Source organism: Thalassophryne amazonica, chromosome 23 (assembly GCF_902500255.1).
Source record: "Thalassophryne amazonica chromosome 23, fThaAma1.1, whole genome shotgun sequence".
Taxonomy (NCBI): Eukaryota; Metazoa; Chordata; class Actinopteri; order Batrachoidiformes; family Batrachoididae; genus Thalassophryne; species Thalassophryne amazonica.
Window position 1 is genome coordinate 26,897,329 of NC_047125.1, and position 144,179 is coordinate 27,041,507.

Here is a 144,179-nt window from a genome sequence, read left to right on the forward strand (position 1 = left end):
TCATTTTTCAAGATGATAATGCATCTTGCCATAGAGCAAAAACTGTGAAAACGTTCCTTGCAAAAAGACACATAGGATCAATGTCATGGCATAGGGTCAATGTCAATGAGCAGATCTGATTTGATGCAGGTGTTAGTTTTGGGGATGGAAATTTACAGGGTGATTCCATAATTTATTCCTCAGAATTGAGTGATTCCATATTTTTTTCCTCTGTTTGGTCTAAAAAAGTAACCGTTACTGACTGTCACAATCTTTTTTTCTTGATTTCTTATAGTGTTTCTTAAAGCCAGAAAGTTGCCATTTGAAATTACTTTAGTTTTGTGTCATGTCTGTGATCTGCTTTTTTTTCCACAAAATTAAACAACTGAATGAACATCCTCCGAGGCCGGTGATTCCATAATTTTTGCCAGGGGTTGTAGAACCCCTTTAGCTCAACCAATAATTTGCATCACGTTTTACCAAAACTAGAACTTTTCACCCTTGTACAAATTTAAATTAATCTTTTGCCACCAATTTTGCTGTTTATATGCTATAACATTCCATCAGATAGTCCCAACTATACCTTTTTGGAATATTTATGATCAGACAAATAACTCCAGTCGTGTTTTTAACACAACTGGAGCATTTTGAAATGTTTGTGCCTGATCCGTACCTGGCGATTGCCACCGCCGTGGGATGGCCATCATATGTTTTTGTGTCAGTCATGGCACACTGAGGCTGCATTTTAAGTGTTTAAGTGCATTTTAAGGAAAGCAACACCTCGAGTGTGTAAAGTTTGTATATTCTCTACTTATGAGCTCTTAATCTTTACTACTTCATGGCTCGTTAGTGGAATAAGAAAAATAAAACCATACAGTGGGAAACGGCTACACAAGAACATTTTAATAGAAATGTGGAAGTGTCATGAATCAAACTCACATTAGTTCATAATTAAGGAAGAAAAAAAAAACAGCTACAACAAAGGCTATGTTCGCTGGACAGAAGTTTTTTTTTTTTTTTTTTTTTTTAAATGGTGAACTATTTTCGTTGAAACACACAACCAGAGATTATAAATCAGAATCCATTCCTGCTTCACCTCCAGCCACATCTGAATTGTTAAGAGATTCAAACCCAGAATGTTTCCAGGCAAATCCAGATGTTTAGTCCAAAGAAACGAGTCTTTTTGAGAACTATAATTTCTTTTGAGAAGTTGTAGAAAATCGATCTTTTATGGATCAGCGTGGTCCATGGGTGAGTTTTCTTCTGCATGGTGGCTCTTCATATGGCTTTTCAGACAGTGGCTCTGGGTGAAGCTTTTGCCACACAAGGTGCAGTGGTATGGTCTTTCCCCGTTGTGGGTCCTCATGTGGACTGTCAAGTGCTCCTGGCGAGAAACTGCTTTCCCACAAACCCCGCAGAAGAACGGCTTCACGCCGGAATGGGTCATCACATGCGTGTTCAGGTGAGTCTTGCGTTTGAAGAAGCGATGACACTCCGAGCAGCCGTACGGCCGCTCTCCGGTGTGAACCCGCAGGTGGATCTTCAGGTCTCCGCTGGTCAGGCACCCCATGCCGCAGACACCACAGATGAACGGCCTCTCGTTGGTGTGTGTTCTCATGTGAGCCGCCAAGTCTTTTTCCGTGAAGAAGGCTTTGCAGCAAACGTGACAGAGGTACGATCGGTCTCTGGCTGTGTGAATCTTCTCGTGGGCCTTCAGCGTCTGAAGAAGCTTGAAACGCTTACTGCAGACATTGCAGCCATACCGCCGCTCCCCCGTGTGAGTCAGACGGTGGCGCCTTAAAGTTCCGCGGCTCCTGAAGGTTTTTCCGCAAACTTGGCAGTGGAACGTTTCCTCGCTCGAGTGTATCCTGCTGTGAGCTTTGAGTTGGGACTTCAGAGCGAAGCTTTTCTGACAGACGTCACATTTGTGAGGTCTCTCCCCCGTGTGCACAGTGACGTGATGCTTCAGGCCGATCACAGTGAAGAAAGACTTCCCACAGTAAGAACACGTGGAAATTTGTTGGTGATTGTTAAGATGTTGCTCTAACTCCTCTGCAGACTCAAAGCGCTGTCCGCACACGCTGCAGAGACGTTCTGGTTCACCCACGTGACTCTGGGCATGTTGGATCAAACTGCTTTTTCGCATGTAGGAAATGCCACAGACTTTGCACTGGCTTTTATTCTTTTGCGTCACTTTCCTGTCCACGCAAAGACCTTTGGCTCGCGCCTTCCTCGATTTGTTTGTCGACTGCAGGTCGGAGTCGCCGTCCCTAACCTCTTTGGCGCTCGCGTTGGGTTTCCAGTCATCATCTCTGTCCACGTGCTCATCTGTATCACTGGAGTCAGGACAGCTCTCGGCTTCAGAACAGGCCATGGAAGTGGATGACGGATCTGCTGGTTCTGACACACCAGGATCACCTCCACCCTCAACTGTTGCGATGTTGCCTTGGTTTTGAGATGTTGAGCTGGCATCCAATGTGTTGCCTTCTCTGTGAAAACCAGAAGCAGAAACTAATAATGATGCTACACATACTGTATATCATATTGTCTGGAGTATAAGTTGCTAAGTTTTACTAGTTTGGGAGGTCATGCGACTTATACGCTGATATGACTTATATACCAAAAAAATAATGCTCTCGTTGTTAAACAAGTATTCAACAAGTGTTATGTACAGTGATGAAAGTGGGCCATAGAAAGAAAAAAAAAAATCTGGAAGTTTTTGGCAAGGGCCAAAGGCCTACTGCCCTTAGCAGGGGTCTGGGAGTTTTCCCCCAGAAAGATTTGAAATCTCAGATGTGTTCTGGTGCATTTTCAGGTCTAACCAAAAAAAAAAAAAAAAAAATCTAAAAATACATTTTGTGTTGGGTCAAATCAATTTGTATCATCACCATACAAGTTGTGTGAAAAGATCGTTTTCCCATATTGGCAAGATGACAAAACTATAATACACAGTCTGTCGCATGGATTAGAATACAGTGTTATTACTATTTGATAAGACCACATTCACATTGGACTGTGACTGTTCTCTCTCTACATTTATCTAAGCAATTTGTCTTAAAATAAACTAAAATCAAATTTGATACAAGTCAAGCTGCACGTACTGTTCATCAAGTCACCAATATAACTGTTTGGTCTCAGGAACGCTGATTTGTAGAGCCCGACCGATATGGATTTTTTGAGGCCAATGCCGATATTTGGAAAAAAAAATGCAGATCATCGATAAATCGGCTGATTTTTATATTTATTTATATATATTTATATATATATATATATATATATATATATTTTTTTTTTTAAATGAATAAAATGTTCTTTTTTGGACCCTTAACAAAAAAGGTATGAGCTAAAAGCTGAAGCTTAGTCCTCATATTGGTTAACTTTGTAACAGAGAAGAATTTTCAAGTTAAAAAAATGCAATCAAGAATTAAACCTTTGTGAAATTAGCAAATACATATCCTTAAAAAGAGTTGTGAAATACATCTGATCTTACTACATAAACTGAGTTAATCAAACTGAGTTGAACTGAAACGGGAGAAATGTGGTGTGAATGCAATCGCAAAGTTATTACTAACAGCATCCTTATAAACTTGCTTGTATGCATTTGTCAGCCGATCAGTGCAGTGTGATGGCGAACTATGGGGCGGGTGATGAACACATTTAAGCAGGGGTGTAAGCAGCTCTCAGTTGAATGGAGTCAGAGCTCCATCTACTGGACAAACGGTGCAAGGATATTTTACACTGCCAACACAAACATCATTTCAGCAACTGTTCTGTTTATGAGAAATTATCTGTGTTCTATCGGTAAAATTTCGGCCGATAGTGAGTACTCTGAAAATGGCTTATATCGGTCGATATCGTCCAGCCGATATATCGGTCGGGCTCTACTGATTTGGGTTTAACCCCCTACCACCCGCCTCATTTTAGCTTGTCAGTATCTCACAAATGAAAAGTGAAATTTCCCATTGATGGGAAATACAGGCTCAGAAGGAGTTAAATTGGATTCTTATTCACTTCTATAAATGGGAAACGCAATAAAACGTATTTTTCCATCCACTGCTGACATCAGCATTTCTGAGATACAGACAATTTGTGTGTCCTTCAAAACAACGCGCAAATATTTTAAACAATATCTGACTTCTACGAGCATGTTAAATTATTTTTCACATTTTCCTACACATGGATATTTCACACTCACACCCACACGTTAACAGAAGAAACCATAAAATGCAGATTTAGCAGGCCACCATATCATGTTTGCATGGAGAACATTTGAAGTAAAGTCATCCCAAAGACAGAGTTTGATTTGTGCGAAATAACTTGAGTAACGTCAACTGACAAAGAATTCCACCCAAAACATGATATAATAAAATCAAAGACTTACCAGAAGTGTTAATGTTTCTGTATAAGTGATGATAAAAAAAAATAAATAAATAAAAGTCGGGCCAGCGTTTTGGTCCATCTGGTCGAACCAGCCCCATTTGAATTTATTCATTATCTCAAATCAGGATGTAAAAATGTGAGACTTAATATTCACTGTGGCATCTCAGACGTTTCCAAACAATTTTGCAAACATCGTGAAGACAGACCACAGGCTAAATCTGACACGCACCAGGAAAACAAAAATAACCTCACTTCCTTAAATGGTACGTTCCATCTTTCACCTCATGAAATATTCGTACCATTGAACTCAAACATTCATTATTTGTATACCATCCTACATAATGCTTTCAAATATGAAAGAAATTTGATCTTTATTGACAGAGTTATGACACTGACATTCATTCAATGTTAAAGATAGGGATTTTTCTAATTTTCCAAGATTTTTCCAGACTTTGACTTTTGACCTATGACCTTGAAAATTTAATCAGTTCTTGCCTATTAGGATATGAATCTTCAGTAAAAATTTCTTAATATATGAAAAATTGTGGGCTCCAGGCTGTTCACAAAAAGACAAACAAACAAAAGCAAAAACATAACCTCCAACTTTGCTGGCAGAGGTTAAATAAAAAACAAAAAACCCAGATGTATTCACATTTTTAATATAGACTTCCAACATTGTGAGTCAGCAATCAGTGTCCATCTGATTATTTCTTTTGTCCAAACTGCGTCAAATATGTTGTCCAATACACATTCATTTGTCCATCTTGCTCATTTTTTGGAATTTAACAGTCCTTATGTTACACACCACAAGCTGAGGGCTTCCTGCATCCTACACTGTTCACTCCATGTTGCTGTGGACCAGAAATCCTTGTCCATCTGACAATTTCTTTTAACCAAATTGTGTCAAAAATATCCAATACATTGTCCAACACATTTATATTTGCCAATCTTAGATTAGAGAGAACTTCATTAAGCTCTTGGGGAGACTCCCTCAGGGAAAGTGAGGTTTGAGCTGCATTGTATAGCAGCACACAGAGTATCAAAAGTGAAAGTAAAAAAACAACTTGCAAACATAAACACACAAATATAAATAATGCTCACTACTGGTTTACTGGCTACTACTGTTCCTCTCCTTCCCATCCTCTGTCTTCCTGTTCTCCTCCCCCGTGAGCAAGCAGTTGTACAATCAATCTTGCTTATTTGTGGAATTTAAAAGTCCTTATGTTTAGTAACAGTACAGGCTGTGGTGTGCACAGGTACCAGTTTGTGCCAGCTGTTTTATTCACCCCAAGGGAAACTGCATTACAAAGTCAGTTCCACATACATTTTTTTTTTTTACCCTCTTCACAAAGGATTTTTTTGCAAGGTGCAACATATATTCTGGATCAGAGGGTACAAACAAACAAAACAAAAACAAACAAAAAACTAAAAATCTGTCTTACCTTAAACAGAGTCCAGCTTCATCACTTTTCATCACCACAGTAGATGGAAAGCCATTGGTGACATCACAGTTTCCCTTTAAAATGGTACACTTTTCCGTAGGGTCTTCTATTTCCTCCTCTCGTCCCTGTAGGTTTGTTCACAACAATGTTCTTTTAAAATCTGACATTCTGTCCCAGCAACAACCCAAAGACAGACAAAACAAAGCTCTCATTGTGCATGATCAAGAATATCTGAATATTGACTAAACTTGTTCAGCAAGGCCACAAGTGGACCACTATCTCCAACTTAAATCAAAATGTGCCATTTCTTTGAGATTTGATCTTTAGGACATTTGGCCAGTAATGCTGGTAGCTTCTTCCATCCAACATTAACACGCCTGTGAACACCAGGTAATTCTAGTACCGCCATCTTGGGTGGTGATCATGAGCGGGCAGCTCCAAGAACGGGTGTGACCTGAAGTCAAACCACTACGTGAAGATCATGATGGTACAAAAATGTCATCTACAATGTGCGTTGATGTCATAAAGTGCTGGACGTGGACTATTATGACATGCAAAAACAACTGTAGCACAGCTATAGCATAACTTTAGCACAATGTCTGTGTCTCTGGGAAACCTACCGGTTATTTCATGGCATGCATGTCATCCTGCATGACATGCATGTCATGTACACCCTCTCGGCCGGCGCCCTAAAGTTTTTCCAAGGTATGGATAAAGCTTCAAACTTTAACCTTCAAAGATGCAAATCTGTCCAAATGAGAACAACGTTCACCCAAACAAAATATTTAGCTGTCAAAAGAAACGTTTGCTCTGGAGGGTCATAACTTTGGTTCCCCAACAATTTAACTTTGGACCGAGGAAGCCAGTTGGTTTTCTTTTGGCTCCTCCCATTTTTACTTGGAGTTACCACAGTGGATTCTCCATGGATCTGTGGGTCAACTTGCCACAAGTTTGTCACAGGATGTTCAAGTCACAACTCCAGATGCATGTGAAAATTGGGATAAGGACTACCGCTGCTCCACCGTATCCACTTACAGTAGACTGTTGCATAAGTGGGAACTTCTAGATAGGCAGTTTGACTGACAAATGTCATCAGCAAGATAAATAAATGGATCACATCTGGTCACATGAGATTAATTAAAACCACATCCAACCTTCATCCTGATGTAGAAGGCTGTGCCTCTCCCTGCTCCGGAGGACTTCATGGAATTGCTCATCTCCTCTGGCGTCATTGCTTTTAATTTTAGTCGCCGTAGCCTTCGGCTCCTGTCAGTCCTGAAGATGTCAAAAGGTTTGTCTCCAGCTATCTGAGGGAAAGTGGACTTTAACAGTTCCAGAAAGCTGGCCTCCTGTAGGCCACGAGCACATTTAACCTCCTGCACTGGAGATTTCAGAAACACTGGAACACAGAGAAAAGACTTCGGTAACAGCCGCCACAGCCGGATTCACAGAGGCTTTTGACTACAGAGCCAAACCAGTGAATGGTTGAAATGAAACATTGACAATACCTACATACTCAATTACATAAATAACTAAAATGAATGACCACATAACACAGAAACAGAAAGTGACACGTTGGTCTCGGAGCTCAATGGACAGGGGGGCGTGGTTGGCTGCCAAAAGCAGCTGATGTTGAGATCTCTGCTCCTGGACGTTCATATCCAGACGTCCAGGGACGTCTGGACATGAACTTACACCTTTCCTCTGTGAGGCGCATGTCTGCCTGCTGTCCTCACGTGGAAATACGTGGCTGGAGTGGCTACCACATAGCACACCTCGGCAGGCTGTGGGCCGGCCCAACACGTGTGTCCATACATCGTCTAATTTCTCTTTTTTGAACCATACATTTATCTCGTTGTTGATTTCAAGTATTCCACAGTACTGTAATAAGACAGCGATTGTAGTGCAGTGGTAAAGTTTCCGTTTGTTAATCAGAGCTTTTGTAAATTGAAGGTTCGAATCCTGCGAGTGGCATTTATTTTTTTATATAACCAGGGTTATTAAACTGCAGGGTTCTGTATTGGGTCCCCTTTAATTTTTTTTTTTTTTATATCAACCTAGTGATTTTCACTAATTATACACCAATATCTCATCTATCAGTGTCTGGTGATTGTATTAATTATTTATATACCCGGCTGGACATAATAAGAGCGCACTGCTTCATTCATGTCATTTCAGAACAGACGGTTCATACTTGTATTGTCCGCTCAATAAGAGGGATTCAATAAAATGCGGTGTGGTTTTTTATTTTTTCTTCTCCACAGCACAGGTGTGATGTGGTGCAACACTTTCCAGCTGCTCGCACTGTGTTCGTGCATGCGCGTGAGCATGTGTGAAGGGGCCCTTAGAGAATTACTGTATCACTTAACTATTAAAAAAGTCTGAATCATCACATGCTGAATTTGCATAATATGCATCGTAAGTCCGAACACCGATCCACTCACCATTTGATGAGAGCACATCAGACTGTGAATCTTCTAATATGCAAACTCTGAGAAGATGATGACGTTGTTCTTCTCCCCGACGAGGTCTGCCACGCCTCCTGCCAGACCGACCTCTGGGGAAACAAAGCAAAAGACGACTGGGCAAATTAAATTTATGTTCATGCATCATTAACCAACTGAGCCAAAGTTTTCTCAGACTGGAGAGTGTGGCCTCATTTACAGAGAGAATAAGAAAGGTAATCGAGGCTGATGGTCAGTGGCCCAAAAAACCCTTTCATATGTTTTTACTTCATGTGGATGTGGAGATGGTTGGCTCTGTCACGGCCCGTTTCCATGATCAGACATCCCCCCGCCCAAGAAAAACACACATTTGGCCATTTTCATATTTTCATAGAACATCAAAAATCAGAGGTCAACACTTTAAATGCCAAGGCCTTGGAGAAACCTGAGTGACGTCAATGACGTTCCTTATTCTTACTCACACTGTGAACTCTTTGGATGGATCAGCTGCTGTCATGGCAGAAGTGGACGGACAATCAGGAGTATCATTTCTGTGTCTCTGGAAAAGTAAAAAATTACAGAGATAATGAAAAAATTCTGGAAACATAATCTGTGTTCTGGGCACTGCCACAACCATCACGGTATAGATGTGGTTTGATTGGGAACTGTGTGGATGAGTCCTTGGCCTTTTCCAATTGATGGAGTCTGAACTAAACCTACTTGGGTGGATGAGGCCAGAGGAAGCGCACTACAGGATCGTGTCATGTTATCGCCCATGAAAATTCAGTAAGGTATATCTTGGCACCTGTGATGAACTTCTGCCATCCCCTGATGTTGCCTTGTTGGCCATACTTCACAAGGTTTGTTTACATTATCCTCTGAACCAGAACTGTGCCGAAATTGACCTCTCGCGTGAGTCATGGACCGCGAGATGGTGCGACATTCACAACTGCGAAACAGCGATTATACCTATCAAACAAGGTTCATCAGTTCAAGAGCAGGACTTAGAGGGTTACTGGATGTGTGGTCTCCTTAATTTTCCAATAAAACAGCCGCACGGTGTTACGGAAAAAGTTTCCACTTGCTTAACATTCCCATAGTCTTTAAACATGTTCTAAAAATCTGGAAAAAGTGGTCTCACAGCAGCTTGTAGACCATCTTACTGAGAATGATCTTTTTGAGCCACTTCAGTCTGCTTTCAGAAAACATCACTCCACAGAGACAGCGCTTACCAGAGTGGTGAATGATTTTCTGTGTGGATTCAGACACCACAATGGTTTTAGTGCTGTTGGATCTTAGTGCTGCGTTTGATACTGTGGATCATCGTGTTTTACTCAATAGGCTGGAAAATTACTTTGGGATTACTGGAAGTGTTCTTGCTTGGCTGACGTCATACTTGTCCAGTCTTTCTTATTGTGTTGTGTATAATAATACTACTTCTGCCCTTGGTAAAATGAAATTTGGGGTTCCACAGGGGTCTGTGTTAGGCCCCTTGCTTTTCTCACTTTATATAGCGCCCCTTGGGCATATTCTGCGGCATTACGGGATTGCCTTTCATTGTTATGCTGATGATACTCAATTGTACATGCCGGTAACTGCTGGTAATCTTGCCCATATAAAAGCCTTAGAAGATTGCCTTATATCTGTGAGAAGTTGGTTGTCTAGTAATTTCCTACTCTTGAATTCTGATAAGACTGAAATGATGGTTCTTGGTCCTGCCAGACCTCTGCACCATTTTGACCAGCTGGCGCTTAATTTTGGTTTGTGTGTTGTGCATCATACAGACAAAGTGAGGAATCTTGGAGTACTTGTTGATCCTACATTGTCTTTTGGCCCCCACAGAGACATTACGAGGACTGCCTTCTTTCATATGCGAAATGTGGCGAGGATTTGTCCCATCCTGTCTATGGCTGATGCTGAGACTTTGATACATGCATTTATTTCTTCCAGACTGGATTATTGTAATGCCTTATTTTTTGGCCTGCTGCAGTCTAGCATTCGAGGACTTCAGTTGGTACAGAATGCTGCTGCCAGACTTTTGACACAAAGTAGAAGGTTTGACCACATTACTCCGATTCCGGCATCCCTTCATTGGCTACCGGTTTCTGCCAGATCGGATTTTAAAGTTTTATTGTTGGTTTATAAAACTGTTCATGGACTGGCACCTTCCTACCTGGCGGACTTGGTCAAGCCGTACGTACCTGTGAGGCCCTTGCGTTCGCAGGGTACAAGGCTTCTGTGTGTTCCGAGGATGAACAAGAAGTCTGTGGGGTATAGAGCCTTCTCCTACCATGGTCCAACTCTTTGGAACGATCGACCTGCTGTTATTCGGCAGTCTGACACTGGAGACTTTTAAATCAAGACTGAAGACCCACTTTTTTTTTTAGACTCTCTTATTAATTTAATCTGTTTGTGTTTGCTTTGTAATTTCTTTTTTATTCTACTGTGTTTTCTCTTTTTATTGTGCTTTTCTTGCTTTTAATTTTAATTTTAGATTAATTTGTGTTGCGAATTGTGTGAAGCGCCTTGGGACGACTTTGTCGTGACTTGGCGCTATATAAATTAATAAATTGAATTGAAACATGCTTCCATTACATCACAAGAAGAGTTAGACTTAAGACTTTTTGCTCAAAGGTTTTCAGACTTTCGTGAAACCATGACTCAAACTACCTTGGGTCGGATGTACAGGACTGAAGCTTCTGCTCCGGTTGACCTGAGTGACCTGTCGATCTCCTCTGGTGTCATCATCTTCAGTTTCAGAGGTTGTAGTTTTTTACTCCTGTCAGTTGTGAGTATGTCAAAGAGTTCACCTCCAGACAGCTGAGGGAAGGTGGACCTCAACAGGTCCAGGAAGTTTGCCTCCTGCAGGCCACAAGGACAGGACACTTCCTGCAGGCAAGAGTTCTTCAAAGCTGAAGACAAACAGCTTATTGAGTTGCAAAGTTTGTTGTCAAGGCCTTTCAAGATGGGCTGATGTGTTTAAAGCTGACCGTGGTTTGAGAGGACGCTGCACTGTGAGTCCTCCAACAGGCGGACCCTGAGAACCACACGGTCCTGCGTGTGATCCGGCTGAGGACTGCCAGGATTCCTTCTCTCAGGCACAAATCTGCTGGGAAATAATGAACAATTTAGTAAAATAAGGCAGTGTTGGCTAGCAGTGGGATTATACTTTTTTAAACCTTGATATTATTTGACAATCCGGGTCTGTTGGCTCATCTTGACTACTGCTGAAGATGAGCGCTGGTTGCTCTGAGGACTCGTCTTCATCATCACAGCAGGTAAGGCCCAGGTTGCCAGTGTCACTCAAACCTGGACCAAGGAAGGATCAGTCAGACAAAAGCTACCTAAAAACACTGGACAAGTATAAAAGCCAAAAAGTGCAGATGGTTACGCCACTGGCAGAAAGAAGAAGAAATTTATTATTATTATTATTATTTTTTAAATCTGTAGAACATCCAGCCTCGATTACATTTCTTTGTTGGGAGACACTGGCAAATATCAGTGTTGTAAATTTTTACTCTCCAATATCGGTAAATATCGACCCTGTCACCAAAAAAAAAAAAAAAAAAAAAAAAAAAAAAATTAAGTATATCTGTATACCTAATTCACTTCCAAGCTAAGTTAATTTTTTTTTTTTTTTTTGGGGGGGGGGGGGGAGCACGATTAAATGATTGCGAACTAAAAACCACATCTTAAAGATTTGTCATAAAGTTTAAATTCTGTCCTGTGTGACAGTTACGTTAAACGAACCGTTTTTTAAACGCAGTTCCGCGCTGAACTCGTGTGGTTTGTGTTTTCAGTCCGTGTTCACAGCACTGACCTGGTCTCTCTAGTTTGACTTTTGGCTGGAAAGCCTCCAGCTGTCTCCTCTGCCGGTCGATCTCCTCTCTGAAGCCCGAAACCTCCTCCTCGTAACCGGCTACGGTTCTTTCCACAACTGCTAAGATTTCCCGGGCGGCTGTAACCAGTTTCTCGTTGACGATTTCTCTCAATATGTCCACTTTGGACATGTTCCCAACACTGTCCACGGAGTCTCTATTCTCCCAGTAAAACATGCTGAATATATTTCATAAAACGTAAAAAAAAAAAGAAAAAAAAAAAGAGAGATTTTGTTGGAAACTGCGCTCGTTTTCGTGCAGCTGGATTTCTTCTTCTGGGTCGCCGCCTTCTAGCGTTTAGCAATCAGCGTTTATGGACAACATCGCCACCTACTGCTCTGGTTCTATCCGGCTTCTATTAAGATAAAAAAAATCTCATCTGTGACATATACAGGAACAAATTTTGTACCAATTTACAACACAAATAAATTAGATATCAAATCTCACACACAGACTCATACAATATTTTTCCAACATAATAATAATAATAATGATAATTGAGTGGGTTGCCACTACAGATAAATTTTTCACACAGTATTGTGAACCAGAACAAATAAGGGATTTAATCATTTTTATTTTTGAACTCCCAAATCTAGCCACCATTTCTGGAATGGCACTGCATGCTTTCGGTTTGTGAACAAGACTATTGAAGTTTCAGCTTGCAAACAAACTTGGAAAGTATTTTAACTAGTTTAAGGGTTAGGGTTCCATTTTTATGAAATGCGTAAAAGTTTGTTAATTTGAAAGATACTTGTGCTTCGAGACAATGGTTTGCACACTTCCTGAAGTTTTGCACAGTATCAGAATGCTGATATGGTCCAGGTCCAACATCAGGGCAGTTGAGACAATTTGAGCCATGTCCCCAAACTGGAAGCATGCTGCATCCTTCCAGAAATGGCAGACAGAAACTGGAGTTTTAAAAAAAAGAAAATCCCACATTGTCCAGATTTGCAAACTGTACAGAACATAAGATACGACCAACATCGGCCTAACATGAGAAAACAGACAACAGGCACGACTTACTGGCAAAATGGAAATATAACCTTTGATTAGAACCATTGGCAAAGAAATCCTACATGAAAAATCCTGTTATTCCATTTTAGGACAGTTGACAGTAGATTGAAGCAAGAAAAGCTTTCACAATTTCACCACTTTAATGCATTTTCTGACTCAAAAACAGAAGACAAACATCATCTGGTAACAATTAGCAATAAGTTTTAACGAACAATCAGATTTAGCAGTTTATCACTTTAACATTGCAAGACAAGATGGTTTTGATATTTGTTTTCTCAATAATTCAGAACTAGTGCACATATGTTGAAATGCAGAAAAAAATAAAATAAAATGGAACATACGTGTTAGACGTCTATTAACAAATGCAGTTTGGTCTCAGTCTCATCTTTCTTTGTGCATAAACATATTTCAAAAGCCAATTTGAACTTTTATTTTCTTCTAAACATAAGGTTTGGTTTCACTGTGGCTTTTTTCTAAAATCCTAACAGATTCCATAAGTTCAAAGTTTCTTCACCACTACGCAGGATCATTGTTAAAATTCAACTGAAATCACATTTTTTATTTTTTTAAAAACCTGCTCATTGCAATTTCGCTTTTTCTTGTTACTTAGTTTTTTTTGTTTTTTTGTTTTTTTTACTAAAATACAGGTGTAAAAAAAGGGTATTTGGAACTGTATCACTAAGTTATATGAAAGAATCAACAACTTTTACTATCCAGGTTTTTAAACTTTTTCTGAGTCAAACAAATCAGCTAGCCCGCTACAGTTAGTATGCTAATTAGCTAGTGTGCTACTTGCTTCTTTGTGGTATAAAATAGCACCCCCCTCCAAAAAAAACCCCCCCAGAAAGTTCTGTCAAACTGGATATTTTGGCCTTTGTTTGAATTATGATTCACGTTTAAATTTTCAATTAATTGTTTCGGGGATGTGACCTAGCCTAAAGCCTAGTCTCACTCACTCACTCATCTTCAATCGTTTACTCCAATTAAGGGTTGCGGGGGGCTGCGCCTATCCCTGCGGTCATAGAGCTTCAAGCGGGGTACACCCTGGACAGGACGCCAGTCTGTCGCAAGTAATTTATTTACTTGTAATTTATTTAAATTATCATTTTGTAGGGCCTATGGTTAGCATACGAATGTTCGGGTTGTAGCGCAGTAACGTTTGGTTGCGCTTTCATTGTGCTTACACTTTTGTAAGAGATATGCTGAGTTTTTTTTGTTTTTTTAATGATAAATGTTCAAAAAGAAATAGCCTTGTGACTATTTATTCACATCTCACAAAAATTCAACTGGTTGTCAATTATGCTGATGAGGAAACAGTTTAACTAATTTCAATTCAGACTAAACCAACTTTGTGGTACCTTTGAGCTTTAGGTGCCTTTTATTTATCAAGATTAGAATCATTTAAAGTCATTGTAAAAATTACAGTGAATGGTATGAAACAAGCTTAAAATAAGTTTGCATCAAGCTGTTTGAAGTGTTGTAGCAGGAGTGCCGTAAAGGTCCCCGGGTTCAAGTTCCTTTTCTCCTGGTGTTGTGTTAGGAAGGCATCCGGCATCAAACTTCTACCAAATCAACAGCTGATCAATGCAGGATCTGCAGTAGAGATCCTGAACAAAAAGGGTGTAGTCAAAATATACTTTATCCTCAGTATATAACCCTTTAAAATCCTAACAGTTGACTATGGACCAATTGGACCTATGCTAATCTGGATCACACGATTACAATTCCACATTGTCTGGTCTTGTGTCCAATCACGTGTTGAGCTCCAGTCAACTTGTGGCCACAGCACAGAATATCAGAAGAGTAAAATGAGGTTTTAATGCAAAAAAAAACAAAAAACAGATCAGTGGCCCCTTGCCCCGCCCCCAAGAATGGGAATCGGGCACTATGAATGCTCCAATGTGTCTATATGCAACAGTGAACATAATTCAAAATTGTTTTGTTTGTTTGTTTTTTTTTAGAAGTAATGTAGTGTTACTGTGGCTCAGCTATCTGAGAGCATCTGTATCCTGTCCAGTCCCCGATGAACAAACTCTGATTTCTCTGATTTTTATGACGGAACCGGCTGTGGAATATTCTTGGATTCTTCTGATGACGAGTTTCCGTTGACGTGCCGGCTCAGCATATGTTTCTTCAGACTGTGGTTTTGAGTAAAGGCCTTTACACAAAAAGTGCAATGGTATGGTTTCTCCCCACTGTGGGTTCTCATGTGGACAGCCAGGTGTTGTTTCCGAGCTACGGTTTTCCCGCAGACTTGACAGAAAAACAGTTTTTTCACAGAATGGGTCGTCATTGGGCTCTTTAAATGATTTTTGCTGATTAAAGGCCGACCCACCTGTGAGCCACACCCACTGGTTCTCAAGTGAGCCACCAAGTCGCTTTTGGTAACAAAGGCTTTGAGACAGATGTGGCAGAGGTTCGGTCGGTCTGCGACTGTGTGAATCTTCTTGTGTAACTTCAAACCTTGAGGATGAGTAAAGTGCTTCCCACACGCCTGACAGCCGTACTTTCTGTCCGTTGTGTGACACACCTTATGGCGTGCCAGAGACTGACTGTCGGAGAGAAATTCGCCACAAATCTTGCAGTGGAACTTCTTATCCGTGTGGTTCTTGCTGTGAGCTTTGAGCTGAGCTTGTAGACCAAACGCCTTCTGACAAATGCCACACTTATGAGGTTTGTCCGCCACATGCACCCATCGGTGAGTTGTCAGTGAGCTCTTGTTGGTGAAGGCTTTGTGGCAAATGTCACATCTGTAGGGACTCTCTCCTGTGTGCACAGTGATGTGGAGTTTGAGACGCAAGGCAGTCAAAAAAGACTTCCCACAAAATGAACAGCTGTGAATCTTCTGGTAATTTTTGAGATGCGCCTTCAATGTTTCCATGGATTCGAAGCGTTCGCCGCACACGCCGCACAAATGTTCTGGGCTTTGGATGTGACCCCATGCGTGTTTGATGAAACGGCCCATTAACATGTAGGAAATTCCGCACACTTTACAGAAACGTTTGGTTTTTTCAGTCACCTTCGCCTTCACACGCTTCCTGGCGCGCCGCTTCCTTGTTGCATTTGATGACTGCCATTTAGAACCCCCCTTCCTCAGGTCTTTGAGAGCCTCATTGACTTTACAGTTGCTGCCGCTGTCATTCGCCTCATAGTGATGTATTTCATCACCAGGACTAGCATCCACACTTTCAGTCTGATCCATCATTTCTGATGGACCATGATCGTCTCCATCGTTAGTTTCCTCTGTATTCACATCTTCATGAGTTTGTGAAGATGAGCAGACGTCCGATCTCTTTGCCCCTATGTTCTCAACAGGGCTCCTGTGGGAACCACAACCAAAGATTAAGTTGTGCAGAAGGAAACCAAGGCCCCCCCTTCAGTCAACAAGCGTCACTTATTTTGACGAAAGTCATTTTGTTCAAACAACAAAAAACAAGTACCTTCCATGCAGCCTGGTTTCATCACGACTGATTGTCAAGGAAGCAGAAGTCTGAGAATCTTGAGCGGAGTCATTGTTTGTGGGTAAAAAACAGCGTCTCTGCTCACTGGCGCGGACATCGTCCTTGCTTGTCTGTAAGAGGTTAGTCACAAAAACAGTGATGAAATGCATTAACGCTAATGGAACATAATTAAAGACAAGCAGGGGTGGGGTGGTGGGGGTGCATGAAGGTCCAAGACAATGCAGGGCGATGTAACCGATCATCTCAGTTGACGAGCACTCTCAATTCAAAGGAGGACTGTTTGCAGATGTTTAACTTCATAACATCCCCTCAGAGGCAAAGTTGGGTCCACCTTTGTTTGTGTACAGGTCTGATCAAGTCTGCTCCACATTGATGCACCCACCACAACGTGGAACCACCTTGTATTCTGGAAGGCAACTGGTCAATCCTCACTTCTTGAAAGTAACAATCTATCTGCTGCAGCCAGGTGAAAACATGGGTATCCTTGACCTTCTCCAGTTGCGGTGGTCTTCAACACTGAGGAACCTATACATGCTGGATTATGTCCGGAGAAATGCACCACATGGCCAAAATGCCATAACTGATGCTCCCTCACAATCCAAGTGATACTCCTCATCTGAGTCTCGCAAAAATATCGTTTGTTTGACAAAAAGTCATTCCAATGGTACCCTAACCCAAAGATCCTCCAAAGAGACCTTACACCAAAGACATCCAGTCATTACTTCAGGTCACAACGGGCAGCACCAAGACACTAAAGACCTGAATCTTCATTTTCCTGCAAAGTACCAGCATTGCCAAACTTCTCTGTCCAAACACATCATGAAGTCACTGAAGTTTGTGTTCAAACCTTCAAATATTCCATAAATATTCTGCAGAGAGATGGTCCTTAGGTCAAGCAGGAATCATATGCAAAACAAATAGTTTTGTGGTGACCTGGATCTGCTTAAGAAGACTTCATGTCATCTTTCTTTGTGACATAGGCTTCCCTTTGGCCTCTATGTAAACATTCTAGCCTTGCGACTTAAACCCAAGTAAAAATATTTGGAGATGTCAAGAATGTTTTAAGAGTGGTTAATGAAGGCTAAGAAACTTTCCAATCTGACACAGAAATGGTTTAACAGCACAGTATCCAAAAAAATAAAAGTGCAAAATGTAGCCAGACCCGTTAGTGATGTGTACCTTCAGTCTGATGTACAAAGCTCTGGATCCTGACGCGAAGCAATTCATGGACCTGTAGATTTCCTCTGGTGTCAGGGTCTTTATGTAAAGTTGCTGGAGTTTCCTGCTTTTGTCAGTCTTCAAAATGTCAAAATGTTTGTTGTCTCCATCCAGCTGTGGGAAGGTGGTTCTCAGCAAGTTCACAAAATCTGCCTCCTGCAGGCCACGAGCGCATTTCACCTCCTGCAGCGGAGATTTTTGGAACACTGAAACGGAAACAAACAGCGCATATCACATTTAGGGTTATAGCACAATGTGCACATTAATGAACCCCAAGATACATGGATGCGCGACTCGGCCAGGCAGTTGTAGCATTAGCCTATGGCTAAAATGTCGGGTTCGCTAATAAGGACAGTCGTCAAGATATATGCAAACATTTAAGGCACACAGATGGACAATGAAAGAAATATCACAACAAACAAGTACAAAAAGGCATTTGTACTTTGTAGTTTGTTGATAAGCTTGGCATTTCGCCAATGGAAGCTGACAACGAGGAGGACGAATCCAAATAAGCACGATCAGTGTTTTGTAACTGGAAGCTGATTGGGTTCCCACAGGCTTCCTCTTCAAAAACTCCCTGACATACTGTCCAAACGTGACCACTGGCAACCTTTTGCCAATTGAAACCATGAGAACGCGTTACAACCCTGACCGTGCTAAATGCTATTAGATTTTGTAACGACTTCTAGTTGCAAAGGACTGAGTAACAACTCCCATAGAGTATAGGTATAGATTACAGAGTACAGGTTACATTTTTTGCTACCTTGGGAAGTCCTGTGATTTACACTCTGGTGCGACTTATATACCGAAAAATCATGCATTCGTTACTCTGAACAAGCATGAAAATTATTTATACAGTGCTTCCCCACAAATCAAAGCACTAAACAAACTCCAATAATAAAATAAGAAACACCAATAATAAAAAGTACACTACAACAGTGCACAAAAATTCTAAATTAAAGAGCTGACAATACAGAAAGGGGGAAAAAATGGTTAGACTGTAACCTGCATTGCTGTGTCCCACTCTGGGCATGAACTCACAACCTCCAGGATGGGAGGCAGGCATTCTAACCATGAGGCTAAAGCGCATGGGCTCTAGCAATTGGCCTTGGGGAGTAAGGTTTGTTCTGCACACCACCACCTGCTGGCCTCCATTACATGAGTTGTTGCACCAAAGTGTGAGTACCATATTTTATGGAGTATAAATTGCACACACACAAAAAGTTTGGGAGGTCCTGCAACTTATATACTGAAAAAAAAATATATATACATTTACTAGGGGAGCTACGACCACTACCTTTGCACCTCCCCAGGACTAAACCAAACCAACAGTTTTAGGTTCCTTAGATGACCCCAAATCACAATCAGGATGTTCCCAAAAATAAAAACTTCAAGCCAGTTATCCAAGATTGCCACCAAAATAGGCTTTTTCACTAAAACACCTTTAAATAACATATAAACAACTTAAATATCAGAGATTCAATGGGAAGACCATTGCAGGTCACAGCAAACTCATTTGTGCCTAAACTAAATTCATTCATGGGTTTAAGATTCAAAATGGCCGCCAATAGACCCTTATTATTAAAATACATAGTTGAAACAAACAATAGACTTAATAGTGACAAAAATCACTGGTGTTTAGTGGGGGGGGAAAAAAAAAAAAAAAAAAAAAAACTATTTTGGCAGCTGGCTTGAGGCCAGTTTTTATTTTGGAGAACATCCTGATTGTGTGTTGGGGTCATCTAAGGAACCTAAAAAAGTTGGTATGGTTTAGTCCTGGGGGTGAGGGGTGCACAAAGGTAGCGGTCGTAGCGCCCCTAGTAAGTTGTTATTAATAATAATGGCGGACTACATATATAGGAAGTCTCAGGAACCAAAGTACTGAACAAAAACACTAATAATAAAAGAATAAATGCCAAAAATAAAAGTACCTTCAATGTACAAGTCACATTAAGAAACTGCAAAGTTGGCATTTTCAATCAGTAGCAAAATTCACTGCAGGTGCAGCTCCATGTTTCCTCAGGAGTTTGTGGATTAATGACACAAGTATCAAGACCAATTAGACCTTTCCGACTGTCTCCTCTGCCCCAGCACACCAAACTAGTGTTCAGTCAAACGGCGTCTTACAGCTGTTTGTGCCACCACTGCCTCTGTGTATTTATTCCAGTGGCTCTTAATGACCAAAAGAAAAGAAAGAAACAAAGATTTAATTGCCCCATACAGACCATAAGATACTTATTTTCAGTGGTGGGCACACTTCCGATAATCCGATAACAGATAATTATCAAAGATAATGTTTTCATTATCGGATTATCTTTTTAGATAACTTTAAAAACCATTATCGGACCAATTATCTTCAGATAAATTTTTGTCCGGTAACTTTTAGACCGATAAACAAGGTAAACAAAGCTGAACAGCGACAAGCATTTTTTAAATTTAAAATCAGTTCAGCACCTGCCTGTTAAAACTTTTGTAACAGATGGACAGTTATACCTCTGCTAACAGAAGAGAGCTGCTTCTATGAAAAGCGTCTCTACCCTCTGTAGACAAAGGCGACAACATTATAAGATATATGCTATATTTTAACTTTGTACAAATGACATACTTGACATTAATGGAGTTATTCTATCAGTATTAATGTTATTTATAAATCAAAACCATAAGTCAGCATGACTTTATTTTTCAAGACCTCCGCCTGACCGGAGCGTTGTGACTGATAGAGAGTTGGCTTTATGGCTGCTCTCAGAGTACCTCTGTACTGGGAGCTCTGTAGTGAACAAGTGCTTCCAGCAGGAGCAGAATGTTCAAAGACAAAAGTGTGGTCTCATTGTTTGGGTCTGTTGTTACTTTTAATATTACTAGAAGCTATTGTGGCATCAAAACTTAAATTCGTTTTATTAGTAGTTGTAAATGTACCAGAGACAATACTGGAATTTATCTGTTATCGGTTATCTGTAACTTCCGATACATTTTTTTGGTGGTTTATTGTTTTATCTTTATCGAAGATAACTTTTCAGTTATCTGATTATCTGTTATCGAAGTTAATTTTTTGGTTATCTGTGCCAACCACTGCTTATTTTCATGTTGCAGCATCAATGATCAAAAGGGTTATTTGTGTCCTTGATCCCGTAACAAAGCGTACGTTTGATGACCTTCTGTCCCTTCCGCACCAGCAGTTGTCTTTGCTGACGACTTTGACTACTTTCAGGAAAATTTCTCCTTCTAGAGCTGAAGTGTGAAAATCAAAGTGTGACCATAAAAAAAAAAAAAAAAAAAAAAAAAAAGGCTTTATTGTATTGCCCGAAATGTTGCAAACTCGAACCAGCTGTAATTACCGTATCGTGAGATGACATTGCAATGTGGATTTTCCAGCACACAGACTCTGAAAACATGGTGGGTTGGTTCTTCATTGCGCCTGCGACGCTTCTTCTTAAACTCCCCTCTGGAAGAAATCAAAATGAAAGCAGATTCAGTCCATATTAAATAACTGATTTGCCTGAAGTCATCTGAGCATGCAGAGTAGTTACTGTTGAGGGGAAAAAAAAAAGATTATAAATGGACGACAGGGAAGCTGAGGACTACAAAACGAGGGGTTTATGGATTCATAGACATGCCAGACTGGTCACCATGACAACGATGGCTGTAGGGTTGCAGATGCAGAAAGAGGCCAGGACCATCTGTCTTTTTTGTCACTTCCTGTCCTGTTTGTCTTGAGGTCATTTGAAAATACGTCTGATCACACACAAGAAATGCACAAAGTGGAATTTCAAAGAGCAAATGGTATGTCAACACGCCACCAAGGATCCAGATGAAGTGCAGACTTTATGAAACTACAATTGTTAGGGTTTGGTGAGTGCAGGGGTTATTCTTTTTCTGACGCAATTCACACATATACAAGGTACTTGTCGTACAATCAAGGGCTCGAGTCGTTATGAGCACATTAAATGAAGGATAAGCGATTAATCAACTTACACGAACATCTAATGCTCAACACAGAACACTGACTATATCTTTTAAATGAGATCCGACAAGTCGCAGTCAAGGAGTTGCATCAGGAAGGGCAAAACTTGTGCCAAATTAACATGCAGATCCACCTTGGATCTGCTGTGGCAACCCCGAGTGCAAACATGTTTAATTTTTTGCATCCATTTTGTGGACTCCTTTGCATCCCTCAGAGTATTGCCACGTAGGGCCGCATAAGCTCGGCGTAGTCGGTACACCGCATTACACAACTCTACGTTGGCCCAGCTTTACAGGGGTTAAAGTTTCACTTCACACAATTATGGTTGGTATTCTGTTCTGATGGTATTCACAATTTTTCTCTTGAAAGTTAACCTACTCTCAAAGAAACTCATCACTGGTAGAAAATCTTTGTTGCAATGACCCTTTTATTTACTTATTTTTTGTTCTTGGATGTCCGGCAAAATTGGAAAAAGGTCTCAAAAAATTACCTACCATCATCAACCTTCTTCTCCTGCTTTACTTACACGGTGTGCATGTTGCTTTGATCAGTTGTCGCCATAACCCGGGGTGGTTGGATAGTTGTTGGTGGCATCGTGTTTTTGTAGAAGATGAGACTTATCACTGCTGCTTTGGGCTTGAGCTTCTGTCTGGAAGAGCATGATTTCCAAGTCAAATATCACAAAGGGATGCCCTTATTTAATTTTTTTTTTTTTTGAACTGTCACACTCACAGAAATACTGCGATCTCAAAATTAATCGGATGACCGAAATGTCACGTTGGACAAAAACTACTACCCCACATTTATTCAAATGACCCAACAGAAAGGTATGGAACAAACTACAACCCTATCTACCTTCAGTCTGATGTAAAACGTCTTTGCTGATCCAACGGACTTCAAGGAATTGAAGATCTCATCTGGTGTTAGTGTCTTCACGAGAAGCTGCTGTAGCTTACGGGTCCGATCGGTCCGGAAGATGTCAAAACTTTTTTTGTCTCCATCCAGCTGAGGAAAAGTGGACCTCAGCAACTCCAGGAAATCTGCTTCATGTAGACCACGGGGGCATGTAACTTTACGCACTGGGGATTTCATAAACACTGAAACACACAAATTCAAAAATAAATGATGGAACTTAGTGAGGACTGCAGTGTGTCGACTCTGCCAGCTCAATTTTGAGTCATCTCAAAGGGCATCAGGTACGGTACTAAGTAGAGGCCAACCGATGTGGATTTTTTGTGGGGGGGCTCCGATACCTATGCCAGTATTAGGCTGTAAAAAATTTTATGACACCAATATATTTGCTAACGTATAAAAGTGTTTATTTTTCACTAACCTTTACAAAATACAACAGAAAAAAATGCATCAGATTAGATTTATACAGAAATTTCGCTGTCTGGGAGACTGTTCCACGATCTTGGATTATTTTGTTCAAGCAACCATGGTAAGCAATGCCATTGGAGCGCCCCCTTTGGTGGACAAACTATGCAATGGCACCATTTCCAACAGCCAAAGAATTTTTCTGCACCGATCATTCTGTAAAATAAAAGTTTTCATATCTGCAAAAATAACATCACTACTGATATGATCATGAAAGTCTCTTATCGGCCGATATTACTGGCCAATTGCTATATCAGTTTGAGTAAGTCAGGATACATAATCTCCATTCACTCTTCTCTACAGCTAGATGGCGATGATATATTTACCAAATCTTGATATCACATCACACTGGGAATCCTGCAGCAAGCAGACTCCAAGAACATGGTGGGTTGGTTCTTCACCACGTCTGCGACGCTTCCTTAAAGGTTTATCTCTGAAAGTCAACAAACTGAAAGGTGACTGACAGAAAGGTGAATGCTCTGTTAATACTACAGAATCAATCAGTCTCGGCCACCTGGCAAAGACTTAGTTATTGTTCACATCTTTTAACTCATTATATTGGGCAAAGCCAAGATGGGCAAGTCTGAATGGGATCAGATTGATACCTCACACATGAGAGATTTTGTTTCCAAGGCATGCAACAATTAGGGAAAGGAAAAGTGGGGTAGAGGCTCCAGAAAATACTGGGGTGGATACATTACAGTATGGCATTTCCACTCTGTCAGTTTACACAAATAGTGTGCTCATGTGAAGTTAGGGTCTTCTGGATTAATGCTTTGCTTCTGATATTACATCACAACTGAGTGTCTGGGTCTTTCAGCGCCATTTCAAAAACTGCTGCCACAGTCGTATAATTTCAACTGCATGATAACTGAGTCTACTGCACTGTCAGCTTGTCTTCTGCTCAGATGGCTCCTGAACACCAAATACTATCATCTCTGATGCTTTATTTTGCACTTGAACTGTATTGTGGGGGAGCAGGTAGCTCAGTGAGATTAGGAGTTGGGTCAATATCTAGGCCTAGGTTCAATTCCCAGTCATGCTACCGATCTATGTCCTTGGACAAGACACTTCAGTGGTACTATCCAAGTTCACACATCTTGGATGGACCAGTTGTGTGCCTGGGGGACTGCCATCCATGACCAGAGGTAGTGCTATGGTGTGGTGGATGCAGCAATAGTGCATGCTCCCATACTTGACTTGGCCTAGCTCCAAATGGGTACCGGCCTGTAATTTGGCGCTATATAAAGGAAATAAAGGAAGGCCATGGGTGGGGAAATAATCGGTGATGGACTGACATCCCATCCACGGGGAGTCATAGACGCTCATCCATTTCACGCAACGGAATCCGGGTTAAATACTGGCACCAAAGGACCTCGGGGTCTACACACAACGTACTATTTCTTCTTCTTTTGTACTGACCTTGGACACATTTTGTTCTGATTAGCCGTCACCATCACAGAAGTAGTTGAACGTCTGCTGGTGGTATCATCACCATATTTCTGTAGAAGACTATCAACATTTCTGCTTTGTAGATTCTCTCCTGTTTGTAGGGCTTTTGCTCCCAATTGATATTTCTAGCAAAAAGAGAAAATAACTTTGAAAAAATTTATAGTTCTGCATTTCTGTTAAAATAGACTTATAGCTGGCAAACTGCCCAGCTCTGTAAAAATACACATCACGTCAAAGGAAACTTAACCGTTAATGTCATTAGTCCAATGTCAATATCGAGTCAATAATTATGCACAAATATCTCATGTTATAACTTGTGAAAGGAAAATCACTAACTCTGTATTAGTAAAAACAGACATGAACTCGAGCTGGGGTTTTTTTGTTTGTATTTTTTTAAACAGATGCTAATCAACATGTCAACTAGCCTAGCGAGCACAGTCCAGGCTAGGTATAGTAGGCTAGCTAACGTGCAACCTAACATAAATAGTACCCAAATACAAGTACACTGGAAAGGAATGCATCTGTAGTACCAATTCTCCCCTTACAACTCTATGCAAAGTACGAGGTCTATTAGAAAAGTATCCGACCTTATTATTTTTTTCAAAAACCATATGGATTTGAATTACGTGCGATTGCGTCAGCCAAGCTTGAACCTTCGTGCGCATGCGTGAGTTTTTTCACGCCTGTCGGTTGCGTCATTCGCCTGTGAGCAGGCTTTGAGTGAGGAGTGGTCCACCCCTCTCGTCATTTTTTTCATTGTTTAGGAATGGCTCAGAGACTGCCGCTTTGCTTGATCAAAACTTTTTCAGAAACTGTGAGGGACATCCAAGTGGACACCATTCGAGAAATTCAGATGGTTTTGGTGAAAATTTTATGGGCTTCAAAGAGATTACGGAGTGTTACTGTCGCTTTAAGGATAGCCCAGAGCGACTGGTGGTGCGCCGCGCTCCGAAGCCGCCATCGACAGGCTGAGTGACCATTTAATTTCTAAACGGATGGCTGTATGGATCCGTGATCGTGTACAATTTCTCTGGTTATCACAAGAGCTGGACATCAACCATTTTCCGGCAGATTTCACTTTTAACAAGAGATTTTGTCATGGAAAGCCGAGCGGAGGCTTCGCGCATCACGATGGATTCGCTACTGGAGCGAGACAAAACCACCTCTGTTTTGGTCTCACAGGACGGCTTTGAGATGGCGTTCAGACAGCTGTCGGTGGTTTTTCCATTGAGTGGTTATCCGAGAAATTGTGGATGTGCCTGGACATGCCAGAACATGTCCTGTGAGGCTTCATCACGGCGTTGCTTTGCGCCATGCGGCACCGCCGCGACATGCGTAATTCCTCCGCACGTCTGTCTCAATGTGCCGAAAAAGTGCTGATGTCCACGTCTTTTCACAATTCCTGTGCTAGTCAGACGACGTCCCGGATAAAACACAGTGTCCAGTTTGGAAATGAATGGCACATTCCACTGTTACAAGAGTTTTTGTCATGGAAAGAGGAGCGGAGGCTTCACGCGTCGCGGCGGTGCCGCATGGCGCAAAGCAACACTGTGATGAAGCCTCACAGGACATGTTCTGGCATGTCCAGGCACATCCACAATTTCTAGGATAATCACTCGATGGAAAAACCACCGACAGCTGTCTGAACGCCATCTCAAAGCCGTCCTGTGAGACCAAAACGGAGGTGGTTTTGTCTTGCTCCAGTAGCGAATCCATTGTGACGCGCGAAGCCTCCGCTCGGCTTTCCATGACAAAATCTCTTGTTAAAAGTGAAATCTGCCAGAAAATGGTTGATGTCCAGCTCTTGTGATAACCAGAGAAATGGCACACAATGGTCACGGATCCATACAGCCATCTGTTTAGAAATGAAATGGTCGCTCAGCCTGTCGATGGCGGCTTTGGAGCGCGGCGCACCACCAGTCGCTCTGGGCCATCCTTAAAGCGACAGTAACAGTAATCTCTTTGAAGCCCATAAAATTTTCACCAAAAACCATCTGAATTTCTCGAATGGTGTCCACTTGGATGTGCCTCACAGTTTCTGAAAAAATTTTGATAAAGCAAAGCGGCAGTCTCTGAGCCATTCCTAAACAATGAAAAAAACGATGAGAGGGGTGGACCACTCCTCACTCAAAGCCTGCTCACAGGCGAATGACGCAACCGACAGGCGTGAAAAAACTCACGCATGCGCACGAAGGTTCAAGCTTGTCTGACGCAATCACACATGATTCAAATCCATATGGTTTTTGAAAAAAATAATAAGGTCGGATACTTTTCTAATAGACCTCGTATACAGATCTGTTTTTGGAACTCCTCACCATGAGGTCGAACAGAAGACTATGAAAATGAGATCATGTCACACCTGCCTCCGGTGCTACAGAATAACTGTGTAGGATGTAAAAAATATAAAAGCACAAACGGTAAAAATATTTGTACCTTCATTCTGAAGTATAACGTGGATTTCTTTGATCCAAAGGTCTTCAAGCATTTGTAGACTGTATCCGGTGTCAGAGTCTTAAGTTTAAGTCGGTGTAGTTTCCGTTTCTTGTCAGCCCTGAACATGTCAAAATGGTTTTTGTCTTCAGTCATTTGAGGGAAGATGGACTTCAGCATAACCAGGAAATCAGACTCCTGTAGGCCATGTGTGCACTTTACTTTTTGCACTGGGGACTTCATAAACACTGAAACAAAAGAAGAAGAAAGAAAAAAAATCATCTACATCTGGAGATTTCTGTGCCAAATGCTGGTTCAAGTACCAAAAAGCGGTTTACCATTTTTTGAAAGCACGTCCCCCTGGTAATCTTGCAACATGCACATTCTGAGGACACGATAGCGTCGCTCAACTAGTCTGTCGCCCATCGTCTGAAGAGGATCTCTGTCAGGTACAGAGGTGAAAGATGACTGGTAGAAGAATTAATGATATGAAACTGAATAACTCGCATTTATATTAACGACTGAGCAGCACATTTAGTTCTGTCAAATCAAAAAATATTGAATGTTTTCCCAGTTCCACTACAGCGACACTACAACATCTTCACTGTCCTCTGCTTTGTCATTACAGTTACACAACACCAATTTGTTCATAAATATGGACTTAAACTGTCACGGCCTTTTGAGAAACATTGCATGTCAAACTAGATAGACACGGATACTTTTTAATGACTCAAGTTGAGGTTTCTGAATCTAACCTCAGCAGTCTCTAGACATTTCAGACTCAAATTATTAAAGTGTTCTTCGGAACAATGGGCTCCCACATAACTTATTTTGTCAAGAGTGGACAAGAGTCTGAGAATTTATTGGGATTCAGATTAAAAATACACACATTCCACTTTGTGACATCATAAGGCTGATTAAGACTGAGGTTTCTCGGACTAATCTCCATCATCCCTTCATAAATGCGACTCAGATTTGCCACATTGGTCCTCTGTGGACATGCTAGTGCATACTTTCATCCAGGTTGGACCAAAGCTCTGTAATATATAGAGTTAAAACAAAGCATGAAAAATAAAAAAGCGTTGCATACGTCTCTGTTCGCATGTTGAGTTGGTGTATGGTTTTACAGTGATAATAAAGTCTAGCAATTTCTTCTACAGTGAAAGCTTGGTGCTTTAAAGATGGTGCATGGTGTATTTGTATAGTGAAAAACCGCTGCTTTATAATTAGTATGCTGTGTATTGAGTCCTATTTTCAAAAGGATACTCCCTCAAGCCTCCCCCAATACACCACCAAGGAATGGATTCAATCAGACAAGGTGCCCTTTAGTTATTGTGCAGAAATAAAATCAAGATGACACCCGTAGTGGCCATATTGGGTAACGGATGACAGCCATTTTCGAAAGAACCTTCCTCTAGCCTCCCTCAATTTACCACTACAATGTGGTTTCAATCAGACGAGGCCTTGTTTAGTCCTTGTGCGAAAATGTAAAGTTTACAGATGGATGCCTGGACAGACAAGGTGTAAACATAATGCCCCCCTAAACAACTTTGTTGGTAGGTCCCTTTGTCACTTCAAGATCAGACTGAGATTAAGGTTCTGTCAGATCAAACAATGCAAGAGGACCATTGGATTTGGGATGGCAATGAGCTGGATTTGACAGCTTTACTGTAAGTGTTGGACAATACATACTACATTTTCATCACCAAGTGCCCACAAGCCAAGTTAGTGAGGTTAAAGACAACAAACATGCCTAACTCTTTGAAAATGTGTTGGAATAAATAGTTTGCTTCCAATTTATTAAAAAACACTTAAAGCCATTCCAAAGCTTTACCTGGAAGAATGATGTTCAACATTCTTTTTTGTTTTATACTTACACTGTATAGGTTTTGGTTTCACCAGTTGTCACTCCAGCAGCAGTTTTTGGACAATGATCGGCGATACCGTCACCTCTATGTAGATGCAGGTGCTTGCGGCTGTTCAGGAGATCCTGCCCCACCTGGAATAGTTTTTTTTCATGTGACATTCAGGCACAAACTGACACAATTACTTTTACAAAAGAATCCAAACAATGGTAAAAATACTGAACCAAACATTTTGTACTGGAATTGGAATAACTATACAGGTGGTGGTGAAGTAGTTCTTGTTGCGTTGTCATTGTAAACTAATTATCATCCATAAATGTTTAACATTGTATGGAAAAAAGTTAAATAGGGCACCAGCTTGGATTTATCAACATTAAATCTGATTTATTTGCTCACAAGTGCAACATGATCCTTTTAAATACAACTGCATGCAATACTAGCCTGTCTGGCTGGTTTAGCCATTGTCGTAACTGGATTGTGTCAATGGCAACTAAAATAGCTGGCGAATCCCTAAAACCATTGTCCCAACTCTTTAAATGGTAAATGAACTAGATTTATATACCCTTAGTGACTTTCCGGACAGATGGGGGTTTGAACCGAGGATCTTCTGGTCTCAATCCCACTGCTTAACCAATAGACCATCACATCCCCATCCCAGTCTTTACAGAAAAGATGAAGAAAGCATGGAGCATACTGGTAGATCTAGCTTCACTCCGACATTGGTTACATAACTTCATATTCTTTGTATGCTTCCACGAGCAGAAGACACCACAAAGGTCGACCTATTTTGTGTGAACATCATTGTTGAAAACATCTACAAAGTCTTTCAAATGACCAATATGTTGTTTTGACTTCAGCAGTTTCTCAACTTTTCAAACCGCTTATTACTGTCACTAGCAAAATATTAACGTAAGCGTCTTTCTTCTTCATGTTAGTGGTGAAGGTACAACAATCTTCAGTCCAACCAATCAAGGTGAACTTGGTTCGATCTGAAAAGCAGCAACATACCTCCAAGATTCAACCCACCCAAGGACACCCTCAATTTGTCTCCAAAGAAAGTCGGTGATGACGGTGCCAAGGCAACAGGTGCTTGATGATCACTGTGGAGCTGACAAAACGGGCAGCAACTCAGGTGGTTCCCTTGAGATCTGCTCTGACCATCAAAGGTCTGAAGGAGCCTTCTTGTGACAGGAAGAAGGTCAAGAACATCAAGCATGGCGGAAATGTGATCTTTGACAAGCCCATCCACATGGCTCACACCATGAGGCCTTGCGGGAAGCATCAAGGAGAATCTGAGATCCCCCCCCCCCCCATCATTGATTACTTCAACGGCAGCAAAAGTAAGCACATAAATGACATTTTATTGGGGGTAAAAAAATAAATACTTGTGTGACTGGAGCTGGTCCATGGCATCTCTTGACCCCAACTGGTCCTGTATGTCAAAGCCCCCAAAGAAGCCCAAGAACACACCCACCCCAGTACCTGTTACATGACTACGGTCCCCAAAAATACTTTTCAGCAACTTTAAAATGCTACCACTGACATTTCCCAGATGGTATGACCTTATTCGAAAAGTACTAACTTAGTAAGTTCACAATTTCTTGGTTTAAATTACCATCAGAAAATGTTGAGCTCTCAACACAACTTTAGTCAACAAATTATCCAATCCAGTTCAGCAAAACGCCTCACTTATTGAATTAAAAAAAATGAATAAATAAAAAATCATACTCAAAAACCGATTTCTCAACAAATACAAAAGGTAAATTAAGCAATCCAACTACCTTTAGTTTGATGTATAGAGCTGAGTTTCCTCCCCCCGAGGACCTGATGTATGTGTTGATGGCCTCTGGGGTTAATGTTTTCAGGGACAGAGGCTTTAGTTTTTTGGTTTTGTCAGTTATGAAGACATCAAAGGGTTCACCTCCAGCCAGCTGAGGGAAGGTGGATCTCAAAAGTTCAAGAAATTCCACCTCCTGCATACCGAGTGGACACTGCACCTCCTGCAAGAAGGATCTCTTCAATACTGAAAAGGAGAAATCAACAGGGGGATTTCTTCAGTCACAAAGTTTTGTTATGGGACATTTGAGCAAAGACTGATGTGCTTTATATTTACCGGTGTTTGACACCACTAAAGCCTGTGGGTCCTCAAGCAGGCGGATCCTGAGATACAGATGAGTCCCAGCATCACTGAACTGAGATTTGCTGAACTTCCTCTTCTCAAATGAACCTCTGGAGAACAATGACCTTGAAGGTAAACATTGGTATAAGACCATTTGAGAAAGACGGGTGTTAGCTAAACATTTTCGTGCGTTACTTCTGAATGTTAACAATCCACCGCGGTGATAAACATGTATGTACAAATTAGTTCATGTTGCCAATACCATGGTCACCTGTGTGGCCATCACATTTCAGGCTCAAGACAGCAAGACATATCTATAGACAAGACAGATCTATATTTATTCCCAACCAGGAAAACCAAGATGTTATAACTGTTCAGATGGAGACTCATGGCTACTCTGACTGTTTCGTGCGAGGTGGGTGCTTCTCAGTGTATAAGATAAACAGTGGAACACTAACATCTTGTGGACAAACCAGTATTTGTCATTCCTAACACCAAATGTGGGATGTTTCACATTGTGATACAGACAGATATCCAATAATGGTACTGTTAATTCTACAGGCTGAGTGCGGCATTAAACAGGATCAGTCTTTGTAACCTTGATGGTACTTGATAATCCACATCGTTTGGATCATCTTGACTCTGTGCATACTGCGCTGCTGACATTTCCTCCTCCCCCTGCTCCTCACCATCTTCACCACAAAGGAGGCCTGGTCTTTCCACGTCCTCCACTCCTGCACAAAAAGTTCAGATTTTGCCTTTTTTTATGGTTACTGAAAAGGCAGCTTATTTCATCTACCAAATGCTTTTGAACAGTCACTTAGACAAACTACCTGAACACACCAGAGGAAGTTGGAACAGTATGGAAAAGACACACACACACAAAACCCTGCAGCGATTCTTACTTTGAGTTTTATTTCACTGCAGACAGTATGAACCAAAGACACTATGTTTTGTGTGGTCAACTTCATTTGTTTTGTTAATACACACACACACCAGAATTCAAATAATTTTGGATCTCTAAAGTTGCTTTGGCACACCTTTGGGTTTACAATTTATGTTGCTACTTTAATCCTAGAAATGCAGAGTTTTTGGCTACAAACATAAAAAAAAAAATAAAAAAAAAAAATCATAAAGGCAAAGAAAAATAAGCTCAAACAAAAACGATATCTTTCGTATTTACCGTATTTTGAGAGGACACTGCACTGGGAGTCTTTGAGAGTGGAGACTCTGAGACCACGTCTGCCACGCCTCCTCTCGGACTGATCTCTGGGGAATGATACGGTAAAGAACCATCTTACTGTTGACGAATAAACTCTGCTGTTCAGCCTGAAAAATTACTTACACTGCACATGATGGGGTTTGATGGGCTGCTGCCACAGCAGCGCTGGCTGGACAATTGTTTGCAGCATCCTTGTCTCTCTGGAGAAGACCTATCTCACCACTGGAGCTCTGGAGAGTATCTCCTGTCTGGAAGAGTTTTGGTTCAAAGTGACACATGACAAAAACGCCACTCAAATCAAATCAAATCAAATCCATTTTATTTATATAGCACCAAATCACAACAAACAGTTGCCCCAAGGTGCTTTATATTGTAAGGCAAAGCCATACAATAATTACGGAAAAACCCCAACGGTCAAAACGACCCCCTGTGAGCAAGCACTTGGCAACAGTGGGAAGGAAAAACTCCCTTTTAACAGGAAGAAACCTCCAGCAGAACCAGACTCAGGGAGGGGCAGTCTTCTGCTAGGACTGGTTGGGGCTGAGGGAGAGAACCAGGAAAAAGACATGCTGTGGGGGGGAGCAGAGATCAATCACTAATGATTAAATGCAGAGTGGTGCATACAGAGCAAAAAGAGAAAGAAACACTCTAAGTCTAACAGTCTAAGTCTATAGCAGCATAACTAAGGGATGGTTCAGGGTCACCTGATCCAGCCCTAACTATAAGCTTTAGCAAAAAGGAAAGTTTTAAGCCTAATCTTAAAAGTAGAGAGGGTGTCTGTCTCCCTGATCCGACTTGGGAGCTGGTTCCAGAGGAGAGGAGCCTGAAAGCTGAAGGCTCTGCCTCCCATTCTACTCTTAAAAACCCTAGGAACTACAAGTAAGCCTGCAGTCTGAGAGCGAAGGGCTCTATTGGGGTGATATGGTACTATGAGGTCCCTAAGATAAGATGGGACCTGATTATTCAAAACCTTATAAGTAAGAAGAAGAATTTTAAATTCTATTCTAGAATTAACAGGAAGCCAATGAAGAGAGGCCAATATGGGTGAGATATGCTCTCTCCTTCTAGTCCCTGTCAGTACTCTAGCTGCAGCATTTTGAATTAACTGAAGGCTTTTCAGGGAACTTTTAGGACAACCTGATAATAATGAATTACAATAGTCCAGCCTAGAGGAAATAAATGCATGAATTAGTTTTTTCAGCATCACTCTGAGACAAGACCTTTCTAATTTTAGAGATATTGCGCAAATGTAACAAAGCAGTCCTACATATTTGCTTAATATGCGCATTGAAGGACATATCCTGATCAAAAATGACTCCAAGTTTTCTCACAGTATTACTAGAGGTCAGGGTAATGCCATCCAGAGTAAGGATCTGGTTAGACACCATGTTTCTAAGATTTGTGGGGCCAAGTACAATAACTTCAGTTTTATCTGAATTTAAAAGCAGGAAATTAGAGGTCATCCATGTCTTTATGTCTGTAAGACAATCCTGTAGTTTAGCTAATTGGTGTGTGTCCTCTGGCTTCATGGATAGATAAAGTTGAGTATCATCTGCGTAACAATGAAAATTTAAGCAATGCAGTCTAATAATACTGCCTAAGGGAAGCATGTATAAAGTGAATAAAATTGGTCCTAGCACAGAACCTTGTGGAACTCCATAATTAACCTTAGTCTGTGAAGAAGATTCCCCATTTACATGAACAAATTGTAATCTATTTGTTCAATAGATGTGTTGCTCGAGTCGCAGCATCCAAACTGGCTGAAGGTAACGAATGAGCAGGGGAGAGAGCTCAAGGTTTACTGCCCGGTGTCTGCATAAACAACCTCATTAACCATGATACCAAAATATAGTATAAGTTACACTGTTTTTTTTATTTTAGTTTATTGGTTTGGAGAGTTCACTTAACATTGTTTCCCTGGGTGTGAATTTAACAATTCACAGGAACTCAGTAGAGCATGTGCACACCACATCATGTACTGCTACTTAATATATGAGTGTTTAAGTTCCAAAGATAAGCAAGATTAGCTAATAAACATGTTAGACAACAGGAAACATCAGATGGACACAGATGGAGAAGTTAAAATTAGAGTTTTTTTTTTTGTTTTCAGGAAGCCCTCAGCTTGTAGAGTGTGTCAAAAGGAGTTTTAAATACCAAAAGCAAGCAAAATGGACAAATAAAAATGCGATGGACAACATATTGAATGTTCCTTGATACAGAAAATGTAGACTGCTGACCCAGTGCTGCAAACACTACAATAAAAACATCAGCCCATTTGATTTTTTCTTTTTTTAATCAGCTCTTTAATTTAGGATTTTTGTGCATTGTTGTGTACTTTTATTATGGTAGCTTCTTTTATTTAGTGTGCTGAGTCCTTGGAAAGCCTTATATATAAACTTATCTACTACTAGAAGTAGCAGGTTTGTTGTCATGTCCCCCAGCAGCCTGTACGTAAGGTTCTTGAAATGGAGCAATATCTCCACCTGGTGGGCATTTAGCATTAATACAGGCAAAACAGAATTGCGCCAAGAGCGCTCGTAATTATTATCATCAACAAACACATCATTTTGCAGTATATAGGTCGCAAGACTCCCACACTAGCAAAAAAACAAAACAAACTATGACTTAAACTCAATTTACATTCTCATTGAAAATTCATTTTAAGAAATGTGAAAGCGTAATTCATGGGTTAGCACGTAGTACTGATGTGTTTTTGACTTGTGCGCTTTATGGTTATGACACACACAAACACACAAATGTGTCAAACTACCTTCAGGCGAATGTAGAGGGCAGACCTTCCTGCTCCAGTGGACCTGATGGACCTGTCAATCTCCTCTGGCGTCAGCGTCTTTAGTTTCAGAGGTTGTAGTTTTTTGCTTCGATCAGTTGTGAAGATGTCGAAGATTTTTCCTCGAGCAAGCTGAGGGAAGGTGGACCTCAGCAGATCGACAAACTCCGCCTCCTTCAGCCCACGAGGACACTGCACCTCCAGCAGTGGCGCTTTCATAAAGACTGAAAGAAAAAAGAAATAAAGAAAAAAGAAATGCACTTGGTGGTTTACTCAGTCCTCACTTTTTTGCTCCTGGATAATTAAAAGCTGTACTGATGTACCGCTGTTTGACAGCACAGTCGTCTGCGAGTCCTCCAGCATGCGGACCCTGAGTACTAGATGGTCCATATCTTCAGCGAGCACACACCTGCCTGTCGCCATATCAGACAGACCTCTGGAGAGAGAGAGAGAAAAAAAAGTAGCAAGTTCAGACAGCTGGAGGTTTTGTTAGAAGAAGATCATGCTGTGCTCTAAGAGTCATATTTATTTTTAATATACAGTAGACACTGTGTACATCTTAAAAAAATAAGTCCTGATTACATTAAATTTTTAACATATGAAAATATCATTTAATATTTCATATTAAACTTTGTCTAAATCACTGAATGTAGCCTGTAAACAGTCACTGTAAATATTTGTGTTAAAAGACACCAACTTTGTCCAAAACAGAAAGTTTGCTGGTTCTCACCTGCATCCACCAGAACCCAAAATTTCAGAGGTGAATAAGCTGAATATTTTATGGTGTTATTCAAGGAAATGCTGTGAACCGAGTCACTGGCTGACTCCAATAATCCTCTGCTTGCCCTGCTCATGGCAAGGAAACACAACTTTGTTTTGTTTATGTAATATCTCATAGACGTGTCTGCCACCTGTTGGATGGTTAGTGGATCCTGGATCGATGATAGATTCAAACCAGATATACTTGTCAGTGAGCGAAAGACTGTTTCCTAACAGGAATGTACTAAATCAGAGCAAGAAACCATTTTTTGATTGTTCAATAGTGGTTACAATGTAAACCTAAAAAAAAACAAAAAAACAAAACAAACAGGCATAAGTCCATATAACCATGCAGGAAGGATCTGGTATGGATGTAGCCGAAGCAGACACTTGTACTTGCATCTCTCAATATATGCACAGTAGATGAAGTTGCATGCTTGAAATAATCTTGAAACAGGCTCCGAGATGCGACATATGTGTACTGAACCTGTTGAATACTGTCTGAAATCAGTGTTAAAGGAATAAAGATTAAACCTTGAAGGGCTTGGATAATCCATGTCTTGGATTTGTGAGAAGCTTAATGCTAGGCGCTCCTCTTCATCATCATCACCTTCCTGTTGCCTGTCAAAGCTGAGGGTCCTGGTGTCCTCCAGAGCTGGACAGGAGACAGAAATGTAGTCTAAACTCAAAAGCATTGAATTTAGACGAGTACATCTGAATGTCTTCCGTGTTTTTAAATGTTTGGGAAGTCATCTTTTTTTTAAATTTGTTGAAAACGGTATTAAGAAGGTACCTGTGTGCTGGCAGTGCTGCTCCACTTTACCCTCATGGACAGCAAATGCCTCATATTCATGTAGGTCTGGAACCAAGACATGTCAATAACGTGACCACATCTATTAAACTGGGTGAGGGGTTCATTCAGAATGTTAGAACGTGTTTAAGGCTTGTTTCTATCAATAACGTTCAATAATCAGTTGACAAGCAGACAAAATGATTTGGCTGTTATAGACAAACAAAAAATGTTCATAGTTTCTACTTAAGAAAATTGTTTCCATTAAAGCTACAGTATGTAGAGTTTAGTGTCATCTAGTGGTGAGGTTGCAGATTGCATTCAGCCATCGCTGGTCATGTTTTTGTTTCTTTGGTGAGAGAGATTGTTGATCCTTTGTCTTCTCTTTGGATAAATGATCTGCATGATCCTCCATTTTGCAAAAATGAAAGTTGACAAATTTGTTAGCCTGCACTGGCAACCAGCATATCACAGAGCAGCAACTGATTCCTCAGGATTTTTTTTTCCCCTGCAGTTACCAAAAAGAGGGGTATTTTCTTTGTGGACTGCTGTATCAAAATGGCAGCGCAATATGGATAAAACCCATGTGTTGATGTGTAAATACTATTGGTCATGGTGGTCGTAAGTTAGGTGCGTTGACCACCAGGCTACTTTTAGGAGTAGTGTATTCACAGAAATTACACTGTACTGAATTCTTCTATACACATGGACAGATGGGTATCAATACTATATTCACTTTCTTTAGTAGAGCCCGACCAATATATCAGTTTGCTTATATTGGCTAGTATGAGCCTTTATAACATAGCGGTATCTGTATTATTTTTGTAGATATGACAACTTGTCTTCACATTGCAGAAAACCACTTTGGCTGTTTGAAGTGGTGTAATTATGGAGTTAGTGCAGCAGAGGGAGGTCTGACGGCATTGTTTCTAATGCTGTCAAGCAAGGCTGGGACCCCCATCAGCCTTTGGTCACAGAGGTTACAAGAGACAGAAGCAAAGCAACCAGCTGCCATTCATTTTCAATCAGACGGGGCATTTTAGAGTAGGTATTTATAATAAAAAAAAAGCTTGTGTTAAAGCTGGAAAGCATCCAGCCTGAATTACATTTCTTTGTCATAACAATTTGATAATAAAACATTTGGATTCTCTATATATCAGCAGTGATATCAGCACTGTTAATTTATTTATAACTCCCTATACTGGTATCAGCTCTACAAATATCTACATCAGTCAGGCCTCTACGCTGGACTCAAGCGGCCCCAGAATGTATATGCAGATATGCATAGGGCCAGTAGTTGGCGACAAATCCTCCCTGTGAGGAGCTGATTTAATCGAGATACAGTATTTAAATGCATCAGTTATGACTCACATTTATATCTATTAATACATTACGCCGAATTATAAACCAGATATTATTAATTGGTCTGATAGTTCAAATTTTGCCATTTGTCGTACATACATTTGTCGACGTTAAATTAAACGTTAAACTAGCGGTTTGTTAAATGAGGATCGGCGCTGAAGTCGTGTAATTCGACTTTGCAGTCTTTCTCCGTGTCCAGCACGATTTTTGTTGACGGGACAGCACTGACCTGGTCTCTCTAGTTTGACTTTTGGCTGGAAAGCCTCCAGCTGTCTCCTCTGCCGGTCGATCTCCTCTCTGAAGCCCGAAGCCTCCTCCTCGTACCCGGCTACGGTTCTTTCCACAACCGCTAAGATTTCCCGGGCGGCTGTAGCCAGTTTCTCGTTGACGATTCCTCTCAGTATGTCCGCTTTGGACATGTTCCCGACACTGTCTACGGAGTCTCTATTCTCCCAGTAAATCATGCTGCAGTCATTTCGCGAAAAAACGTATTTTTTAATGAATATGGACGATTTTTCCTTTTTCTTTTACATAGTGTCACCTGATAAATGTGTCCGACGGGAAACAACACCACCACCATGTCCGGAGACGGAACCTTGTCCGCACGCACCGGACATATTTTCTGCGGCGGAATTTTAGCAAACGTGTAAAATTTTTCCAAAAAGGTGTTTGTTTGTTTTTTTAGAAGTAAATGCAGCATGTTTTACTGGGAGAACAGAGACTCCGTGGACAATGTCGGGAACATGTCCAAAGCGGACATACTGAGAGAAATCGTCAAAGAGAAACTGGCTACAGCCGCCCGGGAAATCTTAGCGGTTGTGGAAAGAATCGTAGCCGGTTACGAGGAGGAGGCTTCGGGCTTCAGAGAGGAGATCGACCGGCAGAGGAGACAGCTGGAGGCTTTCCAGCCAAAAGTCAAACTGGAGACACGAGGTCGGCGCATATTACATTGTGTGTTGGTCTGCGACCGATGTGGATTTTTTTTTTTAAAGGGAGGCTGATACGATATTTGGGAGTTTTTTATTTTTTTTTTTACCGATTTATCTGCAGATATATACCTAAAAATCTGGCAGTGATTACCAACATTTCATTATCAAACTGCGTTATGCATAAGATTATGGAAGTGACAGAGGAAGATAGCATGATGTCATTGTTGTGTGATTGTCATGGCAACAGGGACGCCATTTCTCACTTGGTGAAATGTGTGTTTCACACATGCTTTCATGTGGTTGGGGACTTTGCAAATTTAAACAGAAATGGAGAGCTTTCACTTGTAAAATGAGCTATCAGTAGCAGGATCATTTTGGTGGTGAGGAGTTAGTAAACAGTGTGCCGTCATGATAATGTTACTGTTGTTTTCTTGTAGTAAGAGAGGTTTGTATTTGTTAGTTTCTAAGGCAACTGGGCTTGAAACATGCCCCAGCAGACAGCCCAAAGCAAGTGAACACCTGGACATTCTAGGGACAAGACAAAAAAAATGAGAGTCCATAAATTGTTCTTTTTACAGATGCATTTGATAGAGCATGAAAAAAAAAAACAAAGAAATTGACACCAAGATTGTCAAGACTGGTTAAGAAATAAGGAAGTTATAGTAATTTTAGTCTAAAAATATAATCTGTATATCTTTTCCTATCTATCAATTATGCAGTCATTTTCGCATTCTCAAAAACCACGTTCTCAATATCGGATTGTCATGAAACTTCATCATTATGTCGACAAATATATTTTAGGGCTACTTACCTTTGAATGAGTGCTGTAAAGCCGAGCGTGGTTTTCACAATTGGTAAAGTTGAGCAAAATTTCGGCACGAACGAAGTACAAGAAAGAAACGGCAGAATTGAACCGGACAAAAACGAGGTCAAAAAGGAACTTCCTGCCTACATCATTACAAGGAATTCCATGGAAAATACCCCACTGCAACAATGAAAAAAGTGATCTTTGTGGGGAATCCTCTGCACACTGTGCACAACAATAAACATGCATCGATGGAATGCGCATGCAGGCCTCGATCGGGAGATTGTCTCGTCCCTAGACATTCAGAACTGGACTGGAAGAGCAGCAGAAGCAAGTAGAGCAGAGAGGGAGTGTCTCTAATTTGGAGTAATGGAGCTTAATCAGTCATGTTCCACACAAATGACGCACAAAGGATATTATCGTTATTGTTTTTCCTTTACATGAGGGATCATAACTTCATCTTACGAACCGGTGAAAAGAACTGTTGTGGGTTGCCCCCGGTGGAAAAAGGCACGTTATTGAGGAACTAATAAAAATTGCACGGCATGAAATGGCAGATGATTCTCATTTCTTGCCCACAACAGACACGAGTCCCACTTAGCGACTTTAATCAGTAGAAAGGTGCATCATGATTGACATCTTTAAATAACTTTGATGGAGGTTGCTGAATAAATTGTTGGCCCACTGCTTCTGATTAGAGATCCGGCTATTATTGATTCAACAAGTCTGAATGAAAGCTTGAAATCTGAGTTGTATTGGCCATACTTGTGCTACGCTATGTTTGTTTTACAAGTGGGCGTGTCTAACCCAATAAATGTGAGTGCAGTTATTATAAACCGTTGATAGTGTTACTTTGTGCTCAGCAGAAAAATGTCAATTGCTTTAGGCCCCAATTTTTTTTTTCTTAAATTGGCTGTACAGCCAGCGACAGCTCCAATATCATCTGAACTGCTACAACACACAAAAGTTCACTTTGTTTTCACTCATGAAAAAAATGGAGAACGCATTGCTATGCGGGTTACATGATCAATGTCATGGATGTCCTACTTCATGGATCAATAGATAGCACAGCTTTGTTATGGTTGGGGTTAACACGGTTTATGAATCCACGTATGAATAGCAAATACGTGTCCAATACAAGTACATAGCCTCATGATCACATAACATGTATCGACCAGTGAGAGAGATGCTACGTACCAATATAAGTTGTTGAATTGTTGTTGATTATCCTCTACAACAATCCCTGATCTGTCCAGCAGGTGGCTGAGTTATGTGGTATACTACATCAGCAATGCAAACTTGCTGTTTTTGTTGATTGTTTATCAACATTTCACCAAATTTGAAGCAGTTTATCTTGAATAGATGCCGTTTTAATTTGTAAGATGGCAGCTTTTTTTAAAGTTTTGATTTATTTTTTTTGTTTGTTTTGTTAAGAAACTGAGGGCAGGCATCAATTCACTAAAACTTTTGCCCACCCATCATGTTGTTCTTGTGTGCAGGTGTGGAGGACACTGGGATTCAGAGTCTCTTCTGCAGTGAGGAAGATGAGGAGCAATCGGCACTGAACTCCAGACAAAGTCGAGATGCCAAAAAGGATCCGGATTATCAAACACCTTCCAGGTTGTGAAGCAAACTCAATGAAACTGTCACAATGAAAAGTCATCCTGTTTACAATCGTGGTGCCTCATCTTCTCCACTTTCCCTTTTCTTGTCTTTGTTGTGTTGACTTTGACCAGACTGACTGTCAAAAACCTCATGTGACCCACTTGATTTGACATTCCGTCATTCATCGAAAGATCGAACATTCCACCTTTCAACTCATGCAAACATTCTTCCCGTTGGACTCATACATGTTCATTTGTAATTACAGTTGTAAAATTCTGTGAATTTATGAAGTTGGAAACTTTTTGCAGGAATATTTGCGAATAAAGTACAGAGTTGCAAGTTGCATGTTGGCCTGTAACAACCAGATTAAATGGAAATACAGTTGGAATTTCTGCCTTGCACTGTGCATTCCTCAGTCACATGTACACAGGACACTGTTCACTGCAGGGCTATTAAGACCACACCCCTTGCGTGCACTGCATATTACTGTATGGTGGGGGGGGGAAGTGTAGTGAATGTTTTCATTCAACATTCATGGCTTTGTTGTTTTTGTTCAATGAAATAATTAATTAAACTTGTACTCAAGAATAAATATTATTTGAAAAAAGTTTGTATTAGATTTGTTTGCCGCATGCCTTCTTATGAACAAACAAAATGTTTATATATGATAGTTTGCATAAATTACCCAGTATTTGTAGTTAATTCTCATCAATTCCCATGGAATGTTTCCAACTTGGAATATTGGTCACTTAAAAAAATAAATAAATAAAAAGCTAAAATATCCAATAACCTAATATGGAAAAGTCCAATATCCCAGAGCTTAACATCCCATCAAAAGTTTCCAAAAATGTTCTGCCCCTTTGAATATTTGTAATATACTGTATCATGAATGCGGTTTGAAGAAATGTGAACAAATGGGTAACATTTAGCTGCGTTTTAGCTTCCGTAGCACACAATTAAAGAAATGGATGTTGCCATAAAATCAGTTTTCATTCGTTCAGTGTCTGTTGTGTTACAAACTGCTAATCTTTATTTGCAGGTCTTTGAAGCGTACGAGTAAGAAAACAAAACAAGGCCAATGTCGGACAAATCTGGTTGTGAACCATGTAGCCCTCAGGGTCTGCATTCTGGAAAACCCACAGTCCAGTATCCTTCCAAAGAACGGTAAGCTTAAAGCTCATCTGTCCATGATGGAATGTGCCGTTAACTCTGTAAACCACAGGCCGAATTTCTTTGTCAGTGTTGAAGACATCCCTGGTGCAAGAGCTACAGTGTCCTCGTGGCCTGCAGGAGGCAGAATTCCTAGGCCTGCTGAGGTCCACCTTCCCTCAGCTGGCTGGAGGTCAACATTTTGACATCTTCACACCCGACAGCAACAGGAACCTGCAACCTTTGAAACTGAGTATCCTGACACCAGAGGAGATCAGAAGGTCCACCACGTCCACCGGAACAGGAAACCCGTTCATCTACATTCGGCTGAAGGTAGTAGTTCAATTTTGTTAAAAACTCTACAGTTTCTTGACAAAAAAAGCTAACATGTACTGCGTTCTCCCTGTTTTGAATGAGGTGAATTAGGAACAATTCAAGATTTAAGTGATATAAAATTGGTAAGAAATTAAATGAAAGCTTTTTGGAAATAAATACCTGTTTTTGGAGCTGCACATGAGACTAGGTGACTGAGAACTCAATGGATTTTGGGGAACCTTCTCGAAGAACAACCAGCACTCGTGTCTCAGTGACGAGAAGCTTCCAGCTGACCTCTCCATTATGAAATCGTGGTCGGTGGAATGTTGCAATCAAGGTTTTCTTTCTGGAATGTTCTCCGATTTCCACAGTTTTTGGTCATCCCTCCCATGGGGTTGGCTCTTGTTAGAGGTGTGATTGATGCTTCCCAGTGGGCTCATCGGCTCGGCCAATGGGGCATAAAGGATTTGGATCCTTTTCCAGATCTGCACCTGTAAACAAACTCTCCAAGCTGTACAAGCTTTTTATCTTTAGCGAGTCATGTCAAATTAATTTACCACAGCTGATCTCCAAATATACTATACAAACATCTCAGATCAGATTCACCTCATCTGCCTATTTTTTATTTTATTTATTTTTTTTATTTTTTTAAACTTTGAATAACTTCTAAAGAAAATGTGTGAAAGGTTACTAACTGGAGTTGCATCACAACTTTAAAAAAAAAAAAAAAAAAAACTGACAGGCCACAACAGAGGACACTCACAGCACCAAGGAAGACGTTCCCTTTTCCCAGAAAAACAGCGATGTCACCGAGGAGCCGTTTTCGTGGTCTGCCCTGCAGAAAAATGATGACACTGGACTCTGTGCAAGGTAATAAAAAAGTATCTATTTATTTCAAATGCTGACTGGAATATTTTGATGACATATGTAAATTTACTGTATTTTACTGTATTTTCCAGAGTATGAGTCATATTCCCCCTTGTAGTTTGGGAGGTCCTGTGACTTGTACTCCAATGCAACCTATATACCTAAATGTATAAAATAAGAACAATTCAAGCCTTCATTAATAATAACTGTTTATTTCCCAGGAACAAAAACACTAGCAAAATAAACTCAAATAAAAAAATGACAATATTAAAAGTAAACTACAACAATGAACAAAAATCCCTCAAATTAAAGAGCTGAGCCAAAGTAAATCAAACGCATTCACATTTCAATACAGTGGACCAGCAATCTGCATCTGATTTCTTTTGTCCAAAATGTGTTAACATGGACTGCACTGCATGAACAACATGCAGTATGTTTCCAAACACTTCTTTTTTTGTCCCCAGCTTGCCTATTTTTTTAATTTAAAAGTCCTTATTTTAAGTAACAGTACATGCTGTGGTGTGCAGTGGATCCTAAAACCAGGCGACATCTCGTAAACAAGACTTATTATGCAGATTAATGCATTCTAGGACATTTCTGTCTCTAATTAAAAGTAATATTGTCAAATGGGGTAATGTATGGCAGTTTTAAGAATGATTTAGTAATTTCTGTTTGGATTCCGACTGCAACCCCATCGGAAACAAAATGATTTCTCACTGGGGCGTGCTTAAAACTGCACTGTATTACCCCTTTTAAAACACAGTCTACAACAGGGGTAGGCAACCTGTTCCAGAAAGAGCCATGAGGGTGCAGGTTTTCTTTGCAGCCACTGACTCCACCAGGTGATTTTACTGATTAATATCACTTTGAGCAGATGGAATCAGTTAATCAGCTAAAATTTGTACCTTCAGTTGCATGTTTCTGTGTAGGCTCTCAGTTGTCCAGGTGGTTTCCATAGTAGAGAAGCTTGAATCTTCGACTGGACTGGGTTGCTTGACGTGAGGACGTTTCGCTTCAAATCACAGAAGCTTCCTCAGCTAAAATTCTTGCTCTGGTAGTCTGACTTCTGTCTTGACTCTTGTAGAGAAGAATAAACCAGAAGCCAACAAAAGCTGGAGTTTTTAACCTAACCAGACCCCTCCTACCGAGAGGCCGACTGCTATAGGCTAGTGACTAAACAATAGCTCTAATTAGCACCTATTGTGCTCTAGTTAGCACTCTCCTAATGATGGGATGGAAGCCTCCCCTGATGGCTCCCTTGACAACTCTCCTGATGACGTGAATGATTCATTACCATGAACAAAAGACTGAAACTGCTTTGACCTGAGTACCCCATTGTAAACAGGGGACAAAGCATGTCTGAGACCCGCCCCCCGGTTAAGGCTGGGTTTCAACTGTTTTACAAAGAATGCTTCCTTGACACCTCTCTCAAACCATTTCTTCTCTCTGGCTAAGATTTTAACTTCCTTGTCCTCAAACGTGTGGTTGGTGTCTTTCAGGTGGAGATGAACTGCAGACAGGTCCACTGGCGACCTCTCTGCGGTGCTGGTATAGCCTCTTGTTTAAAGGTTGCTTAGTCTCACCTATGTAGTCTTCATTACAGTTTTCCTGACATCTGATATAATACACTACATTGCTCTGTTTGTAACTAGGGATCCTGTCCTTAGGGTGAACTAATTTCTGTCTCAAGGTGTTAACCGGTTTAAAGTAAACTGGGATTTTGTGCTGTCTGAAGATCCTCTGTAGTTTTTCCCCTACTCCTGCTAAATAAGGGAGAGACACTCTTCTTGTCTCCGTCTCCTGTCTATCTGGTCTCTTTGTTTTCTGGGACTTCTGCACTTTGTCCAGGGACCATCGTGGGTACCCACATACTGTGAGGGCTTTCCGTACAAGTTGTTGTTCTTTAGCCCTTCCCTCTGCAGTTGTGAGTTGAGAGAGAAGAAATGGTTTGAGAGAGGTGTCAAGGAAGCATTCTTTGTAAAACAGTTGAAACCCAGCCTTAACCGGGGGGCGGGTCTCAGACATGCTTTGTCCCGTTTACAATGGGGTACTCAGGTCAAAGCAGTTTCAGTCTTTTGTTCATGGTAATGAATCATTCACGTCATCAGGAGAGTCGTCAAGGGAGCCATCAGGGGAGGCTTCCATCCCATCATTAGAAGAGTGCTAACTAGAGCACAAATAGGTGCTAATTAGAGCTATTGTTTAGTCACTAGCCTATAGCAGTCGGCCTCTCGGTAGGAGGGGTCTGGTTAGGTAAAAAACTCCAGCTTTTGTTGGCTTCTGGTTTATTCTTCTCTACAAGAGTCAAGACAGAAGTCAGACTACCAGAGCAAGAATTTAAGCTGAGGAAGCTTCTGTGATTTGAAGCGAAACGTCCTCACGTCAAGCAACCCAGTCCAGTCGAAGATTCAAGCTTCTCTACTTCAGTTGCATGCTCAACTTTCATTGTAATCATTTTGTTTGCAGTTTTGTCAGTACACAATTACTTGCATGATGAAGACAGCAAGGGTTTAAAGTATGAATCCAGAATGACCTGAAGGAGTCTGTATGTTTAACTTGTGAAGTAATCCTTCATTTCTGCTTGTGGTTTCTACAGCAGTGCGGAAGATAATGGAGTTGACCAAACCTCAACATCACAAAAGCAAGAAGTCATGGAAACAGAAGACCTCAGTAATGGAGGCGATGATGATCTGTCAGACCTGATGGAGAACACTGAGACTTGCATGGACGATAGCGAAGACGGTGGGGAGGGGTCATGTAAAGGAAACGATGACTGGAAACCAGACCTGAGGGACAACAAGCGAAGTGATTCTGTCCTGCAGTCATCGAGCATCCTGGACTCAAAGGGAGCCAAGAGAGTGTTGACGGATAAAACAAAAATTCACTGCAAAATCTGTGGCGTTTTCTACAAGTTCATGGGTAGTTTAGTCAAACATGCCAGGAATCACATCGGCGAACCTGAACGTCTTTGTGGAGTGTGTGGAGTACATTTCCAATCTGAGGATGAGTTGGTCGAGCATCTTAAAACTTATCAAAAAATGTATGAGTGCTCCTACTGTGGAAAGTCTTTCTCCCAGAGTAAAAGCCTCACCCAACACATCACCGTGCACACCGGAGACAGGCTGCACAAATGTGATGTTTGCCAGAAAGCCTTTTCTTGCAAGTCCATGTTGCGCACTCACCAATGGGTGCATGTAACTGACAAACCTCACAAATGTGAGGTTTGTCAGAAATCCTTTGGCCTAACATCCCAGCTCAAAGCTCACCGTAAGCTCCACACGGACAAAGAACGGTTCCACTGCATCATTTGCGGCATATCTGTCTACGACCGCAAGTCTTTATTACGCCACCAGGCGACTCACAAAGAGGAAAGACGGTATGGCTGTCAAGTTTGCGGGAAGCATTTTAAGATTCAGCAGACGTTAAGGGACCACGCAAAGATCCACACGGCCAGAGACAGAACTTACCTGTGCCACGTTTGCTGCAAAACCTTTGTTGCGAAGAGCTGTCTCAACGTTCACATAAAAACGCACACCAAAGAGAGGCCGTACGTCTGCAAGGTGTGTGATCAGGGCTGCTTAACCAAAGGGGCGCTAAGCATTCATATGCGTGTCCACAGCGGGGAGACACCATACAGCTGCACCGAATGTGGTCGTAGTTTTAAAAACAAGAGTAATTTGAAAGGCCACATGATGACTCATACTGGTGTAAAACTGTTCTTCTGTGGCGTTTGTGGCAAAGGTGTTGCTCGCCGGGAACACCTGACTGTCCACATGAGGACCCACAATGGGGAAAGACCTTATCAGTGTACGCTGTGTGACAAAGCCTTTACGCAGAGCCACTGTCTGAAATCTCACATGAAGACCCATCAGGTGGCAGATGAGTTCAAGTCCTCTCAAGAGGAAGAAGTGCAAAGTAATCTTTGTTGAACGCAGCAGAAGGAAATCTCTGCAAATCAGACCCGTGAAGATCCACTTACAGAAATGAACAGATGCAAAAATGTCGAACTACAAACTCCTGCTCTCGCATGTGGGTGATTCTTAGACTACGGGCACTTATGTCTTTTGATCATATTGTATGAAAAACAGAAAAAAGGGGAAATTTCACACTTTTATAGTTATCTTTACAATGAAAGTGTGTTAAGAAATTTGTTCTAGTAGTCTATGATGACTTTTTCACCTTTTTTCAGCATCATTATATGCAAATATTGCCATTTTGTGCTTGTCCCACACCCAGACTTTTGATCTTCAATGATAAAAATGAATGGTAAAGAAACGGTTTTTTTTCTAATGTTTTAAAATATCTCAATAAAATATCAGTAAAATAATCAAAACATAATTGGGGTATTCAATGTCATACAACTGTTGTGATTTTTTTTTAAACAAAATGTAGTTGTCCCACACTATTGCCGTAATTTCCACAACACTGTAATGTCCCTTTAAACAGTTTGTATGAAAGATTATTTGGGTAGTTTCTATGGAGATAAACAGTGACATCAGAGCACATGTATATAGCGCCAAATCACAACAAACATTTGCCCCAAGGCGCTTTATATTGTAAGGCAATGGTGTGGTGGAAATTACATTTACAAGGCCAATAGTGCCCGCAGTTAAAGAATCACCCATATAATGATGCTGAATGTGTATGTGATGCATCACTCCACTCCTAATATTTTAATCCAACAGCGTTAAGCACAAATAATTTTACTGTAGGCTTTTCAGAAACCTGCTTGGCATCCACAAACCGGGTGTCTCCAGTTTGACTTTTGGCTGGAAAACCTCCAGCTGTCTCCTCTGCCGGTCGATCTCCTCTCTGAAACCAGAAGCCTCCTCTTCGTAACCGGCTACGGTTTTTTTCCACAACCGCTCAGATTTCCCGGGCAACTGTGGCCAGTTTCTCGTTGCCGGATTCCTCTTTGGACATGTTCCCGACACTGTCCACGGAATCTCTATTATCCCAGTAAAACATGCAGCATCAGATTCAGTGACTCGGCAAAAACAGCCGAAACCGTCCTCCTTTTGAACTCAGGCTCTTTCTCTGGTGAACTTTATTGGCGGGTGGCAAACCCGTTGGCTCATTATCGCCACCTAAGAAGCAGGAGGGGAAAAACGTCAACTGACGACGCCCGCTCCCAATTTCATTAAATTTTTTTTTTTGTATAAAATTGAAATATGACAATAAAAATAAATTTTAAATACTTTTGAAGCAGAAGAGAAGAAAAATTCCACCCTTCTGGGAAACGTTCATATCTTAAAACAAACCATGTAACTCTCAAAATCAGAAATTTTATCCATTAATACCGGGAGGTCAAAGCTCTACATGCCAAAAATAAAAAAAAAATCATGCATTTCTGTCCTTTATAAAAGCCTTTTTTCCTTCTTTATATATATATATATATATATATATATATATATACATACATAGATAGTATGGGATCAAACAAAAGTTAAAGGGGACATTTTTATTTAAAGAAAGTTAAGACACACTCATTTTTTTAAAGCATAAAGGTAATTATTTAATGTAAAAGTGTAAGATTTTTTTCTTAAAGGAAAAAAGTTTGAAAACTGAAGAAACCTCATTTCATTTTGTACATTTTTAATTAATAACATTTTGAGTGTTGTTTATATTTTATTTTAGCAAAACAGAGGTACCAAATTCTATTTATTCAATTTTGCAAATACATACGCATTAAAGGATTATTGCATAGCCAGAACGTGTTCCCGAGGAACGCCAAATTACACTGGAAAAAATTCATAGATTTTGATAAGATGGAAAAATTATAGAGTTTTTCACACACACACACAAAAAAAACTTTATGTATTTCAAAAAGTGACCAACCAAGTGGTTAAGTGCACAGATTTCCAGTGCAAAAGGTACCTGGGTCAAGGCCACGCCTGGCCAGTCTCCATGTAACGTAGAGCTGCATCAGGAATGGCATATGGCATTAAATTTTGCCAAAACAGGAAGATCCACCTGGGATCTGTGGTAGTGACCCCAATTTGAACAAGAGAAGTGAAAAGGATTGACAGTATGTATTAAATAAAATAATGGAGCTGAAATTTTAGAAGATCCACAACATTCTGAAATTAAGTTATTTACATGGAAAAGCATCAATAACAGTTTCACAAGCTAAAACTAAGAGTATAAATATAACTTTTACTTATATAAAAATGTAAAAATTACAGGAATAAAGTTGAAAGGCATTAATGAAAACATATTGATGCTAAAAAAGAAAAAGGTTAAATAAAACTAAAAGAAAAACAAGAAATTGTGATAAAATCCTGAGAAATTTCAGTTCTAAAAATTTACACAGAAAATGTACTGAAGGAAAAAGTAATTTTTATGTGATTGAAGAGATAATCCTCCTGTCTGTAAATTATTATTTTGTCAATACAGGAAGCTCATTTATTAAACTTACAAGGACAAATAAAAAAAAGGTAAAATTTTTAGCAGTGATTCTGAATTTACAATGAACAAAAACAAACAATATATTTTTAAAAGAAAAAGTTTGTGAAATTTGTGAAATTTCGAGAATAACAGCACAATTATATAAAGAACTCAGAATTTTGCTGCTTGACTGATTTTATTGTCACATGGAAAAAAGTATTCAAGATTACATGAATGAAACTGATTTTTTGGAAAACACTATTGTTCCAATAAAAACAAGTAGGTTATTATAAGAATACAATCAGATTTTCCCACAACCATTAATTATCACAGGCATTAAGTTTTAATTTTACAACTAATGCACACAGACAGATATTTGATTTCACGTGTATCTACTTTATGCTGTCTGTGTCCTTGGATACAAGACTTCATCTAGACTGATCCAGTCTACTCTAGTCCTGTACAGGACTACATGTCTCAACAGCAACAATAAAACCATGTTGATGAACAGTAACAGAGTGGTGCTATACCTCACAAACATTAAATTTGACTAAATGAACCCCATCACAACCAGAGAGACCCCAAACAAAACAAAATCAAAATGAATTTGGACATCAAGCTTGTGATCAGCATGTTGAAACCTCCAGCAATTACTCAGAAGGCCCATTTGGCCATCAACCAGAGTCACAAACACCACCTGGGAAGACAAACACACCAAATTACAGTTAGTTACCAATTAACTGGTTCACATTTATATTTACAGTTGACTTGGTTCTGTGACGTTTGACGAAATTTTCTGTTATTTGATTTTTAATGAAAATGAATCCCCATCTGGAGCTTTTCTTGATACCACTGTACCTGTTCTGTTGAAACCATGTAGACTTGATAGAAACAAGTTCTGTCTAGTTATCTTGAGTTATTCTGAATCTTGACTGTAACTAACCCTGTGTTAGTTACAGATGCTTGATGAAGTGACTATGTTACCCAGACAAGGCTTTTTATTTTTTGTATGTGAGGTTGACTTTATGTCATTATTGTTGACTTCTCATTGGTCTCAATAAGAATGATTGTTCCTTCCAGAACTCGTGGTCTGAGTGGAGACTTATTGATCTCTTTAAACTCTAATTTAACCAGTCAGCAGCACCATTGTGTCTAATTACCTAATTAGTCCAGGTCAAGGTGAGTAACGCTGAGTTTCCGTCATATTGAGAGCTGACAGATCTGCGTCGTCTGCGAGAAGAGACACAGCTCTGGAAGACAGACATAAAAAAAACATGGAGGACTTGACCTTCCACCTGACACCAAGCCGCAGACAATGTAATGTGAGTGTAATTACAAGTTTCTTAAATAAACAAGACAAACTTTCTTTAAAATTGATCTGGTTCATCAAATTTTAGTGATTTCACGTTATACGAGGTCTATTAGAAAAGTATCAGACCTTATTATTTTTTCAAAAACCATATGGATTTGAATCACGTGTGATTACATCAGACATGCTTGAACCCTCGTGGGCATGCAAGAGTTTTTTCACGCCTGTCGGTTACGTCATTCGCCTGTGGGCAGTCTTTGAGTGAGGAGTCGCCACCCTCTCGACGTTTTTTCATTGTTTAGGAATGGCTCAGACTGCTGCTTTGTTTGATAACATTTTTTCAAAAACTGTAAGGCACAACTGAGTGGACACCATTCGATAAATTCAGCTGGTTTTTGGTAAAAATTTTAACAGCTGATGAGAGATTTTGGTCTGTAACTGTCGCTTTAAGGACGGCCCACAGCGCCTGATGGCGATCTGCGCTTCAAGGCGGCAGCGTCTCGCCGTTTCAAGTTGAAAACTTCCACATTTCAGGCTCTGACCCAGTAAGTCGTCAGAGAACAGAGAACTTTCAGAAGAAGTCGGCATGAGGAGTTTATTTGGACATTCCATTGTTAACGGACATTTTGTAATGAAAGAACGTGCGGGCAGAGTCGCATGTCGGGCCGGACCCGACCGCGGGGGGTCGCGACAGGAAAAACACCTCCGTTGGAAACCTTAACGGACAAGTTGGAACATGCCCAGCTGTTAAACAATTTCTCAGTTACTCACTTGTTGAAATCCATCAAAAGCCGCCTGAATTTTACAAATGGTTTTCAACACGGAGGTGTTTTTCCTGTCGCGGCGCACACAGATTTGCCGAGTCGTCACGGAAACGACTCGGCGAATTTGCGTGCACGTCTCATTAAAAAATGTCCTTAAACAGTGGAATGTCCGCATAAAGTCCTCATGCCGGCCTCTTCTGAATCTTCTCTGTTCTCTCACGACGTCCTGGGTGAATTAAGCCTTAAATTAGGATGTTTTCAGGTCGAAACAGGCCGACGACGGTGCCTGGAAACGCTGCACGACGTCCCGCTCCGTGGGAAGTCTTTACACCGACAGAAACACCCCCTAATCTCTCATCAGCCGTTAAACTTTTCACCGAAAACCAGCTTAATTTCTCGAATAGTGTCCAGTCAGATATTCCTCACAGGTCCAGAAAAATGTTGATAAAGCAACGTGCGCCGTCTCGAGCAGTGTGTGAAACAAAGGAATTCAGCTGAGAGGGCGGGACCACATCTCAATCAAGGCCTGCCCACAGGGAAATGATGTCACCGACACGCGTGAAAAAACTCACGCATGCGCACGAGGGTTCAAGCATAATTGGTGTAATCGCACGTCATTCAAATCCATATAGTTAAAAAAAAAATAATAAAAGGGTCGGTTTACTGTCTAACAGACCTCGTATGCTTGTTTCATGTGGAGACTTACAAGATGATCATACAACCACAAATCAGAAAGAAGTTAACAGACCAGAAAAAAGGCAACACATTCCAACAAAAGTTGAGACACAAAAGCATTTACCATTTTGTAATGTTGTCATTTCTTCTCACAACACTTACAAGATGTGTAAAGTGTTTCAGGTGTTATTTTGTTCCATTATTCCTGAAAACACATCTGAACAATTAAAAAAAAATATTTATTTCGGGTCTGCTCCTTTGTCTCTGACAAAGGCAGAGTCTCTACATCTGGAGTTGGTGTCCGAGTGCCGGACTGTGGCTGCCCACTGTTCCTAGTGGTTGGATTCTGCCTAACTGTAATTCACATGGGTTATATGAAAATCTCATTATTGTAAGTACAATGACAAATAAAGCAAATTCATAAGGAATGCTACAGTACGACACTGTCATTGCTACAAATTTCTTTTCAAAATTATCCACACATCCTCTGTTGGGGACCGGTCAGGACCGGAGGCACACCAGCCCAACACCTGTACTCTGTTCTTTCACAACAATACCTTTGTAATGTGTGCAGAATGTGGCTGTGAGTTGTTTTTATTTTTAAATGCAAATTCATGTTCCTATAAAATTCTCAATGTACTTTTACTCCTGCCATCACAGAAGCTTAAATTATCTTTGTCAAGGGCACTGACAAAACCCCATAAGTTGGGACATGACCAGCTCTCCACAATTTCTTATACTCACTCGACTGGTAAGCACTGAAAGCCGAGATAGGCATGTCCCAACTTGTCCTTTAACACTCTGAAATGGAGGTGTTCCTTTGTCTCGCTTCATCAGCGAATCGGTCGTGACACGCGAAGCCTCCGCGTGGCTTTCCATGACAAAATCTCTTGTTAAAAGTGAAATCTGCCGGAAAATGGCTGATGTCCAGCTCTTGTGATAACCAGAGAAATTGCACACGACGGTCCCGGCTCCACACAGCCATCCGTTTAGAAATGAGGTGGTGGTTTCTGCCTCTCGATGGCGGCTCGGAGCGCCGTGTGCCATTGTGGGCAGTCCTTAAAGCTGTAGTAACACTCCTTATTCTCTGTGAAGCCCGTAAAATTTTCACCGAAAGCCAGATAAATTTTTCGCATGGTTTCCAGCTGCCTGTCTCTAACAGTTTCTGAAAAAATTCTGATGGAAAAAAAGCCCAAATCATTCCGCCATTTCCTCGCAATGAAACGACGACGAGAGGGGTGGACCAGTGCTCACTCAAAGCCTGCCCACAGGCGAATGACGCAACCGACAGGCGTGGAAAAACTCACACATGTGCACAAAGGTTCAAGCTTGGCTGACGTAAAAACATATGAATGAAATCCATATATTTTTTGCATAAAATAAAAAGGTTGGATACTTTTCTCACAGACCTCATATATATATATATATATATATATATATATATATATATATATATATATATATATATATATATATATATATAAAAACTCATTACTGTCCCTAAATTAAGATTTTTGGAATGTGTTGCAGGCCTGAATTCCTTAAATTGTTGAATATTATGCACTGTAGCAGGGGAAATATGCAAATCCCTTCCTATCTTTTATTAGGGAATGCTGTTTTTAAACATTTCACAAATTTTATTACACATGTGTATATGTGTGTGTGCATGTGTTTAATATAAACTCATTGCTGTCCCTAAATTGCTTGATTTTTGGAATGTGTTGCAGGCCTGAAATGCAGGAATGGATGTATATGAAGAAATGAAAAGAAGATGACCACACAAAACACGAAATATCTTGAATTTATAGTGTGGCAGAAATGCAAGTAAATATAAGAATTACTGGAGGATTTGTGGTGTGTTCTCCCCCTCGGAACTGAAATTTGTTAGAGGAAGTCAGAGTACATGTGTGTGAATGAAGGGGAGCACAGTGCTATAGTGCAACTGCAAGAAGTAGAGGCGATGGGGTAAACAAAAAGGCAGACGGTTGGATCATGGTTAGGTCAACATCAGTGAGTTGTACCGGAACACAGTTGTTGTTGATGGTGCTACACAGGTGGACTTGGCAGTGCAGGGAGATGTCACCAGTTTGCCCAGAGAACTTGAAGGTGTTGAAGGAGAATGAGCTGTTGGTTCCTTGTCCGTTTCTTTCCACCATCACTGTTCCATCATTGGGGTTAGCACAGCTACTCAGAAACACAAAAACAGATGTCAGTCTGATGTATGAGGACCTGAACAGCATCTATTTAGTCAGTGTCCTCACTGACAGACACACAAACACATTTCCACACACTGGGTATCACCTCTGTGTGTCCCTCACCTGTTCACGATCAGGTCATATCTGAGACTCCCATTGGATAATAGCTCATGAGTTGCCCAGCAAGATTGTATCACCAGAGCGACAATGTTGCTATCCAGTCCATCTGCCTCCAGTTCCACCCAGATCTTCTGGTTCAGTTGGATACTGGCTACCCCCTCCAAAGTCTGGGTATAGGCAGAGTCCAAATAGGCCTTCATGGTCAGGTTATAAATCCATTGTCCATCTCTTACATGCTGGATCACAGAGCTGAAGAGCACACACACGCATTGTTTTACTGTTTGGTGGTCATTAGGTCTTTGTACAAGGACACATCTCAAGTGAATTCAACTCAGGACTCAGTTATAGCTAAAGGTGTTGCTATTAATACCAAAGTCAATCAATGGGGCAGCGCAGTCTCGTTTGAGGGTGGATGCTAAAGGGGTAAAATATGACATGTAATTTCTCTACTTGTGGGGACAGAAACACAGCACTTTCTCTGAGTTTTTGGGCAAATTACATGCAAACAAAGTTAAAATGCAAAGAAAAAGTGACGATGCTGTGGAAAGTGGACGTGTTGCGGTTTGTTTACGACCCGGAGCTCAAATGGGTCGAGACGGTTGTGCAGGTGAGAGAACACAGCTCTTCTCATTAGCTGTGTCGGCTAACACCAACATGACCTCTCCTATTTGCCTTGTCTTCCTTTATCCACTGGGAACCAAAAAACTGTACTTTTTTCGACTGCTTCAGTGATTGCAGCCGAAAACAAAACAGTACACCATTTTCCCGTTAGAATTGACGCTGTTTGGGAAGAGACCAATCCCCGGGCAGAGTGTGGGAGTGTCGGCACAAACCATTCGGTAGATGGGGGTTTCAGCAGAAACCATTTTAAACGGGTAGGTCCGCTAGGTGACAGCGAGTATACTGTTAAGTTTACCGAGCGGGGCTGAATGGTTTGTACTGAAACTCCCACTCTGCCCAGGGATTCTCTGCCGTGTTTGTGCCGGCTGTCCCCATACGTGGTCAAATTCTGTGATATCGCATAGGGGTTCAAACCAGACAGCGCTGCCCTATTGTGTTGTGGTATTGTCCACAAATACTTCAGACACTGAGACATTCTGATAAGTAAAACATAGAAGGACCAAAAACAACGATCTTGTCAAAATTTGTTGGAAAAGGAATAAATCAGTTGGAGACAGTTGTGACATACCTGTCTTGGATTTGAATGTCAGTGCTCTTCAGATGTGGTTGGTCATAGAAGCAGGAGAATTCAATCAGCACTTCCTCCTCGCGAACAATCTCATTAGATATATTATGTGACATAATAGTGTTCATGTAGCTTATGTGGGTGTCGTTGCTCTACAGGGTCAAAGGGTTTCACAAAGATCAGAAGAGTGAGGAGATGTTCAACAGACTGGAAAAATGGATTTAACTGACAATGAAAACTCACCGTGACCACTGTACCACAGGTGTTGGTGCTGTCAAAGCTGAAGGTCACCATGCCGGTCATATTGTTTGCGTGACCCCTGCAGTTCGGATCTATCAGGTGAAGGATGGTGTAGTCAATGTGTGCAGCCTCCAGGAGACAAGTAGCGAGACTAACAGAAGCAGAGTTGTCTTTGCAGATAGTTTGCCGCCCTAAAAATCCAACAGGAAAGGGGGCAGTATTAATGCAAATAAAAAGGAAAAATTCTTTATGAAGGTTGTGTTTAGACTCTGAAGGCTGTCATCGACTACATAAGTCTGTATGCTGTTTTTAATTAATATATTGACAGATATCCATCATTCATGCATTGATTTACTGCATTTTGCAGTGTATTAGTAAGACAAACAAACAAAAACACAAAAAACTCAAAATTAATTGTGAAGCACCAAAAACAGTATATCAGTCACACCGATGTAAAAGTCTGAAGTTTTTATATGTGTGGAACTTTGTAATTGAATTTAGTGAAAAGAAAAAGAATGTAGTGAAGCACATGTGCACACCACAGCATGTCCCATTTCTTAATATAAGGATTCTTAAATTCTAATAATAAGTAAGATGGAGATAAATACTGTGTTGGACAACAAATTGGATGTTATTTGAAGCAGTTTGCACAGAAAACTACAGATGTTACTCAACGTGGTTTGGACAGAAGAAATCATTCGATGGAACGAGGACAAGAAAAACAAGAGTCCAATTCTTTAATTTGGGATTTTTGTTGTGTTGTTGTCGTCAGGTATTTTTATTATTTTGGTGTTTATTCTGTTCAGTACTTTAATTCCTAGCAAAGTGCTATAAAATCAGTTTTAGAAATAGATATAACATTTCATGAATAGTTCTACACAGTGAATTAAGTGATTTTTCATGTGTTTAAGTTGAAATGCCTCCCAAACTCAGAAAGAAAACACGGAGAGTTGGGAACATCTCAATGCAAAACGCAGACTGAAAAAAAATGTTTCAGCCTCTGAGGATCAGGACAGCAGGTGTGTGTCTTCTTGTGTATCAAGTGTCCTACCAAAAACTGATCCATACTGGGAGGCAAAAATGGCTCGACAGAAGCACTGGGTGTCACCACCCGCCGTCTTCTCACCACAGAACTCATGAGCGCTGCAGAACTTGCCCTGACAGAAGGCCTGAGGACCAGCTGAAGAGACAGACAGAAGTTATCTTCACCTCTACTTGTCCAACTCTTCATCAAACCAACTGTACAGTGAAAAGAATTTTCACAGCACAGAGTTGGATATGGTGAACCGAAAACAAAATTCATTGGAACCAAAACACAATCTTACGGCAGCTGACGCTTGACCTCCAGCCGTCTATCGTGGTGTTTCCACGGAGTCCACAGTCTGTGGCGTAGGCCTCCATGAATGTGCACTTCAAACCGTCCACCGCAGGATATCGGCACAAAGTGTAACTGCAGGCTTGAATGTAGGGCTGTGGGTTGATGTTACAGGTGGTGAAGGGCGCCCCCATCAGGAGAGCACAGCTGCTCCACACAATGGAAAAAGCACAATGTGAAATTAAATGGAAAAGGTGGAACGAAGCATTCAGACAGGGTTCTGTGGTTAGCATGTTTAATAACCGTAAAGTCACGGGATTCACCTAAATAAGGTCAGGTGTTGGATCAGCTGCTCATGTTCATGTTTTTAACGTGTTCTGTAATTTAGCACATGCTTCTAGTATGATGGAGTGATGTTACCTGTCAACAAGATAACGTGTGTTTCTGCTTACCGCTGGGACATCGCGGTGCAATTGATTGTCGGATCGGCAGTGTCATTGTACTGTGTCGCACAGCTAGGGGGCGACAAACAGAAAGTCAACACTGTTCCAGCATTTTCAGTAGATTCAAAGAACATCAACAAAACACAGAGTTTGTATTTTGCTGCCAACTGCACATTTTCCTTCTACTGTCATTGATGTCCAAAAGTGTGAGATGAATTCTGAAATCCACAGATCCATATGATCATCATATCCACCTGAATGCAGCACAACTCAAAAGTGCATCACTGTGCAGATCAACAATGACACAAATGAGACTGTGAAAGAAACCTGAGTCGTTTTGAAGCCAGTTGGAGTTTTGCTCGTTGGCCGAGTCAATAACCCAACCTGAACCTAACTGGACAATATTTCAACTGTTAAAATCAAAGTGGTCCAGTGACCCAAGAACAACGAGGAACTGAAGATCTGGTGGAACATGATGTCTGTGGGTTCACAGTTCAGGTTTTAACTGACTGCAAAGATACACAACAAATTATTCAACATAAAGTCATTTTTCTTTTAATTAGTCCAATTGATCCCTAAATATGAGGGTCTATATAAAGGATATAAATGTCTAATTCCATCATGTTTCAGTCACCATGAAAACCTACAACCAGTCCACTGTGGTGACACACAGATAAAATGATCAAACTGGTGTCATTGTGCAGTTATTGTGTAAAGTTGGATGTAACTGAGGTCTTACTCAGCGTTGCTCAGTCCCACTTGCTTCATTTGACTCAGCTGACTGGAATCAGAACACAAACCTTGCAGATTTCCTGGACCAGCTCCTGTCAGTTTGAGAGAGAATTGATCAGTGTAAAGTGGATTCTCATTAATACGACACACACATCATCACATAATATGACTGATGAGAAATAAAACTGATGTGATTCTTTCATAAACTGCAGTGAGGTTTCTTCAGACGAGGCAGCAGCTCTGAAGCCTCTCAGTCAAACTGGAACATGGAAGTTCTCCGTACACACTGATCTGTGGAATCCTTTGTGATGTCAAACAGTTTTATGTGTATTTATTGCATCATTTTATAGTTGCTTTTCAAATCTGCAGAATTATAGAATCATAAAAGGTTTAACAGTTAAAGATGCTTCAGTTATTTTCTTGGCTTCATACTTTTATGGGTTTAAATTCTGTCCTTCCAGGATTTCAGTGTCTGTACCTTTGATGTAGATCTGTGCAGTGTTGTCATGAAAGAAGACAGTAACATTGAAGGACAGTGACATCTGGAGGGTGACTCCGGTTTGGTCCTGAGACAGCATCATGTTGTTGAAAAGCTGAGGTGTGCTGGTCAGAGTCACCAATGTGCCGTCAACCTGAATCACAGCAGAAACACAGGGTCCAACTAACACACATAATGAAGTCAGTGTTACAAGAACTGTTTGTACTTTCAGGGAAAAGAACCATGAGCCCCAACATGGAACTGAAGAGAAGTGGCCTCAGAAGGGACCATGGCAGTGATTATCTTACCCACACTTTCCCATATTGATCCACAACTCCTATAACATTTGAGTCCTTCTGCACGATGAGACGGTACAAAAAGCTGACATCACTACGGCGACGCTCCCGGAACTCTGCCAGTATTTTGATGTTTGGTGAAGTTGTGGGTGTCATCAGTTCATACACACACCGATCCTGGACAAAGGAAACTCCGTCGTGGATATCAATAACAGCAGGTCCCGTAACAGTACACATGGTTTCCGACACGCATCTGATGAAGGTGAAGAGGATCACAAAGAAGAACAGAATAAGATCATCAGCATATTGACTCACTGGGTAAAGTTTAGTTAAAATAACAAGCTGCCACAGGGGGTCTGAAGTAATCACACTACAGAAATCATATATGAATATTGTTAATGTTATTATTTTTAAAACTTGGTGAGGGTCATAATTTCTTTGACTACAAATATGATTTTGCCCTTTTCATTTTACACAGTGTTACTCAAAACAGTCACCAAACATACAGAAAGTGATTTACCTGATTTACTAAGGTCCCAGATAACAAGCGCTAAATTCCCCAGTTATTCGATGTCATGTGATGAACACAGTAAAGGAGGATTTTGCGAGTATTAATGGCTATAATTAAATGAGCCATCTGCAGGTATGTACTTTGTGCAACCTCATGCATTAGTTCTTGCACATAACTGCAGGCTAGTAGCCAGGATCTGAAAAGGGGAGGGGTTTCATATAATTTGGGATTTGATAATGAAAGATGCATTCTGGAGGGTTTTTGATGACTATCTGATAATACTGTGGTCTAGTACAGACCCCAAACAGGCACCAATGTAAAAATTGTGACAAACGTGGGTGATTCTTGCAAACCCCCACTGGCTATGGGCCAGAACTGACTGGGTTCACAAGCTGGCAACTAACAATAAATGAAAAAACTAATTCAATTATTCCTCCAAGTATGACATTTAACCCTCTGGAGTCGTCTGATGTGCCTCCGCATAAAAGTCACATGACTGAAATAAGCAGCTGTCCCATTAAATCCACCAGACTCTGAGACTCTGTTTGAATGTGTGTAGAAAGTGCGGACTTCAAATGACACTAGATTTTGTGGATAGGCCCAGTAAAAGTGGATCATAATCAATAATTTTTGCCATATTTTTTCCTTTATGTTATGGTCATTTTTGGTACGTGTTTTTGTAGAAACACACAGCAAAGGGGACTTCCACTTCCTTGTCGGCTCTCCCTCTGTGCAGAAGTAGCAGGGGGGTAAAGAAACATGACTTCCCGTTTATTGCTGGTGGAAAAACGCATGACCTAAACCATTCAAAATCACCAACCCCACGTGGATTGATCACCTTCCCATGTATGTGGGGTTGTTGTTGAGGGGTTTTAGCCAAAACGCCACCAAAGACAGACTACAATGCCAACACTACTTCCAGGTGGACAACAGGAGGAGTGACACTCCTTTTGTGGGTCAGGACTGTGTTCACTCTGTCTTGTGTTGGGCAGGAATTGTTTTTTGAGTGGCACTACTAATGTGTGTGGCATCTTACTTATTTGTTAAACCATTGTAGAAAATATGCCTGAAGCATTTCCTGCATTTTTATGTAAACAGTTGTATATAACTGTTTGCTACATTTGTACATGTTTTTGAATTTACAATTTATATTTGCTTTCCAAGTTATAAAAATGGATTGTTAAACATGTACTTGGTTTTCATGTATTTGATTTGGTTTTCACAGAGAAAAAACCTTTTTAAATTCGGAATTTATGCTTTGTGTTAATTTAGCTTCATTGTGTTAATACGGTATGTCAGAATGAAAGAAAAACTGTGAAGTCACACAGGTGAGATTGTGCTTTCACCAAACAAAAATAAAAAAAAAATTACACCAAAAAAAGGCAAAGTAAACAGTTTTTAAGGTAAATTATGGAGGTAAAACTAAAAGTAGTAAAAAACGGCCAATTATACCATGGACAACAGAGACTTAAAAAAAACTGCACCATAACTGCGCTGCATTTTGCTTTCACACAGCGGTGGAATGCATAGGTGTATGTGCCCATACGGACAAGCATCATCCCACACAGACCCTGAGATATATATATATATATATATATATATATAGTGGCACAAGGTGATACATCAGTTATTGTAATGTTCAATTGTTGCACCATTATGTACTCTGGTCCACCTGCTGTGGGTGCAGATGTTTATTGTCAAAGAAACAAACATGATGTAAACCATTAAACTAAATATCTGATGTTTACAAAGAATTCAGTTTTTTATTCTGTGTGTGAGGAGGTGACGGCCTGTGTGTTGATGGACAAGCAGTCTGTTAAGCGCGATAATTTAATGCCAAGGTTACAAACTCGTTAACTTTGTGTGGAAAGTTCACAAAAGCATAAATCATTTCCACTGAAGACTTTGGTTTCTTTCTGTGATACGACCACATTTCAATGGTAAAATTTAAATAAAATTGAATTCCTGATTTGGACAGAATCACAATTAACTAAATTGAAGCTGCCGTATTAATTATATTTTTTAGGTTCGGTTTTTATCTTTTTTAAGTAGAACACCAAAGTCTTCCTTCTGATGAACAGACGTGTTACTCCTTTATACACATTTGATTTTTTTTAATCTGCCAAAACTTTGTTCCTAACTTTTCAAGACAAAAGCAGATACTTACTTGAAGTTGCTATTGCAGAACCCCAACGGGCTACAGGTAACATTTTGAAGGTATGCAGTGCCATTACAGACAGCTTTGTCACAGGTTTGTGGGTACTTGTACTCAGTTTTAGTGAGTAAAACCTGACCTGAAATGAGAAGGAAGGTGTTCATTTACAAAGTCAGTGTACTCACTCAATCATCTTCAACCGCTTACACCAATTAAGAGTCACAGAGGTGGGGGGGTGTTGGAGACTATCTCAGCAGTCATAGGGCGGGAGGTGGGGTGCACCCTGGACAAGACGCCAGTCTGTTGCAGGCCCACATATAGACAGACAAACACACTGACATCCACACGCATACCTTCGGACAACTGAAAGTTCCCAATCCACCAAACCTGCATGTCTTTTAGATGTGGGAGGAAGCCGGAGCACCTCGAGGGAACCCAGGCAAACATGGGGAGAACACGCAAACTCCACACAGAAAGGTCACAGGTGGGAACCGATCCCATGACCTTCTTGCTGTGAGGCAACTGTGCTAACCACTAACCCACCGTGTTGCCCAAATCAGCTTTAGCATCTGTAAAATGTTGCTCTAAGGATCCCTAAAGGGTGTGACCTACTTCTTCAGACAGTGGTCACATGATGCACCAGATCAGAAAAGTTTCTTTATGGTGTTTTAGAATGTCAGTGATCAGGGATGGAACCAATAATCTTGCTCTTACAGAAATTATGACATAAATGAGGATACACAAGTGCAAACATGATATTTTTGTCATCCTTGTGATCCAGATTTTATTGATTCCAGATCTGTTTCAAAATCTGATCAGCAGGCTGTCTGAAAATCTATGCTGTGGCCTTCACGAGCCCCCAGAGAGCGTGCAGAAATAATACATTTAAATAATTAATTAATTAAAAAAAAATACAAAGACTGAAAATGCCAACCTGAGAGTCTGCATCCACTGATATCATAGTACGTCTGGGTTTGTGATTGAGCCTGTGTCAAGGTTACTTGGTTAATATTTTGACCACCGACCTGGAAACTAATCACCTAAGGAAAAAATAAATAAAAAGATTCAGCGGCAGAAAAAAAACTGACACTTCTCATGTAACATACTATTGCTCAAGATACAACAAATGGTTGAGAAAACAGTTTTAACGAGGTGTGAAAATAACCACCAACACTTAACTGAAATCAAAGATTGATTCATTCCTTTACAAACACAAATGACTACAGAGAGAAACAGATTTTTGTTTTCATCATCAAAAATGGGCGCTATGTGTGTTGCGGAGGTGTTTTTGAAATACTTCTGTCACAAATGGAGGGTAGCTGAGGACCAACGTAGAGATAAAGTCAGGCCTGTGTACAGTTCAAGGTTTTTATAAGCAAAGCCAGCGACAAAACTGAGGACATTAGAAACTGGCAACAATGTCCACAGGAAGAAAATTACGAAAATGACATCAGGGAAGACAAGGTCAAAGTAAAAGAGAAAGAAGAACCAAACTGGAATTAAACCAGAACTGAAAACACCAAATATTGTATTTTCCGGAGAATAAGTCGCATTTGGCCTAGTTTAAAAAATAATGAGGCTTAAATGCTGATTTGCATTGCATTTGTCATGAACAAGCCATTATTTTATTTAGCACCATCCAGATTCATCTGTGAGTTGCCTATAGTCTCTTTGACAGGTACTGAAAATTTCATGGAAAAAGTCTGCACAGTTCCAGAGATATGCACAAAATTTACCCCAAAAATAGCACTTTTTTTCCCCATCAATTTTATGTGACACTGATATTTGGCATTATCATTTAAAGTTGATGTTAAAGAAATAACCTTGTATTTTGTCTGTTTGTTTGTGCTTCATACTAACACATAGTAATACATTTTTGTAAAGGTAAAAATGTCATTTCCTAGAAAAAAACATCATGTTTCTAAAACAAGGTAAAACTATCACAAGTGTAATGCTGAGAATAAGTCCTTGATTTATATGTGTCACAACCTTAGCTATATCTCCTACTCTGCTTCAAAAGAATAATTATATTACTTGTTCAACATTACCAGGAACTAATGGACAAAATTTCTTTGTTTCAGGCTTCTGCAGACTAAAGAAGATACCTCAACTGTTGTTGCAAGCGCTACGCTCCAGCACATTATAGTATATATGCACTGATAATTTCTAGCAATGAGTGAACCGAGACCAATAGAAATATTGAAATTCTGATATATAACCATACCTAAAATGATAACATTTCACAAACAAAACCACTTTTAAATTTTGATGGTTATGTCACACTTTGGCTTCATTATTTTTGAACTAGGCCATTTATCACTTCATGGAAGAAGAAGCAAAATGGATTAAATCAGTTTATTATATGTTTATGACGCTACGCGTGCCCCGATTAGCTGATTTCCAGTCTGACATTTTCCCATATCAGACCATTAACATGACAATCCGTCCGGATCACATACCACATTCGTTACAAACCAGAAAGCTAAAAACATGATTAGAAAAACCAAGCTGGACATGAACATACGAGGTCTGTCAATAAAGTATAGGTCCTTTTTATTTTTTTCAAAAACTATATGGATTTTATTCATATGTTTTTACGTCAGACATGCTTGAACCCTCGTGCGCATGCGTGAGTTTTTCCACGCCTGTCGGTGACATCATTCGCCTGTGAGCACTCCTTGTGGGAGGAGTCGTCCAGCCCCTCGTCGGAATTCCTTTGTCTGAGAAGTTGCTGAGAGACTGGCGCTTTGTTTGATCAAAATTTTTTCTAAACCTGTGAGACACATCGAAGTGGACACGGTTTGAAAAATTAAGCTGGTTTTCAGTGAAAATTTTAATGGCTGATGAGAGATTTTGAGGTGATACTGTCGCTTTAAGGACTTCCCACGGAGCGAGACATCGTGCAGCGCTCCCAGGCGCCGTCGTCAGCCTGTTTCAAGCTGAAAACCTCCACATTTCAGGCTCTATTGATCCAGGACGTCGTGAGAGAACAGAGACGTTTCAGAAGAAGTCGGTTTCAGCATTTTATCCGGATATTCCACTGTTAAAGGAGATTTGTTTTAATGAAAGACGTGCGGACGGATTGCAGCGTTGGCTCGCTGCCGCCGCGACGCTCCGCCACAGGAAAAACACCTCTGTTGAAAGCCTTAAGGACAAGTTGGAACATGTCCAGCTGTTAAACAATTTCTCATATACTCACTCCACTGAAAGCCATCAAAAGCCGCCTGGATTTTACAAATGGTTATCAACACGGAGGTGTTTTTCCTGTGCCGCCGCACCGCGCCGGCTGCGTCCCGACGAGCGGACCCGTCCGCACGTCTTTCATAAAAAAAAATCTCCTTTAACAGTGGAATATCCGGATAAAATGCTGAAACCGACTTCTTCTGAAACTTCTCTGTTCTCTCCCGACGTCTCGCACCGTGGGAAGTCCTTAAAGCGACAGTATCACCTCAAAATCTCTCATCAGCCATTAAAATTTTCACCGAAAACCAGCTTAATTTTTCGAACCGTGTCCACTTCGATGTGTCTCACAGGTTTAGAAAAAATTTTGATCAAACAAAGCGCCAGTCTCTCAGCAACTTCTCAGACAAAGGAATTCTGACGAGGGGCTGGACGACTCCTCCCACAAGGAGTGCTCACAGGCGAATGACGTCACCGACAGGCGTGGAAAAACTCACGCATGCGCACGGAGGGTTCAAGCATGTCTGACGTAAAAACATATGAAATCCATATAGTTTTTGAAAAAAAATAAAAAGGACCTATACTTTATTGACAGCCCTCGTACTCCATAAATAACTGAACAGCATCAGAAAAAAAAAAAATATTATTTATACATATATATATACATATACATACATATATATACACATATACATACATATACATATATAAAATGTTATTTGTAGCTCCTTGCACCTTTTGTGTTATGTTGAAAGGTTCTGTCAGTTAAACATATGCTGCAAAACATTTTAACAGAGTGCATTATAGTAAATTTTGACACTTTTTACTGCAAGCAAATCTCTATCGGTATCAGCCCTCAAAAAACCATATCGGTTGACCTCTAATACTGAATTAATCTGAGCTTCCATTTCAGACTAACTTACTGGTATTGCTTAAACACTGTAAAAACTGATCTGAACCACAGGTGAGTTCCCCCAAAAAAGGTAAAAAAGAAGAAGAAGAAAAAAGAAAATACCAACACTTGACAATATTACCTTTCACAAAACATTTTTCATAAATACTCACCATAACATTATTTGGAATAGGGATGGCTGTTGCTACTGAGAAAATTGCTTGTGGTCCATAGTTAGATAGGGACACATATAGCTGAAATGGCTTCAGAGGAAACACAGCATTAAAAAAAGTAAATTTGTGCCCCCAAATTTTTTGTGAGACTCAAGTTTCTTTAAAAATTTGCAGTTCATGTTGATCAACTTGTCTGAAGAACTCTTACAATGGTTGAACCTGCAGGATGTGCAAAAGCCTGGAAGAGGCATGACATGGGACTTGTAACGCTGGCGAGTGGACTTGTTCTAACCACGGGGCTGGTGTTTATAAGGACAGAAAATTCACTTGAACCGACGTCCAATATCACACAGTCACCTTTAAATCCAGGTTGAAAATAACCGTTGAAACACATTGTGAGATTGACAGTTGTGATATTTACCTGTTTAAAAAAGGAGAGACAATAATTATGACTTGTAAAAACAAATAATAATGTTCATATTTTTACACAAACATACTGGCATCTGAAAACAAGTCATTTAAAGTTAATTTCAGTCAGTGGATTCTCTTGTTTTTGCTAAAAGATTTGAAATATTCACTTGAGAAATGCTTTGAATTGACACTAAACATAAGTTTGTTGTGTCACAAAGTTGAATATATACATCTTTATGCTCCTCAAATATGCAAAAATAACATGCAAGAACTTCTCCACTTCTTCACTCCACAATCTTCAATAAATACTTGTATGTACAAAATTATCAACACTATCTATTGTGCTGCCTTGGTGTTTTCTCTCTCTCTTCCTTCTTCCCCTCAGGATCTGAGTGTTGGTGCTGATTACTCACACCTGTGGCTGTTGGAACACCTGCTACTAATCACTCTGCCACCATAAAACCTCAGTGTCTCAGAAACTTCAGTTCCTCTGTGTGTGGTAACCTGGACTCAGTATTGGTCTCTTGTGGTAACATTTCTCTGTACTTCCACTGTGTTTGCTTTCTCTAACCCTTGTTCTTGTTTTCCTGCAGTTCCCAGTTAGCTCCATTTTGTGCACCTGGCCCTGGCTCCACTGTTCCTGTCAGACTCAACTTCAACCAGCATCTCCTGTTCCGGTGCCTCCATGACCAGCAATCACATCACCATTTACCCTCAATTTAGTCAATTTTAGTCAATAAATAAAATCTTATCAATACCCATCCCTTATTACATATGTTAAAATGTGTTAGTTGTGCCAAAGACGTTTAAAAATGCAGAGATGTTTAAATGCTTAAAAAAAATTGTTTAGAATATGACAAAATATAGAAACAGAAGAATAGAAAGTTCTTTAAAACATGTTTAAAATGCTTGAAAAGGGTGTAATATGTGTGAAAGAATAGAAAGTTCTTTAAAAACATGTATAAAATGCTTGAAAAGGGTGTAATATGTGTGAAAGAATAGAAAGTTCTTTAAAAACATGTACAAAAATGCTTGAAAAGGGTGTAATATGTGTGAAAGAATAGAAAGTTCTTTAAAAACATGTTTAAAATGCTTGAAAAGGGTGTAATATGTGTGAAAGAATAGAAAGTTCTTTAAAAACATATTTAAAATGCTTGAAAAGGGTGTAATATGTGTGAAAGAATAGAAAGTTCTTTAAAAACATGTTTAAAATGCTTGAAAAGGGTGTAATATGTGTGAAAGAATAGAAAGTTCTTTAAAAACATGTATAAAATGCTTGAAAAGGGTGTAATATGTGTGAAAGAATAGAAAGTTCTTTAAAAACATGTATAAAATGCTTGAAAAGGGTGTAATATGTGTGAAAGAATAGAAAGTTCTTTAAAAACATGTTTAAAATGCTTGAAAAGGGTGTAATATGTGTGAAAGAATAGAAAGTTCTTTAAAAACATGTTTAAAATGCTTGAAAAGGGTGTAATATGTGTGAAAGAATAGAAAGTTCTTTAAAAACATGTTTAAAATGCTTGAAAAGGGTGTAATATGTGTGAAAGAATAGAAAGTTCTTTAAAAACATGTTTAAAATGCTTGAAAAGGGTGTAATATGTGTGAAAGAATAGAAAGTTCTTTAAAACATGTATAAAATGCTTGAAAAGGGTGTAATATGTGTGAAAGAATAGAAAGTTCTTTAAAAACATGTTTAAAATGCTTGAAAAGGGTGTAATATGTGTGAAAGAATAGAAAGTTCTTTAAAAACATGTTTAAAATGCTTGAAAAGGGTGTAATATGTGTGAAAGAATAGAAAGTTCTTTAAAACATGTTTAAAATGCTTGAAAAGGGTGTAATATGTGTGAAAGAATAGAAAGTTCTTTAAAAACATGTTTAAAATGCTTGAAAAGGGTGTAATATGTGTGAAAGAATAGAAAGTTCTTTAAAAACATGTATAAAATGCTTGAAAAGGGTGTAATATGTGTGAAAGAATAGAAAGTTCTTTAAAACATGTTTAAAATGCTTGAAAAGGGTGTAATATGTGTGAAAGAATAGAAAGTTCTTTAAAAACATGTTTAAAATGCTTGAAAAGGGTGTAATATGTGTGAAAGAATAGAAAGTTCTTTAAAAACATGTTTAAAATGCTTGAAAAGGGTGTAATATGTGTGAAAGAATAGAAAGTTCTTTAAAAACATGTTTAAAATGCTTGAAAAGGGTGTAATATGTGTGAAAGAATAGAAAGTTCTTTAAAAACATGTTTAAAATGCTTGAAAAGGGTGTAATATGTGTGAAAGAATAGAAAGTTCTTTAAAAACATGTTTAAAATGCTTGAAAAGGGTGTAATATGTGTGAAAGAATAGAAAGTTCTTTAAAAACATGTTTAAAATGCTTGAAAAGGGTGTAATATGTGTGAAAGAATAGAAAGTTCTTTAAAAACATGTTTAAAATGCTTGAAAAGGGTGTAATATGTGTGAAAGAATAGAAAGTTCTTTAAAAACATGTTTAAAATGCTTGAAAAGGGTGTAATATGTGTGAAAGAATAGAAAGTTCTTTAAAAACATGTTTAAAATGCTTGAAAAGGGTGTAATATGTGTGAAAGAATAGAAAGTTCTTTAAAAACATGTATAAAATGCTTGAAAAGGGTGTAATATGTGTGAAAGAATAGAAAGTTCTTTAAAAACATGTTTAAAATGCTTGAAAAGGGTGTAATATGTGTGAAAGAATAGAAAGTTCTTTAAAAACATGTTTAAAATGCTTGAAAGGGGTGTAATATGTGTGAAAGAATAGAAAGTTCTTTAAAAACATGTATAAAATGCTTGAAAAGGGTGTAATATGTGTGAAAGAATAGAAAGTTCTTTAAAAACATGTTTAAAATGCTTGAAAAGGGTGTAATATGTGTGAAAGAATAGAAAGTTCTTTAAAAACATGTTTAAAATGCTTGAAAAGGGTGTAATATGTGTGAAAGAATAGAAAGTTCTTTAAAAACATGTTTAAAATGCTTGAAAAGGGTGTAATATGTGTGAAAGAATAGAAAGTTCTTTAAAAACATGTTTAAAATGCTTGAAAAGGGTGTAATATGTGTGAAATAATAGAAAGTTCTTTAAAAACATGTATAAAATGCTTGAAAAGGGTGTAATATGTGTGAAAGAATAGAAAGTTCTTTAAAAACATGTTTAAAATGCTTGAAAAGGGTGTAATATGTGTGAAAGAATAGAAAGTTCTTTAAAAACATGTTTAAAATGCTTGAAAAGGGTGTAATATGTGTGAAAGAATAGAAAGTTCTTTAAAAACATGTTTAAAATGCTTGAAAAGGGTGTAATATGTGTGAAAGAATAGAAAGTTCTTTAAAAACATGTTTAAAATGCTTGAAAAGGGTGTAATATGTGTGAAAGAATAGAAAGTTCTTTAAAAACATGTATAAAATGCTTGAAAAGGGTGTAATATGTGTGAAAGAATAGAAAGTTCTTTAAAAACATGTTTAAAATGCTTGAAAAGGGTGTAATATGTGTGAAAGAATAGAAAGTTCTTTAAAAACATGTTTAAAATGCTTGAAAAGGGTGTAATATGTGTGAAAGAATAGAAAGTTCTTTAAAAACATGTTTAAAATGCTTGAAAAGGGTGTAATATGTGTGAAAGAATAGAAAGTTCTTTAAAAACATGTATAAAATGCTTGAAAAGGGTGTAATATGTGTGAAAGAATAGAAAGTTCTTTAAAAACATGTTTAAAATGCTTGAAAAGGGTGTAATATGTGTGAAAGAATAGAAAGTTCTTTAAAAACATGTTTAAAATGCTTGAAAGGGGTGTAATATGTGTGAAAGAATAGAAAGTTCTTTAAAAACATGTATAAAATGCTTGAAAAGGGTGTAATATGTGTGAAAGAATAGAAAGTTCTTTAAAAACATGTTTAAAATGCTTGAAAAGGGTGTAATATGTGTGAAAGAATAGAAAGTTCTTTAAAAACATGTTTAAATGCTTGAAAAGGGTGTAATATGTGTGAAAGAATAGAAAGTTCTTTAAAAACATGTTTAAAATGCTTGAAAAGGGTGTAATATGTGTGAAAGAATAGAAAGTTCTTTAAAAACATGTTTAAAATGCTTGAAAAGGGTGTAATATGTGTGAAATAATAGAAAGTTCTTTAAAAACATGTATAAAATGCTTGAAAAGGGTGTAATATGTGTGAAAGAATAGAAAGTTCTTTAAAAACATGTTTAAAATGCTTGAAAAGGGTGTAATATGTGTGAAAGAATAGAAAGTTCTTTAAAAACATGTTTAAAATGCTTGAAAAGGGTGTAATATGTGTGAAAGAATAGAAAGTTCTTTAAAAACATGTTTAAAATGCTTGAAAAGGGTGTAATATGTGTGAAAGAATAGAAAGTTCTTTAAAAACATGTTTAAAATGCTTGAAAAGGGTGTAATATGTGTGAAAGAATAGAAAGTTCTTTAAAAACATGTATAAAATGCTTGAAAAGGGTGTAATATGTGTGAAAGAATAGAAAGTTCTTTAAAAACATGTTTAAAATGCTTGAAAAGGGTGTAATATGTGTGAAAGAATAGAAAGTTCTTTAAAAACATGTTTAAAATGCTTGAAAAGGGTGTAATATGTGTGAAAGAATAGAAAGTTCTTTAAAAACATGTTTAAAATGCTTGAAAAGGGTGTAATATGTGTGAAAGAATAGAAAGTTCTTTAAAAACATGTTTAAAATGCTTGAAAAGGGTGTAATATGTGTGAAAGAATAGAAAGTTCTTTAAAAACATGTTTAAAATGCTTGAAAAGGGTGTAATATGTGTGAAAGAATAGAAAGTTCTTTAAAAACATGTATAAAATGCTTGAAAAGGGTGTAATATGTGTGAAAGAATAGAAAGTTCTTTAAAAACATGTTTAAAATGCTTGAAAAGGGTGTAATATGTGTGAAAGAATAGAAAGTTCTTTAAAAACATGTTTAAAATGCTTGAAAAGGGTGTAATATGTGTGAAAGAATAGAAAGTTCTTTAAAAACATGTTTAAAATGCTTGAAAAGGGTGTAATATGTGTGAAAGAATAGAAAGTTCTTTAAAAACATGTATAAAATGTTAAAGGCTATAAAATGTGTAAATGCATAGATAGTTCCTTAAAAACGCACAAATACTTTTAAAATGTGCTTAAGATGAGTAAAAGAATAAGAAGAAACAAATATATTGAAATTGAGTATATGCGTGTCGTGGAGGGGTGACTATTCATTTGTTCTCTGAGTGGGTGCTCACTCTCCCACAATTTGAAAACAATTGCTTTAATGTAGATTTGTAATTTGTCATTAATGACTGGGAAATTTCCTTTCAAAATGAAAATAGCAAAAGCGATACCATTGTTCAAATCTGGTGATAAACATGTCTTTTTAAACTCCAGGCCAATCTCACTGAACATCATTTCAACAACACCTTTTCCACTTTAAGCCTCACATATTCATACTTATAAGTAATCAGGGCCCATTCAAAGAAGAGAACCATTGATTTGTATTTCATATATGAGAATAATATGTTGGAAAATGTGTCAATGGAATGTAACATCACTCCTTGTTCCAAATATAAAAAAAAAAAAATGCTAAAAACAAACTGGAGGAATATGGATAGTACTTTGTAGAACTTTAACATTTTTCTGTGAACTAGAAACAACCATTATATCGAAAAATAGGCTACATGAACCTTTTCTCCATCTATTCTTTCATTACAGTCCAGAATTTTAGCTAATCAAACTGAGAGCCTCAAACTGAAGATGTTTGTTGAAGTTGTTGTTTGTAAATTTTGGCTCTTCAAAACATCTAATTTCCAGCATGAATTTGATAAATAAGGGGATATAAATATGATTACCATTGTACAAAATGAAAGATGAGCTCCAACTTGAAAAAAATTCTTAGCCCACTAGATGGCACTACGCGAGCCTCAAATGGGCTCTGACCCATTGGTTGAAAAGCATTGTTCTAAAGCACAAGTACTGCACATGCATGTCATTTGCATCCTGAAACCCTCTCTGCGAAGCATATATGGCAGCAAACATCAAATTTTGTAAAACAGATTTGTGTATGTGCTCACAACACAGAGGAAAAACATGAAATGTGCACGTTGGTGGTGACGAGCTATCCACTCGTAGTTTTGAACTAAAGGATTTGTAACGACAATTCATTCATGGTGTCATGTTGCTTCTTAATTCAGACGTCACACTCAGATCTGGACATGATTTTAACAAGCTTACTCAATACAACAACTAGCACAAACTTTTTCCAGTTCATAAAATAAGTAGAAATTATTTATCGCTACAGTTTTCTCAGAATCCTTTGTACCCCAGTGGGGTCACCACGCTACTGTCTTTATTCAGATATAATCTCCCCTCATGAAATTTGAGCAGAAAAAAAAAACAAACAAAAAAAAACAATGTTGGTTTGAAATACAAAATTGCAGGAGGAAAACTATTTGATTCAAAATCTACATGCTTGTTGAAAAAGTCAGAAGCTGCTGTTTAGTTCACACAGGTGTCTTAGTACATTTATGACACCAGTGAGTCTACACGTCTGTTTCTAACTCGGCATAATTACTGATTGTGTACTTATTAATTTGAGACAATATAGAATGTGTGTGGATGAGATCACAGGCTGTGATGGCAACAATACATTCTAGTGGGAGTTGCCCTGTTCCACCACTAGATGGTGTGCGTACACGGTCGGAGCTGTGTGTTTATTTACAGACATTTCTAAGTCAAAGCACAAGTTGGTAAATTTAATTCTTTGTGTAGAAATGTTCATATTCAGGGTTTAAACACAAATCTGTTTGTACGATGGTTGATAAGTGAGGCCCTGAGACTTAATTTATAACCAATAATGAAAACAATACACCTACTGTTTGTCAAAAAATGTAACTAGTGCATGTGAGATCTCCACATGGTCTTCATGGATCAGACTGCTGCTGCAGATTATTTGACCTTTGCTCCTTGTTTTCAGTGTGCAGAGCTGATCTCTACCAAAACTAAAAGTCAATGATGACACCAACACAAAGATTCATTGTACTCACATACAGCTTGTCATACGTCTTTCCATAATAAGCAATTTTACACGTGGTCAGGTTAATCATTCCTGACCCTCTATATGTCTGACCGGCACCTGAGAAACAAGACAAACGTAAAAGCTTTAAACAAATAGACTTGGAACTTCTTTACCCTGCAGCCCAGTCAGTATTTCAAAGGACAAGCTGCAACAAAGTAAATCTAGAAAGTTAACTGTCTCCCAAATATAAATCCACTGTGTAACAATGAAGAAAGTGTCCCTTTTTTTGTTGTCCATTCGGTTGCTCCTGTTTATGTTCGGGGTCGCCACAGCGGACAAAGCCAGATCCGCACTGATAATAGGCACACGTTTTACACCGGATGCCCTTCCTGATGCAACTCCAGTGTTATCTGGAGAAACACACACAGCTGCTAGTGTTCCAAGAGGTCTCCCATCCAAGTACTAACAAGATCCTGCATTGCTTAGCTTCTGAGACAGGAGAACACAATGAAGACTACAAACGACAGAAACAAACACCACTCGAAGACTACTTTGTTCACAGTCTTGTAAAGATTTGCATGTTTCTCCACTAAACTGCTCTGGTCTATGCTAAAAACTGCCAACAAAGACTTAAGTCTCACCCACAACCTGCCCTCCGTGTTTTGGACACCTGCAGGTCGCAGGGAATGGAACCGCACAGCTGTGCAGTAAGAATCTGAGTTAAAGTGTGGGAAAGGGCACGTGCACAGTCACTGTCAAGTACAGGCTGCGCACCTGACTTGCACGAGGAACCAACCAGAAGTCCACTTGAAAAACTACACCGAATAATTTATGAAATTCAAGAGGGATGACTCAAGATTATCTGGGTAGTAACACAAAACCTTTCATAAATTCCTCCAAGGAGATACAAGTAGCTGTGAGTGAGGCTTTCGCCACCCAGACAACCAAAAATGGTGAAGACTAAAATCTTCACTGCTGGCATTTCTTGTACTAATCGACTTGAAACCAGAGACCTTCAGGATGAACCAGTGATGACACTGATGGTTAAACTCTAGTCATTGCCGTTGGAAAGCCAAAGGCAGAAAGGACGTTTGCAGACCTTGAACAACATGTCTTTGCAGAAACTGTTCTCCAAAGTGGAAAACTGTTCCAATGAAGCACCAGCGCATGCTCTTGGACCAGAGTTGACCATAAATGCAATCTGGTCCAATCTGCAGGATTCTGTCAGTCGAGGTATATTTTGATATGTTTTGAAACTAAACAATCGTGGGTGTAGATTATAAAGTGGTCTTGTTCATGTGTCTTTGCTGCAGAGTTGCAGCTTTTTACCTGTATTCAGCAGGCTGAGACCAGCCAGGAACATCAGCAGGTACAGCATGGCAGAGGAAGTCAATCACCAGGAACAAAGCTGGAACAGAGACAGTTGGACAGGACTGAGTTTGACTCATCACTTATTTGAGGTCTCCACATTTCAAGGTGATCCACCACCTCAGAACATGTTATTTGATTCAATGTTAAATCTGAAACCACCTCTCCAAGTCATCTATCTGAGATCAATCCTGTCTTCCTTCACCCTTAACTGGAGTAAGTGGATTCAGAAAATGGATGGATGGCTCAATGGATGATGGAACATCTTACAAAGGAGACGTAGCAAGCCTGTCTTACCGTCTGGAGATCTGATGCAGTTCTGCTCCTCTAGATTAAGACTCTTCCAAAGTCTGGTTGTGTGTCTTGGTGGTGAGGATTGTGCTCTCTCCTTTCACCCTCTCTGATTTATACTCTGTGCTGTCTAAACTGGATTAACCTGATATGGGACTCCAATAAAACCTCTGAGCCAAAACACCTCAGGGCATGTCAAGTTCAGAGTCACGAAATAATTTTTTTTTTGTTAACAAGCTTGAAACAGGTTAACTGAAATGTCTCTTGGGTTATGTTCCTTAATGATTAGCTTTCTTGATTCCTGGCAATTTGTTTTGGTTCCTTAATGGGAATGTACAGTTGTATGTAAAAGTTTGGGCACCCCTGATGATTTCCATGATGTTCCATTATAAATCATTGATTGTTTGGATCAGCAATTTCACTTAAATATATCATATAGCAGACAAACACTGATATTTGAGAAATGAAATTAAGTTTATAGGATTTACAGAAAATGTGCAATAACTCTAAACAAGATTAGGCAGGTGCATAAATTTGGGCATACCAACAGAAAAAAAATGCGCCAATATTCAGTAGATCCTCCTTTTGCAGAAATAACAGCCACTAAACATTTCCTATAACTTCCATTGAGAGTCTGGATTCGGGTTGAAGGTATTTTGGACCATTGTTCTTTACAAAACATCTCCAGTTCAGTCAGGTTTGTTGCTTTCCGAGCATGGACAGCCCATTTAAAATCAGACCACAGATTTTCAATAATATTCAGGTTTGCAGACTGAGATGGCCATTCCATAATATTATACTTGTTCATCTGCATGAATGCCTTAGTATATTTTGAGCAGTGTTTGTTGTCTTGTTGAAAGATCCAGCCCCGGCGCAACTTCAAATTTGTCACTGGTTCATGAACATTGTTCTCAAGAATCTGCTGATATTGACTGGAATCCATGTGACCCTCAACTTTAAAAAGAATCCCAGTACCTGCACTGGCCACACAGCATGATGGAACCACCTCCAAATTTTTCTGTAGAAAGCAAGTGTTTTTCTTGAAATGCTGTGTTCTTTTTCCGCCCCTTGTTATGTCCAAATAACTCAATTTTAGTTTCATCAGTCCACAGCACCTTATTCCAAAATGAAGCTGGCTTGTCCAAATGTGCTTTAGCATACCTCAAGCGAGTCTGTTTGTGGCGTGTACGCAGAAAAGGCTTCCTTTGCGTTACAGCATCATAGAGTATCTTTGTGCAAAGTGTGCTGTATAGTTGAACAATGCACAGAGACACTATCTGCAGCAAGATCATGTTGTAGGTCTTTGGAGCAGGTCTTTGGGTTGACTATGACTGTTCTCACCATCCTTTGTTTCAGTTTGAGATTTTTCTTGGCCTGCCATTTCGGGCCTTAACCAGTACTGTGCCTGCAGTCTTCCATCTCCTCACTATGTTCCTCACAGTAGAAACTGACAGCTGAAATCTCTGGGATAGCTTTTTGTATCCTTTCCGTAAACTATGATGTTGAACAATCTGTTTTCAGGTCATTTGAGAGTTGTTTATAGGCTCCCATGTCGCCACTCATTAGAAGAGATGCAAAGAAAGGAAACGTTTGCAAATGGCCACCTTAAATACCCTTTCTCATGATTGGATTCACCTGTGTATGGAGGTCAAGGGTCAATGAGCTTACCAAACCAATTGTGTTCCAATAATTAGTGCTAAATGCATTCAAATCAATAAAATGACAAGGGTGCCCAAATTTATACACCTGTCTGATTTCATTTAAATAAGTATTGCACACTTTCTGTAAACACTAGAAGCTTCATTTCACTTCTCAAATATCACTGTTTGTCTGCTATAGGATATATTTAACTGAAATTGTTGATCCAGACAACCAATAATTTATAAAGAAAAGTCCTGGAAATCATCAGGGGTGCTCAAACTTTTACATACCACTGTAATTATTCTATCCCTACATGATCTAAAACTAGCTTTTTAAAAGAATTTATACTTGTTTATGACCAGGATTATATCAAATAGGGTGATGTGAAGCGTCGATCTAACATAACTATCTCCACCGTGGACAGTCTTTTTCTTCTGTCATCTCAAAGCTCAACAGCATCACAACAACTTGGAATTGGGTATAACTATGAAGTAATATGCCAGAGATAAACTGAAAAATGTTTTTTGGGAAGAAAACATTGTACCTGCTTGATCAAACATAAGCAAATTAAATGGGTGTTGTGAGTGAGTAAGGGCATGGTCACACGGCACACGACAATAGCTGAACAACGGAAATATGGTCACAAAGTCACAAATTGTCTAGAAAAGGTGGATGAATGATCCTATACTTGCGCTCTAAAAGGATTGTAACAAAACCTAAACAAAAGAAAAACATAGCAAACGTCGACCTTGACACTTAAAAAACAAAATAATAATAATAATAAAAAAAAAGATATTAGGAGCGCGGCGGCTGACTGTGTGACATTCACATTACACACGCTTTTATTGACAAATACTGAACACAGCCAGGGGCTTGTTAAGAAGCTCATCTCTAGTTCCACCATCAAGAAAACACATGACTTTTCATAACAAAAAATATATTTTAATGTGCACATGCGCAAATGTGCCCACGCTGGTTTTCGTTCGGAACAATTACACAGATAAACTATTTAACCACCAAGCAGTCATCCACCATGTGCCATGCCAGCTTCCAGCTTGATGTGCATTTGTGCATCACATATGATTTGAACATTGATGGAATGAAAATGTTTCCTATTAACAAAAACAAATTCATGTGATGGGACTTTATAGCAATGTGTGTGCAATCAATATTTGGGAAAGTGCTCTCTGCAAAATGCGCTATAATGTTGGAATGGATGACATTCGGATGATTGCGTTCTCACAGCTGGTGGCTTGATGCAAGGTTGACTGGCACACGCCCAACCGATCAGCCAGCTCTCGCTGGAACGCCCCTGATGCCAGGACGCCCAGTGTAGTCAGCACCTGTGTGCATACAGACAACCGCCAAGCTCCTCGTCGTATTGCGCTCTGGGCCGGCTGCAGTTCTGCGCACAACTCCAGTAACCGTGGCCAAATCGGTTTATGAGCCTATTATCGTCATTTGCAAATAAATCCTCACGTTCCCTGAATACACGCTCACGTTGGATTGTACCATTTGCAAAATCCTCTGACAATGCCAACGCAGCCACAATTTTATGCATCACCTTGCGCTTGCTTTTTTATCAATCCATATAACTGCAAACACGTAGGTGTATTAAATGTCCATCAGTGTGTCTCTGATGTGCACATCACTCTGATGACTTCTTGTTTTCACACAATGGTTCCCACCATCAGCTCAATGTTTCAGAGATGGCACAATAGCTGTAGAAACGTGCGTACACCAGCCAGAATTTTTGCATGATACACTGCACATTTCTATGGTGATTTCACGTGTGATACATCATAACATGAGCGTGGTCACAGGCGTACGCCACATTTTTGTGCGTACATATGCTTTGTACATGATGTCTCTGGTCTTTAGGATCCGGGTGCTTCCTTTCTTACTATATGGTTGCAATACTTGGACACTAACCAGTGATGTTAGGGGAAGACTGGACATTTTTGGTAAACCAGATATTATCAGCGGAGACCAGCGACTCCTGACAGCAGACTTGAAATTAGTTTACATTCTTTAACATCAGAGTACCGCTGGCTTGAAACAAGTTGGCGACACATGTTGACCAGATTTCAGTTGATTTTTCTTTTACATTTTTTTTTCCCCCCGATGGAGGACTAACCAAGAGCTATCGTCCAACTTGCTCCTCACAGCAGGAGCCTCTGAAATTGTGGTAAATTTAGGAAATGAATAAAGCTACCTAAAAGCAGTTGAAACCCAATAAAATGTGCATTAAAGTTTCCAGAACATGAGATATGATACAACGGTATCGTAGCATGGTTTTAAAATACTGAGAGTTCATTTCAGCATCAACATTACTGTGTTGGATGAAGGCCAACAGCAGCTGACTGTGGAATGAAACCAACCAGGAAATGAACTAAGAATGACTGAAGAGCTGACTGAAATATTCGTGCCTCCAGTGAAACACTGCTTACGTGTGAGATTTAAAAGGCTGTCAAAAATAATTATGCTCAGGTTGTTGTGCTGCCTGGGTGTTTCCCTTCTCTCTATCCCCTCCCTTTCTGTTTTCTCCGGGTGCTGCATCACAGAGCTAATTAGCACATCTGTCATCAATCAACTCACCTGCTCATAAAACACTGTTTCAGTCACTCCACCTTTACCAGAAACTCAGTGTTCATTCCGTCAGTTCCTGCCTCACATAAGCTCCGTATCCGGCTAGCTAGTTCCAGTTCCCTGCCACTTCAGCTATTCTGGTCCAGTCGGTGTCTCACTGCACATTTCCAAACTCTGTCATCCAACTGTACATTAAATTGTTACCCTGCTTTTTACCACAGCTCCCAGCATTCTTGCGCCCTCATTTTATTCAGTTGGTGCGACCACGTCATGGACCCAGCAGGAGCAGATCAACTACACAACGCCCCAAACAGGCCTAACAGACTGGTGACTAGATGTGCAGCTGTTAGTGTACAGGGAGAAGAGTAGAGGAGAAAGAACGCAGTCTTAGGGGGTCCGGTGTAATGATGGACCGTGTCAGAGACATGCTCCCCCCCCCAGCTTCACATGCTGCCCCCTGTTGGGCAGGAAGTCAGGTGCATAGGTTCCTGAGGAATCCAGATGCTGGAAAATGAGGTGGAGGGCCATGTTGGCCCTGAGGTGTGTAAGGACAAGGCGCTCAAAGGTCTTCATCACCACAGAGGTCAGGGTGACGGGTCTGTAGTCATTAAATCCTGAAGTTCTTTGTTTTTAGGGGATAGGGATGATGGTGGAGGCTTTGAAGCATGCTGGCGCCTGGCGCCACCTCTGTGGATCAGACAACGGTGCACCAAGCCTGCAATGTTTCTTGGTCACTGTCACCTGCCTGGTGGTAGGAACTGGTTGTGGCGGCATCAGTGGATCAGACATCTGTGCCACATGTTTATGGTGCTTTTTCATCCTTTCCTCCTTGTTCTCCATTCCCCCCCTGGTAACAGGTCTTTTTTTTCACCCCCGCCCTTTATTTCTTTACTTTTATCTCAGCCTGCTCCCAGTTGGTCCCACTGTCACTCTTAAAGTGGGTAATTGAGTCTTAGCATTCCGCAAGGGAATAATCAGTCCCCGGTTTTGGAATCTTCCCAGGAGACCTGTAGCAATCCTGTCTCATTATGACATTGGTTACCACCAAGGGTGAAAGTCATGAGTGTTCATCTTTCTGGACGCTGTCCAGAAAAAAAGGCCCTTCACTGTGACCCCTGACATCATCCTTTCAATCCAGATACCTAGGTCTCCCAACAATCAGTACCCTTTAGGGCCCCTTCACACATAGTGCAAATTTGGTCGATTTGCGCATTAAATGCGCATGAAGTAGGAATCATGTGCAAAACGTGTAAAATCGTAGCTGCCTCGTATACCTGTTGCTACAACTATTTGCACACACCAGCGCCTGAAAGACAGAGTGTCAGCTCCCCACACAACACATGTGTTTTCCGCCCCCAACACATGTACGTGTGGTTCACGTGCACCCCCCCAGCAGGCAAGGCATCTCTCATGTGATCAGAGTGACATCTTGGTCGGTGCGCTGACAGGACAGGGGGCGTGGCTGGCTGCCCACAGCTGTTGCGACATCTCCAGTTCTAGACATCACAGCTGCAGCACACATCCCATGTTTTGACGGATGCGCGCGTGTGCTCGTATGGAAATACATATAAACGGACCATCAGTTCATGCGGACATGCAGCATGCGATATGAATGTCACATATGACAGGACACGCGTGTTGGGGCGTGAGGGATGCGAGCGGCATGCCGCAGGACCAGGACAACCCAACAGTGCAACAAATACGCCACTTTCAGTCACGTATCAGCAGAAATACTCCATACCAAATGCCGTTTGGTCCGTTATCACAGTGCTTTTTTTTTTAGAAAATAAGTTTATCTGCTTTTTGATTTTAGCCATTTCACACTCCTGTTACAAGACAGTGATTGTAGCACAGTGGTAAAGTTTCCATCTGGTAATCAGAGCATGTGGGTTCAAACCCCGTGAGTGGCTTTTTAAAAAAAATTATTAATTTAACAGTGTTCCTGCTCTAAAGACACCGTTGCATGCACGAACCGTTCCACCGGCATCGTGCATGGCTGCCTGTTGCCGCAATGTTTCGTGGAGTGCTCATACGAGCTCTAACACAGAGAGTCGCCCTGAGTTGTACGTATTCGCACTATGTGCGAAGGGGCCCTTAGCATCACTATGTGATGACTTACATATCGTCTTTGCATCACTTACTTTAATGTCTCTCTGATAACATCTTTAACTATCTGCTTAAGTCTGCGTCATCCCTCGACACAGCAGGGGATATTTGTCTACATTTGCATTCAGGTTAACATGAGAGTTAGCGTTTGTCTGTACATCAATAAAGGGGGCACCCAACTTGTCACACTGACTAGCGTTCAGTCATGACAAGAGTTTTAGGATATGATGAGCTGGGAGTGAGGAGTTGTTGGTTTAAAGTCAAAGTGTACTTTATTGTCAAAAATCTATGTAACAGGGTTAGCACAGAAGATTGAAATTGCATTTGACCAGTCTCCAATGTGCACTTAAACTAAACATATAGATAAGACATTGATAATAAACACACACACACACGTGCAGTAAAAACTAACATACTGATGATACATGAATTTACATTACTCTCTCTGACACATTTCACTCACAACCACACACACACACACATGCAGTAAAAAAGACTAGCATACTGATATAAACATGTACAATAAATACACACACACAAAATCACACAGCAGCAGAAGTACAATCAGTGGACATACAGGTTATTTGCAATAGTGTAGATGCAGTATATAAGGTGCGAAGAGTAAAGTGCAAGTGACATGGTGAAATGAAGTGTTCATGGAATGTTCTTCAGTGTCTTTGAAATGTTCATGTAGTTTTCTTCAGTGTGTTGATGAGTCTGATGGCTTGTGGAAAGAAGATGTTTCCCAGTCTGCTTGTGCTGCACCACATGCTGCGGTAGCGCTTCCCTGATGGCAGTAGGGAGAACAGTTTGTGTGCTGGGTGAGTGGAGTCTTTGATGATGTTCATTGCTTAAAAGCCCAATGGTTCTGTTATCTCAATGATTCATACTTTGTGATGTGGGTGCAGCGTCGCTGTGCTCCCATCAGCAGTGTTGGCCTTGTTTTCAGGTGTAATTTTCTCATCACGTCACACTTGCATCCAGCTGAGCAATATTTCTTTTTTATGTGCAGAAGGCTACACAATGTCAGCAAAGAAACAATCAACATCTGCACCTTCAGAGATTAATGAGTTTAAATGTGCCCACTTCCAAATCTATTGCAGGTGATGATTGTCGTTGCTCTCCTCTAAAAAAATGCCATTGTTTACAGATCAAAAACACCCTCACCTATTTCCCGTCTCTTTCAGAGTTCTCAGACACCATGGCGGTCATCTCCAGTGACCAGTGTCAAACCTTTTGTGGTTGACAACTGAACTCTGAAGGTGCAGACGTAATTAGATGGCTTATTTACAGATATCATGCTTTGCTTTCAGTTTGTGGATGGCTTGGAACAGTTTTCTATTTTGTCTTCAGCAAGAAAAAAGGCATCCTGCTCAGCTGCTTGACGCGAAAGGTACACCTCTAAACTAGACCGCAAATGCTGGGAGGATCACAGTGACATTGCACCCACATGTCAAAGTATGAATCATTGAGAAAAAAAGTTCCATCAGGTTTTGAAACCAACAAATTCTCACAAACAACACGTCACATTTTGACGCAAAACTTTTGTCATGATTTATGGGCTGCCTCCAATGAACTGTCAACACAGTCCAATCATTTTCTTTACGAGTACCTCAATTAAAAGCCTAAAATAGAACATGAGAATGCAACAACATGACAGCCTTCAGGGCCACGTCTCTTGTTGGCTTGAGGATTCAGTCCACAGATCTGTGACAGTTTTTTGTATTGATGGAGACACATTTGATAATTGTGTCTGATCGGATGTGATCATTGAACAACTTAAAACTGCACTGCTTCCTCCAACAGCTGACTCTAATGTGTCCATGAATGGAGACATATGTATTACTCTGAGTGTGCATGAAGTGGTGACATCAGGGTTCTGTTTTCACTGGCATGTGTATCTGTGACAATATTACTCAAAAACAGTTGGACAGTGGAGGTGGAAAACCTTGACTTCGGTGAGTAAAAGTCATACCACAATTTTGTACCAGTTACCAACTAAACCAGCTGATTCTCATTAGTTCAAGTCTTCAGGTGAGTGGACGGGTCAGTCAGTGGAATCAACTGTTTTTGGCTCAAGCAGCACACGATGGGACTTTTACTCACTGAAGACGGGGTTTTATACCTCTGCTGGATGGCTTTCCTTCAAACTTGGTGGGAATATGACTTGGATATCCAGACGTGGTTAGACTGTGGTGTAGTTTGGTCAATAGTCAACAACAAGGAAGACACTGTGGAACCCCCCCTTTTATTTTTGCATATCTCAACAACCAAACAGCTAAGATGTATTGAACTTGGTTTGAAGACTGTGAGACTACATTTCTCAACATTGCACAAAATTCAAAATTTCACACGTTCTCAAGAAATGTTGGTTTCTCAGAATGCAAAAGATGGAGAACCACACCTGACTTTTTCTGGGCGAGGAGGAAAACATCTCAATCACATTTCTATTTACAGTCCTGTGATTTTGATTAAAATTTGTACATTATTTGAGTTTTAATGAAAATGAATCCTCATCTGGAGCTTTTCTTGATACCACTGTACCTGTTCAGTTTTAACTATGTAGTCTTGATAGAAACAAGTTCTGTCTAATTATCCTGAGTTCTCCTGAATCTTGACGATAACTAACTGTGTTCAGGATCTCATCATAAGATGCTGAAGTGACTACATTACAAAGACAGGGCTTTCTATTTTTTTTGGGGGGGATGTAAAGTACTTTATAGAAAACATCACTATCCTTGACCTCTTGATCTCAATAAGAATTATTCTTGCTTCCAGAACTCACGTAGTCCGACTTATTGGTCTCACTAAACTCTAACCATTCAGCAGGACCATTGTGTCTTACCCAATTAGTTCAGGCCAAGGTTCACACAGGTTCACACATAGTGCAAATAAGTACAACTTAGGGCAACTCACAGCGAAACGGCTCATATGAGCAAACCACGGTCTCTGATTTTCAGCAGGGCACAAAACCTGTTTTGCAATGGTGTCATCAGAAACCACAGCCACTGGAGAGACAGTTTGTGGCCAAGCCTGCCCCTTCCCCTCTGCACACAGAATATGCTAAGATGTAGAATATACAGAAAATTCTGCAAACCAGGCTACTGAGACTCTTTTCAGCCACTGCTGCTGAGCTCCCGTCAGCGCGTATCAGGGGCTGCATTTTTTTCCTCTGATCCTCTGGCTGAGCTGAAACTATCTACTTACCAGCCCCAGAGTCCAAGTGTTTGGGCTAGATCACGTCACAGAAATGCGTATGTGCAGCTGGCAGTAAAACAAGGTAGATAAACTCGACAGGGGGAGGTGTTCAAGTCCGGCGTAGAGACTGCATGCGCAGTCCAGCCACCCCAATGACCTAAACTCCGTAAAGATAACCAGGGGCCTCAGGCCTGTCTCCACGTCCAGATGTATCAAAAGTGACTTGAGCGTGGAAATGTGCGGCACGAGACGCAAAAATCGTGGCTGGCGTACGCATGTTTCTATAACTATTGTGCCATCTCCGACATGTACAGGTGACACAGGGAACCATTAATAGTGTGAAAACAAGAAGTCATCAGAGTGATGTGCACATCAGACACACTGATGAACATTTAACACACCCACGTTTGCAGTTATGTGTAAGTGATGCGTAAAATTGCACTAACAGTGGTTGCGTTAGCATTGTCAGAGGACTTTGCAAATGGTACAATCCGGCATGAGCGTGTATTCAGGGAACATGAGGATTTACTACCAAATGAAGATAATTGGCTCTGAAACCGACTTTGATTATCAAGGCCACTGTGACTGGAGTCGCGCACAGAAATGCGGTCGGTCCAGAGAGGAATACGATGTGGACTGAGGGGTTGTCTGAGCCCACACAGGTGCTGATCACGCTGGGCATCCTGGCATCATGGGCATTCTAGCGTGAGCTGGCTGATCGGTCAGGACTGTGTCAGTCAACCTTGCACCAAGCCACCAGCTGTGTGGAACACAATCCTCTGAATACCAACCAGGTACAGTCCAACATTACAGCGCATTTTGCAGCGAGAGCCAGTTTCCCGAATGTAATCAGAGCTATTATACTAGGAGAGCTACGACCACTACCTTTGCACCCCCCACCCCGGGACTAAACCAAACCAACCTTTTTAGGTTCCTTAGATGACCCCAAAACACAATCAGGATGTTCCCAAAAATAAAAACTGGCCTCAAGCCAGTTATCCAAGATGGTGTCCAAGATGGCTGCCAAAATAGGTTGTTTTTTTTCCACTAACACACCTTTAAACAACATATAAACAACTTAAATATCACAGAGATTCAATGGGAAGACCATTGCAGGTCACAGCAAACTCATTTGTGCCTAAACTAAATTCATTCATGGGTTTAAGATTCACAATGGCGTCCAAAATGGCCGCCAATAGACCCTTATTAAAATACATAGTAGGAACAAACAATAGACTTAATAATGGCCATGTTGGATAACTGGCTTGAGGCCAGTTTTTATTTTTGGGAACATCTTGATTGTGTTTAGGGTTGTAAAGGTAGTGGTCGTAGCTCTCTAGTATTTACTGCACACATTTTGCTATAAAGGCACCATCACAATGAATTTGTTTCTGTTAATAGGAAACATTTTCATTCCATCAATGTCCAAATCATATGTGATGGACAAATGTGCATCAGGGAGCTGACACGGTCAGCCATTGGGGGGTACTGCTTATGTTAAAACAGTTTATCATTTATGTAATTGTTCAGAACAAAAACCAGCACAGACACATTTGGGCATGGGCACATTCAAATATGTTTGTTATTATGTCTTTTTTAAATTTTTGCTTGATGGTGAGCTGCAGAGCTTCTTAACAGGCTTCCTGTGTTCCGTATTTGTCTGCACCTGCCTGGTGGTAACTGGATGTGGTGGCATCAGACATCTGTGCCACATATTTACAGTGCTTTTTCCATCCTTTCCTGGTGAAGGGCCTTTTTGCCCCCCCCTTCTGTTTCTTTACTTTGATCTCAGCCTGCTCCTGGTTGGTTTCACTCTCATTGCTGAAGTGGATAATGGAGTCTCTGCACTCGACAAGGAAATCATCCCAGGAGGCAGTCTTCTCTCACCATGACATTGGTTAGCACAAAGGGTGAAGTCCGTGAGTGGTCATCACGCTGTCCAGAAAGGGAGGCCCTTCATTATGACCCCTGATCAGCACCCCTTAGCATCACTATATGATGACTTACGGACTGCCTTCGCATCACTTAGTACTTTAATAAACAGTCACAGAATATGTCTCTCTGACAACATCCTAAACTATCTGCTTAATTCCTACATCATCCCTCGACACAGCAGGGGCTATTTGTCTATGTGTGTGTTCAGGTTAACATGAGAGTTAACGTTTTGTCTGCACATCAATAAAGGGGGCAACCAACTCTTCACACTGACTGACGTTCAGTCATGACAACAGTTTTACATTCAAACGTGATGAGCTGGGAGTGAGGAGGAGTTGGTTTAAAAAGTTGTTTTTGTTTCTTAATGATTCATACTTTGAAATGTGGGTGTAGCATCGCTGTGCTCCCATCACCAGTGTTGGCCTGGTTTACAACTGTAATTTTCTCATCACATCACACCTGAATCCAACTGAGCAGCATTTTTTTTTTTTATGTGCACAAGGCAAGAGAGACAAATGTTCCAAAAACAACAATGACCTCAAGTCTGCAGTAGTGAACCATATCATTATTGAGAACATAATTAAAGGAACTGTCGAATGACATCTGTACCTTCAGAGATTAATCATCATCTGCAAAAGATTTGGAGGCGAAAGTGGGGGGCATTTAAATTCATTGTCGTTGCTCTCCTCTCAAAAATGCCATAGTTGGTAGATCAAGATCATGGTCATCTTCATTGACCAGTGTTGAATCTTTTGTGGTTGACAACTGAACTCTGAAGGTACAGACGTCATGAGATGGTGTCTGAAGATGGCATGCTTGGCTTTCAGTTAATTTGTGGGTGGCTTGGAACATTTTTCCATTTTGCCTTCAGCAAGAAAAAAAGGCATCCTGCTCAGCTGGATTCAAGGGCTGCTTGACAAAAGAACTACACCTTTAAACTAGACCACAAACGCTGGGAGGATCACAGTGATGTTGCACCCACATGTCGAAGTATGAATCATTGAGAAAAAAAGATCAATTAGGACTTTAAGCCAACAAAGTCTCTCCTACACCACTTCACATTTTGTCGCACAACCTTTGTCATGATTGATGGGCTGCCTCCAAGGAGTACCTCAGTTAAAAAGCTAAAATAGAACATAAGAAGACAACAACGTGACAGCCTTCATGGCCACATGCCTTTTCCGTGGCAGCTTCTGATACATTCTCACAAGCACAGAATCCTACAGATCGCATGTCGGCTCGAGGATTCAGTCCACAGATCTGTGACAGTTTTTTGTATTGATGGAGACACAGTTGATAATCGTGTCTGATCGGATGTGATCATTGAACAATTTAAAACTGCACTGCTTCCTCCAACAGCTGACTCTGATGTGTCCATGAATGGAGATGCATTTATTCCACTGAGTGTGGGTGAAGTGGTGACAGCAGGGTTCTGTTTTCACTGGAATGTGTATCTGTGACAATATAAAATCAAAAACAGCTGCACAGTGGATGTGGAAAACCTCGACTTCAGTGAGTAAAAGTCCTACCACATTTTTGTTCCAGTTACCAACTAAACCAGCTGATTCTCATTAGTTCAAGTCTTCAAGCGGGTAGACGAGACAATCAGTGGAATCACCTGTTTTTGGTTGAAGCAATGCATGGTGGGACTTTTACTCACTGAATTTCAATTTAATTCAATTCCAATTCACTTCATTTTATATAGCGCCAAATCACAACAAAGGTGCCTCAAGGCACTTCACACAAGTAAGGTCTAACCTTACCAACCCCTAGAGCAAGAACACAGGCGACAGTGGTCAGGAAAACTGCCCTCTGATGATTTGAGGAAGAAACCTCAAGCAGACCAGACAGCAAGGTGACCCTCTGCTTTGGCCATGCTACCAACAAACTTGACAATACAAATATACAGGAAATTTTGGGAGTCCATTCTGGTGTACAGGACGGGAGGCTTGCAGACACCCACTCCCACTTCAGGATGGAACCGCACCTTAAACAGAGAGGAAAAAACACAGAATCAGGTGGCAGAAAGACAACAAATAAGGTATAATTTGTCAGCTTTATGCTGCACTTACACATAACGATGACAAGTCAGGAATGCCACGAAGTATACATTCTTGGCCGCTGATCACGAATGTGATGATTTGAGGCAGAGGCGTCAGGTGTCCTCAGGAACTGCTGCAACCTGTTACCACACGTTATGATTAATGGCATGTGTTGCTGGCGAATTATCAGGAACCATTACGCATGGTCAAGAACAATGTCTGCACTATTGCGCGCAAAAGCGCATCGTTACATTCTGTCATGTTGTGAATGAGGTGAATCATCTCCCCACACACACACCCATATTCATTTATCAGCTGCTGAACAATTCAGATCGCTCCAGTTTGCTCCTCAAAATCCACAGGAGAACTTTGTGATTGCATGCTTAGTTGTGCTCTGTGCCATGGAGTGGCACAGAATGGAGGAGAGCCAGAGAGCCAGATGTGTGTCTCCACACGGCTCTCATCTCGCTCGTTTTCCCAAACATCAGGTACAGCAGCAGCAGGTGGAACACCTGCAGGAGCGAGGTGATGAGCATTGGAACGAAACTTTTAGCTGACTTGGCATCACTGTGCTTCTTTAGCATACTGCAGCAATAAAACTGAATGTGGTGCAGCACGGTTTAATTCTGCGCACGTCAGAGAAGAACGCTGTCACATTCTATCAAGGATTACCACTAATCAAGATGGATCAACACGCTCAGTTGTGACCTCCACGACGTGAGGGGAAATGAGATTTTTTTGACAGCCAAAAACATGCTCCACCAAAATCACAAATATCACGCATTATTAAGAAACCTATTCAGATGCGTTAAGACATGTTAACAATGCCAGGAATGTGCCAAGAATTATGCAAATATGACATTTGTGACGCATCCTGCCTATGTGTAAACGCAACATTAAGTAACAAAAAAAACAGAAGAAATACTAAGGTGATCGCCGGCCAATAGCCCTAAGCCTCACTAGAAGACCCAGACTTTAGACAAAGTTGAGGCTGCGACCCACTCTGTTTACTAATAAAATGAATTTAAAAGGATAGGAAGCATAGTAACATACTATGCTAGTATGCTAGCCATACGCAAAGGAAAAGTGCTTTTTAAGTCTGAACCTCAAAGTCTCTACAGAATCTGACTGTTTAAATGATGCCAGATCATTCCACAAAACAGGTGAATGACAAGAGAAATAGGGATGATGGAAAGAATCAGGGCTACACTGATACCACTTTTTCCAGACTAAGTACGAGTATATACATTTGCATACTCGTCGATCCAGAGTACTGATACAAATACTGAATGATATCATTACAGATTTACAATGACTCTGAAAACATGTTCTGTTCAGTTGTTCCTTACTTTGACTGTAACTGCTACCAATATCATTTGCTTTGTTTTTATTTACAAACTGCACTGCAAACATTTCACTTAAATGTATCCTGTGGACTTCAGCACTACAAAATACACAACACCACAACAGTAACAGAACAGAAATTGTCCATCACTAACTTTACTGACAGCCCCTTCACACATAACACGATTGAAGCCGACTAGTGCATGAAGGAGCCATTCGTGAAAAATCGGAGCTGCCTCAAATGCCTCATACACCTGTCGCCACAACCATTCGCGCATACAAGTACCCCGCGAGCGCCTATTTGATCCCCCTCTCGGCCACATTTGACCTGAAAAGTGTCTCAGTGCAACATGAGTGTGGCATCACCTAGCAACACACATGGGTGTAACTGTGCAACACCCCCCACCACCACACCACACCCACAAATGGCGTGTGGAGTGTGTCGTCGTCGTCCGCCCCCCCAACACAAATGGATTGTGGAATGGGTCATTCCCCCCACCAACACACACACACACACACACACACACACACACACACACACACACACACACACACACACACACACACACACACACACACACACACACACACACACACACAATCCAACATTGTCAGCTGTGGTTGAAGATCCCAGAGTCCGTTCGCTGTCCAGCACAATGTGCTGCTGGACCAGCTGACCTCTGTGTCAAGAAACTCAGCTGGAGAACATGCAGTCCTCGTGTGGGCGGGCGCTCACGCCCTCATGAGGACTGGCCAGCAACTGAGCCCGCAGCATGGTGTGAAGCCTTCCACCATGTAAATTTGAGTTTACATGACAGACAGAAAGAGTGGAATTTAAATAAAACACAAGTGTGAAGGTGTGAACTCATTCTTGTGTGATCGTTTGCTGTGGACATACAGCGCCTGTCAGCTGACCGCCAACTAACAGCTGGGTGTGACCGTGCACGCAAGGTGTTACATTACAACATTGACATCAGACAGATGCAGGATGAACATATAATACATACATAAAATTAAAAATCACAGAATGAAGGCACAGAGAGTGAGCCTTTTTGTTCTGCAAGCCACCAAGGTCTGCTGACAGAGGTGGGCGTGTCCCCCTGTGACATGCCGGAACACCCGGAAGGAACCCACACAAACACAGGGAGAATCAGCAAACTCCAAAACCATCCAATTATCCTCTATGTTAAGAAAATCAAAGCAATCTCCAATTTCAACCAAAAGAAGTAGCAGGATAAAAGATACAGACCAACAAGTTGTCCAAACTGCTGGACAGGCCCTAACCACGAACAGGGTCTGTAACAGGGTCACAAATGACCCCGCTCTGTTATTTTAGTTGCTAAAATAGCGAGAGAGAGAGAGAGAGAGAGAGAGAGACAGAGACAGAGAGAGAGGGCGATAGTGACTAAACAACATTTTAGTTGTTTAACTCAGAGCAATTAAACTACATGAAATTCATGAAGAATGAAAAAACTATTAAAGCATTTCAAAAACCACAGCGAAAGCTTGTAAAATATTTTGAACATCATGGTGACATTTGCAGCGTCTCCGAGACTGAGGCTGCAAGTGTCGCCCACACCTGGACATGCTGTGTAAACAACAGACTTATGAGTCGAATATAAAACGTGAGAGTCATGTGCTGTAATTACAGATGTGTGAGATGCTGTGGCGAAAATCTGTCACAGCTCTGACGACTGAATACTCAAGCCAGCATGGAATCTGCAGGATTGAGAATGTATCACAACTGGCTACAGAAAAGGCCCATGGCCCTGAAGACTGTCACATTCTTGTTGCCTTCTCATATTCTATTTTAGGTTTGTATATGGGGCAGTGCAGTCTCATTGGACCCCTGCGTGATATCGTGGGGGTTTTGAGGCAGGAAAGAAGAGAAAATCCACACTTCTGGCAAACTTGCATATCTTAAAACGAACGAACCGTCTCAAAATCAGAAATTTTATCCATTAATACTGGGAGGTCAAAGGTCCATGTGCCAAAAAAAAAAAAAAAAAAAAAAGAAAGAAATAATCACGCATTTCTGTCATTTATAATTTTTTTTTTTCCTGAATTGTTGGTTTCAAGCAGGGAAAGTACCAGAAGACCTGAAAAGTTCTACCTTAGATTTGGAATGTATAATAGAAGATATACCTTACTGAATTTTCATGGCTAACTGACAAATGAAGCTAAAAAGTTTGGGAACATTTTAACCAAATTAAAGAGAAAAATGTGCAATGCAAAATCTGCAAGGCAGAACTTAATTGCCTTCCACTGTAGTACAATGCAATGCAGGAGCATCTGAGAAGGAAACACATTGTGGGTGAGTCTGATGAAGAAGGACAGTTGTCTCGCTAAGCTAATTGGTTATTTAGCCGCTAACATTAATGTCGATAGTGGGCGACTTACTGATATTGATAGTTGTAAAATTTGTGTGACCGGAGGACCTTTGTGGCTGGGACAGCGGTGGGATCGAACCCTGGACTGCTCGAACTAAAGACCAGAACTCTACCAGGTAGAGTTCCGGCCACAAAGGTCCTCTGGTCACACAAATTTTACAAGGGGAATTCCTCTTTTGCTGACCTGGTAGAGTTCTGGTCTTTAGTTTGAGCAGTCCGGGGTTCGATCCCACTGCTGTCCCGGCCACAAAGGTCCTCCGGTCAGATTTGGAATGATCTACCTGCTTTGGCCAGCATTCTCCATCTAAGAGCAATCCACTTAGTTTCCTCTTTTCTTGGCTATCTATTATACATTTATTTTAGTCAAGACTTGACAACTTGCATGGATATTTTTAGTAATCATTTAAATAATGCATACATCCTTTGTTTGTCTTTCACAGGGCCGTCTATTTGTGTGATGTGACCTACAGTACCTTGGTGCCAGCATGCCAGTGCCATGCCAGTTTCACCACTCAGGTATAAATGGTGAAACTATCATGCCAGTGCCATGCCAGTTTCACCACTTATATGTGTGACGATAAACACTCTTGAATCTTAAATCTTTTCTCCAGCACCCGTCTTAAGACCAACTGAGCAACATAAAGTGTAGTCATCATTTATTTTATTCAAGACTGGAGAATATAAAGGGATATTTTTCCAGTACAGCAGTGTTATTAAGTAGTGTTATTAATACACTGGAAAATATTCATAGATTCTGATAAGATGGAAAAATGTTGAATACTGAGTTTTTATTTATTTATTTAAATCTGAATATGTCTTTCAAAAATGTGACCAAAAAAAACAGTTAAGTACACTGATTTCCAGTACAGAAGGTACCTGGTTCAAGGCCACCCCTGCCCAATGTCTATGTAACATGGAGCTTCATCAGGAATGGCATCCAATATCAAACTTTTGCCAAAACAATAGGAAGATCAACCTCAGATCTGTGGTAGTGACCCCAATTTGAACAAGAGAAGATCCACAAAGTTTTGAAAGTAAGTCATTTTACATGGAAAAGCATCAATAACACAGTTTCACAAGCAAAAACAAAGGGTATAATTTTCACTTTTACTCATGTAAAAATTACAGGAATAAAATTGAAAGGCATATTAATGAAAAAATATTTATGTTAAAAATCAAAAAGGTTAAATAAAACTGAAAGTAAAAACAAGACATTTTGTAATTTGAAATTTCAGTTCTACAAATTTATGCAGAAAACATATTTGAGGAAAAAGTAATTTTTATGTGATTGAAGACATAATCCTCCCGTCTGTAAATTATTATTTTGGGAATACAGGAAGCTCATTTATTAAAGAAAAATACAACGAAGGTAAAATGTTAGCAGTGATTCTGAGTATAAATTACAATGAACAAAATAACAATAAAAAAATAAAGCACAAAAAATATATATTTTTAAAAGAAAAAGTCTGTGAAATTTGGAGAATAACAGCACAGTTACACAAAAAAGTTAGAGAATTTTGCTGCTTGATTGATTTTATTGTCACATGGAAACATATTCAAGATTACAAGAATGAAACTCTGATTTTTTTGAAGACACCATTATTACAAGAATAAAATTAATTTTTTGTACGTTATTACAAGAATACAATCATATTTTCCCACAACCATTAATTACTTAATTAATTAATTTTAAATTTACAACTACTGCACACAGACAGATGTTTGATTCCAGGTGTGCCCACTTTATGCTGTCTGTCTGTGTCCTTGGACAAAAGACTTCATCTAGACTGATCCAGTCCACTCAGGGCCTGTACAGGACGAACTGTCTCAACAGCAACAATAAAACCATGTTGATGAACAGTAACAGAGTGGTGCTATACCTCACAAACATTAAATTTGACAAAATGAACCTCATCTCAAATCAGAGAGAGACTGATTAAAATGGTAAAGGGTAATTAAATGAGAACTCAACAAATCATGTTCCAAAACAAATTCAAAATGAATTTGGACATAAAGTTTGTCATCAGCATGTTGAAACCTCCAGCAATTCCTCTGAAGGTCCATTTGGTCGCCAACCAGAGTCACAAACACCATCTGGGAAGACAAACACACCAAATTACAGTTAGTTACCAATTAACTGGTTCACATTTCCATTTACAGTTGACCTGGTTCTGTGATTTTTTATTTTTTATTTGATTTTTAATGAAAATGAATCCCCATCTGGAGCTTTTCTTGATACCACTGTACCTGTTCTGTTGAAACCATGTAGACTTGATAGAAACGAGTTCTGTCTAGTTATCTTGAGTTATTCTGAATCTTGACTGTAACTAACCCTGTGTTAGTTACAGATGCTTGATGAAGTGACTATGTTACCCAGACAAGGCTTTTTATTTTTTGTATGTGAGGTTGACTTTACGTCATTATTGTTGACTTCTCATTGGTCTCAATAAGAATGATTGTTCCTTCCAGAACTCGTGGTCTGAGTGGAGACTTATTGATCTCTTTAAACTCTAATTTAACCAGTCAGCAGCACCGTTGTGTCTAATTACCTAATTAGTCCAGGCCAAGGTGAATAACGCTGAGTTTTCAGCGGCATATTGAGAGCTCGAAGATCTGCGTCGTCTGCCAAAAGAGCTACAGGTCTGGAAGACAGACATACAAAACACTGAGGACTTGACCTTCCACCTGACACCAAGCAGCACACAGTGTAATGTGAGTGTAATTACAAGTTTCTTAAATAAACAGGACAAACTTTGTTTAAAATTGATCTGGTTCATCAAATTTTAGTGATTTAACCCTCATTATATGTGCTTTTAATGTGGAGACTTACAAGATGATCATACAACCCCAAATCAGAAAAAAGTTAACAGACCAGAAAAAAAGGCAACACATTCCAACAAAAGTTGAGACACAAAAGCATTTACCATTTTGTAATGTTGTCATTTCTTCTCACAACACTTAAAAGATGTGTAAAGTGTTTCAGGTGTTATTTTGTTCCATTATTCCTGAAAACACATCTGAACAATTAAAAAAATACTTATTTACTGAGGGTCTGCTCCTTTGTCTCTGACAAAGGCAGAGTCTCTAAATCTGGAGTTGGTGTCCGGGTGCCGGACTGTGGCTGCCCACTGCTCCTAGTGGTTGGATTCTGTCTAACTGTAATTCACATGGGTTAAATGAAAATCTCATTATTGTAAGTACAATGACAAATAAAGCAAATTCATAAGGAATGCTACAGCACATTACTGCTGCCATCACTGAAGCTTAAATTATCTTTGTCAAGGGCACTGACAAAACGTCATACCATGGCAGACCCTGGCTTTTGGACTTGTTGCTGATAACAGTCTTGATGGTCTTTATCATCTGTGGGGAATGGCACGCACAGCATATATATATATATATATATTCTCTCCAAAAAACATCTGTAATCCTGGTTTGTCGGACCAAAATACACATTTCCACTATGTGATGGACCAACCCACATGCCTTTGAGCCCAGAAAAGAAACACAGCTTGTGAACAAGGTTAACATATGGCTTCTTTTTTTGTTCACAGAAAAGTGATTAAGTGGCATTTGTGAATGTAATGTAACTCCAAATTGCTGTGCAAAGGTTTCCCAAAGTGATCCCTTACCAATGTAGTTATATCAGCTATTGATGAATGACCCTTCTCGATGCAGTGCCATTTGACAGAGTGGAGATCACATTGCACCCTGACCCTTTATACACTGAAATTCCACCAAATTCCTTAAATCGTTGAATGATATTACGCACTGTAGCAGGTGAAATACGCAAATCCCTTCAAATCTTTTATTGGGGAACATTGTTTTTAAACGTTTCACAAATTTTATGTCTCGTGTTGACAAACTGGACAACCTCTGTCAATATATATAGACTCATTGCTGTCCCTAAACTGCTTCCATCTCAAGATTGAAATGAAATTTGTTAGAGGAAGTCAGAGTACATGTGTGTGAATGAAGGGTAGCACAGTGCTATAGTGCAACTGCAAGAAGTAGAGGCAGTGAAGGTAGATGAATATCAGTACTTGGGGTCAACTGTTCAAATTAATGGTGAGTTTGGGAGACAGGTCAAGCAGAGAGTGCAGGGGGGGAGAAAGTGGGGGGGGGGAGAAAGAGTGATTTGTAACAAAAGGGGATCTGCAAGAGTCAAAAGGAAAGTTTACAGTATGGTACAGAGATGAACTTGTACGGCTTGGAGGTGATGGGGTAAACAATAAGACAGAAGGGTGGATCATGTTTGGGTCAAAGTGAGTGAGTTGTACCGGAACACAGTTGTTGTTGATGGTTCCACACAGTTGGACTCTGCAGTGCAGGTAGACGTCACCATTTTGCCCATAGAACCTGAAGGTGTTAAAGGAGAAATAGCTGGTGGTTCCTTGTCCGTTGCTTTCCACCGTCACTGTTCCATCACTGACGTCAGCACAGCTACTCAGAAACACAAAAACAGAAGTCAGTCTGATGTACGAGGAAATGAACATCTCTATAAAGACAGTATCCTCACTGACAGACACACAAACACATTTCCACACACTGGGTATCACCTCTGTGTGTCCCTCACCTGTTCACGATCAGATCATGTCTGAGAGTCCCATTGGGTAATGGGTCATGAGTTGCCCAGCAAGATTCTATCACCACAGCAACAATTCTGTTATCCAGTCCATCTGCCTCCAGTTCCACCCAGATCTTCTGGTTCAGTTGGATATTGGTTACCCCTTCAATAAGTTGGGTACGAGCAGAGTCCAAATAGACCTTCATGGTCAGGTTATAAAACCATTGTCCATATCTTAACTGCTGGATCACAGAGCTGAAGAGCACAGACACATTGTTTTACTGTTTGATGGTCATTAGGTCTTTGTACAAGGACACATCTCAAGTGAATTCAACTCAGGACTCAGTTATAGCTAAAGGTAAATGGACTGCATTTACATAGCGCTTTTCCATCTGCATCAGGCGCTCAAAGTGCTTCACAAATAATACAAACAAGGTGTTGCTATTAATACCAAAATCAATCAGTTGTCTTGTGGTATTGTCCACAAATACTTCAGTTAGTGAGACATTCTGATAAGTAACACATACAAGGACTAAAAACAAGATCTTGTCAAAATTTGTTGGAAAAGGAATAAATCAATTGGAGACAATTGTGACTCACCTTGTGTTGATTTGAAGGGCAAAGCTGTTTGTATTTGGTTGGTCATAGAAGCAGGAGAAGTCAACCAGCAGATCTACACTGCGAACAATGTCACCAGATGCATTGTGTGACATAATGGTGTTCGTGTAGATCATGTGGGTGCCGTTGCTCTTCAGGGTCAAAGGGTTTCACAAAGAGCAGAAGAGTGAGGAGATGTTCACCAGACTGGAAAATGGGATTTGACTGACAATGAAAACTCACCGTGACCACTGTACCACAGGTGTTGTTGCCATTAAAGGTGAAGGACACCGTGTGGGTCATATTGTCCACCTGACCCTTGCAGGTCTCATCTTTCAGTTGGAGGGTGGTGTAGTCGATGCCCAAATTCTCCAGGAGACAACCAACGAGAGTAACCGAAGCAGTGTTGTCTCTGCAGACCGTTGTCTGGTCTAAACATCCACCAGGAAAGGGGGCAGAATTAATGCAAATAAAAGGAAAAACTCTTTATGAAAGTTGTGTTTTGACTCTGTGAGAACTGTCATCGACTACATAAGTCTACATGCTATTCTTAATTAATATAATTACCTCCGCCAAGGAGGTTATGTTTTCGGTCGAGTTTGTTTGTCTGTCTGTCTGTCAGCAGGATAACTCAAAGTTTTGAACGGATTTTGATGAAATTTTGTGGAGTGGTTGGAAATGACAAGAGGAACAAGTGATTAAATTTTAGTGGTGATCCGGATCACGATCCGGATCCAGGAATTTTTTAAAGGATCTTCACCATTGTGGGATAGGGGGAATTTTGACATTCTAGTTTCTAACTCCACAAAAACAAGGCAGAAAGGCTTGAAAAAAAATTAGGGCGTAACATAGTCAAATGTTCTATCAAACAACAAAGTTTGGTGATGATCGGATCCGGATTCCGGATCTGGTGATCCAGAATATGCAAAAATATAGGGAAAATAGAAAATGTGTCAGTGTGAGGAGACAAATGAAGCTAGAGATGCACAACTAACACCAAATTGTAGCTGAATCTGTACTGATTCAGTAAGGTGTCATCAGATTTGATGTGATTCAAAGATTTGATTTGATTCAAATGTTATGGAGCTAGATCCAGAAGAAAACCGCCATTGCCGAAAAATCGTTTGAACTTTTGAACTAATAAAGACATAAAAGTGATTCCAAGTTCTAGTGGTATGTTGTCATGGTCAAGGATGTCAAATATAAAGGAAAGAAAAGTGTATGTATCATAGGTTTGGTTGGAACACTGAATTGTTGAATAGATCACTGTGCCAAGGAGGGAATCTCTTTAGGGTCAGTGAACCAATGGCCTTGTGTAGCACATGCAACACTTAAAAAAATAGTTCTATTTCAGAATTTACTGTTATTTATTTAAAGAAGTGTTTCATAAATGTTAAAAAATTCATATATTTGCAGTTTAGTTGAATAATAAATTGAATTTTGTCTCTTATTTGTTTTTGTCTATAAGCACATGCAATATCAATATCAGTGCTCAGATGACAGTAGCTTTTGGGAAAGGTGCAAGTTGCAATAAACTGTGATGCCAAGCGCTAAGGATACATGCTATCCAGTCACAGCAGATGAAACTTTTCTTTTTTTACTAGCAATCATCATTGTTAGACTTTTTTAGGTTCAATAATTCCACGGCGTGTAGATGTTATGGCGTCAGTGACCCCATGGCCTTGGTGGAGGTTTGCACTCTCCGAGTGCTTCTAGTTCATAATATAATTCATTCATGAATTTACTTCATTTTCCAGTGTATTAGTCACACCTGTGTGAAGCAGGAAAAACAGTATATCAGTCACACTGATGCAAAAGTCTGAGGTTTTTCTGTGTGTGGAACTTTGAAATCAAATTTCGTGAAAAGAAAAATAATTTAGTAAAGCACATGTGCACACCACAGCCTGTCCTGTTTCTTAATATAAGGATTCTTAAATTCTAAAAATAAGTAAGATGGACAAATAAATATTGTGTTGGACAACAAATTGGATGCTATCTGATGCAGTTTAGACAGAAGAAATCGTCACGTGTTGACAGACTGCCGCCCCACAGCAACATGGAGAAAACAATGGACGGACAGCAAAGCTGTACGCACACCACAGTTTGTGCTGTTTAACACAAGGATTCTTAAGTTACAAAATAAAGCATGACGGAAAACTAAAGATTTTACTCAACGTGGTTTGGACAGAAGAAATCATTCAATGGAAACAGATTACGGCACACAGCGGTGGAAAGGGGACGAGAAAAACAAGAGTCCAGCTCTTTAATTTGGGATTTTTGTTGTGTTTGTTGTCAGGTATTTTTATTTTTGGTGTTTATTCCATTTAGTGCTTTGATTCCTGGCAAAGTGCTATAAAATCAGTTTCATAAATAGTTATAGCATTTTATGAATAGTTCTACATAGTGAAGTTATTTTTCATGATGTGTTTAAGTTGAAATGCCTCCCAAACTCAGAAAGAAAACACGGAGAGTTGGGAACTTCTCGATGCAAAACGCAGACTGAAAGAAAATGTTTCAGCTTCTGAGGATCAGGACAGCAGATGTGTGTCTTCTTGTGTATCAAGTGTCCTACCAAAAGCTGATCCATTCTGGGAGGCAAAAATGGCTCGACAGAAGCACCGGGTGTCACCACCCGCCGTCTTCTCACCACAGAACTCATGAGCGCTGCAGAACTTGCCCTGACAGAAGGCCTGAGGACCAGCTGAGGAGACAGACAGAAGTTATCTTCACCTCTACTTGTCCAACTCATCATCAAACCAACTGTACAGTGAAAAGAATTTTCACAGCACAGAGTTGGATATGGTGAACCGAAAACAAAATTCATTGGAACCAAAACACAATCTTACGGCAGCTGACGCTTGACCTCCAGCCGTCTATCGTGGTGTTTCCACGGAGTCCACAGTCTGTGGCGTAGGCCTCCATGAATGTGCACTTCAAACCGTCCACCGCAGGATATCGGCACAAAGTGTAACTGCAGGCTTGAATGTAGGGCTGTGGGTTGATGTCACAGGTGGTGAAGGGCGCCCCCATCAGGAGAGCACAGCTGCTCCACACAATGGAAAAAGCACAATGTGAAATTAAATGGAAAAGGTGGAACGAAGCATTCAGACAGGGTTCTGTGGTTAGCATGTTTAATAACCGTAAAGTCACGGGATTCACCTAAATAAGGTCAGGTGTTGGATCAGCTGCTCATGTTCATGTTTTTAACGTGTTCTGTAATTTAGCACATGCTTCTAGTATGATGGAGTGATGTTACCTGTCAACAAGATAACGTGTGTTTCTGCTTACCGCTGGGACATCGCGGTGCAATCGATTGTCGGATCGGCAGTGTCATTGTACTGTGTCGCACAGCTAGGGGGCGACAAACAGAAAGTCAACACTGTTCCAGCATTTTCAGGAGATTCAAAGAACATCAACAAAACACAGAGTTTGTGGTATTTTGCTGCCAACTGCACATTTTCCTTCTATTGTCTTTGTTGTCCAAAAGTGTGAGATGAATTCTGAAATCCACAGATCCATATGATCATCACATTCACCTGAATGTAGCACAACTCAAAGTGCATCACTGTGCAGATCAACAATGACACAAATGAGACTGTGAAAGAAACCTGAGTCGTTTCGAAGCCAGTTGGAGTTTTGCTCGTTGGCCGAGTCAATAACCCAACCTGAACCTAACTGGACAATATTTCAACTGTTAAAATCAAAGTGGTCCAGTGACCCAAGAACAACGAGGAACTGAAGATCTGGTGGAACATGATGTCTGTGGGTTCACAGTTCAGGTTTTAACTGACTGCAAAGATACACAACAGATTATTCAACAGAAAGTCATTTTTCTTTTAATTAGTCCAATTGATCCCTAAATATGAGGGTCTATATAAAGGATATAAATGTATGTAATTTCTCCATGTTTCAGTCACCATGAAAACCTACAACCAGTCCACTGTGGTGACACACAGATAAAATGATCAAACTGGTGTCATTGTGCAGTTATTGTGTAAAGTTGGATGTAACTGAGGTCTTACTCAGCGTTGCTCAGTCCCACTTGCTTCATTTGACTCAGCTGACTGGAATCAGAACACAAACCTGTCAGACCGTCTGGAGCAGGTCCTGTCAGTTTGAAAGAGAATTGATCAGTGTAAAGTGGATTCTCAATAATACGACACACACATCATAACATAATATGACTGATGAGTTGGGCTGTCACGATTAGGAATTTCTGGAGACAATTAATTGTCAGACAAATAATTGCGATTGATGAATATATTGTCTATTTTTTTTTTCTTTTTTTTTCCCTTCTTTATATTCTACTATTGTAGTATAATTACACAACTCTGGAAGAACGTTTGGCTTCTGTGAGTGGAGGAACTGGGAATGGTGCAACATTTTTATTTTTATCTTCATTTTACATATAGTCCCAACTTTTTCTGATTTGTGGTTGTTTCTGTTGCATTTCTGAAATTGTTTCTCCTCATCAGTCACGTTTTGTGCTTAAACACTGCATTAAGCTCAAGATTGAACAAATAAATACCTTTGGAAAATAACAGCTGTTAAGTTCAGAGTTCTCACTTGCTTTTTGTGATCCGTGCGTCTGAACATCACCACAGCTTCTTTATGTCAGGGTTTTTTTTTTTTTTTGTGGCTCAGTTCATTCATATATTCTCATTTTTAAATATGTTTTTAAAGATATTTGACCACCTTATTTCATCTCATGATCTCATAAATTCAGCACACGACGCGCACATGGTGTGAACAGGACGGTAACGGCAGAATCACACCTTTAGAGAAAGTTCAGAGAGAAGTAAAAGCAGCTCCACATTTTGGTTTTGTTAACATGTTCACTCGGGTTAAAATCGTCTCTCTGCTCCGCGCTCGCTGCGCATTGATGGTTCTCAGACCGTAACGCGTCGTGCCTGCATTCAGGAATCTCCCTCACGCACCCCCTCCCAGTCAACAGACTGCGCTGCAGCCTGTTGACTCCGTGCGCGTGCGCGCACACAGCTCCGCATTTTAGATGGCTTTTGAAGAAGGCGGCCACTGTTTTAATCGGCCATCCAAACGGCAGGACGGATCACCTTAAGACGAGAGCGAGGCTGCAGCACAATGACGTCCGATTCTGAGTCGTTTTATGCTTTGTGGATAAAATAAATAATTCACGGTAATCGCGAATATGAAAAATAATCGCGAATATGAAAAATAATCACAATTGACGAATATTGTAATAATTGTGACAGCCCTACTGATGAGAAATAAAACTGATGTGATTCTTTCATAAACTGCAGTGAGGTTTCTTCAGACGAGGCAGCAGCTCTGAAGCCTCTCAGTCAAACTGGAACATGGAAGTTCTCCATACACACTGATCTGTGGAATCCTTTGTGATGTCAAACAGTTTTATGTGTATTTAAGTCAAAGTTTTAGTTGCTGTTAAAATCTGCAGAATTATTGAACCATAAAAGGTTTAACAGTTAAAGATGCTTCAGTTATTTTCTTGGCTTCATACGTTTATGGGTTCAAATTCTGTCCTTCCAGGATTTCAGTGTCTGTACCGTTGATGTAGATCTGTGCAGTGTTGTCATGAAAGAAGACAGTAACATTGAAGGACAGTGACATCTGGAGGGTGACTCCGGTTTGGTCCTGAGACAGCATCATGTTGTTGAAAAGCTGAGGCGTGCTGGTCAGAGTCACCAATGTGCCGTCAACCTGCATCACAGCAGGAACACAGGATCCAACAAACACACATAATGAAGTCAGTGTTACAAGAACTGTTTGTACTTTCAGGGAAAAGAACCATAAGCCCCAACATGGAACTGAAGAGAAGTGGCCTCAGAAGGGACCATGGCAGTGGTGATCTTACCCACACTCTCCCATATTGATCCACAACTCCTATAACATTTGAGTCCTTCTGCACGATGAGACGGTACAAAAAGCTGACATCACGACGGCGACGCTCCCGGAACTCTGCCAGTATTTTGATGTTTGGTGAAGTTGTGGGCGTCATCAGTTCATACACACACCGATCCTGGACAAAGGAAACTTGGCCGTGGATATCAATGACAGCAGGTCCCGTAACAGTACACATGGTTTCCGACACACATCTGATGAAGGTGAAGAGGATCACAAAGAAGAACAGAATAAGATCATCAGCATATTGACTCACTGGGTAAAGTTTATTTAAAATAACAAGCTGCCACAGGGGGTCTGAAGTAATCATACTACAGAAATCATATATAAATATTGTTAATTTTATTATTTTTAAAACTTGGTGAGGGTCATAATTTCTTTGACAACAAATATGATTTTGCCCTTTTCATTTTACACAGTGTTACTCAAAACAGTCACCAAACATACAGAAAGTGATTTAACTGATTTACTAAGGTCCCAGATAACAAGCGCTAAATTGCCCAATTATTCGATGTCATGTGATGAACACAGTAAAGGAGGATTTTGCGAGTATTAATGGCTATAATTAAATGAGCCATCTGCAGGTATGTACTTTGTGCATCCTCATGCATTAGTTCTTGCACATAACTGCAGGCTAGTAGCCAGGATCTGAAAAGGGGAGGGGGTTCATATAATTTTGGGCTTTTGATGATGAAGGATGCACTCTGGAAGGTTTTGATTACTATCCTATAATACTGTGATCTGGTAGAGACCCCAGACAGGCACCAATATAAAAATCGTGTCAAATGTGGCCAAAGTGGGTGATTCTTGCAAATCCACAAGAACCCATTTACTTGTTGGCTCTCCCTCACTGCAGCAGTTGCAGAGAGAAAAAAAAAACATGACTTACTCTTTATCATTGGTGGAAAAATGCATGACCTAAACCATTCAGAATCACCAACCCCATGTGGATTGATCACCATCTCATGTGGGGTTGTTGCTGAGGAGGTTTAGCCAAAATGCCACCAAAGACAGACGAAAATGCCAACACTACCTCCAGGTGGACAACAAGAGGCGTGACACTCCTCTTGTGGGTTAGGACTATGTTCACTCTGTCTTGTGTTGGATAGGAATTGTTTTTGAGTGGCATGTGTATGGCATGTTATTGTTTTGTAAATTCTGGTACAAAATATGCCTGAAGCATTTCCTGCATTTTTATGTAAATAGTTGTATAGAACTTTGTTGTTTGCTACATTTGTACATATGTTTTTGAAATTACAATTTATATTTGCTTTCTAAGTTATAAAAATGGTTTGTTAAACATGTATTTGGTTTTCATGTATTTGGTTTGGTTTTCACAGGAAAAAACCTTTATCTTCAGATTATATGTTTTGTGTGAATTTAGGTTCATTGTGTTAATATGTCAGAATGAATGAAAAACTGTAAAGTCACACAGGTGAGGTTGTGCTGAAAAAACCTACAGCGAACAAGGCAAAGTAACAAGTTTTTAAGGTAAATTATGAAGATAAAACCAAAAATAGTCAAAAATGGCCAATTATACCCTGTACCCTGGACAACAGAGAGTTACCCAAACTGCTTAATAACTATGCTGCGTTCTGCTTTCACACAGGGGTGGAACGCATAGGTGTCTGTGCACATACATCCCACATCGGCCCTGACGTGTGTGTTTATATCTGTGGCACAAGGTAGTATTTATATATTTTTTATTTAAATTGTTGCACCAGTACTCTGGTTCACTCTGGTCCACCTGCTACAGGTGGACAAATTTAATATTAAAGAAACAAACATGATGTAAACCGTTAAATGTTTTAAATATCTCTGATGTTTACAAAGAGTTCAGTTTTTTATTCTGTGTGTGAGGAGGTGACAGCCTGTGTGTTGATGGACAAGCAGTCTGTTAAGCGCGATAATTTAATGCCAAGGTTACAAACTCGTTAACTTTGTGTAAAAGAAGCGAAAACTTCACAAAAGCATTACTCATTTCCACCGAAGAGTTTGGTTTCTTTCTGTCGTATGACCACATTTTAATGGTAAAATTGAAATAAAACTGAATTCCTGATTTGGACAGAATCCATCCATCCATCCATCTTCTACCGCGGGGGACTGGAGCCTGTCCCAGCAGTCATAGAGCGCGAGGCGGAGGACGCTAGTCAGTCGCAGGGCTTGGACAGAATCACAGTTAATTAAATTGAAGCTGCTGTATTAAGTCATATTTTTTAGGTTCGGTTTTTTCCGTGATAGCTTTATCTTTTTTAAGTAGAACACCAAAGTCTTCCTTCTGATGAACAGACGTGTTACTCCTTTATACACATTTGATTTTTTTAATCTGCCAAAACTTTGTTCATAACTTTTCAAGACAAAAGCAGATACTTACTGGAAGTTGCCATCGCAGAACCCCAACGGGCTACAGGTAACATTTTGAAGGAATGCAGTGCCATTACAGACAGCTTTGTCACAGGTTTGTGGGTACTTGTACTCAGTTTCAGTGAGTAAAACTTGACCTGAAATGAGAAGGAAGGTGTTCATTTACAAAGTCAGTTTACTCACTCAATCATCTTCAACCGCTTACACCAATTAAGAGTCACAGAGGTGGGGGGGTGTTGGAGACTATCTCAGCAGTCATAGGGCGGGAGGTGGGGTGCACCCTGGACAAGACGCCAGTCTGTTGCAGGCCCACATATAGACAGACAAACACACTGACATCCACACGCATACCTTCGGACAACTGAACGTTCCCAATCCACCAAACCTGCATGTCTTTTAGATGTGGGAGGAAGCCGGAGCACCTCGAGGGAACCCAGGCAAACATGGGGAGAACACGCAAACTCCACACAGAAAGGTCACAGGTGGGAACCGATCCCATGACCTTCTTGCTGTGAGGCAACTGTGCTAACCACTAATCCACCGTGTTGCCAAAATCAGTTTTAGCATCTGTAAAATGTTGCTCTAAGGATCCCTAAAGGGTGTGACCTACTTCTTCAGACAGTGGTCACATGATGCACCAGATCAGAAAATTTTTCTTTATGGTGTTTTAGAATGTCAGTGATCAGGGATGGAACCAATAATCTTGCTCTTACAGAAGTTATGACATAAATGAGGATACACAAGTGCAAACATGATATTTTTGTCATCCTTGTGATCCAGATTTTATTGATTCCAGATCTGTTTCAAAACCTGATCAGCAGGCTGTCTGAAAATCTATGCTGTGGCCTTCACGAGCCCCCAGAGAGCGTGCAGAAATAATACATTTAAATAATTAATTAATTAAAAAAAATACAAAGACTGAAAATGCCAACCTGAGAGTCTGCATCCACTGATATCATAGTACGTCTGGCTTTGTGATTGAGCCTGTGTCAAGGTTACTTGGTTAATATTTTGACCACCGACCTGGAAACTAATCACCTAAGGAAAAAATAAATAAAAAGATTCAGCGGCAGAAAAAAAAACTGACACTTCTCATGTAACATACTGTCGCTCAAGATACAACAAATGTTTGTGCGAAAACAGTTTTAACGAGGTGTGAAAATAACCACCAACACTTAACTGAAATCAAAGATTCATTCATTCCTTTACAAACACGAATGACTACAGAGAGAAACAGATTTTTGTTTTCATCATTGAAAATGGGCCCCATGTGTGTTGTGGAGGTGTTTTTGAAATACTTCTGTCACAAATGGAGGGTAGCTGAGGACCAACGTAGAGATAAAGTCAGGCCTGTGTACAGTTCAGGGTTTTTATGAGCAAAGCCAGCGACAAAACTGAGGACATTAGAAACTGGCAACAATGTCCACAGGAAGAAAATTACCAAAATGACATCAGGGAAGACAAGGTCAAAGTAGCTCCTTGCACTTTTTGTGTTGTCATGTTGAAAGGTTCTGTCAGTTAAACATATGCTGCAAAAGATTTAAAGAATGTTTTGTGTTAAGAGTGCATTATAGTAAATTTTGACACCTTTTTGACACTTTTTGCTGCAAGCAAATTTCTGTATAGGTATCGGCCCTCAAAAAAACCATATCGGTCGACCCCTAATACTGACTTAATCTGAGCTTCCGTTTCAGACTAACTTACTGGTATTGCTTAAACACTGTGTAAAAAGTGATCTGAACCATAGGTGAGTTCCAAAAAAAAAAAAAAAAAAAAGAAGAAGAAGGAAAATACCAACACATGACAACATTACCTTTCACAAAACATTTTTCATAAATACTCACCAGACTGCTATGTGTAAATTCGTTGCCTGCTTGTACTGTGAGAGCTGCTTGTGTTCCATGGTTACTGAAGGTTACTGCCACCATAAATGGCTTCAGAGGAAACACAGTGTTAAAAAAGTAAATTTGTCCCCCCCAATTTTTTTTGTGAGACTTAAATTTCTTTAAAAAATTGCAGTTCATGTTGATCAAATTGTCTGAACAACTCTTACAAAGGCAAAGTCTCCACCATATGTAATAATCTGGACGTAGCATGTCATGGGCGTCTGAATGCTGGTGAGTGGAAGACTAGCTCCAGAGATGTCGTTTATAAAAGAACCAACTCCAGTTGAACCGGTGTCCAATATAACACAGTCACCGTTAGATCCAGCTTGAATATAGTCGTTGAAACACACTGAGGTTTGTGCACTTGATGTATTCACCTGTTTAAAAAAGGAGAGACGATAATTATGACTTGCAAAAACAAATAATGATGTTTATATTTTACACAAACAAATTAGCATCTGAAAACAAGTCATTTAATGTTAATTTCAGTCAGTGGATTCTCTTGTTTCTGCCCAAAGATTTGAAATATTCACTTGACAAATGCTTTGACTTGACACTAAACATAAGTTTGTTGTGTCACAATGCTCCTCAAATGTCAACACTATCTATTGTGCTGCCTTTCTTCTTCTTCTTCTTCTTCTTCTTCTTCTTCTTCTTCTTCTAATGGGGTTCCGGCAGGCTATACGCTGGTGTGCGCAATGCTGCCCTCCTCTGTTATGATGCCAATGTTACACTATATTCTTGAGTAAGCGCCAGTCAGGTGGAGAAAATGAATAATAGCACTCCTGATTTCTTCAGAATCCGCATGATATGAAAAAAGGGACTTAAAGGAAAATGTGGTCAGTCCAAGATCAGCCAGTTCCACAAAAAGGTGCTGCCTTTCTCTGCTGTATTTGCTGCATGACAACAACACGTGAATAACTGTTTCAGGGCGACCACACTCACACAATCCGTCAGCATGTTCACCCATCTTAAACAAGCACGCTGCAAGGCCACAGTGCCCCAGTCTCATTCTAGTAAAGACAACCTCATCCCTACGACAAGAAGCCCGGAGCTGCCTACTGACCTGAACTGACGGCTGACAAGAAAAATAAAGCCTACCCCTGTGCTCCCCCTCCCATTCTTCCTGCCACTGATTTTGGAGATACCTGCTGCATATACTGTAACATTCGTGCTTCCCCAGTGCAAGGTGATGGTCAAAAGTGCCTCTGCAAAGTGATTCTTTGGCCAATGCATCAGGTATCTCATTTCCTACAACACCAGAATGCCCAGGGACCCAAACAAACAGGACACTAGAGTCCCTGTTCTCAATTTGTTGGAGACAGCACAAAATCTCAAACAGTATATCAGGGCGCGCCTGAGATGTCCTGTGTCTAAGGGCCAATAATGCAGCTGCAGAATCAGAGAGGATAATGGAGTGTGTGGGCCGATGCTGTTCTATCCACCGCAACGTCCACAAGATCGCAAGAAGCTCAGCAGAGAAAACGGAAAGGTTATCAGTCACACGCACACTCTGCCTAACTTGTGGTTCAGCAATGAACTGCCCAAAGCCAGTTTTTTTGTGATTGTCCCTCTTCAGACCCATCGGTGTAAATTAGAATAGAATCCTCCTGCTCACGTAAATACACTTCAAGGTGCCCAGTAGCAGCTCCTTTATCCATGCCCATCAGCTCAACATTTCCCTCGGGCTCAGGCAGGCGCCAGAATGGCACTGACGGCCACCTTAACCCCACGACAGTGTCCTTTTGAAGCCCCATAGTGCCTGCTACCTTCACAATATGGCTAATAAATCCTGCTTTTTCCTGCTTCCTGCTGAACTCCCCACATGCATCCAGGAGACATTTAGCTGCTAGGCTACTGCTGGACCCAGCGACCCTAACCCAATAATGCACCCCCAGTTTTTCCCGTCTTAACTGTAGAGGGCTCTCTCCCATCTCCACAAGCAGAGCTGGAACAGGTGTAGTCCTGAAGGCCCCACAACAGACTCTCAAAGCTCTGGCTTGGACACGGTCCAGATGGCACAATATTGTTTTGGAAGCACTCCCAAAAACTACACACCCATAATCCAAAATGGGCCTAATCATGGCCCTATAGATTTCCAGTAAGGTGCATCTCTCTGCTCCCCATCCACTGCCCGACAGATTTCTCATGATGTTAATTACCTTCTTCTCTCTCTCTTCCTTCTTCCCCTCAGGATCTGAGCAGTGGGGCTGATTACTCACACCTGTGGCTGTTGGAACAACTGCTACTAATCACTCTGCCAACATAAAACCTCAGTGTCTCAGAAACTTCAGTTCCTCTGTGTGGTAACCTGGACTCAGTGTTTCTCTGTACTTCCACTGTGTTTGCTTTCTCTAACCCTTGTTCTTGTTTTTCTGCAGATCCCAGTCACCTGTTAGCTCTGTTGTGACCATCTGGCCCTGGCTCCACTGTTCCTGTCAGACTCCACTTCAACCAGCATCTCCTGCTCCGGTGCCTCCACGACCAGCACTCACATCACCATTTACCCTCAGTTTAGTCATTTTTCTCCTCTGCCACAGTGTATCGAGTATCGAGTCCACTTCTTTGACCCCAGAACCTCACACTGTCAGGTGCAATAATTCAGGCTCAGTTTTTGAAGTTGTTTTATTTGGATATTTGTTCTTAATTTTTGTTTTATGTGGATATTTTTATTACATTCTGCTCTTCATGTCTATGGTTACCTGTGCAGTTCATTCTGGTTGTTGCCTTTTTTTTTTTTTTGTGGTTTTATGTGGGATGCCTTTCCTGACAACTCCAGGCCCCTCATTTGTCAGAATTTAGAATGTGAATAGAAGAATAGATGTGTCTATTCTCCCTCTCGTATGGCTTGCATAAAGGTGTAATGTGGAACTATGCTCCTTTGACTTTTAATTCATATTTTTCATATTTTTTTTAATTCATAGTATTAGCAATGGAACAGGTCCCTGCCTCACTACATCTAAATCCAGGTCTGTTCGTGAAGTACAGGGCGAGCTGTTGGTGGCCTCCTTCACAATGTCTTTGTTTCTCTGTTGACTTACTGCTGGTGAATTAATGCCTCAAGTGCAGTTATTTCCGGCCAACTGATTCTACTCTTTTTCTCTCTGTCTGAGGCACTAACAACAACACCAATAACTGACCCTGGCCTTACACCCCAGGGTGCCAGACTGACCTCAGGATGCCACACTTGTTGCACCACTATTTGGCATTCCTGTCCTGCAGCCTATCGGTGCTGGACTTGTACACCTATACATTAGAGATGACTCCAAGATGGAGATTGTATTGATGGATGCCACTGTATTTTCAATCCAGAACTCTTGTTTTTGTTGCTCTTCTGTTAGTAAATAAACTCTTGTACAATCTGTAAAAACCTTGGAACAGTTACCATGGCTTAAGCAGCGGGCCACCCCTCTGAGTCTGGTCTGCTTGAGGTTTCTTCCTCATTATCAGAAGGAGCTTTTCTTTACCACTATTGCTTGTGTGCTTTCTCAGGGGGGTTGGTAACGTTACACCTTACTTGTGTAAAGCGCCTTGAGGCAGCTCTGTTGTGATTTGGAGCTATACAAACAAATTGAATTATTTGTCTAAGACAAGAAGTGTAGTATTTGTTCTGGCAGAAGACTCATCAATCAGCATCTTACACAATCAGCTAACTGAATCCAGCAGTGCACTTTAATCCAAAGCAGCTGCTTCCAGTGACGTACAAATCAGTATCAGCTGTTGATAAATCCCACATGTTCTAAAGCAGGGGTCCTCAACCTTTTCCACTTTAAAGTGTATGTGACACGTAATGCCATGTTTTCATGAATATTTAAGACTAAAATTAAACAGTTTGAAATTTATCCTTTCCTGGTGCACAGTTCATGAAGAGATAAATATTCAGATTTTGAACTGTGCACCATGGAAAAAAACAGGAACTTCCTGACGAGTGCTGATATCGGAGAAGGAGGAAGTGGTGTCAGCACGAGAACCATTATCTTAATAGCCCCATTAATGTATGCATTAATTTATGGATTTTTACAAGCGGCTGATAGCCCCATGGTTCGGGTCGGAGCTGCACCATGTTTTCGGTCTCAGAATGGTTCATTTTTGCCGGCAGAATGGCAGGTGGAACACTTATATTGGTGTGTGTGCACTTGCACAGTGTCTGTGGCTGCTCCACTTGACATGGAGACAAAACAGTATTTTCAGATTATTTAAATGTTTTCTGGATCATGGGATAATGTCGTTGTGTGACTGAAACGTTATGAAAAGATGAGGCGCTGGCAGTCTTTTTCTTGCAGCTGCAATAAGGGATTATAGCTGCGCTGGAACCTGGCACCAAAGTCCCGTGTGACAAATGGACTTTTCTTCAACCAGGACAGAAGGAATTCAGTTATTTTTAGATGTTGTTTTGTACAGGTGGATAAGTTTAAAGATGATCTCACTGAATGTTTCTGTTAAGTAGAAACACAACCATTATATTTTGTTGGCTACATGAAATTTTTCTCCATCTATTCTTACATCACAATACAGAATTTTAGCTTGTCAAACTGAGAGCCTCAAACTGATCTTTGTTGAAGTAAATTTTTATGTTTTTTATTTCCATCATGAATTTGATAAATACAGGGATATAAATATGATTACCATTGCACAAAATGAAAGATTAGCTCCAACTTGAAAAAAAATCTTAGCCCACTAGATGGCACTATGCGAGCCACAAATGGGCTCTGACCCATTGGTTAAGAAACACTGTTCTAAAGCACACGTACTGCACACGCATGTCATTTGCATCCAGAAACTCTCTCTGCGAAGCATATATGGCAGCAAACATCAAATTTTGTAACATGTTTGTGTGTGTGTGCTCACAACACAGACGAAAAACATAAAATGTGCATGTTGGTGGTGATGAACTGTCCACTAGCAGTTTTGAACTCAAGGATTTGTAACGACCATTCATTCATGGCGTCATGTTGCTTCTTAATTCAGACGTCATATTCAGATCTGGACATGACTTTAGCAAGCTTTAAGAAGCTTTAACATGCTCACAACAACAACTAGCATAAACTTTTTCCAGTTCACAAAATAAGTAGAAATTATTTATCATTCCAGTTTTCTCAGAATCCTTTGTACCCCAGTGGGGTCACCACGCTGCTGTCTTTATTCAGATAAAGTCTCCCCTCATGAAATTTGAGAAGAAAAAACAATGTTGGCCCATTTTTAATATAAAACTGCAGGAAGAAAACTATTTGATTCAAGATCTATGTGCTTGTTGATGAAGTCAGAACCTGGTGTTTGCTTCACACAGGTGTCTTTGTAAGTTTATGACACCAGTGAGTCGACACGTCTGTTTCTAACTCTACATAATTACTAATTGGGTACTTATTCATTTGTGACAATAAAGAATGTGTGTGGATGAGGTCACATGCTGTGATGGCAACAATGCATTCTTGTGGCAGTTCCCCGTTCTACCACTAGATGGAGGGCCTACACATGGTCAGAGCTGTGTGTGTGTGTGTGTGTGTGTGTGTGTGTGTGTGTGTGTGTGTGTGTGTGTATTTACACACATTTCAAAGTCAAACCACAAGTTGGGTTCTTTGTGTAGAAATGTTCAGACGCAGGGTTTAAACACAAATCTGTTTGTACGACGGTTGATAAATGAGGCCCTGAGGCTTCATTTATAACCAATAATGAAAACGATACACTGCTGTTTGTCAAAAGATTTAACTAGTGCATGTGAGATCTCCACATGGTCTTCATGGATCAGACTGCTGCTGGAGTTTATTTGACCTTTGCTCCTTGTTTTCAGTGTGCAGAGCTGATCTCTACCAAAACTAAAAGTCAATGATGACACCAACATAGAAAGATTCATTGTACTCACATACAGCTTGTCATACGTCTTTCCATAATAAGCAATGTTACACGTGGTCAGGTCAACCTCCAAATTTGTCTGACCTGCACCTGAGAAACAAGACAAACGTAAATGTTGTTAACAAATAGTCAGACCTGTAACTTCTTAACCCTGCAGCCCAGTTGGTATTTCAGAGGACAAGTTACAATGAAGTAAATCCAGAAAGTTCAATGTCCCCCCCCCCCCCCCCAAAAAAAACAAAAAAACAACAACTTTTTGTTGAACCAATAACCCCACCACTGTGTGTTATTCACCTTACTGAATGTAAAATAATGCCTTTCCCTAAAGACTGGAATGTTTGTAAAATGGGAGAAGGCATCATTACATCACAAAAACATCTGCAGCTGATGGCTCTTTGTTTCAACCTCCTGTAACATCTTGCCCATGACACCAGATTTCCCTTTGGTGTGTGAGCAGGACGTGACAGCAGAACACAATGAAAACTACAAACGACAGAAAGAAACACCACTCGAAGACTACTTTGTTCACAGTCTTGTAAAGATTTGTTTGTTCTGTGCTAAAAACTGCCAACAAAGACTTAAGTCTCACCCACAACCTGCCCGGTGTATTTTGGACACATGCAGGTCGCAGGGAATGGAACCGCACAGCTGTGCCGTAAGAATCTGGGTGGGAAAAGGTACGTGCACAGTAACTGTCAAGTACAGGCTGCACACCTGACTTGCACGAGAAATATTGTTTTCAACCAGAGATCCACTTGGGATTCAAGAGGAAAGACTCATGATTACCCGGAGAGTAACACCAACAACCTTCACAAATTCCTCCAAGGAGATACAAGTAGCTGTGAGTGAGGCTTTTGCCACCCAGAAAACTAAAAATACTGAAGACTAAGATCTTGACTGCTGGAATTTCTTGTACTAATCGACTTGAAACCACCGACCTTCAGGATGAACCAGTGATGACACTGATGGTTAAACTCTAGTCATTGCCGTTGGAAAGCCAAAGGCAGAAAGGACGTTTGCAGACCTTGAACAACATGTCTTTGCAGAAACTGTTCTCCAAAGTGGAAAACTGTTCCAATGAAGCACCAGCGCATGCTCTTGGACCAGAGTTGACCATAAATGCAATCTGGTCCAATCTGCAGGATTCTGTCAGTCGAGGTATATTTTGATATGTTTTGAAACTAAACAATCATGTGGGTGTAGATTATAAAGTGGTCTTGTTCATGTATCTTTGCTGCAGAGTTGCAGCTTTTTACCTGTTTTCAGCAGGCTGAGACCAGCCAGGAACATCAGCAGGTACAGCATGGCAGAGGAAGTCAATCACCAGGAACAAAGCTGGAACAGAGACAGTTGGACAGGACTGAGTTTGACTCATCACTTATTTGAGGTCTCCACATTTCAAGGTGATCCACCACCTCAGAACATGTTACTTGATTCAATGTTAAATCTGAAACCACCTCTCCAAGTCATCTATCTGAGATCAATCCTGTCTTCCTTCACCCTTAACTGGAGTAAGTGGATTCAGAAAATGGATGGATGGCTCAATGGATGATGGAACATCTTACAAAGGAGACGTAGCAAGCCTGTCTTACCGTCTGGAGGTCTGATGCAGTTTTGCTCCTCTAGATTCAGACTATTCCAAAGTCTGGTTGTGTGTCTTGGTGGTGAGGATTGTGCTCTCTCTTCCTTTCACCCTCTCTGATTTATACTCTGTGCTGTCTAAACTGGATTAACCTGATATGGGACTCCAATAAAACCTCTGAGCCAAAACACCTCAGGGCATGTCAAGTTCAGAGTCACGAAAGAATTTTTTTTTTTGTTAACAAGCTTGAAACAGGTTAACTGAAATGACTCTTGGGTTATGTTCCTTTAATGATTAGCTTTCTTGATTCCTGGGCATTTGCTTTGGTTCCTTAATGGGAATGTACTTATTCTATCCCTACATAATCTAAAATTGGCTTTTTAAAAAAGAATTTATACTTGTTTATGACCAGGATTATATCAAATAGGATGATGTGAAACATTGATCTAACATAACCATCTCCACTGTGGACAGTCTTTTTCTTCTGTCATCTCAAAGCTCAACAGCATCAGAACAGCTTGGAATTGGGTCTTACTATAAAGTAATTTGCCAGAGATAAACTGAAAAACGTTTTTTGGGGGGGAGAAAATATTGTACCTGCTTGATAAAATATAAGCAAATTAATTGGGTGTTGTGAGTGAGTAAGAATCCGGTCACACGGCACACGACAATAGCTGAACGAAGGAAAAACGGTCACAAATTGTCGAGAAAAGGTAGACGAATGACGAATTTTTTTAACACTTTGACAATTCTGATGAAGCGCCAGCTGCACAAACGAAGCTGGACGACGGTTAAATGATGTCTCTGAAGTCAACGTACGTCCAGATTTCTTGTTTCATTTGGCTTCAGTGTCCTTTGTTAGTGCCATGTGACCGGGGATTAAGATTTAAATTAAACCAATATCACTCTAAAAACGTGCTGCCAAAATACAGCTGTGACCTACCACTTATATGTGAACTTGACCTGGCAATACATTTTCTTTCTATCAATTTTAATTAAATCACAGGCACAAAGTTAATAATTATAATGCTGCCAAACTGATATCTACAACCCCAATTCCAATGAAGTTGGGATGTTGTGTAAAATGTAAATAAAAATAAGAATACGATTTGCAAATCCTCTTCAACCTATATTCAATTGAATACACCACAAAGACAAGATATTTAATGTTCAAACTGATAGATTTTTTTTGTTTTTGTGCAAATATTTGCTCTTTTTGTAATGGATGCCTGCACAACTCAAAAAGTAGAGACGGGGCAACAAAAGACTGGGAAAGTTGATGAATACTCAAAGAACACCTGTTTGGAACATTCCACAGGTGAACAGGTTAATTGGAAACAGGTGAGTGTCATGATTGGGTATAAAAGGAGCATCCCCAAAAGGCTCAGCTGTTCACAAGGAAGATGGGGCGAGGATCACCACTTTGTGAACAACTGCGTGAAAAAAAAAAAGGTCCAACAGTTTAAGAACAATGTTTCTCAGTGTTCAACTGCAAAGAATTTTGGGATTCCATCATCTACAGTCCATAATATAATCAGAAGATTCAGAGAATCTGGAGAACTTTCTACACCTAAGCGGCAAGGCTGAAAACCAACATTGAATGCCCGTGACCATTGATCCCTCAGATGGCAGTGCATTAAAAACCGACATCATTGTGTAAAGGATCTTACTGCTTGGGCTCAGGAACACTTCAGAAAACCATTGTCAGTTAATGCAGTTTGTCGCCACATCTACAAGTGCAAGTTAAAACTCTACCATGCAAAGCGAAAATCATACATCAGCAACATTCAGAAACGCTGCCGCCTTCTCTGGGCCCGAGCTCATTTGAAATGGACAGACACGAAGTGAAAAGTGTGCTGTGGTCTGATGAGTCCACCTTTCAAATTGTTTTTGGAAATCATGGACGTTGTGTCCTCCGGACAAAAGAGGAAAAAGACCATCCAGACTGTTACCAGCACAAAGTTCAAAAGCCAGCATCTGTGATGGTATGGGGGTGTGTTAGTGCCCATGGCATGGGCAACTTACACACCTGTGATGGCACCATCAATGTTGAAAGGTACATCCAGGTTTTGGAGCAACACATGCTGCCATCCAAGCAACGTCTTTCAGGGACGTCCCTGCTTATTTCAGCAAGACAATGCCACATTCTGCACATGTTACAACAGCGTGGCTTCATAGTAGAGTGCGGGTACTAGACTGACCTGTCTGCAGTCCAGACCTGTTGCCTATTGAAAGTGTGTGGCGCATTATGAAGCGCAAAATATGACGAGACCCCGGACTGTTGAACAACTGAAGTCGTACATCAAGCAAGAATGGGAAAGAATTCCACCTACAAAGCTTCATCAATTAATGTCCTCAGTTCCCAAATGCTTATTGAGTGATGTTAGAAGGAAAGGTGATGTAACACAGTGGTCAACATACCACTGTCCCAGCTTTTTTGAAATGTGTTGCAGGCATCTGTTTCAAAATGAGCAAATATTTGCACAAAAACAAAAATGTCTATCAGTTTGAATGTTAATTATCTTGTCTTTGTGGTGTATTCAATTGAATACAGGTTGAAGAGGATTTGCAAATCATTGTATTCGGTTTTTATTTACATTTTATACAATGTCCCAACTTCACTGGAATTGGGGTTGGGCTGAGTTTTTCCCAGTAAGAACTGGTGTTCCTCAGAGATGTGTTCTGGCTCCAACACTGTTCAGTGCTTGCATGGACTGTGTTGGGTTGGGTTGTGGAACCAGCCACTTTGGTGGTTTTATTGGTGTAGAAAGATTTACTAACGTTGACTTGATAGATGAAGCTGTGATGTTTGTGGAATCAAAGGACACCCTTATTACAGCTCTTGTATAGCTGAGTGAGGAATATGAGCTCTGTATGTCGAAACAACGAGACACAGGAACAGTTTCGTCCCACAGGCCATCACACAGATGAACAATTTAACCTGAGTGGGCAAAGTATTTTGGAAATGTTCACTCATCTCGGCAATGCCAGTCATGTCTCTGGATCCTCAGTTTTTGAGATTGAGAGACACCTGAGAAGAGCTTATGGAGTCAGGACGCAACTGGACAGAGGCATTTGGTAACACCTTTGTCACACATGAATAATAGTTATAACAAAAACCATATCTGAATGTGCACATTCCCAAATGTGCCAGCACTGGTTTTCATTCAAAGCAATTACACAGATAAACTATTTAACCACCGAGCAGTCATCCACCATGTGCCATGCCAGCTTCCAGCCTGATGTGCATTTGGGCATCACATATGATTTGAACATTGATGGAATGAAAATGTTTCCTATGAGCAAAAACAAATTCATCATGTGGTGGTGCCTTTATAGCAATGTGTATGCAGTCAATAGCTCCGATTATATTTGAGAAACTGGCTCTTGCTGCAAAATGTGCTGTAATGTTGGAATGGATGACATTCGGATGATTGCGTTCAACACAGCTGGTGGCTTGATGCAAGGTTGACTGGCACACGCCCGTCCGATCAGCCAGCTCCTGCTGGAATGCCCCTAATGCCAGGACGCCCAGTGTGGTCAGCACCTGTGTAGGCACAGACAACCGCCAGGCTCCTTGCTGTATTGCGCTCTGGGCCGACTGCAGCCCATTATCGTCATTTGCAAGTAAATCCTCACGTTCCCTGAATACACGCTCACGTCGGATTGCACCATTTGCAAAGTCCTCTAACAACGCTAACACAGCCACAATTTTATGCATCACCTTGTGCATGCTTTTATATCAATCTATATAACTGCAAATACATGGGTGTGTTAAATGTCCATCAGTGTGTCTCTGATATGCACATCAATCTGACTTCTTGTTTTCACACTACTAATGGTTCCCACCATCAGCTCGATGTTTCAGAGATGGCACAATAGCTGTAGAAACGTAAACCAGCCAGAATTTTTGCGTGATGCACTGCACATTTCTATGGTGATTTCACTTTTGATACAGCAGGGATTCTTGTTGCCTCTGAAATTCAGGTGAATTTAGGAAATCAATAAAACTACCAAAAAGCAGTTGGAACCCAATAAAATGTGAATAAAAGTTTCCAGAACATGAGACATGATACGACGGTATCGTAGTATGGTTTTAAAATACAGTTGTATGTAAAAGTTTGGGCACCACTGATGATTTCCATGATTTTCCTTTATAAATCATTGGTTGTTTGGATCAGCAATTTCTGTTAAATATATCATATAGCAGACAAGCGCACTGATATTTGAGAAGTGAAATGAAGTTTATAGGATTTACAGAAAGTGTGTAATAATTCTTTAAATAAAATTAGTCAGGTGTGTAAATTTGGGCACCCCAACAGAAAAAATACATCAATATTTAGCAGATCCTCCTTTTGCAGAAATAACAGCCTCTAAACGCTACCTATAACTTCCAATGAGAGTCTGGATTCGAGTTGAAGGTATTTTGGACCATTCTTCTTTACAAAACATCTCCAGTTCAGTCAGGTTTGTTGCTTTCCGAGCATGGACAGCCCGTTTAAAATCACACCACAGATTTTCAATAATATTCAGGTCTGGGGACTGAGATGGCCATTCCAGGACATTGTACTTGTTCCTCTGCATGAATACCATAGTAGATTTTGAGCAGTGTTTGTTGTCTTGTTGAAAGATTCAGCCCCAGTGCAACTTCAAATTTGTCACTGGTTCATGAACATTGTTCTCAAGAATCTGCTGATATTGACTGGAATCCATGTGACCCTCAACTTTAACAAGATTCCCCATACCAGCACTGGCCACACAGCATGATGGAACCACCTCCAAATAGGTAGCAAGTATTTTTCTTGGAATGCTGTGTTCTTTTTCAGTCATGCATACCACCCCTTGTTATGTCCAAATAACTCAATTTTAGTTTCATCAGTCCACAGCATCTCATTCCAAAATAAAGTTGGCTTGTCCAAATGCGCTTTAGCATATCTCAAGCGACTCTCAGCATCTCTTTGTGCAAAGTGCACTGTATAGGTGAACGATGCAGAGACACGATCTGCAGCAAGATCATGTTGTAGGTCTTTGGACTAGGTCTGTGAGTTGACTAAGACTGCTCTCACCATCCTTCGGTTCAGCTTATGAGATTTTTCTTGGTCTGCCACTTTGGGCCTTAACTAGTACTGTACCTGCGGTCTTCCATTTCCTCACTATGTTCCTCACAGTGGAAACTGACAGCTGAAATCTCTGACAGTTTTTGTATCCTTCCCCTAAACCATGATGTTGAACAATCTTTGTTTTCAGGTCATTTGTTGTTGTTTAGAGGCTCCCATGTTGCCACTCATTAGAAGAGATATTAGAAGGAGAGAGCATATCTCACCCATATTGGCCTCTCTTCATTGGCTTCCTGTTAATTCTAGAATAGAATTTAAAATTCTTCTTCTTACTTATAAGGTTTTGAATAATCAGGTCCCTTCTTATCTTAGGGACCTCATAGTACCATATCACCCCAATAGAGCGCTTCGCTCTCAGACTGCAGGCTTACTTGTAGTTCCCAGGGTTTGTAAGAGTAGAATGGGAGGCAGAGCCTTCAGCTTTCAGGCTCCTCTCCTGTGGAACCAGCTCCCAATTCAGATCAGGGAGACAGACACCCTCTCTACTTTTAAGATTAGGCTTAAAACTTTCCTTTTTGCTAAAGCTTATAGTTAGGGCTGGATCAGGTGACCCTGAACCATCCCTTAGTTATGCTGCTATAGACTTAGACTGCTGGGGGATTCCCATGATGCACTGAGTGTTTCTTTCTCCTTTTGCTCTGTATGCACCACTCTGCATTTAATCATTAGTGATTGATCTTTGCTCCCCTCCACAGCATGTCTTTTTCCTGGTTCTCTCCCTCAGCCCCAACCAGTCCCAGCAGAAGACTGCCCCTCCCTGAGCCTGGTTCTGCTGGAGGTTTCTTCCTGTTAAAAGGGAGTTTTTCCTTCCCACTGTCGCCAAGTGCTTGCTCACAGGGGGTTGTTTTGACCGTTGGGGTTTTTACGTAATTATTGTATGGCCTTGCCTTACAATATAAAGTGCCTTGGGGCAACTGTTTGTTGTGATTTGGCGCTATATAAATAAAATTGATTGATTGAAGAGATGCAAAGAGGGGAAACATTTGCAAATGGCCACCTTAAATACTCTTTCTCATGATTGGATTCACTTGTGTATGGAGGTCAAGTGTCAATGAGCTTACCAAACCAATTCTGTGTTCCAATTAATTAGTGCTAAATGTCTTCAGATCAATAAAATGATAAGCATGCCCAAATTTATGCACCTTCCCAAATTTTGTTTAAGTAATTATTGCACACTTTCTGTAAATACAAGAAACTCCATTTCACTTCTCAAATATCAACGTGTTCGTCTGCTATATGATATATTTAACTGAAATTTCTGGTCCAGACAACCAATGATTTATAAAGGAAAATCAATAAAATTATCAGGGTGCCCAAACTTTTGCATACAACTGCACTGAGAGTGTTATGTTTCGGACGCAGTCGGAGCACCGACCCAGTGTTTGAAAGGACCCAGCATAAAATAAGCAGAGCACGGTTCAAAAGATAACAGAATTTAATAAACATAACAGTGTAGTGATAAACAACCAAAAATGTCCGCGGTCTGGTGAGGTGAAAACACGGCGCGCTCTCAACAGCGCAAACGGTCCGGAGCCACAGCAGTTCGGACCCAGGGACCCCGCCGACACCCCCCAGGTGGCCGCGACAAACCAAGTCTGTGAAGAAAGAAAACATGAGGTGAGTCCAACTCCACACAGAGAGACACAACTCAAAGGTGCACGCAATTAGCAAACACTTCCTGGCTTAAAGCTATACATCAGCTTCTCACCCTGCAGGCACGGAACAACTCAGTTCAAATCTCCACTGCAGCAGAAGCTGATTAGACAATTAGCATAACATGACAGCTCAATACAACAAGGTGTGAGGGACACCAAATCCACTGTCATTACTTCATAAAAGTCACCAAAACCAAATTACCTCAGGAAGTGTGCTGAAGAGCGTGAGACCTCACCCAATCCTCCTTCACAGACTGTGGCGTCAAACCTGGAGCGGTCTCTGCGTCCGTGATGGTGAGATTGTTCTCCTGACGTCGATCTCACACGTCTGCTCACAAGGTCGAGTCTCTGGCAATCACACACTGTGCATTCAAGGTTTAAATGCAGCAATCTCTGATCAAGACAAAATACACCACAGCTGTGAGTCCTGATGACCTGCATGTGAAAACAAGCCTCAGGTGTTCAGGGTGAGGTCCTAATGCTCAGCCACTCAGTCCTGAATGCATACCACCTGCTGGGAGAAACAGAAAACAAAAACCAAGCCAGCCAAACACCCCAGCCCACAACAGAGAGTTCATATCAGCAGCAACATTACTGTGTTGGATGAAGGCCAACAACAGCTGGCTGTGGAATGAAACCAGCCAGGTGAAGAACTGAGAATAATTGAAGAGCTGACTGAAATATTTGTGCCTCTAGTGAAACACTGTTTACGTGTGAGATTTAAAAGGCTGTCAAAAATAATTGCGCTCAGGTTGTTGTGCTGCCTGGGTGTTTCCCTTCTCTCTGTCCCCTCCCTTTCTGTTTTCTCTGGGTGCTGCATCACAGAGCTAATTAGCACATCTGTCATCAATCAACTCACCTGCTCATAAACATTGTTTCAGTCACTCCACCTTTACCAGAAACTCAGTGTTATTCTGTGCGTGTTCCTGCCTTCCGTCAGCCTTGTGTGCGTCCACCTGGTCCAGGTTCCCTGCCACTTAAGCTCTTCTGGTCCAGTCGGTGTCTCATTGCACATTTCCAAACTCTGTCATCCAATTGTACAATAAATTGTTACCCTGCTTTTTACCACAGCTCCCAGCATTCTTGTGTCCTCATTTTATTCAGTTGGCACAGTTATAACAGGAGTTTCTCGCCACATCATGGACCCAACAGGCACAGATCAACTACACAATGCCCTCAGCTTGCAGGGGACTCTCCTTGGTCACCAGCAACAACAAATCCAGACACTCACAGACCAACAACAATCAATCAATCAATCAATCAATTTTTTTATATAGCGCCAAATCACAACAAACAGTTGCCCCAAGGCGCTTTATATTGTAAGGCAAGGCCATACAATAATTATGTAAAACCCCAACGGTCAAAACGACCCCCTGTGAGCAAGCACTTGGCTACAGTGGGAAGGAAAAACTCCCTTTTAACAGGAAGAAACCTCCAGCAGAACCAGGCTCAGGGAGGGGCAGTCTTCTGCTGGGACTGGTTGGGGCTGAGGGAGAGAACCAGGAAAAAGACATGCTGTGGAGGGGAGCAGAGATCAATCACTAATGATTAAATGCAGAGTGGTGCATACAGAGCAAAAAGAGAAAGAAACAGTGCATCATGGGAACCCCCCAGCAGTCTACGTCTATAGCAGCATAACTAAGGGATGGTTCAGGGTCACCTGATCCAGCCCTAACTATAAGCTTTAGCAAAAAGGAAAGTTTTAAGCCTAATCTTAAAAGTAGAGAGGGTGTCTGTCTCCCTGATCTGAATTGGGAGCTGGTTCCACAGGAGAGGAGCCTGAAAGCTGAAGGCTCTGCCTCCCATTCTACTCTTACAAAGCCTAGGAACTACAAGTAAGCCTGCAGTCTGAGAGCGAAGCGCTCTATTGGGGTGATATGGTACTACGAGGTCCCTAAGATAAGATGGGACCTGATTATTCAAAACCTTATAAGTAAGAAGAAGAATTTTAAATTCTATTCTAGAATTAACAGGAAGCCAATGAAGAGAGGCCAATATGGGTGAGATATGCTCTCTCCTTCTAGTCCCCGTCAGTACTCTAGCTGCAGCATTTTGAATTAACTGAAGGCTTTTTAGGGAACTTTTAGGACAACCTGATAATAATGAATTACAATAGTCCAGCCTAGAGGAAATAAATGCATGAATTAGTTTTTCAGCATCACTCTGAGACAAGACCTTTCTGATTTTAGAGATATTGCGTAAATGCAAAAAAGCAGTCCTACATATTTGTTTAATATGCGCTTTGAATGACATATCCTGATCAAAATTGACTCCAAGATTTCTCACAGTATTACTAGAGGTCAGGGTAATGCCATCCAGAGTAAGGATCTGGTTAGACACCATGTTTCTAAGATTTGTGGGGCCAAGTACAATAACTTCAGTTTTATCTGAGTTTAAAAGCAGGAAATTAGAGGTCATCCATGTCTTTATGTCTGTAAGACAATCCTGCAGTTTAGCTAATTGGTGTGTGTCCTCTGGCTTCATGGATAGATAAAGCTGGGTATCATCTGCGTAACAATGAAAATTTAAGCAATACCGTCTAATAATACTACCTAAGGGAAGCATGTATAAAGTGAATAAAATTGGTCCTAGCACAGAACCTTGTGGAACTCCATAATTAACTTTAGTCTGTGAAGAAGATTCCCCATTTACATGAACAAATTGTAATCTATTAGACAAATATGATTCAAACCACCGCAGCGCAGTGCCTTTAATACCTATGGCATGCTCTAATCTCTGTAATAAAATTTTATGGTCAACAGTATCAAAAGCAGCACTGAGGTCTAACAGAACAAGCACAGAGATGAGTCCACTGTCCGAGGCCATAAGAAGATCATTTGTAACCTTCACTAATGCTGTTTCTGTACTATGATGAATTCTAAAACCTGACTGAAACTCTTCAAATAGACCATTCCTCTGCAGATGATCAGTTAGCTGTTTTACAACTACCCTTTCAAGAATTTTTGAGAGAAAAGGAAGGTTGGAGATTGGCCTATAATTAGCTAAGATAGGAATGGGGTCTAATAAACATGTTGATGGTTTGGATGAAGTAACTAATGAAAATAACTCAGACAGAACAATCAGAGAGAAAGAGTCTAACCAAATACCGGCATCACTGAAAGCAGCCAAAGATAACGATACGTCTTTGGGATGGTTATGAGTAATTTTTTCTCTAATAGTTAAAATTTTGTTAGCAAAGAAAGTCATGAAGTCATTACTAGTTAAAGTTAATGGAATACTCAGCTCAATAGAGCTCTGACTCTTTGTCAGCCTGGCTACAGTGCTGAAAAGAAACCTGGGGTTGTTCTTATTTTCTTCAATTAGTGATGAGTAGAAAGATGTCCTAGCTTTACGGAGGGCTTTTTTATAGAGCAACAGACTCTTTTTCCAGGCTAAGTGAAGATCTTCTAAATTAGTGAGACGCCATTTCCTCTCCAACGTACGGGTTATCTGCTTTAAGCTACAAGTTTGTGAGTTATACCACAGAGTCAGGCACTTCTGATTTAAAGCTCTCTTTTTCAGAGGAGCTACAGCATCCAAAGTTGTCTTCAGTGAGGATGTAAAACTATTGACGAGATACTCTATCTCACTTACAGAGTTTAGGTAGCTACTCTGCACTGTGTTGGTATATGGCATTAGAGAACATAAAGAAGGAATCATATCCTTAAACCTAGTTACAGTGCTTTCTGAAAGACTTCTAGTGTAATGAAACTTATTCCCCACTGCTGGGTAGTCCATCAGAGTAAATGTAAATGTTATTAAGAAATGATCAGACAGAAGGGAGTTTTCAGGGAATACTGTTAAGTCTTCTATTTCCATACCATAAGTCAGAACAAGATCTAAGATATGATTAAAGTGGTGGGTGGACTCATTTACTTTTTGAGCAAAACCAATAGAGTCTAATAATAGATTAAATGCAGTGTTGAGGCTGTCATTCTCAGCATCTGTGTGGATGTTAAAATCGCCCACTATAATTATCTTATCTGAGCTAAGCACTAAGTCAGACAAAAGGTCTGAAAATTCACAGAGAAACTCACAGTAACGACCAGGTGGACGATAGATAATAACAAATAAAACTGGTTTTTGGGACTTCCAATTTGGATGGACAAGACTAAGAGTCAAGCTTTCAAATGAATTAAAGCTCTGTCTGGGTTTTTGATTAATTAATAAGCTGGAATGGAAGATTGCTGCTAATCCTCCGCCTCGGCCCGTGCTACGAGCATTCTGACAGTTAGTGTGACTCGGGGGTGTTGACTCATTTAAACTAACATATTCATCCTGCTGTAACTGTTGTGTGGGCCGCTGAAGAGGAGGTACTGCTGGCCCACCACCACCAGAGGGCGCCCTGCCTGGAGTGCGGGCTCCAGGCACCAGAGGGTGCTGCCGCCTTACGAGAGCAGTCAAGGTGACAGCTGTCACCCATTACTGGACACAGCTGACTCCACTCAGCACGGAGGTATATCATCAGGACGGCGTCTCCACCTCAGTGCCGAGATATCGCCTTAAGATTGAGGTAACGTTCTCTGCACGCATATTCTGCATAACCAGATAAAACTTGTTAAACCTTTTCAGGACAGCTGACTACTGAAAGCTAATTACTTGGATAAGTACTCACCTTCCTGCTGTATAGTGACAAGAGGTGGAGGCGGCTTCTCCCCTCTCCGTTTACTGGGTGCTGTCGCATCTACACCTGTGTGTTTGTTGCTCTCTCCCGCCAGCAGTACCGGATCCGACGAGCGGAGGCAGTGGCCACCTGGGAATTCGGGACTTGGCGGTTCCAGTACTCCCAGGGTTCGGTGGCAGAGGAGATCTGGGTGGTTCCGGTTCGACTGGGACGGACGTCTCCTACCTTCGAGCCTGCCCACACGACACCAGCGGATTTCGACCTGAACCCCAAATTATTGATTGTTGTATTAGTTGTGCTCGTTTCACAACAGTAAAACTTGTTATTCACCTTTCTCCATTGTCCGTTCATTACGCCCCCTGTTGTGGGTCTGTGTACCTACACTTTCACAACAGTAACCAGGTTTCTGTAAGGCAGAATAAATCAATATGTTGATCAATTATTATATCATTTACTAACAGGGACTTAGAAGAGAGAGACCTAATGTTTAATAGACCACATTTAACTGTTTTAGTCTGTGGTGCAGTTGAAGGTGCTATATTTTTTCTTTTTGAATTTTTATGCTTAAATAGATTTTTGCTGGTTATTGGTGGTCTGGGAGCAGGCACCGTCTCTACGGGGATGGGGTAATGAGGGGATGGCAGGGGGAGAGAAGCTGCAGAGAGGTGTGTAAGACTACAACTCTGCTTCCTGGTCCCAACCCTGGATAGTCACGGTTTGGAGGATTTAAGAAAATTGGCCAGATTTCTAGAAATGAGAGCTGCTCCATCCAACAGTCACGATCCACGAAGGTATCGCAATTGTGCACTTAACTTTCCACATTTACTAATCATCTGTCCCAGATCACATATGTCTCTGCACCAGCTTCCCCATCACTACCAGCCTTGCTGCAAGCAACTCATGAACCAGTCATTTGTCATCTGGAACCGTACACACCTGTTCATCATTTTTGCTCCAATCCTCCTTAGTTTTCTCACAAACGTCCATCGTATTACACCAATGATCAGAACATAATAGCCTACATCATGGTTACGAGTGAAAATTTGGTGTGCACTCAAATCCCGGTCACCATCCAGTTTCAGCATTCTGTTTCTGTTCCAGCACCCATTGATTCTTGGGCAGAGGGTAATTTTCTTAACACCAGAGTGATCACCGAAGCGCGCATGCCAAAAGTTGATCTTAGCACCCTCACAGCAGTACACGCTCTTGACAACACTAAACATTTGGCTTTTACACACCAAACAAAACCAGTCACATTAGTTTCATTGGGGAATCACTGGGAGACCGTTCAGTTTGTTTGTTTATTCCTCCTCTTTTCTGTTGGTGTTAGGGCACTTGTGGCATACACACCATAATCCAGATTTTGACTTGCCATCCGGTACAATGACCTGGTGGAGTGAAGCCTGCCACTGTAGGTGACTGCAATCCTTCATACCTCCCATTCCTAGTGGCAGAGACTCTGTGATTTCACCTCAAAATCTCACCGCAATCCCTGACTGTTACCATAATTTTAGGGGAGGTATTTCGAAAAGATTGGGCTCTGTCACTTCCACCTCACAGACTGTACTGCTCCATTAATTTACTTCCAGGATCATCGCTTCCCACCAGTCGATTATACAATCTATTGCATAAGGAAAGGGAATCAATGGAGCAGCACATCAAAGACTCTCTGGCTGCGGATCTCATTCGTCCCTCATTCTTGCCTTCTTTGTTGTAAAGATGGACAGGACCCTGCACCTGTGCATCAATTTTCAGGGGTTGAATGCCATTATAGTCCGTAATTGGTACCCGCTCCCCCTCCTCAATTCGGCATTCCACTCCCTGCACTGGGTAGCAGAGTTTACCAAATTAGACCTACTCAGCGCCTACCACCTGGCCTGAGTCAAGGTTGGTGATTAGTGGAAGACCACTTTCAACACTACATTGGGTCATTTTGAATATTCGGTCATGCCGTTCGGTCTCATCAACGCTCCCTGCCACATTTCAAGCCCTAGTGAAGGATGTACTCCAAGACCTCCTCAAACAGTTCGTATTTGTTTACCAGAATGACATCCTGATCTCACACACACTTGTGGAACACATTGACCACATCTGTTTGGTTCTCCTGCATCTGGTGGATAATCGCTTGTATGTTAAAACAGAGAAATGAGATTGTCACCGCGACACCATCTCATGGAAAGCATGATCACCCCAGCGTTTATATCTTGACCTTGGAACATCTAAGTAAAGCTGGCCATCTGATGACCTCTGCGGATCAGACAACGGTGCACCAAGCCTGCAATGTTTCTTGGTCACTGTCACCTGCACCTGCCTGGTGATAGGAACTGGTTGTGGTGGCATCAGTGGATCAGACATCTGTGCCACATGTTTACGGTGCTATTTCATCCTTTCCTCCTTGTTCTCCATTCCCCCCTTGGTGACAGGTCTTTTATTCAGGTCTTGAATCCAGCTGAGCAGCATTTCTTTTTTTTATGTGCAGAAGGTAACAGAGAAAAATGTTCCAAAAACAACCCTGAACTGAACTCTGACACTTAAGACTACACAGTGACAGCAAAAAAAACAGTCAACATCATTGGAAGTGGGCGCATTTAAATTCATTGTCGTTGCTCTCATCTCAGAAATGCCATTGTTGACAGATCAAGAACACCCTCATCTATTTCCCTTCTCTTTCAGAGTTCTCAGACATCATGCCGGTCATCTTCATTGACCAGTGTCAAATCTTTTGTTGTTGACAACTGAACTCTGAAGGTACAGACGTCATTCGACGATTTCTTTGAAGATATTATGCTTGGCTTTGAGTTCGTGGGTGGCTTGGAACATTTTTCTATTTTGCCTTCAGCAAGAAAAAAGGCATCCTGCTCAGTTGGATTCAAGGGCTGCTTGACGTGAAAGGTACACCTCTAAACTAGACCGCAAATGCTGGGAGGATCACAGTGATGTTGCACCCACATGTCAAAGTATGAATAATTGAGAAAAAAGTTCCATCAGGCTTTTAAACCAACAAATGCTCACAAACAACCACCCATGCATCAAAAACAACCACATAACAGATCAAAATTAAAATACAAATACATAATCAATAAAAACCATATTAACATCTTAGTGCAAATTCCGCAACACGACCTTATAATATCCTCCCTGAGCTATCTGCTCATTTATGAGCTTCACTGACAATGGAATAAACAAATGTTATATCGGTTATATTTTCAAAGAGGAACCCTGTACCTCCTTCTTGAGTTTAGTAAAATATATTCAGAGTCCTGTACATGAGACTCATCTGATATAAGTCTGAGAATTGCCTGTTCAAACAACTCTTGGGGAGTTACTGGTACCACCATACCAATGATTTTGCCAGCTATTTTTGCCAGCTTTAGTATTTGAGTTTTTGATTTAACCATTAAATTACCAAACCAGCTGGTAATACCATACCATAACACAAACTCAACAGTTGCTCTGTAGAAAATCAACATAATATTCTTACATACACCAAGCAATCCGAGTTGGCAGAGAAAGTGCACGCGCTGGGGGATTCGGGAACAAACGCTTGACACTTGCGTGTGCCACCTTAAGTTGTTGTTGATGTAAACCCCCAGATATTTATATGAATCCACATGCTCAATGTTACGTCCATGCAGGGCGACAAAACTATGGTCCCCAACAGACCTGGTGTCCACCAACAACTCCAGTGTTTTATTCGTATTAATCTGCAGTTGGTGGGCATCACACCAGTTTACAAACCTTCCAACTCCAGATTTGTGACTACATAAATTGGTATTAGTGTTTAGCAGACTAAATATTTCAGTGTCGTCTGAAAATTTGACAACATACTGGTTTGGCAGGGAGCTGACACAGTCACTGGTATACAATGTAAATAGAAATGGTGAAGTAACACAGCCCTGAGGGACTCCAGTGCTGCTTAATGCAATAACAGAGAGGACAGAATTAAACTTCGCCTGTTTGACAAAAAAGAGTGATACCACTTAATTTAGAAAGGGTTCACATTCAGATAAGTCAGTTTTTGAAGAAGGATATGTGACTGGATACATGTAAAAGCAGAACTAAAATCAATAAAAACTAATTTGGCAAATGAAGAGGAACTCGCCAGATGCTTTAAAACCAAGTTAATTATAATTACAATGGCATCACTTGTACTCAGATTCCTTTTGTACGCAACCTGATACTGATCCAAGTGTGGCTCTACCTCTGTGCCAAGCTCCTGAATTAACAGTTTCTCCAATGCTAGTCACCGGCCAAAAATCATTGTTCACTTGGGAGCATGATTTCTTGTGGACTGGAAAAATAACTGATATCTTCCAAACCTCAGGTACCCAATAAGTGTCAATAGATAGCTGGAAGAGTTGATGTCAAGTTGGAGTGAGCTTCTCAGCAAATGTTTTTACAAGAAAAGGCCCTGTCGCTTTGTTAGTATACACTGATTTAAAAACTCGAGTGACTGATTGTGGGTTCATTAAAATTCTGTCCTTATGCAAATTACAACTAATATCTTTTAAAATTTCCCTGCGCTCTTCCTGGTTATCACTCTCAAAACACAGATGTGTCCATGTTTGTCATGCCACAAATGGAATCCCACAGTCTCTTGTTGTTTGCCCTGGAGAGGTCCCGTTCTGCACGCTACTTTGTGTCACAGTTGAGCATGAAGTAGTGACAGCTTCATTCTGAAACAGAACCCTGCTGCCATGAAGTGGTGACAGCAGGGTTCTGTTTTCACTGGCATGTAACAATATAACTCAAAAACAGATGGACAGTGGAGGTGGAAAACCTCAACTTCAGTGAGTAAAAGTCCTACCACATATTTGTTCCAGTTACCAAATAAACCAGCTGATTCTCATTAGTTGAAGTGTTCAGGCAGATGGACGAGCCAATCAGTGGAAACTGACAGCTGAAATCTCTGAGATAGTTTTTTGTATCTTTCCCCTAAACCATGATGTTGAACAATCTTTGTTTTCAGGTCATTTGAAAGTTGTTTAGAGGCTCCCATGTTGCCACTCAATAGAAGAGATGCAAAGAGGGGAAATATTTGTAAATGGCCACCTTAAATACCCTTTCTCATGATCTGATTCACCTGTGTAAGGAGGTCATGGGTCAATGAGCTTACAAACCAATTTTGTGTTCCAGTAATTAGTGCTAAATGCATTCAAATCAATAAAATGACAAGGGTGCCCAAATTTATGCACCTGCCTGATTTTGTTAAAATAATTATTTCACACTTTCTGTAAATACTACAAACTTCATTTCACTTCTCAAATATCAAATATCAGGGGTGCCCAAACTTTTGCATACGACTGTATTTGTTTCATTTACCAAATAAACCAGCTGATTCTCATTAGTTGAAGTCTTCAGGTGGGTGGACGAGTCAATCAGTGGAATCATCTGTGTTTGGTTCAATTTGTTTTTGGTTCATCCCAGAAGGCAGTCTTCTCTCACCATGACATTGGTTACCACAAAGGGTGAAGTCCGTGAGTGGTCATCACGCTGTCCAGAAAGGGAGGCCCTTCGTTATGACCCCTGACATCATCCTTTCAATCAGCACCCCTTAGCATCACTATGTGATGACTTACGTGCCGTCTTTGCATCACTAAACAGTCACAGAATGTCTCTCTGAAAACATCCTCAACTATCTTCTTAATTCCTACATCATCCCTCGACACAGCAGGGACTATTTGTCTACGTGTGTGTTCAGGTTAACATGAGAGTTAACGTTTTGTCTGCGCATCAATGAAGGGGGCACCCAACTTGTCACACTGACTGACGTTCCGTCATGACAAGAGATTTAGGATATGATGAGCTGGGAGTGAGGAGGGTGCAGCATCATTGTGCTCCCATCAGCAGTGTTGGCCTTGTTTTCAGATGTAATTTTCTCATCACATCACACTTGAATCCAGCTGAGTAGCATTTCTTTTTTATGTGCAGAAGGCAAGACAGAAAAATGTTCCAAAAACAACAATGACCTGAAGTCTGCAGTAGTGAACCATATCATTATCGAGAACATAATTAAAGGAACTGTCGAATGACATCTGTACCTTCAGAAATTAATCATCATCTGCAAAAGATTTGGAGGTGAAAGTGGGGGGCATTTAAATTCATTGTCGTTGCTCTCCTCTCAAAAATGCCATAGTTGGCAGATCAAGATCAAGATCATGGTCATCTTCATTGACCAGTGTCAAATCTTTTGTGGGTGACAACTGAACTCTGAAGGTACAGACGTCATTAGATGGTTTCTTTGAAGATATTATGTTTGGCTTTCAGTTCGTGGGTGGTTTGGAACATTTCTCAATTTTGCCTTCAGCAAGAAAAAAGGCATCCTGCTCAGCTGGATTCAAGGGCTGCTTGACATTAAAAGTAGACCTGTAAACTTAGACCGTAAATGCTGGGAGGATCACAGTGATGTTGCACCCACATGTCAAAGTATGAATCATTGAGAAAAGTATTCCATTAGGCTTTGAAACCAACAAATTCTCACAAACAACACGTCACATTTTGACACAAAACCTTTGTCATGATTTATGGGCTGCCTCCAATGAACTGTCAACACAGTCCAATCATTTTCTTTAAGAGTACCTCAATTAAAAGCCTAAAATAGAACATGAGAATGCAACAACATGACAGTCATCAGGGCCACGTCTCTTCCGTGGCAGCTTCTGATACATTCTAACAAGCACGGAATCCTAAAGATCCCATGTTGGCTTGAGGATTCAGTCCACAGATCTGTGACAGTTTTTTTTGTATCAGATGTGATCATTGAACAACTTAAAACTGCACTGCTTCCTCCAACAGCTGACTCTGATGTGTCCATGAATGGAGACATATGTATTACACCGAGTGTGCCTGAAGTGGTGACAGCAGGGTTCTGTTTTCACTGGCATGTGTATCTGTGACAATATTACTCAAAAACAGCTGCACAGTGGAGGTGGAAAACCTTGACTTCAGTCCTTCCGCATATTTGTTCCAGTTACCAACTAAACCAGCTGATTCTCATTAGTTCAAGTCTTCAGGTGGGTGGACGAGTCAGTCAGTGGAATCACTGGAATCAGTGGAATATGACTTGGATGTCCAGACGTGGTTAGATTGTGGTGTAGTTTGGTCAAGGATCATCATCAAGGAAGACACTGTGAACGTCACATTTTTTTGTTGCACCCAGTGAGTCAAAACTTCACACATTCTCAAGAAATGTTGGTTTCTCAGAATGCAAAACTTTTTTCTGGGTGAGGAGCAAAACTTCTCATTCGCCCCTTGTACTTGGATATTTATCAAGACGTGATTAAATTATTAAAATTATTAAACTGATTTATGATTTTTCTTTAACAAATTATTAAAAAAATTAAAATGTCTAAAATTATTTTCCTTAGACTCCAACTGAAAGTAAATCTCTACAACTTGATATAAATTAATTCAAAATATAAAAGCCAAGACGATGGGTTGCATAAGTAATCAACCCCTTTGGTATAATACCTGTAGATAATCAGTTTAATTGCTAGTTTTCTTCAGGCAAGTCAGGGGATAGATACATGTACATTTCCAAGTCACTGGATAAGTCTTTATTTACATCAGTTATGAAGAAATACACAGTATGGCACTCTATGGTAAATCTATGTGGAGTGCAAGAAGAAGAGTGAGGAAAAGCTACCAAGACACCCAGATTACCCTGAAGAAGTTACAGACTTCTGTGGCTGTGATTGAAGAATTTGTGCACAGTGCATGTTTGCCTTTTGTTTACCCAGTTATACAGCTTCATGATGAAGTGGTACAGAGGAGGATTTTCTTTCACCAAAACATTAAATCTAGGCTTGCATCTCAGATGTCCTTCTGGCAAACTGCAGCTGAACTTTCAGGTCTTCATTTTCAACTCTATGCCAGTTCATCATGAAACTGTGCAACTGGGGACAAAAAAAACAAAAACAAAAAAAAGCAAAACATGCATTGTGCACAATTTCTTAAATAAACAAATAAATAACACAAACAGAAATAGTATAAGGGAATGAAAGTGGGTGAGTCAAGGGGAGAGGACCACAGTGCTCCTCCTGATGTGCCTTCCAGCATGTTGTGTTCATTTTCTCTGTATTTATTTTTTTATTTGCTCTGTGCAGACTGGAGCTACTGTTCACCGCTCTGGACAAGAGGGCATGTCATCTGACCAACGACTCACTCTCAACTGACACTTAACTTCTGTGGTGGACCTGAGATTACCCTGGCCAGCCGGCTGATCACGAGAATATCATGGATAATTTCAGATGGCCCAGCCTGGCTGCATGGTAAGCGCTGTGATAAGGGGGCGATTCAAAGGTGATCTTGTTTGTTTGTAATTTCCCCCATGTCATGAGAGCCTGCCCACACATGTGCATTGTCGTGGTGTGTTGAGAGGTGATGTTCTTCATGGCACGGTATGTGTTCTCCAGCTGTGAGTTGCAATGACACAGTGGTCAGCTGGTCGAGCGTGGACATGACAGCTGTCCAGATATGCCTGCTGCACTGGACAGCGATTGCACTCCATCGACCATTCGAGCCTTCCCCACCTCAGCTGGTCCTCGACAATGTTTGATCATGGTGTTGGATGGGAGGGACATTTGTGCTGCTTGAGGGGAAGCAACAGCATGCTTGCATGCCATTTGTGTTGCTTGGATTGATGGGGAACACCGGCATTTGCTGGAGGGACTCAGCAGACTCGCGGGCCACTTAGAAAATGCGGGACCATTCGCGCAGCCAGCTCGAAAGTGGTCGCCTGCTCTACTTTTGTGCTGGCTGCGTGAATGGCTCCATCTTTTATAAGTGTCCAGTGAGTGGTGTTGGATGTCTGGACTTCGGCCAACTCCAGCCTAGAGTGGGTCGAATGGGCACTTGCACGCCATTTGGCCACCAGTGTGAAGGCTGCCTCGATCACGCCATTTGGCCAGGGTTAGACATGGTTGATGATTTTGTGCAGCCCCTCGGCCACAGCACAATATGTCCAACCTGTGGTCGACGTGCTGTATGAATGTTGCGAGCGCGATCAGATGACACACTCACTGAACTCATCGTTTGAATGGGTTTCCAGCGCGAGCGACACGCAAATGTAGAGTGCATAAAGGACCATAAGGGCCATAAAGGAACACAACAGAACAGAGTTGTCATTGTTGCGCTTTTTTGATTTCATATTTTCCACACATCCTCTGTTATGGACAGATCAGGACTGGAGCCACAAACATTTTAATAATTTTCTCACATATTTGTTGACAAACTGGAGATCGTCTGCCCATTGTTGGTCCTCAAAGACTCAACCTTTTGTCGATACTGCTTTTGTATGAAATCACGATGATAATCACGTATTTGAAAAAACATTTTATAAATACAAAACCTCATAAATGGCCCTAAATTGCTGCCCATCCCAAAGTTTATTGGAATGTGTTGCTGGACTGCAACACAAAACATGAAATATCGCAATTCTAAAGTGTATACAATGGCAAAAGTCGAGGAACTGAACAGCCTCTATTCCAGTTGTGATTATCTGATTAACATCACGTTGAGCAGATGGGATGCCTTCAGTTCCAGCCAGATCTTCTTGTTTAGTTGGATACTGGTTACCCCCTCAATCGGTTGGGTGCAGGCTGGGTCCAAATAGGCCTTCATGGTCAGGGTGTAAATCCATTTTCCATATTTTATCTGCCGGATCACAGAGCTGAAGAGCACAGACATTTTTTTTTTTTTTTACTGTTTGGTGGTCATTACGTCTTTGTACAAGGACACATCTCAAGTGAATTCAGCTCAGGACTCAGTTGCTGATTTTAATACCAAAGTCCCTCAATTATCTGATGGTATTGTCAACTAAACACTTCAGTCAGTCACTGTGACATTATAAGTAACAGAAGGACCAAAAACAGGATCTCAAAATTTGTTAAAGAAAAAGAATAAATCAGGTGGAAACAGTCGTGACTCACCTTTCTTTGATTTGAATGACGATGCTCTTCATATCTGGTTGCAGGAGAAGTCATTCAGCTCTTCGTCATTGCAAACATGTCACTAGATGTATTTTGTGACATAATGGTGTTCTTAGAGATTATATGGCTGTTGTTGGCCATATAACAGAAAAATTATGGCTTTTTATGTATAAATTTGTTAAATTATTCCCTTTAAACCCGCAGTCAAAACTAATCTCTACATCATGAATTAAAACTAATAAAAAATATAGTAAAAGTATCTGAATAAATTGTGCATATCGCAAGTTTTGCATTTTGCATCACCACTCATAGCTTCATAGTGGAGTGAAGCAAAGAAGAATTTTCTTTTAACAAAACACTGCAAATCTTGGCTTGCATTTCTGATGTGCCTTCTGGACAATTGGGGCTGAACTTTCAAGTTTTCTTTTAAAAAAAAAAAAATCCTCTATGTAATGTAATAATGTAGATTTGTGCCTATTAAATTATGGCAAAAAAAATGGAGCAACACCGCCATCTATTGGCACAGTGGTCGATATGGGTACTGTACAGAGGAAAGAGAACTTCAATGTTCATGGACAGGGAAAAATAGTTTTCTTTAAAATTTCAGATGTTTATATTTTATATTTTACTCACTGTGACCTAACTGTTTTGAGCACATACTGTGAGTCATTAGACCATAAAACTATGTTTAGAGGCTCATTAATGATGCAAAACTACCTTAAATGTTTTCCCTCGTGTCAGGCTCTGTTCCGATTTATCCTGAGACTGATGTTTCTCACACCACTGTGGTGCTGTATACTGTGTTGCAGGAATGTGCTGCAATAAAACACCCCATAATCCTCCTGGTCAGCGTCTGTAGAAGCAACAGTAGTGTGGTACTGCATCTCGCAGATAGCTGTGACCCGTCACATTGGTGCCGTGACCTGTCGATCTGGAGCTGTCTCTTCACCTTGGACTGAGATCACCTTGCTGGAGAACTTCTGCCTTGCTCTCCCAGGTGGACAGTGTATCTACTGGTGTATAGTATAACTGATGTACGTTGTTGCTCCACCAGTTATTTTTGTGTTATTATATTCTTTTCCGTTTTCCTTCTTTTCATGAAAAATGCGAGCAAAAACAAAAGTGTTGAGTTTGTTCAGCTTATTAAATGTCCGACCAGAGAGGACAGAACTCTGATCACTGTTACACAATCATGAAGAATGCTTCTCATGGTGTTCCCCACGTCACTCTGGGCCACTATGATCCTGCCATGATCCAACTGATTCCTACCTACAGGCAGAATCTAAAGGTCTGCAAACCAGTAGTAAGGATATCTAAACAGTAGAGCAGCAAAGCTGTGGAGGATCTTCAGGCATGTCTAGAAAAAATGGATGGGGATGTGTTCAAGACTGCCACCAACAGTCTGGATGAGTACATAGATGCTGTGAGGTCATATATCAGCTTCTGTGAGGACTGCTGCATTCCATTGTGAACCACGGTGAGGTATAACAATGACAAACCCTGGTTCAGTTCTAAATTCAGAGAGTTGAGGATGTGGAATGAGGAGGCTTTCAAGATTGGGGACAAGGTCAGGTTTAAAGAATCAAAGTACAGGTTTGGGAAGGCGGCCAGGGAAGCTAAATGGCTGTACTCTGAGAAACTCAAACATCAGTTATCAGCCAGTGACGCCACTTCTGACTGGAAAGGTCTCAGACAAATCACCACAAAACCAAACCTCACCCACTCTGCCAAGGACCCTCGTTTAGCAAACCAGTTGAATGAGTTTTACTGCAGATTTGAAAGACAGTGGGACAGTCCTTGTCTCAAGTGGAGGAGTTTAAGTATCTCGTGGGCTTGTTTCTTAAAGCCAGAAAGTTGCCATTTGAAATGACTTTAGTTTTGTGTCATGTCTGTGATCTGTTTTTTTTCTACAAAATTAAACAACTGAATGAACATCCTCAGAGGCTGGTGATTCCATAATTTTTGCCAGGGGTTGTACATCATACTGACAAAGTGAGGAACCTTGGGGTAATTTTTGATCCTACGTTGTCCTTTGACCTCCACATTAGGGACATTACGAGGACTGCTTTCTTTCATCTAAGAAATATAGCAAAGATTCGTCCCATCCTGTCTATGGATGATGTTGAGACTCTGATTCATGCTTTTGTTTCTTCTAGATTGGACTATTGTAATGCTTTGTTTTCTGGTTTACCACAGTCCAGCCTCAGGGGTCTTCAACTGGTTCAAAATGCTGCTGCCAGACGTCTGACATAAAGCAGAAGGTTTGACCATATTACGCCGGTTCTGGCATCCCTTCACTGGCTTCCGGTCTCTTTGAGATCGGATTTTAAAGTATTACTATTGGCCTATAAAACTGTTCACGGACTGGCACCCCCCTATCTGGCCGGCCTGGTTGAGTCCTATGTGCCGGCTAGGGCTCTGCGTTCACAGGGTGCAGGACTGTTGTGTGTCCCGAGGGTGAAGAAAAAGTCAGCAGGTTACAGAGCTTTTTATCACCGCACCCCAGCTCTGTGGAATGATCTGCCTGCGCTGCTATGACAGTCGGACTCTGTGGAGACTTTTAAAGCCAGGCTGAAGACACATTTGTTCTCCCTGTTTTATCATTAGTATTTTATATGATTGTGTCTTTTTTTATTCGTTTTATTTATTTTACTTCTTTTACCTTTTTATGGTTCAAATTTTTTTTATTGTGTTTTAATCTTATTTCATTTTATTCTGCTTTTAAATGTTGGTGAAGCGCCTTGAGGTGATTACTCGTGATTTGGCGCTATATAAATCAATAAATTATTAAATTATTATTGACAGCATTATCTTTCACAATACATTTTTCATGAATACTCACCAGAAAGTTATTTTGAAAACCGGAGCCTGTTATTACTGCAAAACTTGTTTCTGGTCCATGGTTAAAGAAGTACAGCTGCACCTGCAATGACTTCAGAGGAAGCACAGTGTTAAAAAAAGTAATTTCATCTCCCCCCTCCAATTTTTTTTTTTTTTTTTTTTTTTGAGACTTAAGTTTCTTTAAAAATTGCAATTCATGTTGATCAACTTGTCTGAAAAACTCATACCTGGGATAAATGTGCACGATATATATAAGCCCAGAATAAGCATCTCAAATCATTCTGAATGCTGGAGAGTGGACTTGATGAACCTGGAGAGGAGTTCTCCGAGATCCAAACAAATTTATTTGCACCAACGTCCAATATCACACACTCACCATTAGATCCAGGTTGAAAATAGCCGTCGAAACACATTGTGGTATTTGCACTTGTCGTATTCACCTGTTTAAAAAAGGAGAGATGATAATTATAACTTGTAAAAACAAATAATGATGTTTATATTTTTACACTAACAAATTAGCATCTGAAAATAAGTCATTTAAAGTTAATTTCAGTCAGTGGATTCTCTTGTTTTTGCTCAAAGATTTGAAAGAATAAATGATTTGACTTGACACTAAACAGAAGTTTGTTGTGTTACACAGTTTAATATATATATATATTTTTATGCTCCACAAATATGCAAAAATAAGATGCAAGAACTTCTCCATTTTCAATCTACAATAAATAATTTATATGTACAATATTATCAACACTATCTATTGTACTGCCTTGGTGTTTTCTCTCTCTCTTCCTTTTTTCCCCTCAGGATCTGAGCATTGGGGCTGAATACTCACACCTGTGGCTGTTGGAACACCTGCTACTAATCACTCTGCCAACATAAAACCTGTCTCCACTCTTCAAAGTTCTGTTATATGAACAAAATTTAATACAAGTGAAGTGACACGCAGCGGCACAAAGCTCGCTCATGGTACACTGTGTCCCAAACAAATTTTGAGTCCACAGTGAAACAGGAAATGTCAAACACTTCCTGGATTGACAGACGAGATCTCGTGGGATCAAACAGGAACTCAGTGGCAAGTTCACACAGAAACAGGAAGTGCCAAATTTTCAGTCCACAGTGAAACATGAGATGTCTAATGTTGAATGTGTCCTGGCATGGGTGTAGCTGGGTTGCGCTGGATTTTCCTGAAATTTGATTGGACAACCCAGGTGCCACCCAGATGATTGACATATCACAGCATCACACATCTGGTTGAAAAGAGCCATTTTGAAATCAATGAAACACATTGACTGCTAGTTCCATCCTGTGCATTAGTTGGCGCTGTGCTCCACAAAAAGTTCTAATCCACGTTAGTAGAAGAAGAAAAATGTTTGAGCCAGTTTTGAATTTGAACACATCGTCTGAACCACAGACTCCTAGGGATATTGGTGAGTAAACAGCAGTTTTCTAATGTCTAAAATGATCTTTAAGCTCAAACAGAGAGCATATCTCTACAATTTGGTATAAATTTAATTCAAAACATAAAATACAGCTTCCTGATGGAGTGGTGTAGAGGAGGTTTTTCTTTAAAAGAAGACCTGGAAGTTCAGCACATTTGGCCATATTATGCAGCTCTACTGGGAAGTAGCTGAAAAGTTAGAATCTGAATTTACATCAATATAAAAAAATGCTCAAGGTGGCAGGGGGTTAAGAGGGGTGTCATTGGGGGTTTAGGGTTATATTTGTAGTCATGCATATGCTCCTCAAAAGCACTTTCTGAAAAAAGTTTGAAGGACCTCAATTACATGGTTTTCATGGATCAGACTGCTGCTGCAGATTATTTGACCTTTGCCCCTTGTTTTTAGTGTGCAGAGCTGATCTCTAGCAAAACTAAAAGTCAGTGATGACGCCAGCACAGAAAGCTTCATTGTACTCACATACAGCTTGTCGTACGTCTTTCCATAATAAGCAATTTTACACATGCTCAGGTTGAATTCTCCAGAATCTACAACCCCTGGCAAAAATTATGGAATCACCGGCCTCAGAGGATGTTCATTCTGTCGTTTAATTTTGTAGAAAAAAAAGCAGCTCACAGACATGACACAAAACTAAAGTCATTTCAAATGGCAACTTTCTGGCTTTAAGAAACACTATAAGAAATCAAGAAAAAAAGATTGTGGCAGTCAGTAACGGTTACTTTTTTAGGAAAAAAAAATATGGACTCACTCAATTCTGAGGAATAAATTATGGAATCACCCTGTAAATTTCCATCCCCAAAACTAACACCTGCATCAAATCAGATCTGCTCATTGACATTGACCCTATGTGTCTTTTTGCAAGGAATGTTTTCACAGTTTTTGCTCTATGGCAAGATGCATTATCTTCTTGAAAAATGATTTCATCATCCTCAAACATCAGAAAAGTGTCCAAAATATCAACGTAAACTTGTGCATTTATTGATGATGTAATGACAGCCATCTCCCCAGTGCCTTTACCTGACATGCAGCCCCATATCATCAATGACTCTGGAAATTTACATGTTCTCTTCAGGCAGTCATCTTTATAAATCTCATTGGAACGGCACCAAACAAAAGTTCCAGCATCATCACCTTGCCCAATGCAGATTCGAGATTCATCACTGAATATGACTTTCATCCAGTCATCCACAGTCCACGATTGCTTTTCTTTAGTCCATTGTAACCTTGTTTTTTTCTGTTTAGGTGTTAATGATGGCTTTCGTTTAGCTTTTCTGTATGTAAATCCCATTTCCTTTAGGCGGTTTCTTACAGTTCGGTCACAGAAGTTGACTCCAGTTTCCTCCCATTCGTTCCTCATTTGTTTTGTTGTGCATTTTCGATTTTTGAGACATATTGCTTTAAGTTTTCTGTCTTGATGCTTTGATGTCTTCCTTGGTCTACCAGTATGTTTGCCTTTAACAACCTTCCCATGTTGTTTGTATTTGGTCCAGAGTTTAGACACAGCTGACTGTGAACAACCAACATCTTTTGCAACATTGCGTGATGATTTACCCTCTTTTAAGAGTTTGATAATCCTCTCCTTTGTTTCAATTGACATCTCTCGTGTTGGAGCCATGATTCATGTCAGTCCACTTGGTGCAACAGCTCTCCAAGGTGTGATCACTCCTTTTTAGATGCAGACTAACAAGCAGATGTGATTTGATGCAGGTGTTAGTTTTGGGGATGAAAATTTACAGGGTGATTCCATAATTTATTCCTCAGAATTGAGTGAGTCCATATTTTTTCCTCTGCTTGGTCTAAAAAAGTAAGAAAGTTGCCATTTGAAATGACTTTAGTTTTGTGTCATGTCTGTGATCTGCTTTTTTTCTACAAAATTAAACAACTGAATGAACATCCTCCGAGGCCGGTGATTCCATAATTTTTGCCAGGGGTTGTATAACTGAAACCTCACCTGCACCTGAGAAACGAGACAAATGGAAAAGTGGTTTGCAAATAGTCAGAGCTGGAACTTCTTAACCCTGCAGCACTGTCAGTATTTCAGAGGACTCCCTTATTGGCAAAAAGGGAGAAGGCATCGTTACATCACAAAAACATCTTCAGTTCACAGCTGGTGGCTCTTTCTTACAACCTCCTGTAACACCTTGCCCGTGACACCAGATTTTCCTTTGGTATGCGAGCAGGACACAATGAAGACTACAAACGACAGACAAACACCACTCGAAGACTACTTTGTTCAGTCTTTACAACAAGAGTTCAACTTGAATAATACAAATCATAATTTATGAAATCCAAAAGGACAAGTCTTGATGATCATAAAGTCCTCCATGGAGATACAAATAATTAAAAATAACTCAATCATGTCTCCTTTCATTGTATATGAAGACCACTGCCTGTAAATACCAGCCGTGGACGGGCACTGGACAGACTGCAATCTGATCCTGATCTGTGGATTATGTCAGTAGGGATATATTTTGATATGTTTTGAACCTCAATGATCTTGTGGGTGGAGATAATAAAGTGGTCTTGTTAATGTGTCTTTGCTGCAGAGTTGCAGCTTTTTACCCGTTTTCAGCAGGCTGAGGGCAGCCAGGAACATCAGCAGGTACAGCATGGCAGAGGAAGTCAATCACCAGGCTCAAGATGGAATAGAGACAGTTGGACAGGACTGAGTTTGTCTCATCACTTATTTGAGGTCTCCACATTTCAAGGTGATCCACCAGCTCAGAGGATGTTACTCTATTGAATGTTAAATCTGAAACCACCTCTCCAAGTCATCTATCTGACAGCAATCCTGTGTTCCTTCACCCTTAACTGGAATAAGTGTGTTCAGAAAATGGATGGA

At 40.5% G+C, this 144,179-nt stretch overlaps 5 protein-coding genes and 2 long non-coding RNA genes across 8 annotated transcripts; 1 reads left to right on the plus strand and 6 right to left on the minus strand.

Moving 5' to 3' along the window:
- Positions 1-494: 494 nt before the first annotated feature.
- LOC117505465 (zinc finger protein 835-like) lies at positions 495-12,366 on the minus strand. 2 transcript variants are annotated; one of them, XM_034165128.1, is made up of 9 exons: positions 12,066-12,366; positions 11,425-11,554; positions 11,236-11,351; positions 10,916-11,157; positions 8,728-8,804; positions 8,246-8,358; positions 6,956-7,200; positions 5,802-5,926; positions 495-2,468 (listed from the first exon to the last, which is right to left on the minus strand). In XM_034165128.1, exons 1-9 carry the CDS (start codon positions 12,298-12,300, stop codon positions 1,208-1,210), a joined length of 2,544 nt encoding a protein of 847 aa, XP_034021019.1. In that variant the 5' UTR covers positions 12,301-12,366; the 3' UTR covers positions 495-1,207. The 2 variants fall into 2 exon arrangements, with proteins under 2 accessions (XP_034021019.1, XP_034021018.1); XM_034165127.1 differs by having other exon boundaries at positions 11,236-11,354.
- Positions 12,367-17,988: 5,622 nt separating this feature from the next.
- Positions 17,989-38,491, minus strand: LOC117505464. The gene is made up of 19 exons (XM_034165125.1): positions 38,171-38,491; positions 36,583-36,648; positions 36,324-36,444; positions 35,354-35,466; positions 35,013-35,254; positions 32,366-32,490; positions 32,204-32,289; positions 31,619-31,754; positions 31,015-31,145; positions 30,683-30,924; positions 28,914-29,035; positions 27,375-27,478; positions 27,040-27,284; positions 24,577-24,731; positions 23,481-23,587; positions 22,633-22,874; positions 22,304-22,426; positions 21,152-21,258; positions 17,989-18,022 (listed from the first exon to the last, which is right to left on the minus strand). Exons 1-17 carry the CDS (start codon positions 38,403-38,405, stop codon positions 22,325-22,327), a joined length of 2,574 nt encoding a protein of 857 aa, XP_034021016.1. The 5' UTR covers positions 38,406-38,491; the 3' UTR covers positions 17,989-18,022; positions 21,152-21,258; positions 22,304-22,324.
- On the plus strand, positions 18,250-47,645 carry LOC117505467 (oocyte zinc finger protein XlCOF22-like). The gene is made up of 8 exons (XM_034165131.1): positions 18,250-18,254; positions 18,339-18,344; positions 38,607-38,874; positions 41,175-41,295; positions 42,320-42,444; positions 42,521-42,762; positions 43,538-43,614; positions 46,208-47,645. The coding sequence occupies exons 3-8, from the start codon at positions 38,640-38,642 to the stop codon at positions 47,538-47,540; spliced, it is 2,133 nt and encodes a 710-aa protein (XP_034021022.1). The 5' UTR covers positions 18,250-18,254; positions 18,339-18,344; positions 38,607-38,639; the 3' UTR covers positions 47,541-47,645.
- LOC117505510 lies at positions 42,519-43,413 on the minus strand. The gene is made up of 2 exons (XR_004559095.1): positions 42,925-43,413; positions 42,519-42,756 (listed from the first exon to the last, which is right to left on the minus strand). It is a non-coding gene; the product is annotated as an uncharacterized LOC117505510 (long non-coding RNA).
- Positions 47,646-49,608: 1,963 nt separating the features above from the next.
- LOC117505508 lies at positions 49,609-53,548 on the minus strand. The gene is made up of 3 exons (XR_004559093.1): positions 53,491-53,548; positions 51,159-51,248; positions 49,609-50,695 (listed from the first exon to the last, which is right to left on the minus strand). It is a non-coding gene; the product is annotated as an uncharacterized LOC117505508 (long non-coding RNA).
- Positions 53,549-54,677: 1,129 nt separating this feature from the next.
- LOC117505420 (alpha-tectorin-like) lies at positions 54,678-67,760 on the minus strand. Its single transcript, XM_034165065.1, has 10 exons — positions 67,693-67,760; positions 59,764-60,004; positions 59,424-59,609; positions 58,255-58,427; positions 57,813-58,009; positions 57,539-57,667; positions 56,491-56,678; positions 56,251-56,399; positions 55,065-55,376; positions 54,678-54,930 (listed from the first exon to the last, which is right to left on the minus strand). Exons 1-10 carry the CDS (start codon positions 67,758-67,760, stop codon positions 54,678-54,680), a joined length of 1,896 nt encoding a protein of 631 aa, XP_034020956.1.
- A 27,233-nt stretch (positions 67,761-94,993) lies between these two features.
- LOC117505421 (uromodulin-like) lies at positions 94,994-102,185 on the minus strand. The gene is made up of 9 exons (XM_034165066.1): positions 102,157-102,185; positions 101,423-101,485; positions 100,973-101,177; positions 100,707-100,824; positions 98,378-98,565; positions 98,138-98,286; positions 97,547-97,792; positions 97,178-97,413; positions 94,994-95,064 (listed from the first exon to the last, which is right to left on the minus strand). Exons 1-9 carry the CDS (start codon positions 102,183-102,185, stop codon positions 94,994-94,996), a joined length of 1,305 nt encoding a protein of 434 aa, XP_034020957.1.
- Between the last annotated feature and the right edge of the window lie 41,994 nt (positions 102,186-144,179).

Coding starts and splice junctions, on each gene's coding strand:
- LOC117505421 (XM_034165066.1), bottom strand. CDS start 102,185: ATGAAGCAAGTGGGACTGAGCAACGCTGA. Junction 97,414..97,546: donor CATGATCTGATCGTGAACAG/GTGAGGGACACA, acceptor GTTTCTGAGTAG/CTGTGCTGACGTCAGTGATG. Junction 95,065..97,177: donor TACCCCATCACCTCCAAGCC/GTACAAGTTCAT, acceptor TTGTCTTCCCAG/ATGGTGTTTGTGACTCTGGT.
- LOC117505420 (XM_034165065.1), bottom strand. CDS start 67,760: ATGGAGGCACCGGAACAGGAGATGCTGGTTGAAGTTGAGTCTGACAGG. Junction 57,668..57,812: donor GAGGTCAAGCGTCAGCTGCC/GTAAGATTGTGT, acceptor CTGTCTCTTCAG/CTGGTCCTCAGGCCTTCTGT. Junction 56,679..57,538: donor CCAGTATGGATCAGTTTTTG/GTAGGACACTTG, acceptor TTGGATTTTTAG/GGCGGCAAACTATCTGCAAA.
- LOC117505467 (XM_034165131.1), top strand. CDS start 38,640: ATGTTTTACTGGGAGAACAGAGACTCCGTGGACAATGTCGGGAACATG. Junction 38,875..41,174: donor AGTCAAACTGGAGACACGAG/GTCGGCGCATAT, acceptor TCTTGTGTGCAG/GTGTGGAGGACACTGGGATT. Junction 42,763..43,537: donor TCATCTACATTCGGCTGAAG/GTAGTAGTTCAA, acceptor CCCTTTTCCCAG/AAAAACAGCGATGTCACCGA.
- LOC117505464 (XM_034165125.1), bottom strand. CDS start 38,405: ATGATTTACTGGGAGAATAGAGACTCCGTAGACAGTGTCGGGAACATG. Junction 23,588..24,576: donor CAGAACAAAATGTGTCCAAG/GTCAGTACAAAA, acceptor GTTGACTTTCAG/AGATAAACCTTTAAGGAAGC. Junction 22,427..22,632: donor CGTTTTACATCAGACTGAAG/GTAGATAGGGTT, acceptor ATGCTCTTCCAG/ACAGAAGCTCAAGCCCAAAG.
- LOC117505465 (XM_034165127.1), bottom strand. CDS start 12,300: ATGTTTTACTGGGAGAATAGAGACTCCGTGGACAGTGTTGGGAACATG. Junction 11,555..12,065: donor AGTCAAACTAGAGAGACCAG/GTCAGTGCTGTG, acceptor TCCTTGGTCCAG/GTTTGAGTGACACTGGCAAC. Junction 7,201..8,245: donor TGATGTGCTCTCATCAAATG/GTGAGTGGATCG, acceptor TCTGTGTTCCAG/TGTTTCTGAAATCTCCAGTG.